The sequence below is a fragment of the Vipera ursinii genome (genome assembly GCF_947247035.1).
Source record: "Vipera ursinii genome assembly, chromosome: 1".
Classification (NCBI taxonomy): Eukaryota; Metazoa; Chordata; class Lepidosauria; order Squamata; family Viperidae; genus Vipera; species Vipera ursinii.
Window position 1 is genome coordinate 120370851 of NC_139512.1, and position 144179 is coordinate 120515029.

Below are 144179 nucleotides of genomic sequence, written 5' to 3' on the forward strand. Positions count from 1 at the left end.
TCCAGAGGTTCCCTTTTCTTATTCAGCCTTTGTTCTTTAGTCGTTGGGAGTAGAGTTCCCAGAACTGCCAGGTTACAAAGTTGTTGACCATGCAATGTGGGAATAATGATAGGTGCAAAAAAATATGTAAGAAAATGTAGGGTATATGGCACAACGATCTGATTTACTATAAGGCTTTATATTCCTCGTCATCCAAAATCTGAACTGTTTATTGTAACATAGAGAAACGTCCATAACTAGCTTTATTTTTCTGGGGTGGTTTCAGTATGTGAAAATCTGACATTTGGTTTCTGGATTGACCTTTTCTCCAAAGAATGTTATGCATTTTGCAATTCTTTCCCCATTTATTATATGTCACAAACGGGTAAAAAACAAATTGCAGTTCTTTGAAGACAATTGTGAACTAGCTTCAGTCTGGTTAGTATGGCTAGTTCTAATGAAAATATCTTATTTAGATCCAGTTAACTAGCATTTGTTTTGCTCTTTTAAAGTGAATATGTAAGAGTGTAAAAGAATAATAGAAGTTGAATATTCATTGTGAAAGAAAATGGTGAGAAACTTAATGCAAGTGCCTGATCCTTGCTGTCAGTCATTTTATGGCATAAACAGGCTTTTGGGATGAAGGCAAAATAAAATGGATACTCCTCTATTTGCCCTTCAGAGTCCCTATATTATATCTTCCACAGGTAGGCTGATGCAACTCTCTGAAAAATCTTTTCAAAATGTGATTATCTGTATTTATTTTGCCTTCCTCCTAACCCACATATACAAGGAAGCGTCCCTCTGAACTGTACTGGTTTAGTTCCTAAGGCACTATAATACAACTGGGCCTTTGGGTTTTTTTGGAGGAGGGAGGAAACTTGAGGAGAAACAAATTGCAGGGTGTCCTTCAGTTCCTACAAGGTTCAGTAAAATGAGCAGATTCTGCAAAGAGATGCAGAAAAAACCCCTCCATTCTTTAAATGTGCAGACTTTGGGGGGCAAAGAAAGGTTTTGCATGAGATGGTAGATAAATATAGGTTACACTTTCCCAGGTAATATTCCAATTAGAACACATGTATCCAATTTGTCCTGAGCCAGAACAGAATGGGCAAATCTGTTTAACACAAATCTTGGTGCATTATCAGAAATGTTCAGATTCACACATATTCCATATACAATGCTGGTACAGTTTTCCATATAAAATAGCCTTTCAGTTATCCTTACAGCCACGCCAAGACTTGTGTTCAACCTATGACAATAAAGGCTTTGAAATCAAAGTTTATTCAGAAAGACACATTTTTGAATTGAGTTCAAGTTCACCAGAATTAGATCTTTTCCTGAAATCCTCCCCGTTCTCTTGCACAGGGTGGCCAACGATAGCACGAACAAAGTGCCTACAATTCAATAGGAGCCCAGAACAGGACATACTCAACTGATGTAGCTTATCTAAAGGTTTGATAAAATCATCAGATGATGCAATACGTACTAATGAGCGAGTATAAAAAGAAAAACAAGCAAACTGGTGCGAAAGCTACTTCCTCAGCGGCAGCCGGGAGTGCCTGGAGTATTTCCTGCAGAATGTCTCCCTAATAGCTATAAATGCAGAAAACCTTTGTTTTTGCTTTAAAAAAAAAGACTCGGCCTTTGCGGTGCCTACAACTCGGGGCAGGACGGCTTGTAGCTGAAGACGATTCCTGGCACCACTGCCGCTGTCACTCCTCTCTCTCGCCCTCCCCGCCCGCAGCGGACGTGATACTAAAGCCGCCTGGGCCAGCTGCTCTAAATAGAAGCTGCCGGCATGGAGCAAGCGACAGCGGCCCAGGCCTTGAAGCAGGTAAGGCGCTGGCGGGCGGTGGCTTGACAGTCCCACAAAAACAGCAAGTCGCCGGCTCCGGGATCGGTCCCGTCCCGCCCAGAGAAAGGATTCGGAGCGATCACTCCAAATGGCCTCTGTCTGTCTGTCTGTCTGTCTGCCGGCCCGGGGCACTTCCTGCCTCCAACATTGCCGTCCACAGCCGCTTTCTGCTGCTCGGAGAGCGAGGCCAAAATAGGCTTAATAGCCATAGGACTTGACAGGTTACAAGCTGAGCCCCCCCCCCCAAATCTCTCGTCAAGGTTCAGCTCTGAAACAAGATTTGTGTACAACAGGGAGCAACTGCACCACGCGAACTTCCCCTCTGAATGAAGCCCACCCTGCTGCTCAAATGGGCCTCGCCGGCTTTGCTGCTACTGAAACACCTTGTAGCTTGATATATTGACTGCTGGTCTGTGCGTCAAACTTCTCATTGGGTGCACATAAATTTCCCCTTTCTTTTCTACCCCCACCCCACAGCCTTCCTGCTTTCTGTATTTATTTCTGGAGATGTATTCTCCTCCTCCTCCTCCTCCTTCTCTTCTAACCCTGCCTGATTTGTTTTTAAAAAAATTTCTAGATGGATCTTCCTCTTACTTTTCTTTCTACTCCAACCTCCTTTTCTGGTGCTGGTAAAGAACTGACTCTAATGGAATGTAATATCTAAGCAGTAAAGCCTGGGATGGGACAGGCAGAGCAGAGAGTTAGGGGGTTGTTTTATTGTTGTGACAGTTGAAGATGGGAAGCCATATACATCCAACCAACCAATCAACATGCCTAACAATGGGGCATTTCCACACTTGTTCCAACCTCCCAGGATTGTTGTAAGGAAAAGAGGGTACACCACCTTGAACTCCTGTACAATATAAACCAAATAAAGGAGAAGTTTCCTTCTAATTCTATACAAGAAGGGTATCAAGGTGTAAAATCTATTAGGTACTATCACTCAGTACCTTGGAGGGAAGTCCAAGGAATAATGGCAAAATAGATATTAGTAAGGGGGAGAGCAAATTTCATGTAGGTACTGTTTTCTGCTGACTCAAGGTTAGTGATAGTGAGTAGAAGTTCTTGGTACGTCAAAGAATTTTATATTCCAGATGCTTCTTAACTCATGAATTTTATATTTCAGCCTCATCTAATATAATATTGTGTACCCTTTAACAGTACTAAAAGTAAAGCATTTCTAAACAAAGCCAATGCAATAGTGTAGCATCAAACATGCTTTATCTCAGAAAAATAATGTCTTACCCAAGTGTGTGGGAATGATGGTTTTATAATATGAAATCACCCTCCCTCATGACATTTGCCTTAATTTTTATTTATTTGTATCTCACCTTTATTATTTTTATAAATAAAGAGATAAATATATCCAGAATTATCCCTTTTAATATATTATAAGTCTGCCCAGCCACTCCCAAAATGATGCCCACTTCTGGAGGGAGACTTGGGGTCAGACGTTTGGGGAAGGAACTTTTCTCAAGGCCCCATGAGCCTAAAGTTCCCGGTCTCTTTATATAGATAGATAGATTGAGAGAGAGAGAGAGAGAGAGAGAGAGAGATACTGTAGATATAGATATAGATAGATATAGAGACATAGAGATAGAGATATGTAGATATATAGATATAGATATAGATAGATATAGAGATATAGAGATATAGAGATACAGTAGATAGATAGATGATAGATAGATAGATAGATAGATCAATGGAATATCACTTTCTTGTGTTCCGTGTGCCTTTGGCGTCTAGTCATGCCGGCCACATGACCATGGAGACGTCCTCGGACAAGCGCTGGCTCTTCGGCTTTGAAACGGAGATGAGCACCGGCCCCTAGAGTTGGAAACGACTAGCACGCATGTGCGGGGGAACCTTTCCCTTTCCCTTTTTTAACTTGGTCTGGGTGGCCTTATGTCCTCCTTGGGGATTTATTATGAACCTGTCCAAGATATAAGCTGTCTTCTCCTCTGTTCAATATTTCCAAGAAGTGGTGTGATGGAGGAAATAGACCCATGCAAGGAAATACTCAAAAGGGTTATTTGCAAAATAAACGAGGGCTGTCACTTTTCTTTTGATTAAAAAAAAAATCCTATTACTACCAAACCAACTTGGATTGGTTTCATAGACCTGGGTGAAAAAAACAGGATTTCCTCTCGTCATGAAGATTTACAGTGTATGGTTCAGCGATGTAGCATTCAGATCCTAAAAGCTTCACTGAGCACAGATGTAACAAAACCATGTTTAACTCTGTCCTTTCACCCTTTGCCCCTCTGATACCATCACTGAACAATGGCCTCCAGCATCAGGAAGAAACAGGTGAGTGAGGTTCTGTATTTATCCACTTTCAGTTTAGCTGATGCTAATTGAATGCCTTTGTGCCAGGGAATATTAACGATACTAACTGCCTGCTTTTGTTTAGTTTTTTCTAAAACTGCTAATCATATTATTTAGAGTACCCACTGTTTAAAACTGTGTGACAACCCCCTGTAGCAAGGATGTTTTCTTTTTAGTTTAATACTGCTCTCTTGTTCTCCACAATATCCAGATACTAACTTTCTATCTGAAATAATCTTGTAGTTTTCATATAGAGAATTTGAGTTTGTTGCTACTTATCGCATTCCATTCCCAAACAAATCAACTGATATTTTTACCTTAACTGGATTCAAAATTCAAGTTCAGGTTTAAATTCTTGGTATGTTAAAAGTTTAGGTTTCTTGGGTAACATTGCCAAATCCAAATATTTTGCAGCTTTTGTTTTCCTTCTGTCAAAGAGGAATAATGGTGCCCTATCTTAATGGGGGTATTCAATGGAGAATATACATCTAGTCCTCTGTTTAGGAGAGCAATTGGGACTGAAATTGCTGCCACTAAGTGATGTCATAAAGTCCAACATCATGTGACTACATTGCTTAGTGATGACAATTCCAGCAATCTCTGTTGCCATCATAAAATGAGGACTGTATAGGTTGTTAAGTGTGACTTTCAATTTTCTGCTGCTTCTGCATTGACTTTGCTTGTGGGAAGCTAGGAGGGAACATTGAAAATTGTGATCACATAACCCAACTTGTTGCAATATCATAATCATGATCTGGGTGCTGAACACTTGGATTACAATCATGTATCTGTGGGGATGCTGTGATGGCGAGAACAATGAGGACTCATCATAAGCAGGGCTTTTTTTGTCATAGAACGCTCAGAACGGAGTTCTGGCACCTTTTTTGGATGGAACCTTGTAGGGTAGGCAAGGTGGGTTGTATGACGTGTGAGTTCCAGCACCTTTTTCTTTTACAAAAAAAGTACTGATCATAAGTATCATTGTTCAATGCCATCGTAACTTCAAATAATCACTGAACAAATGGTTGTAAGCCAAGGACTACTTAATAACGTTGTTCAAGTGTCATAGATACGTATCCATTAGTATACAGCTCTTTCACTGCCAATTTTTTGAAGCAATTAGATAAACTTTCTTCCCTTTGGTAAAAAATATTTTTTCTTAATATATTCCATACCTGTCCTATTATAATAAAGAGAATGTCTACACATAACCTTAAATTGATGTCAGTTCATCTATGGTTTTCTGTTATTTGTAAAAATAATAATAATTGTGGCATTACCTGGAGACAGCAGAACAGAGGGCAAGGAATTGGAGAAGAAACAAAATACAAAGACCTGCAAGTAGAAATAGAATGACTGTGACAAAATAAAGCAAAGCAATAGTAATAGGCACCTTGGCTGCAATCCCAAAATAATTGGAGCACCATTTGAACACCATCAGCATTGACAATTATCAGTCAATTGCAAAAGACAGCTTTCGAGTAAACATCTTATATGCTGCAACAATATCTGCAACACTATCAGACATCCACCTCTGCCTATCCCAGGTCTTTGGGAAGGACTCGTTAGGCAGATAAAAATGCCAAATCCATTCTGAACATCTGTCTGACCGTGCGACAAACCGTAATAGTAAATGAAGTGAGTATTTATTCTGTAATGTGAGTATGGTCAGGTGGAATATATAAATGAGGGATGGTCAGTATGATTATAATTGCTGCAAGTTTAGGCTTGCTTCTTTGCAGAATTCAGCCCGGCATATGCATGCTTGGAGCTTTATATGAGTAAACATCATAGCTGTGGACTTAATGAGGTGGAGGGACATTTGGCTTGGTTCAAAAGGACAGTGTGACTTATTTTCATTTGTCAAAGATCTTTCAATCTTTAGATTTACAATGCTTGCACACTAGGCCCCACCTCATCTCTGGACATTGAGGAATCTGCTTTGAAAGCCAATGTTGTTGTACAGGAAGCCAAGGATTTGACTGCCAGTGACAAAGAAGTGAATTTGATTTTGACAAATGTAGTAGCAGATGGCAGAACTGAGAGGCGGGATCCTGAGCCAACTGATGCTGAGACTGCAACGCACATTGGCAAAGTGACAGCTGCAGATGCCATTGCTGTTGAATTGGATTTCAAGTCAACCCAGTCAGAGACGAAAGAGGTGGACAGAGCTCACAGCAATGGTGGAGCCGGCAATGGCATGATGCCCCAGGGTAGGATTCAGGATTGGAGTACCATAGCAATCACACGGATTTCAGAAGTTACAGGTCAGTTTAACAAAGGCATAGTCTTGGGTCCCAGCACAGGAGTAACATCAGAGGACACAAAGCTCAAACAGGGCAAACAGGAAGATGATGATGTCATTTCCCTCGACTGTGAAATTCTTGGGTTTGGTCCTGATATTGACTTCCTGGGCCCAGATGCTGAGATCTATATGCAATTCATGCGGAGTCATCGCTGTTATGATGCTATTCCCACCAGCTCCAAACTGGTAGTGTTTGAGACCACTCTGCAGGTAAGAAGAATACAGATGTTTTGTGAACCGTGTAGTAACCATGTAGTAAAGGAGGGAGTGAGGGAGTATTGCTATGTGTTATATTTATGTCTGAGTCTGCTGGGAGCTTGGTATCTTGGTATCTTATTTACTTACTTGAGTTTATATGCTACTTCAGTCCAAAGACTCTTTGAATGTCTAACAGTGCTGTAATATAAATTAGGTTTAAAAATATGCCATATAGTGTAAAGGCTCATCCTCATTTCAACTTTGGGAATAGTTGCTGTATATTCATACTTCCATTCTATTCCCAAAGGCCTTATGGAAGAGCTAGGTCTTGACCACCTTCTGAAATATCATCAAGGATGGAGTCATCTTTGTCTCTGCACATAGGTTTTTCCTAGGAGGGGAGCCATAAGAAAGAAGGGATGTTTATGGGTTTCTCTTGTTGACACCCTTGAAACGGAAGCTTGATCTGCTTAACCCTCCAGAATTTTCCAAAAGGCTGTATTCTATTCAAAAGCAACTGCCCTCTTAGATATTCAGAGGGCCTGCATATTATAAGCAGCACCTTGAATTGAACCCAGAAGCTTCCCAACAGCCAATGCAGCTCTTGCAATAGTGGTGTTCCATGGGTACATGAAGCATGACCCTTTACCAGACAAGTAACTGCATTTTGAACCATCTATAGCTTTGTTCTGTTCCAGTCCTGTTTGAATGTCAGGGACAACCCCTTTTATTAGTCAACAGGCTGGAAAAAACCCAACCAAATTTATTGACAAACAAATCAAAAGTTCAAACAAGAGTTAAACAAAAACTTCAAACAAGAGTTAAGCAAAAAGTTCAGACAAGAGTTAAAAAGGAATTAACAGACCAGGACTCTAGCAGAAGATCTTCAAATGGTTGCCTTCAGCAACCAGCACCTCCCACACCTTCCCCTTTTAGCTGTAGTCCCAAGGCATGGCTTCTCATTGCCTTCTCCCGAGTTGCCTCATTGCCTTCCTCTGTTCTGCTCTGCTAGATTGCCTCCTGCTCCTAGGGTCCCTGAACAGAGCCAGCTGTGGATCGTCTTCTTCCAGTACCTCGTGCTCACACGGCTGAGACTGATGAGGAACAAGACAGGAGGGGCCAGGCTGAGAGTCCTGCAGTGCATCAGAACCTCCCTCTGACACCAAAGGCTCTCCAAACCCTTCCTCCTCTTCCTCTTCAGAATAATCAGACCCAGCTGCCGGAACCACAGGCTGACGCAGAATCACAACCAGCTTCTGAATAGTTACGAGGACATCCACGAAGATAAATTACAGTAGTGTTTAGGTGGCTAGGATGAAGAAGTGGTGGCCTTGCTGTCATCTTGGTTACATCTTTTTTTTTAATGCTGCTGCAAAACTTGTTCCTCATTCACATTGGGAAGGGAAAGATTGCACATGAGAACATTGCTATAAAGAGACAAAATATAGCCTCCCATCTTTGGTACAATCTCAGGCTCACTGGAAATTATTCTACAAAGAAGCAACTTGAGCATATTTACAGTATTCATCTTGCCTATCAACATGATTAATTTAATGTGAGCAAAAGCTGTAAAATAAGAGCATAGCTGGTTCACAAGAATATAGCTGTTCCTGGTTGTTCTGCGTGAAAATTCCCTGAATTGACCAGAATGTTGTGTTAGAGGTGACCACTTCACCAGTTTTAGTGAGATGATCCCTCTTTCCCTAACTACATCTTCTTTTATTCTATCAAAGGAGAGAAATGCAGAATAATCACTGGAGTAGATCTTTCCTTCTCCATTGTGCAAGGTTCAATCAGTTATTTCCGCGGGCAGGGGTGTCAAACTGCCAGCCCGCGGGCTGGATGCGTCATGCCGAAACCGCACCCACCGCGTTGCGACACATCACGTAACGTGGCGAGTTTGACACCCCTGCCCTAGGGAGGCAGAGTATGGCGTGGGGCACAGAATACAGCCCCAGTCAATTTGATTTCTGTCTCTTGTCCCAGATTAAAAAGGCGTTCTTGGCCCTGGTGGCTAATGGGGTGCGAGCCGCTCCTCTTTGGGACAGCAAGCAGCAGTGCTTTGTGGGTAAGTGATGCGACTGAGTGCAGCAGCAGTTGGGCATGGCAAAGATGGAGAGGGGAATTGGGACTGCCACCCATTTCGGGCTGTATTAAGGAGGAGAGTCAAGGAGGAAGAATTTGGTGCGTGAAGAAATTTTTAAGGCTCATCCACAAGTCCTGCTTGCAACAGCGTGAAATGCTTGCCAAGGACATGTCCTCACAATGGACCTTCACTTCATGGCAATTTGCTGTAGAGACAGATTAAAGTTGGTAAAATAGCCAGGCGTGAACATAGTGTTTTCCTTCTTAAGCTGGCATCAGATCACTCATCCACCTAATCCATGGTTTATGGAGAAGGAACCTTCAGAGGTCAGTGATCTGTTGAGCAATAGTTGGCCTACTGTAGAACCACTTGCACCCATCTGGCCGCTGGGCTCTTTATCACTGTGATTATTTGTGCTACGGCTGCCAGAGAAATTACACGCCTTCCCTGTACAAACGTTTTTTTTCTTTTAGAGGTAGCATTGGCAGCATTGACCTCATCTAAGACAACATGCAGCCTCCCTGGTAATCCCATCAGTAAATCCAGCGTGAAATCAAATGCATAGGAACCTACCATTCGCAGTCATATTTGTAAAAAGAATAATTCTGTCTTCCCTAGAAGGAAACTGATTATGGTATATGAACTGGCTCTGGACATATTTGGACACATTTTTCCTGGAACTGGAGCAGGCTGTTTTAGATGCTTACTTTCACTGTAGCACTTTCCTTGGAGAGGGCTATAAATCGCATCATAATTTCACCTTGCTGCAACCTTGTGGATAATTTTATTTATAAAACTTTACTGTTTTATTATTTATTTTATTATTTATTTATAAAAATGTATTGGCAACCCATCATACCATAGGGTAATTCTGGGAGGCTAAAACATAAAAAGTTAAAATCAGACATTAAAACCAAGGACACATTGGGGAGGACGGGGGCAGAGTGGAAGGGAGGTGGGATCTGTTATTACTCAATCAGCTACCTCCATTGTGCTGTTCCTCCCCGTCTTTAGGCCCCTTACAAAAAGATAGGAGGGTTGGGGCCAACCTCACATTGGAGAGGGGCGAGATGTTTCAGAGGGCAGGAGCAACAGCAGAGAAGGCCCTCCTCCTGGACCCTGCCAGCCAGAATAATCGGGCTGAGAGTACCCGCAGCATGCCTCCTCTGCCGGAACGAGTGGTACGGGCCAATCCCAGTAGGGTGAGACGGTCCCTCAAGTAACCTGGACCCATGCCACGAAGGGCTTTAAAGGTGATCGCCAATACCTTGAACTGCACTTTTAAGCCTTTGAAATATCAATTTTAACATTTTGGTCCATTCTGTTGCCTCATGCATTGGTGCCTGTTTCAGTTAAGGTAGGAGCAAGCAACATTTTAAATACACACACACACACACGCTCTTAAAAGATTGCAAATGTAGTATTTACAAAACTATGGGGTGGAAAGGAAGCAAGATGCTTGCTCGGCAAAATAGGTCTGTCAAGTCTAGAGAAAACTGGATATGCTTATTTTATTTCGGTAGAAATAAGAAAGAATAAGTTGCCAAATTTGTGTTTTGTTCCCAAATTTCAATCATGGGTCCCAGGGGACCATGTGCAACTTGTGACCCTGAGCTCTAACACATCTCTAGTTAGATCATTCAAACTCTTCCCCTACCTACTGCTTTGATGGCGAGTGGCTATGGCAGGGGTAGGCAACCTCGGCTCTTTTATGACTCATGGACTTCAACTCCCATAGCTGACTCAGGAATTCTGGGAGTTGAAGTCCATGAGTCATAAAAGAGCCAAGGTTGCCTACTCCTGGGCTATGGAAGAATGGATACCACTCCACACTAATGACAGCAGGAAGGGGTAAATCAATAGGAGTGTAGAGATGTGGAAATCAGCAAGAAAAGGGGGCATTATTGACTATAAGAAGCCACATGTAATGTAAGTTATGTTAATTTCTGTAGCTTGTAGCCTGCAGCCCATTTCCTGCAACCTCTGGGTGTGTATAATATTGATGATGATGATGATGATAACTTTATTGTCACTTTGAATGTACACCAATCGGCATACATCAAAATGAAATTTCGTTGCATACAGCTCTCAAAGAGTCACCACCTCCGATATATACTCCTTGTTTGGGGCCCGCTCAAATTTCACATTGTCCATTTTAGTCTCTAGGGAGTGAACGATGGCAAACAGGACAGATGGAAATGGGGCTCCATCATTCATTCCTTCTTTTACCTCCTCTCCTGCAGGGATGCTGACCATCACTGATTTTATTAATATCTTACATCGCTATTATCGATCCCCTCTGGTGAGTTTTCATCTTCTCAAATCTGGAGGAAAGTGGCTTTAGACAGTTTCTTTCAGGGGACTGGAGAGAAGAAGAGAGGAAACAAATTGGGAGAACCACCTAAAATTAAGTTGCAGGCATGAGCTGTTCCAGATTTGGGATTCTAAGAGTTGAGCCTTTCAGCTGGAAAAATGGGTAGGTGAACAAAAAAGTTTGAAAATGGACACATCACAAATTGTTTTTCACTGGCCTATGAGCAGTTTTTAGAATAAGTATTCATTGACATGGTAAATACAACTGTTAGTGAAATATTAGTGTGTGTAAAAATACCGGTAAATGTTTTAGAAAAATCTGAAGTGTTCCTAAATGCTTTAGAAATGGAATTTTGGGGGGAAATTTGTAATTATATAATACATGTCTACTCAACATATTTATTCAGAGTCAACTTGTCTTTTCATATCAGCTAGCCATAGAGCCATTTCCAAAAACCATGTGAAGTCACGCTGTTGGGTTCTCATTCAAAGGAACAGGAAGGGGCTTTGAAGGTTATCCAATCCATCCCACTTCCATAAGCAAGAAGCCAATACTGAATGGCTGGTTTAAAACAATGAGGGTCCATCTTGCTCTCAAACAGTGTGTTCCAAGTAACTGATATTTTTGAGGAGTTCTCTTTCATATGTATGCTTTAAATATTCTGAAATATGTATCTTAAAATTTGAAATCTGTCGGTCAGTTCATTTGAAGCAACAGAAAGCAAATGCATATTATGAGACAGTCATCAAATATTTGGCACTCAAATATTGTTCACACCAATCTCAGCATTTTTGGAGCTGGGAAAAAAAACCTTGGAAACGAGGGGTGCTTAGGGATATAATTTGCTCCTCCTCACGATCATCCAGTTTCTTGTCCTGCAGAATTGTAAGATCAGTCTAAAAGCTTAGAAACGCTACTTCCCATTACAGAGGTTCCTCTTGCTGAAAATTTCTTCACAGTCTATCCCAAAACAACAGTCACTTTAAAAAAAAATAATAATCACATTTTTAAAAAAAGTATGCACCTCAGAACTCTGCATGATGAAATTTGACATACATTTTCCATTTATGAAGATCAGCCTTTTCTAGAAAGGTCATCTAAATTCTGGTGAAACATCTATCTTTGTTTTTCCCACACTAAACTGAAGGTAGGTCAGCTCTGAGTCTTTTTCTTTTTTCCCCAAGCTTACTCTGGAAGCCCTGAGTTTGGAATGAATTATCTTTGGAGTGATAGGAACTGGATTGGGTTATTTCCATTGTTCCAGACTGGATCTCTGAAGAATAATGGATGGTTACTGAAGCCAGTATTTCTTCCTAATTCAGTCATAGCAAATATTAGTGATTGTAAACTCACACAATCAGCAATGGTATCTGTCCTATTCGCTACTATTACTTTGTTCCAGGTTCAGATATACGAGATTGAAGGACACAAAATTGAAACTTGGAGAGGTAAGCAGCGTACCCCTAAGAGAAATTGGATATTATAAATGCAGTTTAACATTTTTAACATTAACAGCATATGTGAATGATACATTTATGTCAATTTACATGCATTAATGTTAGATTAAAACCATTCTTTAAACTGAGAGCTAATTGTCCAATATTTTTTTTACTAAGCAAATGGTTGCTAATGATAAATATTATTTGGCTGTATGCTGATAATTATAATGATTATTCATTCTATTCTCATTGGCTCAAGGTTAACTCAGCCTTCCATCCTTCTGAGGTCAGTAAAATGAAGACCCAGATTTTGGGGGGCAATAGGCTGACTCAGTTAACTGCTTAGAGAGGCTAGTAAAGCACTGTGAAGTATTATACAAGTCTAACTGCTATTGCTATTAGTTCTTTCATGCTATATCTATACACTTCTTTCACTTTTTCTATGCTGGCCTTACAGTTTAGTTTTTGTTATTCTCCAGAGGTTATATAGGCTACTAGTGCTGGTCTGCTATTCTCCTAAATTCTTTTTTTGAAAGATAAAGAAATTACACAGCACATAAACTAAGGCAATCTGGCAAACTCAGCTTGTATTGTTGATAGAATCTGCTCTTATTACATTATCAACTGCAGTTATTGACACATCCATTAATTATATGCTATCCAACTGTCTCCCTTTCTCTCCAGACGTGTATTTGCAGGGTTCCTTCAAGCCTTTGGTGCACATTTCTCCAAACCACAGGTAAGTCAAGCATTTCCCAAGAGCTAGAAAACATCCTTTTTGTAAGAGATTTGTCAACCGTCATTCCCACCACCTAGTGCAAAAAGCTTCACTCCGTCACATACCACAAAACCCCTGTCATTTTGTGACTGTCAGAGAAATCAGAAAGACGTCTGATAAAGTGGGATATCTGAACCCCATAAAGAGAGCCAGAGGTACCCCAGTGGAATCTATGTTACTTTATAGCTTTAATCAGCTGATAACAGGCAGAAAAAAATGATGCTTTACCAATCACCTCTTAACCAAAAAGCATTTATTTCTGCCTAGTTGAAAGTCCCTGACTTACAACCACAGTTGGGATCAGAATTTCGATGGCTAAGTGAGGCAATAGTTGAGTGAATTTCATCCAATTTTTTTTGCCACAGTTAATAAGTGGATCATGCTGTTATTAAGTGACTCCAACTTCTCCTGTTAACTTTGCTTATTGGAAGCCAGCTGGGAAGGTCACAAATGGTGATCACTTGGCCCCAGGATGATGCGACCATTGAAAAATATAGGCCGGTTGTCAAGCACCCAAATTTTGATCATGTGGCCGTGGGGATGCTGCAACAGTGCGAGGGCCAGTCATATGTCACTTTTTTCAGTGCAGTTGTAACTTCTAAGAGTTGCTAAACGAATGGTTGTGAGTCAAGGGCTATCTGTACTCCAAGCCTCTTTGCCTAACAGGGAATAACTCGGCTGTATTCTTTCACATACTCCTCCATGCTGAAGCAAGCCTGCCCGTACTCATGAATGCCCTGGAGGAGACTATCCAGAAATGAGGAAGTTTCCAAGCCCGTCCCCATCCCCAGGAACATCACGAGGCCTTTTCCTCTGTCTCCTTTCTCTCTCTTCTAGCCTCTTTGATGCAGTTTATTTCTTGATTAAGAATAAGATCCACCGGCTGCCTGTGATTGATCCCATCTCGGGGAATGTCCTGCACATCCTGACCCACAAGCGCATCCTCAAATTTCTGCATCTCTTTGTGAGTGATGGGAAGGTCTAGGAAGCCTGGAGTGCTGTTGCCGTGTGATGGCTCTATTGAATTCTTTCCTTAAGGGCTTGTTTGTCAACCTGCACTGGCAATGCTCATGGTGCTTTTAAAACGTTGAGAGAAAACGGGGGTGGGGGGTGGGGGGGGGGCTGAGCTCAGAAACGGGCACGCAAATCCCTTCCTGCCCTCAAGATGTTCACAATTTGAAACAGGGAAAGATGCAAGGGACAGGGTGGGTTGTAGGCAAGGCATTGTAGATGGATCCTTCCTCTTCATGATTTCTGGGAAAGATTAAAGCAAGTGTCCAAACCTGGCAACTTTAAGACTTGTGGACTTCAACTCCCAGAATTCCCTGGCCAGTCAGTCTTAAAGTTGCCAAGGTTGGACACCCTTGGTCAGGGGTAGGCAACCATGGCTCTTTTATGACCCGTGGACTTCAACTCCCAGAATTCCTGAGATGTTAATCTGTATTGCATATTAATGCTTTTGTACTAGACCTCTGCTGCTTCTTTAACCATTTGTATCTATGTGCCTCCATCGTGAGGAAAGGATGGCGCTTGGCTTCCACAATAATCCTCTCTTTTTCTCATTGTAGGGAGCCATGCTTCCAAAGCCACGCTTCCTGCAGAAAACCATCCACGAGCTGGGCATTGGTACCTTTCGTGACATTGCAATAGTCCTAGATTCAGCTCCTGTCTATACAGCTCTGGAGATTTTTGTAGATCGCAGAGTCTCGGCGCTACCTGTGGTTAATGAAAAAGGTGTGGGGGAAATCTCTGGCTGCTTATGTTCTCTTTGCAATGTCAGTTTCAATCCTGACCCACTTTCTCACATGCTTAAGAGCAGCTAATGCAGCTCTTTCTTTTTACAGAATCATAAAGTTGAAAAGTACCTGAGGAGAATCTAGTTCAAATCTGTTAAAGCCTTTCACATGGATGGCTACCCAGCCTCTGTTTAAAAACCTCTAGTATGGGAAATATTTCACTTCATGAGGCATTCTATTCTACCAGTTGACCACACTTACTAGGGTTATTAGCAAGAAATTTCTCCTAATAATTGTAACCTGACTTTACATTACTATAGTTTCAATGCATTGGTTCTATTCCTGCCCTCTGGGGCGACAATTACAAGACCTACTCCCTCCTCTATATGACAGCCATTTAAATATTTGGAAGACTGATATCATATCTCCCCTCAATTTTCTCTAAACATATCCATTTTCTTTAAGTGGCCCCATAGGACTTACTTTCTACTCCTGTTGCCATCTTGGTAGCTCTTCTCTGAACTTATTGGGGTTTGTTGATGTCCTTTTAGAGTGCTCCAGTGCTCCAAACTGGACATGGTATTCCAAGTGGGGTCTGCCTAAGGCAGAGTAGGGTGGAACAATTCTGGATTAAAATATTACAGTTAGCAGTTCTGCAGTTACCCCCACTAGTACCCCAGAATCATTGGAACTTGAGTTTTCTATCCCTAAACAAGAAAAGTAACTATAGGTGCATCATGAAATTATGTAAATTGACTGTACCCAATTGGTTCCCTCCAGAGGGGCTAAGTACAAAGCCTGTCATTCCCAAGTGGGTGACTCTAATCACGGCTAAGATCCTTAGCTATTTGGGGAAGGTGTTTATCTTCAGCTCATACAAGCCCCTGAAGCCATATTGTTGGAGAAATGATCTGTGCTGTCATAAGCTAGGATAACTATGATGGTCAGTTCTCCAACCATTCAGAAGCTTGAACAGTTTCCTCTTTTTGCTGCCTCCACAATTATGACAGTAGGTTTACATTTGAGTTGTCATAGTTATGAGGCTTAGCTTGCCAATATTTTATTATTGCACATGGCTAAGTCAGCATGCTTGTTACAATCTATTTTTCTGACCCAGGTCCATCTTTTTCCTTCCTCAGTACAGTATTATACTGTATTTCTGGCACTCTCCAATTTGTTGCTGATTTACATTTGGGCTGCTCTCCTTTGATGTTTACTTCCCAGTGTTATCACATTTCGTTATCTCTCTGCTTCTCATGAGTGATGATGCTGTCTTCAGGATATCCAGTTGCAGACTAAATTGCTACAAAGAGGCATGCTAGAACTTGATGCTAATTCACAACATAAATGAGAGCCAGTTTGGTTTGAAGCACTAGTCTAGAAAGAAGGAGATCTTGAGTTCAAGTCATGAAAGGTGGCTGGCTGACTTTGGGCCAGTCCTTTTCTCTCAGCCTAACTCATCTTGCAGGGTGATTGTTATAGAGACAGTAGGAGAAAGATGTATTGGATGTATTCACTGCCTTGAATTATTTGTAAAAAAAGAAGACAGGATACAAATAAAATAAAAATGAATAACCCTGTGGATCCATACTTAAAATAAGTCGAGTTAGTTCAGTAGGTCTTCTCAGATACATGACTGAAGCCTTAGTAGCGATTCGAGGTATTTCAGAACAATCTTTTGTTCTTTTAATACCATGAAAAATAAAGTTGTCCCCTGTAAATGCTGACATTATCAGGTAAATAAAGATATTTCATGATGGAATTGCAAAAAACTCCAACATTTTGGGATGATGGTGATTAATAAGATGCATAATGATATTTTAGTGAATATGCGTCCAATTTATGTTTTATGCTAAATCAATCCTTAAGTCTGTTAATACTTGCTAAGATCCTATTTGGCAAATACTGAAAAAGGGAATTCATTCATAAAATACCTGTATACAGTAGAGATAACTTGGTTAAATTGGTAATGTTAATTTTCCATTCTTAGCTTCAAGCTGTAAGGCAGGCCTGGAAATTCAGGACGAAACTGTGAAAGCATGTTCATTGTCAGCTTTGTTGCAGGAAAATCTGTTAACCTTTTCTGTGATAACTTTCATGTATTGTAATCTTTAATTCATTACACCTGGAGAGATTCCTGACCTGCTGTTCCTTTCTGTTTTTTTATACAGGAACAGTAGTTGGCCTCTATTCTCGCTTCGATGTGATTGTAAGTCTGGGGCAGTTATTCTTTCAGGTTCAGATGATCTAATAAACAGAAGTGTGGTATTTAAAGGAAGTCATTCCCAGATTTAAGATTTGCCCCATTCCCAAGGGAGGAGGAAATAAAAAACAAACAGGTCTTTACCATTTTTTTTTGCAAAAAATCCCCAATCCTAAAATAACTGTTATTTTAAAGATAAATTATTTGGGAACAAAGTTTTTGGATAAATACACCAAGGAGGACTACTGTACAAGAGTTCACATACAAAACAGAATGTGTATGTTTATGTGATGGGGAAACAACAATTATTAACCGATGGTATAAGAAAGGCATGTTGTTCACCTTTAAGATAGGAAAAAGCCTTTAACTCATGCATTTTAGAGAAGCAGTATAAGGACAATGCCTCCAGATGAGGCTTTTATTACTGTCTGTCTCATTCATGGAATTCTACAGTGATCTAGATCAGGGGTATCAAACTCACAACATCACGTGATGTGTTGCGACGTATCGTGACTTTTTTGCCATTGCCAGCAATGGGGCGGGCACAGTTTCGCCATGACACATCCGGCCTGTGGGCCGGCACTTTGACACCCCTGATCTAGATGAATCCTTTTACTAGGGTAGTTTTGTTTCCATAGAAAATCTGTTATATATGACTGGGTTTACTTATCACACTAGAACATATTGGTTTTAGTTTCATATTGGATGAACCCAGCCATTGAAGTCAGAAAGCTGTCAGGCGTGACATAAAATGTTAGAGGCCCAGCCAATCATAATTTGTGTAATAAATTATAGTCAAGCAAACCATAGTTCAATGTGATATATCAGTGAATTAGTGTGTCACTATGAGGTGATTAAGCTAAGGCCTTGCTTCAAAGAATTCAAAGTGCCTCTCAGTGTTCTCTCAGCTTAACAGTGAGAGATCATGGTGGCCGTAATGCCCTACTTCCTCTTTCCTTCAAACTCCTCCTCTCCACTTGCTCTCCATAGCATTTGGCTGCCCAGAAGTCTTACAACAACCTGGACATTAGTGTGGGGGAAGCCCTGAAACAGCGCTCGGTCTGCCTAGAAGGAGTCCTTACATGCCATTCCTATGAAACATTAGAAGACATCATTGATCGCATTGCCAAAGAGCAGGTATGGTTCCAGGATCGTAGGCAGGAGTGGGCAGTGGGTTGGGTAAATTCATGTCCCTTCTTTCCCCAAATGTCCTCAATATGTGTGTCCTTCAGATCCAAAGCCTTTTGCTTACTAGGCCATGGCTGATGTATGGTTTTAACCCAACCATTCCGCCACTTATCCCCTGACTTTTATTGATAGGTGTTCCAGACAGAAGCAACCTAGGTTCACCTAGTCAGCTCTTTTTCATACGGAAAAGACTGTGACTACAAACAGTAGAATGTATGGGTGTGTTTTGGGTGCTGCAGATGGATCTTTATTTTACATTCTTATTCCGATGTGGGCAACCTCTGTAATACCTGGACTTCTAGCTTTTGTTTTTCTTTCCTAGCAGCGGAAGAAGATTTAAGCATAAAAATGCAAATTATGGCATTATTGTTATGGTTGGTTGCAGTCAGTCAGATGTTTAGACTGAATTTGGCATTTTATCTCCCTATTGAATCCTTCTTAAGTACCTGGAATAGACAGATGTTGTTATTATAAGCCATCTAGAGTAGTCCCATGGCAAGATAGGCAGAAAATATATTTAACGACTAATAATAACAATTGGTTGCAAATACACAATATAGCAAGATGCTATGGCAAATACAAGCTCATATGGTGAAAGCATCTGATTATTACCACTATTATTTACAATCCTCTATGAACATCCTTTTAAGTAGTGGTAGTTCTTTATTATAGACATTGAGCAGCTGAAAAAGAAAACAAATTATGAGAAAGGAAATAAAAACCACTGTAAAACCTTTTTATAAAATTGGTGACAAAACACCTGTGTTTTACAAATAATAAAACAAAACTTAGCCAATTTAAAACAAATAAAATATCCTTGATTGGAGAGTAACCTATAAATAAAATGGATCCAGGTTTGTCTAGATGGGAAATAACAGGTAGTCCTTAACTTAGGACCACAATTGAGCCCAAAATTTCTGTTATTAAGCAAGACAGCTGTTAAGTGAGTTTTGCCCTATTTTATGACTTTTCTCGCCACAGTTGTTAAGTGATCACTACAATTAGTAGTACCGTTAAGTGAATCTGACTTATCCATTAACTTCGCTTGTCAGATCATAAAAGGTGATCACATGACCTTGGGACACTGCCCCGTTTTACCACCTTTCTTGCCAGTTGTTAAGTGGATCATTACAGTTAAGTTAGTAACGTTGTTAAGTAAATCTGGCTTCCCTGTTGACTTTGTTTTTTGTTTGTACAAGCTGGCCTAGCCTGATGGGGATTGGTGGGGTTGTTTTATCTTTGGTCTCTTAATTTTATCTTGGGGTTTTTAGAATTGTACTTCTATTGTTTTAACTAGGGCAACTGTTTAATCTCTTTTTAATGTTTGTATTTGGTATTTTATTCTGCCCTGTGAACCGCCCTGAGTCCTCAGGGAGAAGGGCGGTATATAAATGTTATTAAATTAAATTAAATTAAATTTGTCGGAAGCTCACAAAAGCAAATCACATGACCCTGGGACACTGCAATTGTCACAAGTATGAACCAGTTGTCAAAGAGTCTGGATTTTGATCACGTGACCATGGGGATGCTGCAACGGTCGCAAGTGTGAAAACAGTCATGTGTCACTTTTTCCAGTGCCGTTGCAATTTTGAACGGTCACTAAACGAATGGTTGTAAGTCAACCACCACCTGTATTTGCTCTAGCTGGGACCCTCATAAGAAAACATGGGATGATGTTTCAGAAATTCCTTCACACAGGGACAACATTGTGTTTTTAAAAGGTGTAATTGATAACCTTACAACTGGGCTTAGAAAGAGCACTCCTTGCTTTCTTTTGGCCAGGGCATCTGCTCTTTTCCAGGCCATTGGAGATGAGAGTGATACAATAAGGCCTACCTGAGGCTCCACCATATTTATTTCTATATACTTTCCACCTACCTTTCCCACAGAATGCTCTTTATTCCTAAACTGACTGTGCTAAACGCTGTAATTTCACTTCTGTGAATGGTATCTTTTCTGTCTGGTATCTAAAACTCCTCTTTACCGTCCTGTTCCTACTTTTGCCTTGATGTTGTTTGGCTCACTCATTGGCTAGGTCCATCGCCTGGTCCTGGTGGATAAGAAGAACGCTCCACGGGGGATCGTGTCCCTCTCTGACATTCTCCAAGCCTTGGTGCTCACACCTGCAGGTATCGATGCCCTAAACTCTTAGCTGGTCGGCGCTCCATCCTTCTTCCATTTGCACCCTCCATTTCCTCCACTTCTCTCCAGCTCAGGTAGGCCCCAGGCCTTGGCCTCTCCGGCCTGTTTCCTGCTGCTACTGCTGTTCATTTTTTAACTTGCTGCTGGGTTTCTCGTGTCCATCTGATCAAGCCAGGTCTGTATGTCTACTCCATCTACCACCATACTCCTGGCTTGGAAGGAAGGCCGGTGCAGCAGAGTTATAGGAGCAATGCAGTGTTTCAAAAAGACAGAATCTCATGGTGGGATTCAAAAAGACAGAATCTCATCTTCTAACTTTATGATAACAGAAGGATTCCAAAATTAAATGCAAGCTTTTAAGTTCAGTTGCTTTTCTTTTAGCCTTGTGGATTTTGTATTCATTTGCTGATTGCGTTAATACACAGTGATAGACACAGGGTTTTGTAGCAAAAGAGATAATTAAGGGTTTTGGATTGTTCTGCTCCAGGCAACGAACCCAAGTAGTGTGTGTGTGTGTGTGTGTGTGTGTGTGTGTGTGTGTGTGAGAGAGAGAGAGAGAGAGAGAGAGAGAGAGAGAGAGAGAGAGAGAGAGAGAGAGAGAGAGAGAGATTTCTTTATTTTTACCTAGCACTAATAAATTAGTTGCATATTATATCCATTTCTAGCAGTGCACAATGAATCCTCAGTAACAAAGGGGTCTGGGACAATTGCCGTATGCCCACTTCACCCAGGGTCCCCAATCACAGTTGACCTATTGTGAGCATTCATTCTCAGCTGACCTTCTGCCAGCACTCCTTCCCTGCCATTGGTCCCCCGTCCTCTCCTCACTGCGTGGCCACAGTCTATTTGCCTAGGGACACTTATCCCTGGACGATTCACGGCCTGGGACAATTATCCATCGGCCAATTCACGCACTGAGGGATGAGCCTCTGCCTTCCCAGTAGCCTTGGGTGAATAGGTGTCCCTGGGTGAATCACCATGGCCACACAGTGGGGGGAAGGATGGGGGGCAAGTGGCAGGGGAGGAGTGCTGGTGGAAGGCCAGCTGAGAATGAATGCCCGCAATAGATCGGATGTGATGGGGGGCCTGGGGTGAAGTGACCATGGCAATGTTGCCTCAGTCAATTGTCCCATTCTGATAACAGAGGAAGTTACAGTTGGGAAAAGAAGCCATGGAACCTTCTACCATCTTCCTTGAAATTCCCATTAATGCTTGGTGCACAAGCACCAAGAGGCTTGGTGCCTCTTGTATTGCATAGCTCTGGACAATCTTGTCTACCTCTTGCCTGTGAAGGAGTAGTCCCACAGGAAAAGTTTAAAAAAAATAAAGCCTAATTCTTTTAGGAAAGCTGCGTCATTTTAGCTGTAAGGGTTATCATGACAATTTGGCCATGTGCATATAAGCTGCCCCAACCAAAAGCATTTTCTTGCCTTACTCCATTGTGCTTGATTTTGAACGAGCCTGACAGAGCCTTTGACTTTGATTTCTTGCTGTTGCCACAAACCCAAAGCTAGCTGTATTTGTGCCCATCTCTAGTTGTACACTCAGCTGGCTGGCATAGATTTGAATATAGAATTTGTCTACTAGTAACAATTCAGCTGGCAATTCCCAATATGTCCTTCTACTTTACAAAATGTCAAGGCTTCTAGACCTAGAGATAAGGAGGGGAGAGTTTCATGAATTTCTCTAGGAATATGCATACTTTCTCAGGTATAAGGGAAAAGCATGGATAATGCTGCTTAAGCATAATCTTTTCTTTACAGACATCCTTAATTTTTAAATTTCCTTAAGCTTTCACTCTATATTCCAGCACAATGCTCAAAAGAGAGTTAAGTACTATAACAAATGTCTTTCTCAATCAGCCTTAGAGTTTCTCCTTGATTCACGGTTTAATGAAGTCAGCAGTTATGTGATGTTTTAGGACTGTTTATTCTGCTGGAGCACTAAAATGACATTAAAGCAGAACAAAGTCAGCTTGCTCAGTTCCACTTCATTTTTTAAACCCAAAATTCCATCTTCCAGAATCTGGAAAGTTAAATCCCAGAGACCAGTCTGACAAAACCCTATACTTAATTTCCTGGAAGCTGTAATTAATAATTACTTAATTAACTACTTAAACTGTTTGTTTGTTAATATGTATTTTATTTATTCTATATAAATAAATAAAATTAGGTATAAACTAATTTAAATGTAAATCTATTTAGTTGTGAAGAAAGAAAATATTTTCTTGCTGCAGCTATTAGTCAGAAACTCTTGCCAGTCCACTGCAAATCATCCAGCAACCTAAAACTCCCAATGTTCCTCCTATCTCAGGGGTAGGCAACCTCGGCTCTTTTATGACTCATGGACTTCAACTCCCAGAATTCCTGAGTCAGGAATTCTGGGAGTTGAAGTCCATGAGTCATAAAAGAGCTGAGGTTGCCTACCCCTGTCCTATCTGCTTCTGCTTTACTATGAATTGGCAATTTGGGGCAGACCAGATCAAGAACCAAACTCTGCAGAAAAACCAGCACTGTACCTTATTGAGATTGACTGTAATAGCAGAATCTTCCATGCCTGCTTATACTTTATTCCCTCTTACCTACTTAATTAGAGAGGAGCCTATCCAAGCCTCTTCCAAATACCATCTTACTTCTCAGGACTCAAGGAATGTTTCAGCCCTCTTTGCTAATACAAAAGTTATTGCCTATTTCTTTTCAGGGCTTCTTTCTGCCTCTGTACAATCTGTAATCATTGTTTGCTCTTACAGTGTATTGATTTAGTACATCAAAATCCAAGGTCATTATCCTCCTGTGGCTTCAGTCTCAATAAAGTACCTCCTAATGAGCTGATCAGCAAAGCAGATTATTTTTAAATAATCTGGGGAAAGGGCGTATGTGTACTTGAGGACACTGTTGTAATAGCCTGACCTGCCTTCTCCCTCAGAACTGTACTTCTCAGAAAAACAACCATGGTAGGGCCTGTCCGGTGGGACATACTCCTCGCACTGTTTCTCAGAAGCTTCATGGCAGTTCAGTAGCCAAGAGCAGCAAAGGGTTGGCTCATTTCCCATTAGACATTAACTTTTATAAATTCCATTCTACAGGCATCAACTGCTATTCCCTCTGACAATGTGCAGGACTACTTGCTACTTGATCTACTGCTACTGCATCTGTGGCTTGTGGGGGCCAGGAAGAGCTCTAACAGCGATGAAGAAGGCCTAGCATCTCAAAAGCCAACACTGGAGACTTGACTGGTGGTTCCTTCCTCTCAGTGAATCAAGAAAGTTGAGAGGAGACCTGAGGAGGACAAAAGTTCTAACCTCAGAATTGCCAATGGAGGTGTCACTTCTTCGCCCCTAAGCTAATATACAGAAACTAGTCTGCTACAAGTGTGTGTGTGGAGGGGGGGGCAGGGGGAAGGAGGAGGAGTGTGTGTCTTGAACACTGCATCTATTGCTTGCCTCCTCTTGGCCTCACTTACTGAAGGAGGTTGTATTTGAAAATCCAACATGCTTCAGGGCCTCTTTTGCTTCAGTTGGGGAAAAAGATTGCTAGAGGCTCAATGGCTACTGCTTCAGGATAAAGCCTAATCCCAAAAGTTCTTTAACTTCGCTGCAGGATGATAGGCCAGGAGCTGACTTAATTCTAACTTAAAGACAGATCCCACACTTTGAAAAGGACTAGGCTTAGCTACTTTAGAAAAACCTGCGGGGTTTTTTTCTTAGTTCTTAAAATAGGCTCATGTCTTGCTTTGTTATTTCATTGCACTGAACCACTTGCAAGGTACAAGACCAGCCTAGGGTAATTGTTGCTTGGTAGACAGTGCCCTTAAGTCTGGACGCTTTTAAGCACCTATTCAATGTACAGTATTTTGTCCTGTTCTGAAACAGGGAGAGATGGTTTTCCTGTCAGCAATTCATCTTTCCTTTTAAGCCTGCAGTATAAATCAAGGTTTTGTTTTTGTCCAACTGTAGCACACGGTAAGAAAGGTTGTATTAGGAGGGACACAATTTAATATAGGACAGTTTTCCTCCAGGCCAGAATATAATTTGTATTGTTATTGCTATAACATTTAGGGAAATAAATCTTTCACATTGCTACTCCTTTTATATAGAATCATACCTCAATTTTCCAGTAAGTAGCGCTTGGTTTTTTAAGCAAGAACTAATGGCTGCCTGCCTGGAATGCTGTTACAGGAGACTGAGCTAGATATAGGGTGTCCTCTACTTATGACTGTAATGGAGCCTGCCAAATACTGTTGTGAATCGTGATGGTTGTAAAAGCAGGTCATCATGTGACTAACTTGATCGTACAATTTTGTTTTTGTACTGGTCATTAAGCAAACACCATGGTCATTAAGTAAACCCACTGTTCACTATGGGGCATATTTTGCCAAAAAACTGGAACTAAATGCTGGTTTTTGGCAAAAACATAATAAATTATGGCCATGTGACTGCAGGACACTGTAAATGTCCATAAATATGGGCCAGTTTCCAAGTGTCCAAAATGCAATTGTGTGACCATGGAAGGGCAGTCATCAGAACTTTGAAACTGGGTTGTAAGTAACTCTGGGGAAGTCTGTAGTAACTTTAGTCACTATGTGACCAGTTGTAATTCGAAGTCTACCTTGTAATCCCAAAGGACCCTTTTCAATTTTCTACAATTGAAGATTCAATCCACTCCTTCTAAGCCATATTGGCTTAAGCACTGCTTATTTCCTAAACCACAGTGAGGCAAGGCCAAGAAGTCTAAATCTTACTGTTAGAGGTGTGAGCTCTGCACAGAGGTACTCTTCAAGTATATGAGGATCAGGACTAAACAGCCCTTAAAGCATTTAGATGAGAGCACTTTCTGGCTAGTAAAAGCCTGTACGAAATTATAGAGGTGTGGAGTTTAAGTAAATCAGTTCAATACCACTGCTAAGTCAAATTTGGGTTGGCCCTACTCCTGTGGAGAGAACTGATCATGCAGTGGGTGAGGGTAGCAATTCTCAAAGAGTTGTCTAAAGAATATATAAACTATGATTACTTCAGTCTCCCGAGCGAGTAAGTACCTGCATGACTTCCAAAAGCCTTTCCTTAGAGGGGAATAATCTACAAATAATCCATAACTGAACAATGGCTTCAGTGAACCTAGTGTGACTTTTTGAGTCCTCCAGAATCTTCGCACCATTTGAGGCAATAGCAGAAAAGACCCCATATTAAGCTAACAGCTGCAGTCATGAGATTTGAAACTAGTGGCTTTATCTTAGTCCCATACAGTACCTCAAATGAATGCCTCATGCAAGATTGTCATCCTTTATTCTCTTGACTAGCCTGAAGGATATGCATTTAATCCAAGGCATAATTCAGTTCTAAGGTTCCGTTTGATTTTAATTTTCAGAAATGCCTGCCTTATCCCATTGTACATAAGCTATCCTCTGCTGCCTATTAAGGTCCCTAAATCTAGTTTAGCTCAGTTCTTGACTGGGTTGACCCCACAAAAGTTTTTCGTCAATAAGGGTTTGCCCTGATGTTTTTCAAATTCCCTATTTGACCTGAAGCCCAGTCATTTCCTAATGTCCCCAACTGAGACTTGTGCAATAATTGGGGGATAATTTAGAGTGCTATTTCCAGATTTGTTTTCCTTATTCCCTGCTCTTGTAATACAGGACTAAGAATACTAGAACATTTGAGGACATGTATACTCTTGTTGCTCCAAAGACATATTGCCCAACTATGGATTTTGATTTTCTTCCCAGACATCCCCCATTGTACATGAGCACTGCCATTTTTATTTTTCTACAGTATATCTCCTGAAAAGAAAATCTTATTCTAAAGAGTGTCAAAGGCTTCTTTTGTCCAAGAAGATTAGTTGCTAAAGCAAATCAGCAATAAAGGTGATGTTTCTTCAAAAAAGCTATGCCTTCAGAAAATTTCTTGTCTTCAGTTACAGGGATTACTATTTTTTTCTCTTTCCTCATCCACTTTCTGAACATCAGATACCAGTAATACAAATTCTGCTATATACATGTAATAGATAATAGGACCAAAATGTACAAAAGTGGGCATATTTTTGTCCACCAATCAGATTCATCCTATTGAGTCTGCTAATTATTATAAGTAAATTGACCAAAACAGATCTGAACATCCTCAGTTCACCCACAAGTCCACAATGGAGAAATCAGTAGTATGTTAGTCAAGGATTCACTCCACTCTTTTGTGAGTCCCTAGTTACGGAAAAAAAGGGAACCACGATGTTCTTCAGGAAGATCAAACACCATCCAATATTAAGAAATAACAATGGACTATTAAATATTTCTAAACTAGGAACTTGGCTTGAAGTTGAAAGGAGGCTTGCTGGAGAGAGCAAGGCAAGAATGATGCAACCACCAAGTGATGGAACACATTTTCCTTACCAATCAGAATAAATGGCCACCTTGAGTAGCTCCTTATTTTGGAAGAGGTAAGAACCTTCCCATCTTTTTGGCATGGGGAACATTCCTGTCAGAAGACAATAAAAAAGGTAACCCAAGAATGAACAGGTCCTCTACAATCAAACAATCCTTCCACTAATAACGGTGCTGCTGGCAGATCAAAAAGAGCCCAAATGTGTTCTGTCCCAGCCTACGCAAGTACTTGCTCAACTGCTTTACTCACGAGGAAATAGCCCTCTTCATGGAACCAGGCAGGATCCTCAAGAAAAGCAACCCCCTTTTTATTTTTACACACCTAACTCAATGTCCAAGACTTCGGAGGCAAATAACCCAATCAATAAAACACAGAAGTCGCAGTGTGAACAGTTGTCTTCGGCAACCAGAACCTCCCACACCTTCCCCTTTTATAGTCCAGCCAGGGTGTGGCTTCTTAATGACTTTTCTTTTGCCTCTGGAGCTGCCCCACTGCCTTCCTCTGTCTTGCCTCTCCTCTCTGCGCATCCAGGATTGGCCCCAGCTGTTCCTCATCATCACCCAACTCGGGCTCCCAAAACTGCTGTGTCTCTGCCCAAGCTTGAGTAGAGGGGCCGAGCTCCTCATCTGAATGTGAGTCTTGGTGCTGCTCAGAGCCTTTCTCAGACTTCAATGTCACTTCAGGCCCCTCCTCCTCATTTGAGTCCTCAGACTCGGCTGCCGGATCCACTGGCTGGTGAAGAATCACACCAAAATACAACCCAATAGATAAAGGTTTGTCACTGGTTGTGAAGGGACAAGTTTTATGCACTGTATACTTTATTTTATTTATTTTATTTATTTAGATTTATATACCGCCCTTTCCCGAAGGACTCAGGGCGGTTTACAGGGTATTTAAAAGAAAGATACGGTGACATAATGCTCAGTATTGGCTCACTATATAATATACAGTGAAGCTTAATACTGAGTGAACCTTTTCCACCTCCAAACTCCAGCATGGTTTGACTAATGCGGTGATTCCATTACACATAGCCAAGCTTTATGTTGTCTTTTAATATAATACTCACAAAGGTGGCAAAGTTGTGCCTATGCAGTTATGAAGCTTGTTTGGAAAGCAGCCATTTCCTGCACTCATCTGGATAGTGTTGGCCTCTGGTGGAATAAGTAGATGGAAGAGCTGGTCTGTGCTGGTCAGGGAAGATTTGGTTCATTCCCATAACACATTTGCTTTGCAAGGTTATCAAAACAGCAATGTTCCATCTGCCTTATATTTGAATTAACTCACCTTGCTGATTCATTACAATGGACTGTTGTAATGATGGGACAAGATTTTCTTGTTCTTCTATAAAATGCTTCCAAAATTTTAGTGGCAATGCTAGGAGACGGGAGATGACCTATAGAAAGAAAGTACGGTAACCATCAGCCTCTACCTACCTCCTAATTCCTCCCCCTTCTTTTTCTCTCCCTCTTGGTTCTTTAGCTGATGCATATCTCAAAATATATGATTATATATTTATAATTTATAGTATATTATATACAAGTAGCCACTCAGAGTCACTTCAACAGTAAGATTGTTGGCAGTTAAATTTAATCAAATAATCCATGAATTATTAATCAAATAATACTCAGTGAAATCTCAAAAGCAAAAAAAGGAGGTTAAGAAGAATATTCACTACAACCCAGCTATCAAGTCTTGGTTGTTCTCACTTTTTTTGTATAGTTTTGAATAGTTTTTATAGGGTTAGGAATAAGGTGGGGTTGGGGTTGGGATTTGGGTTAGGGTTAGGATTAGAGTTAGGGTTGGGGTTTTTCCAAATAACATTCTCAATATTTAACAAACAGCATAATGTCTGGGTTCATGAGTTTAACAAACAATAATAGATAATAGTTAATTATCATAAACAATATGTTAGTCACTCAATAGCCTTCTTCTTGCTAATATATATTCAGAATTACATACCACATTCCTTTCTCTCTAACTTGTTTTTCTAGCCATTGATAGAAATTATCCCATGTACACTGATTCTTCTTTCTCTTTTATCTTTAAAGTCAATCTATCCATTTTTGCACACTAGAATTTTCTTAATTAGTACTTCTTCAGCTGGAAAATTTTCATTTTTCCAATGTTGGGCAAATACAATTCTTCCTGCCGTTAGTACATGTAGTATTAAATATCTGCAATCTTTCTCATAATTAACTCCTATTATTCCTAACAAAAAAAGGGACGCGGTGGCTCAGTGGGACGCTGAGCTTGTCGATCAGAAGATCGGCAGTTTGGCGGGTCGAATCCAGAGTGCCGCGTAACAGAGTGAGCGCCTGTTACTTGTCCCAGCTTCTGCCAACCTAGCAGTTCGAAAGCACGTAAAAATGCAAGTAGAAAAATAGGGACCACTCTGGTGGGAAGGTAACAGCGTTCCGTGCGCCTTTGGCGTCTAGTCATGCCGGCCACATGACCACGGAGACGTCCTCAGACAAGCGCTGGCTCTTCGGCTTTGAAACGGAGATGAGCACCGGCCCCTAGAGTTGGAAATGACTAGCACGCAAGTGCGGGGGAACCTTTACCTTTACCTTTATTCCTAACAAAAATAATTCTGGTTTAAAGTCTATTTGTTTTTTAGTCATTTTCTCCAACCATAAATGTATTCATCCCAAAATCTTTTTGCTTTAGGGCATGACCACCAGATATGATAATGAATACCTGGTCTGTTTGCATTTCCAACAGTTGTTTGAAGTATTTTTAAACATTTTTGCTAATCTCACTGGTGTCATATGCCATCTGTAAAACATTTTATATAAGTTTTCTTTATATAAGAGCCTTGGTGGAGCAGTGGGCTAATGCCTCCTTAAGTAACACCAGCTGCCTGCAATTAGTGCAGGTTCGCATCCCACCAGGCTCAAGGTTGACTCAGCCTTCCATCCTTCCGAGGTAGGTAAAATGAGGACCCAGATTGTTGGGGGCAATAAGCTGACTTTGTAATAATGCCGCTTGGGTGTGTGTGTGAAAGCCCTAATAAGCAGGCATATACATAGAATGAAGGCTACTGCTAAGCTTGTAAGCCGCCCTGAGTCTTCGGAGCAGGGCGGGATATAAATGGAATTAAAATAAAAAATAAATAAATTCTAACCCCTTGCTCTCTGAAGTATGTAATCCAATTTCATTCATTTCCTTATTATTTTCCATGTAGACTGGAATTAAAATAAATAAATAAAAAATAAATATGCCACTGCTTTAGTTAATTTAATATTTCTTTCCCATAACTTTTGCCAATCTTCTAATTCTATATTATATCCAAAGTTCTTTGCCCATATCATTGTTTCTTTTACTTGTTCTTCCTCCATCTTTAAGCTTAACAGAAATCTATAGTTTCTTAATCAACTTTTCTTCTGTTTTTAGCAGCATCTGATCAAATTCTGTCTGTTTTTTTATAAAATCTCATTGTTTTAACATCTTTTTTAATATTTCATTTGAATTTGCAGATATGGCCACCATGCTAGACCAATATTTTGTTCTTGTAAATCTTGTCTGTCTTTCAATTTTCCTTCATTGTCCGAAATATCTTTATAAGTCACAACTTTATCGTAGTTAAAATTTGGGTATGCAAAAGCTTCCATTGTTGAAAGCCATTCGGGTATCTTAATATAAATTTTTTCTTTTATTTTTCCCCATTCTGAAAGGAGTGCATTCCTTATAAAATGGTTTTGAAAGTATCTATGTATTTTATTCTTCCCATACCACAGAAAGGCATGCCAACCAATCTGTAGGTCATGCCCCTCTAGGTGCAATAGTCTTTTGTCTCTAAGCATTATCCATTCTTTAAGCCGTGTTAAAATACTTGCTTGGTAGTATAACCTCCTGTCCGGCAGTCCACATCCTCCACTTTCTTTCGCTTCTTGTAGCATTTTCACTTTAATTCGTTTTTTTCCCCTTGCAGATAAATTTCAATATTATTGTATTCAGTTCATCAAAAAAGGCTTTTCCCAGCCTTACAGGAATCGTTTGAAATAAAGAGTATTTTTGGTAAGATATTCATTTTCACTGTTGCTATTCTCCCCAACATTGAAAGTTGGAAGTTTTTCCACTTTTCCAAATCCAATTTTATTTGTTTTAGCAGTTATCTTCTTTTATTGCTACACATCTTGCTGTTAGATAAATTCCAAAATATTTAACTTTTTTAACTATTTGAAGATTTATTTTTTTTGGTTAGTTTATTTTTTGGTTTTTCTGTTAAGATTCTTTGTTAGCACTTTAGTCTTTCCTCTGTTTATTGTCAACCCTGCCACTCCTCCAAATTTTTCTATTTTCTCCAGACGTTTGTTGCTTGTTTCCAAAGGATCTTCCAATAGGAAAACCAAATCATCTGCAAATGCTTGTAGTTTATATTTTTCATCTTTTATCTCCAGTCCTTTAATTTCTGTATCTTGTCTAATGTTTCTATTCAGTACTTCCAATGTTAGTGTAAATAGTAATGGAGATAGGGTCGTCCTCACATTTGAGAGAAGCTATGTTCTCCCAACCCATCCCACAAGAGTTAAGTTACTGTCGTATAAAGGAATCAGTCCTATAAAATCAAGCATTTCTGATAAAGGCTGAGCATTGTACAGTGATGAGCCACTGCAAATTGGGAGGACGTCACAGCTGTTACCAGGCACTGGCGTGGTGTGTCCTCCATAATGGCAAGTGGGCTGGGGCTGGGAGTGCTGTGTCCAACTAGTAGTGGTCCGAAGATACGTGCCAAGTTATGGCGGTCCATTCGACAATCAGGGCTCTGCATGACCCTATGGATGGAGAGAGGGATCCATGTAAGTACTAGCCCATGCTGCAGCAAAAGTCTTTCTGCTACATATCGCTAGCTGTGCCTAATAGGTATGTGATGGGAAAAGCTGTTTCACACACTACGATGAGGGATGTGAATTCACACATGAAGCCCAGTTTGATTCAAGGCTACAATCTAAACCTAGAAATCTTTCTTTTTCCTTTACAATATGGAAGATATCTACAGTTTGAATGAAAACCCATGCTTTTGCAATAGGGGATCATGAAGTCTGAATAAGTTTTAAAAGTTATAGATAGTCCTCGTTTAATGATGAATCACTTAACAATCCTTTGAAGTTATGAGGGCCTTGGAAAGGATAAAACACCTCTGGCTGCCATAAAACGTTGTGCTGCCCCCTCCCCTCCCAGTCATATGGCTGTATTTCAGGCATTTGGCAACCAGCGGTCATGTGATTGCAATTTGCTATGGTTTTTGCTGCTTTCCAGCAGAAAATGGCAAGAAAGGGTTATTTCATATGCTGGATTTACTTAACCACATAGTTTGCTTAATGACCACATGGTAGCCTTAGCCACTGTGACCCACTAAACAACTTCCCTGACTTATTACCAAAATTTCAAGCCCAGTTGTGGTTGTTAAGTGAGAACTATCTGTACTACTGTACATTCCCATTTTTTTTTTGTGGAAGAGGAAGTATTCACAATAGTCCAGCCTCTGAGCAACAGTAGGTATCGTAAATAACAGTAGGTATTGGTGGAGCAGTGGGCTAATGCCTCCTTAAGTAACACCAGCTGCCTGCAATTAGTGCAGGTTCGCATCCCACCAGGCTCAAGGTTGACTCAGCCTTCCATCCTTCCGAGGTAGGTAAAATGAGGACCCAGATTGTTGGGGGCAATTAAGCTGACTTTGTAATAATGCCGCTTGGGGTGTGTGCGAAAGCCCTAATAAGCAGGCATATACATAGAATGAAGGCTACTGCTAAGCTTGTAAGCCGCCCTGAGTCTTCGGAGAAGGGCGGGATATAAATGTAATAAAAATAAAAATAAATAAATAAATAACAATTATGCCTCAGTGTAATTTCAACAGCTATGATCACGATGGCAGGAAAGTACGAGATTTCATTTCAGTGAATCTAGAAAGCAAAAGATTGAGATAGGCTGAACTAGATATTGTGTCAGCTTCCATGAGCAACTGGTTTCGCAAGAAAAAAAAGTTTTAAAATGTGGCTCTCTGCCAAGTAGTTGGGCTAGTTCAGGGGTAGGCAACCTTGGCTCTTATATGACTCATGGACTTCAACTCCTAGAATTCTTCAGTCAGCATAGCTGACTGAGGAATTCTGGGAGTTGAAGTGCATGAGTCATAAAAGAGCCGAGGTTGCCTACCCCTGGGCTAGTTCTTTGCTTTAAAAATGTGTCTGATGGGGAGGAACAGATACCACTAAAATCTTAACATGCAATCCAGCTCAATGAGTTTACAGTTGTGAAAATAACAGCTACTGCATTGCAGATTGATCTAAATTAGCAGTGTTACTCTTCTGGCAAGACAGACAAAACACGTGTGCAAGTTGTGTTTGGTTATTTTGTAAAAGAGGATTACACCTTCACTGGAGAACTCGGAAGCTTCTAGAAGACAGGTGCAAGCTGGCAGAAAATTTTTCTTTTTCTGCATCAAGCAGGAAACCTGACTGGGTGGCCTGTAAATCCTCTCTCCCAGCTATCTGATACTAAGTTTCTCCTTTGCAAGCCTAAAGTTGTGCTCACCTATGCAGATGGAGCATGAGAAATGCTAGTGTGTCTCTATTAGTCGCAGGCAACTTCATGACAACGTGGCAGAGTTCAGTATGGCAGGCAGATTCATCCAGGATTTCTGAGTGGAAAGAAAGGGTGATGCGAATCCTTTATTCCTTTTTAAATTATCCAGAGTGCTCAGCCATTTAACGTCACTCCTTTTTCATGAATGACAATTTTTCCTAATGAAACTAGAATCACTTAATGTACCTTCATTGTACAGTGATCCAGGAAGAAACTAAAAGGTTTCCAAGAATCGAGCAATGTCAGGTACAAGAAATCAGGAATCAGGATAGACATCAAGAAGTAATAATAATAATAATATATAAAGTTGGAAGGGACCTTGGAGGTCATCTAGTCCAACCCCCTGCTCAGGCAGGAAACCCTATACCATTTCAGACAAATGGCTGTCCAGTCTCTTCTTAAAAACCTCCAGTGTTGGAGCATTCACCACTTCTGGAGGCAGGTTGTTCTACCGGTTAATTGTTCTAACTGTCAGGAAGTTTCTCCTTAGTTCTAGGTTGCTTCTCTCCTTGACTAGTTTCCATCCGTTGCTTCTTGTCCTGCCTTCATGCGCTTTGGAGAACAGCTTGACTCCCTCTTCTATGTGGCAGCCCCTGAGATATTGGAACACTGCTATCATGTCACCCCTCACCCTTCTCTTCATTAAACTACACATACCCAATTCCAGCAACCGTTCCCTATATGTTTTAGCCTCCAGCCCCCCAATCATCTTGGTTGCTCTTCTCTGTACCCTTTCTAGAGTCTCGACATCTTTTTTACATCGTGGTGACCAAAACTGGATGCAGTATTCCAGGTGTGGCCTTACCAAAGCATTGTAAAGTGGTATTAGTACTTCACTTGATCAAATAAACCACAGGTTTATTTCATGCTACCTCTACAAAAGAATCTGGTCTTCCAATACTTAAGGGGAATTGGCACCAGATAAAAGTCAACAGACTTCAAGGGTTGGGTGGGACTTAGGTCTCTTCCAGGGGCATAGAGACTCCAAACTGATGATGTATTTGATCCCCCACTCTCGGGCTCAGCTTGGTCGTATCCTACATCACCCATGTTCCCCTTGGTCACTTCCACTCCAGAGCTTTATCTGAGAATCCCATCCCAACTCACCTGCTGCCTGCAGGAAGGCAGAGTGCAGGCAAAAGGTAACTAACGGCTCTTTCAGATTCCTCAGGAAATTCTTGAGGATGCCACAGATCACGTGCACATCAGCCACAAGGTCGAGGGAAGGAAGAGCCTCTTGGGAAGACAGTAGTTTGTATTTCCATTCCCGCACGAGGGCTTCTGCTCCTGGCACTCTATACAGTCCAGCCTAGAGGTGAGCAAAAGGCCAGGGCAATAATTACAAGGATGTGGAACATCCACTGGAGTTGAGCCTAGGCATCAGTCAAAAATCAGAGTGCTATCCCCTCAGAGAGGGGGAAGGTGTCTAATTAAAGGAGAGAGGAAGTTATGAAGATCCTAAAGAGGTTCCTAGCAAATACAAGACAAAAATAAACGGCAGCTGCTGAAGAGAAACAGATTCACTAAATTCAAGGGCGGCGAAGAGCTGGATTTGATCCCTCAACGTACTTCAGAGCACAAGGAGAAAAATGCAACACCTGTTGGCAACTCTTTCATGGGGTGGTGTCTTTTCCAGAGATCACACAGCAGAGGTGGATTAAAAAACAGAGCACGATCAAGAGCACTGAAACATGAAAGGGAAAAAGATGAGAAACTGAAAGAGCTACACACACACACACACACACACATATATGTGTGTGTGTGTGTGTGTGTGTTTTTTCATAGATTTTCACGGGTATGTAGGTCTTGGCGTATTTGGGTCTTTTCCCGTGTAAGATTGAGAGTGTCTTGGCAACGTTTCAATGAGGTCCCACTCGTCATCTTCAGGCTGGTGTCTTCGGCTTTGTGCTTGTGCGAGCAAATATATATATATATATATATATATATATATATATATATATATATATATATATATATATATATATATATATATATATCTCACACACACACACACACACACACACACACACACACACATATATATATATATATATATATATATATATATATATATATATATATATAGAGAGAGAGAGAGAGAGAGAGAGAGAGAGAGAATAGAGAGAGCGGGGAAAACTTCTCAGGGTTTAGAGAATTTGATGTAGAGACCCACATTTTATAAACAACAAAATATCAATTGAAAGACTGTTTAAGGTAGTCATCAGAGGTCAGAAGCAATGGAGAAGGTCTAACGAAGGAGGGCTGATAGAACACATGTTCTCTCAAGCAGAGTAGACAATCACTTCTTCTGGACTGAATATCTATCTATTTTAATCAATTTTCTGTCAGCCCACCCCTCCCAGGTAATCCAGACAGCAAACACAACTAGATGAACTAATTCTATTTAATGGCAAGGCTACATTAACTTTAACACTACAAGTCCGAAGGCACAAATTTCCTGCCTCCACTTTGAACTGCTTGATCCCTTAGGGTTGGTCCTTCCTAACTTTTTTTCTCTGATCCTTAAAGCGACTGCAGCCTCTTGCCTCCTGTTTCCTAGGCAGCATTTCCTCTCCTCATTCTCCAGGGTCACCCGTATGTTCCATTACATTTTCAGTACAGTTAACACGATTCTTCTCCGCAAACATATTTAACAATTTCCACTCCCTATTACATTAAAAGCATACAATTTGAGAACACTTCTAAAACGTTGGATCCCATATACCTATTAAATCCAAAGGGCTAACCTAACTGTGTTGAGATACCCTAACTCTATAGTCAAATAGCTACAGCAGAGAATTCAATAAAGATTTTAAAAAATCACCAGGGAGTGGGAATTAAGTTTATCTGCAGAGCAAAGCAGACTATACTAAACTGAAGTTCCATCAACATTTCATAGCTGACTTTTGCCCACCTTTCCTCTGGATTCCACTTACCTCTCGCAGGCCACGTTTCTCTGTTTGAACCACACACAGAACCACAATGGGGGGCACCCGAGGTGGCTTGGAAGGCGCAAAATCAGCTAGTATACCCTGGGAAAGAGGTTACAAGCATGGGACAGACTTCAGAGATCTCTTCCTATTAGACTCAAGTCATCTCAATTCCCCAAAATGTTTCTACCTAGGCCACAGGTCGGCAACCCACGGCTCCAGAGCCGCATGTGGCTCTTTAAGCCATCTCCTGCAGCTCCCAGTCGCCCGGTGTGCACGCACCTCTCCAAACGGGCAGTGGTGCGCACACACCTCTCCGAACGGGCAGTGGCGCCGCCTTTTTGGAAAGCTGCCGCGGCCTGTTTTTAGAGCTGCCGCCTTGCTCTGAAGGTGGCAGGTCTGCAAACTGGCTGCGGCAGCTTTCCAAACTGGCAGCAGCAGGTCTGCAAATGGGTGGTGCCGCCGCCCGTTCAGGTGGAGGTGCGCGCACAGCTCTCCAAAGGTTTGGAGAGCTGCGCGTGCACCTCTCGGAACGGGCGGTGGCGCCGCCCTTTGGGAAAGCTGCTGAGGCCCGTTTGCAGCAACTCTGAAGGCAACAACTCTGCAAACAGACTATGGCAGCTTGCAGACCTACCGCCACCCAAACGGACGGTGGCAGGTCTGCAAACAGGTGGCGCCGCCGCCTGTTTGGAGAGTGGGAAGGTTTGGAGAGCTGCGTGCGCACCTCTCTGAACGGGCAGCGGTTTGGAGGTCCCGGGGGTGGCTCCAGCAGCGCCTGGGCTGAAGGCGCCCGTCACCAGGGAGACCCATCGTCGCACCCGTCGTCGCACATGTTTTTTGTGCATGCGCGTGCGCAGACACATGCACATGCATTTTTTGCGGCACCCACTTTTTTGTGTGTGTGATGGAACCAGTTCCGAGTGGCTCTTTTGCTTTTTCAGGTTGCCGACCCCTGACCTAGGCAATGCCTTCCCTCCAAATGGAGGGGTTGGGGAAATAAAAACAAATTTAAAGATATGCTGTTGTTGTGCCATCAGGTGGCAGCACTTAGCTGACCTTGGCTGATCTCAAGGAACGCTAAACAATCGTGGCACTGAAGATCACCAGGAAGTTCTAGGAAAAATTAAGCAGATTGTTGAAAAAAAAAAAGAAATCATCCCTGGTAAAGGGCTTCCACATTATTGCCAAGATATCTGCAGAGTTCAACTGCAGAGGTCATATAATCACCACTAGAAATTAAATTTGACTTGAGGATGACTTTGCCACTTTATGAGTTTCCTCACCTCTTTCACTCTGGAGTGGGCACCTGGCACACACTGTGAGGGACAGTGTTCCTTGCACTCTGGATGTACTAGAAGCTGACATGAGCAACATTTAAGCGCCATCCTCCCAAAGCAAAGCCGGGATTTGCACACGACACACCAGTCCAGGCGAATCACCTTGGCCAGAGGACAAGCAAGAGAAGGAAGAAAGGAGATGAATACAGCACAGCAAAAAGACGACGACATTGGGCCTGTATAGCTCTGGCTATTTCTAAAAATAGACATATCTAAACTGTAACCTTGCTCTTCAGCCCAATATTCCCTTTCTTCGAAATCTCAGAATCTTTGTGTTCTCTACACTTTGGAGAAAGCTGTCAAAGGAAAGCCTAGGTGAAGCTTACTTGTGAGCAATCCTTAAGTTACCCCTGAAGTAACAAAACACACAGGTCTTAAAGCCAAGCTAACGTTACCTTAGCTGTGCAGTTCTGGAAGTGAGTAGACATTTTCCCTTCAAAACCGCTAGTATAGAGACAACCTGGAATGATTGTAATAATCTAGTCCAGGTTTTTCAGACTGGGTGGGGGGTTCTACGAGAAGCTAAGGGGGGGGGAAAGGTTTAATTGAACACAGCCAGGGGCGTCATAGCAATTTTTCTAAGTGAAAAGCAACCACATCCCAGTCACTAAATACTGATTTGCTTAGTTTAAACATTAACCTTCACGTAATTGTAAATTCACGTCAGAAACCCTAATTCTGCATTGTAATAAGTAGTTTATTTTTTATTCTTAAAATAAGTGATTACCATTTTGGAAGCAAATTGGTGTTGTTGGAGTGGTGGCATTCCTGATGAATGAGTGAAGGCACCAATAGTTCCCCCTGAGGTAGGTCCAATGGCCTTGCGTCCAACATGGCTATTTTGTCCACCAGATTCATCAGTGCTGTTCCAGACAGAAGTGAGCTCTGTAAAGAAAAAGATCCACATTTAGCATGAGGTATATACACCAACCTACAACCTTCCCCTTGAGCACTAAGTCAGGGAACACAAGGACGATTAATCTGCCAAGCAGCAGAGGAGCGAGAGGGCAGACTGAATATTTGGCAAGATCTCAACATACATATGAAGTCCAGGATCCCATCGGTGAGGGTGCCCAGGAAGGAGACCCAAGCCACCAACCCTTTCCTCCTATATATAGTCACTGAAGTTGCAAAATTCTTAAGAGAACAAAAACTTTACACTTGAAATTGTTACTGGAGACTGACTCTTAAGCAGAGCTTACACACTGCACTAAACTACAACCTTGGGTTTACAACCCATAAGGTCAGGGTTCACACAACACACTTTTTCACTGACAAGCAAATAAACTCGTGACTGAATGACATACTGAATGACTGAATCCAATCACAGATATGATTTCAAGTTTGGATCCCCGTTTCTCTGCCTCTAGCTCAGCCTCACTTTCTTCCTTAAAAGGGGGGGGGGACAGTAGAAGGAAAGCAGAGAGTAAACAGGGCCTCTCCCATGAATGCAACTGCCCTGAATTACACCTAAACAATAAGAGATTATAAGGCTGCCCTTTCACATGCTGCCATTACCTCATTCATGGCTACAGTAACTTGGAAACACCCCTCAAATACAGATGAGAGGAAGGAAGTAACTTTCTTGCATAATTGTTAAACGTTCTGACAATACGCTTTCACTAATCTATTCAATTTCAATATGGGTTACCACAACCCCCCACCCCAAGGAAATGAAGGGGAATGGACACCTGAGTGCATGGAAATTGAACTATTTAGCTGGGATTGACAATTGGGTGCTAGAGCGTTGGGTGATAAACTGTGAGCAAGGCTTCGTCTGCCACCAATGGCTCTAGACTTCAAGGTCATCAGAGGTAATTCCTTCACCTAGAAAGAATTGGAATAGAGGAAAGGAAAGAAGGAAGATACGTGAAAAAAGGAACAGACAATAATCTCTTCAAACTGGAATGCAGATCCTTATATACATATCAGATTTCACATGGACAGAAATACAGGACTGGGTTTAATTTAATCAGTAAGATGTATAGGCTTGCAGGCCATAGTTGCACAAGTTGCAAGTTGCATAGCTCAACTTTTCCAAATAAAGAAGGCAAGGTTGTTACAACGTGTATGTGCAGGTAATGACACAATTAGACCTGACCAAACAAAGAAGTAGGGCCCAAACTAACATATATGTGTCTAAATTGAGTGGATTGAGTAGAGAAGAGGAACCTGGTTGATAAGAACCATAAACAGCTCTTGGATTATCTTGGAGGAAGCACAAAGCTCTTATCGGGATAGACCACATGGTTGCCAGAGGAACACTGCAGAAGACCCCAGATGGGCTGCTAAGAATGAACCAATCACCAAGCTTGATGCTGAAAGATGGGCTTTATAGCCTAGTGATCTTACCATTCAGGAGTTAAGTGGGCTATCATTTTCACTTGAGCCTCCCTTACCTTATTTGATGTCATATTTAAATCCCTGCTTTGCAACATCACATTATCTAATTTCTTTGCACAGCTATTTAATGAAATAACAGGCTTAAGTTGGTAATGGCAAGAATTAGCAGTCTGCATCTTGGATACCTTCTCATTCATGCATCATTGACAGATACGTACGCTGTTAGTAAATGTTTCAGAAGACTGTGAGTGCTTGGCTGCTACTGCTGGCCGAACCAGGGGAGCCAAGGAGAAACGCTGGATGGAAAGAAAAAAAAAACCCTATAAGCATGAGAACCACGTGAGTTTATTACAGGGAAGTATAAACATTTTGTTTCTTTTATCCCACAAAACATTGTTAGGTAAAAAAATTGGTGTAGATGTCAAACTTTTCAGAGATTTGAATTAAAATTATAATTAAAATAATAGAGTTCGAAGGGACCTTATAGGTCATCTAGTCCATCCCCACCCCTCTGCCCAAGTAGAAGACCCTACATCATTTCTGGCAGATGGCAGCCCAGTCTCTTCTTGAAAGTTTCCAGTGATGAAACAACATCTGAAGGCAAACTGTTCCATTGGTTGATTGTTCTCACTGTCAGAAAATTTCTCCTTCATTTCTAGGTTGAATCTCTCCTTGATCACTTTCCACCCGTTATTCCTTGTCTGGCCTTCAGGTGCTTTGGAAAATAGGTTGATCCCCCTCCTCCCTGTGACAGCCCCTCAAATATTGGAACACTGCTATCAGGTCTCCCCTGGTCCTTCTCTTCACTAGACTAGCCACGCCCAGTTCCTGCAACCGTCCCTTCATATGTTTTAGTCTCCAGTCCCCTAATCATCTTTGTTGCTCTTCTCTGCACTTTCTCTAGAGTCTCAACATCTTTTTTATAGTGTGGAGACCAAAACTGGTTGCAGTATTCTAGGTGTGGTCTTACTAAGGCTTTATAGAGTGGTATTAGTGCTTCATGTGATTTTGATTGAATCCCTCTGTTAGTGCAATTTAGGATTGCACTAGCTTTTCTGGATGCTGCTGCATACTGTTGGCTCATATTTAATTGATTGTCCACTAAGACTCCAAAATCCCTCTCACAGTTACTGCTATTAAGTCTGGTTTCACTCAATCTATATGTTTAGTCTTCACTTTTCTTACCTAAGTGTAAGACTTTACTTTTCTCTACACTGAATTTAATTTTGTTTGATAGGGCCCAGTGTTCAAGTCTGTCAAGATCCATCTGGATCTTGAGCCTATCATCTAGGGCACAGGTCGGCAACCCGCGGCTCCGGAGCCGCATGCGGCTCTTTAAGCCGTCTCCTGCGGCTCCCAGTCGCCCCGTGCACGCGCACCTCTCCGAACAGGAAGTGGTACGCACGCACCTGTCCGAACGGGCGGCGGTTTGGAGGTCCTGGGGGTGGCTCCGGCGGCGCCCGGGCTGAAGGTGGTGCCGCAACCCAGCGCCCGTCACCAGGGAGACCCGTCGCCATGCAGGTGCCTCCCGTTTTGCGCATGCACAAAACATTTTGTTTTATGCGCGTGCGTGGATGCATACACACGCACTTTTTGTGGCTCCTACTTTTTTGTGTATGTGATGGAACCGGTTCCGAGTGGCTCTTTTGCTTTTTCTGGTTGCCAACCCCTGATCTAGGGTGTTGGCTATTCCTTCCAGGTTAGTATCATCTGCAAATTTGATAAGTTCCCCTTCTATTCCCTCATCTAAGTCATTTATGAAGATATTGACAAGTACTGGGCTAAGACAGAATCTTGTGGTACCCCACTGCTTATTTCCCTCCATGTAGACGTAGTACAATTAAGGGCTACTCAATGAGTACAGTTTGTCAGCCAGTTTCAAATCCATCTGATGGTGATGCTATCTATCCTACTTTTTTTCTAGCTTTCCAAGAAGTAGGTTGTGCTCTACTTTGTTGAATGCCTTACTGAAGTCAACTAATTTAGTCATTTGAAGTTAAAAACATTGCGGTTACACACATGTACAAAATTCTGCCTCCCCCTGTCTAGCAATAGTGCATTTGTAAGCTGCTGAGAGTTGTTTGATTGTGGCAGGAGACAAGACAAACAAACAAATAAATGTTTTGCCATGGCATCTTCACTTACCACTCTGTTTTTGCTTTTGACAGATCTGATCATCCCTACATCCTTGAAGACAAATAAACAAAAAAAAGAAGCTTAAGGGAGGACATGGAAATATGTTATTCACAAGTTATTTATAATAACAATCATTTCTAAACTTGAGTTTGCAGGCTTCCTCCTCCTTCAAATTTTGTTTTACACCATATATGCAGCATTTTGGAAGCACAAGAAGACTCTAGCTACCTACCACCTCAGACGTATATCAATTCCCTAGTACTTTCACTGGCACAAATTGCTTCCAATGGCTAACATACATAGGTGGGGCTTAATTTAGCACACATCACACACATTCTAGAAGCCTCAATAAATAATTGTTTTAATTTTACTGTCTGGAATAGTAACTGTTTTGAATAGTATAGTAATATTTATTTCATTTCAGTTTGGCAGCTTACATTAAAATTATGTTGTTAAACGTAACCCATACTTTACAATGAAGTATACTGGAAATCGCAAGCATGGGATTCAAGTAAATCGGTTTGAAATTAAAATTGCTTTCCCATTCCTGACATCACTGGCTCATAAGAAAAATTCTTCCACCAACCTTCCTTTTTCCCCATCCTTAGTCTTTTCCCTTATTTTTTTCAATAGATACATGCTAAGTTATTTAACATTCAAAGGGAGAAAGATTTGGATCATCGTATCACCATATTTCACATACTTTTATACAGATCTGAGTCAGAATTGGCAGTGCAATGGATTTTGGAGATTAGAATCATAATTAGTATCAAGCACTGTAGCAAACTTCCCAGATCAGATTCTTTCCCTTACATGTAGACTAAAGGATCCTCCTCATGGCCACGTTAATGGGAATTCCTGCAGTTTCCTGAATTGCATCAGTATAATCTGCACTTCTGTAATGGATAACCTCTAAACTCAGGGCTTTTTTTCTCATAGAACGCTCAGAATGGACTTCCGGTACCTTTTTTGGATGGAACCTTGTAGGGTAGGCAAAGCGGGTTGTATGACATGTGTGAGTTCCAGCACCTTTTTCTTTTACAAAAAAAGCACTGTCTAAACTACTTTAGGAACCAGACTTATAAGCAATTCTTTACAGTTGTGTTACAATGCAAGACAATGTATTGTTAGTGATTGGTATATATTCCTCTGGTTTTGTTTTCTGCCCCAAATAGCATCACCAGTCAGTAGCAGAATTCACCACTAATCACTCTCCTTAATATATAGTGAGATAGACTTGGGCAAACATGGGCAGGTGCTTAACAGGGAGGCTTTGGTGCCTAAGTGAGAAGTTCCTGGTTCAGAGACGGTCTGTGTCAGCAGCCTGCACTTGAACTATTCCCGAATAAGATTTTCTGGAAGGCAGGTAAACCCCAGTCCAAACATTTAGCCTAGCAGATTAGTCAACGGATAGAGGTGGGGTGTGAAATGAAGTGGGAGGGAGCTTGCAGGCACAGAGAACCTGATAACCATGCCAATCTTCTGCCCCACTATTTGAGTCCATCAATCAAATGGACTCTTGTTGGAGACAGATCTATCAGTCTTTAAAGTAGATCTCAGAAATCAACCAAGTGACAGATCACAGAGACAATGTATCGGGAGCACAAGTATACTTTCTTCTAGGAGGGCAATTCAGAAATAAACCTCCATTTGAGCATGTGCAAGAAATAGGCAGGGATAGCGACGCCCATCCTATAGCGCCCTGTGCAGTAACTCAGTAGGCAGTGAGGAGTGGAAGGAGAAGGTTGTGTTGCAGTTGACTTGTCCGCTAGATCAATTGAAAATGAACCCTGCCATAGAAAATCCCGCCAAATGTGAAGTGTGTGCAATAATACGTTTGCTGTGTGTGGAAAAACTTTCAGCAGCTGCGATTCTTTGCAAACTATGTAATGTTTATGGACCAAACGTGATGAGTGAAGATGTCGTACATCAATGGTGTCGCATGTTTAAAGATGGATGAACTAATGTGCACAATGAGACAAGAAATGGCTATCCATTTGTTGTCAGCAATGAAGTTCATGGAGCGTGGTATGACCATCAGTTCAGAAGTCTACTGTGAAACATTATGAAAACTCAGTTGAGCCACCCATAACAAGCTTCGGGGCATGCTGACTTCTGGTGTGGTGTTGGTTCACAATAATGCTCGCCTGCACACCGCCAGATGCACCCAAGAACTTTTGAAGCAGTTCAGTTGGGATGTTTTTGATCACACACACACATACACCCCTATAGCCCAGATTTGGTGCCGAGCGACTACCACCTCTTCAGGTACATGAAACAGTGGCTTGCATCACATTGCTTCAACGATAACAATGCACTTCATGATCCTGTTACAGGGTGGCTTTATTCCCAGGCGGGAGATTTTTTCTGCAGAAGGAATTTCAAACCTTGTAAGACGTTATGACCAGTGCCTCAATTTGAATGGTGATTATGTCAAAAAGTAATGTAAAGTTGTAGTTTTCTAATCTGTATAATAAAAGTTCTGTATCTGCGAGTTTCTGTCATTGATAATCAAATGGAGGTTTATTTCTGAATTGCCCTCATATTTCACACCAGGGCCTTCTATTGCAGAGGTCCCCAACCTTTTGGGCATCAGGGACCGGTGCAGTGGAGAAAGGTTTTTCCGCAGACCAGAGGGGGTGTGGTTTTGCGTATTGCCTGCATCCTGCGGATGGGGCTTTGCTTGTTTGTGCAGACTGGTTGCTGGCATGCCGCGGACCAATGCTGGTCCATGGACTGGGGGCTGGGGACTCCTGTTCTATTGCACCTGCAACCTCCTTCCCAAGCTGGAAGAAAATCTGGCAGACTCTTGTCAATTTCAACCCAGACCTTGACTATGTCAAATCTCTATCTCCTAAAAGGGAATAGCAGGAGCCATGAATGGTTGTGTCCAGGGACATCTAGAAGTATGGCATGGAGCAACAAAATGAAATTCACTCCCGGTAATAAAATCGGTAAAAAGCAGAGCCACACAAAAGCCTTCAACCTTGTTAATTTGCTTTCCCCCAACACCAAAGTCTTGTGGCATCAAAGACTTGAACCACTCAGAGTTGCTGGGACTTGAGTAGCATACATAACAACAATGATTACAAAAGACTGCAGATAACCATCTACTTTATCAAATGCACTGGTGCTATCTTGAGAAGAAGAAAAATCTCTCCACACCAGAGGCAATGATTGAGATAGTTGGGAGTGAAACCAGAGGTCAGAAAGAAATGAAATGTAACACATAATAAAAATTATGGCCACACACATCAGGCAGTTAGTGGCTGGATCCAGGCTTTCATGCATGGATGTGTTTGCTCATGGAATGCAGTAAGAAACTTTACTCCCTGTTTAATCCATGAAAAATCTATGAACAACTCCCGATGAATGTTTTTGTGGCAGAATCAATCCTTCAATTTTGTGTTACTAGTCTTCTTCTCTTCACACATCACATATGCATATTTCTTTTTTTATAATGACACTCACTGTGTGCAATACAGTGGACTGCATTAGCTGCATTAAAGTGTCCTTGTGCATTTTCTTTGTGATCCATTTGTAGGCTCTGATATCCTACTGGAAGGAATCCTTATGTGCTACCTTGTCAATGAACATTTGAACAGAATAATGATTTCTCAGGAGACCTGCTTCTAACACATTTCTCCAACTCTGAAAAGCTTGGCAAGCCCTTTTACTTCTCCCATGTTGAGCTTGAAAGAAAGGCATGAAACTTACAACTTCCTTGTCTGCATGGTCAAAACTGATGGCAGATAGAATTGAGGTATCAGGTTCTTCTGTTGCACACATCCCCCTGGGAAAGTACATCAGAGTGGATGCAAAATGAGTATCTAGCTAGGTTTCATTTGTTTTCCCAGTCCCACTTAAGCACAGCTCAAATGATAATTACAGAATGATAAAATGCAATGAATAGTGCTACTACCCCCCACCCCCCCAAATTCAGGGCAGGGATCTTCTACTACAACATTCCTGACAAATGGCTACCCAGCTTTTTTTCTTTCCAGGATTCTGGGGGAGACAGAAGCATCAACTTCCCATCGTCCAGTGCGCTCCCACAGAGAGGGCCTCCTTGGGGTGCCGTCGGTCAAAGAGTGTCGACTGGCAGCCCCCAGGGGGAGGGCGTTCTCTGTGGGCGCGCCAGACCTTTGGAACCATTTACCGGTTGAGCTCCGGATGGCTCCTGACCTTCGCTCCTTCCGACGTGACCTAAAAACATACTTATTTGAACAAGCTAGCCTGGTCTGATGGGTTTCGGGGTATTTTAAATATTATTGTACTAATTTATTGGATTTGGGCTGCAGTATTTAATTTTGTTTTTAACTTTTGTATATTGTATTTTTATTGTATTGCCCTGTACACTGCCCTGAGTCCTTCGGGAGAAGGGCGGTATAGAAATTAAATTAAATAAAAATAAAATAAATTTATACTTTTTAAAAGAACAATATCATAGATCTGAGAATCTATGCTTAAATCAGACCTTCTTCCTCATGATACGTAGAAGAAATCCAGGAAAAAAGCGTGGCCCCTGGCTGATCTATCCAGTGAGGATACTGAGAAGACCCAAGATAAAATATCTGAGTGGTTTTTTTTAAGTCTTGCTCAGTTATGTGCATGCATTCAAGCAAACATTTCTAACAAAAAGTGGGCAGCACTACCCGTACATTTCTACTTGCTTCTCCTCTATCATGGAAAAACCAGGGAAATATTTTAAAAAAAATCTATTAAGCTAAAACACAACAACTGATTATAAATTTAATCAAATGCTATGTAACAGGGGTCTCCAACCTTGGCAACTTTAAGACAAGGTTGGAGACCCCTGCTATAGAAGGTCCATGTGTCAATTTATTCCTTCTTGATCTCTGAATTTCCCTCCTTTGTCACTGGTACTTATATTACAGAGTTGTGCCAGAGAGAATGGAGATAAGCCATTACAATTAATTTTAATACTTATAAAAATATATAGTATACATGGAATGCGATTCTATGTGGTTCTGCAGCATTCCAGGCAGCACTGAATTACTTTGATTCCTCTCTACAGGGTTGGAGATGGAGCGCCAATCTCAGAGAGGAAGATCTAATGCCAGATGGTCTTCCTACCTCCCTGTAGTTCCCATATCTGGTGATTTTGAAGGGAATACCTGACTTGGAAAACTCTCAAGGAACAGGGCTGCACGATGGGCAAGAGGGAATGAGGTTCTTCAATGGTCCATCATGTCTCTGATCCAGTGGAAAGTTCCAATCATCCATTGGGCAGATTGCAATAATTTTCTTTATGTTGCTTGCAACTGGAGAAATCCCAGAAGAGGATGGACAAATAAACATTCCCCATCCAGAGCACCAGGTGTGCCAGAGTCATCCCAAACTGGAACACTTCAAATTTAGTTCAAGTATTTTAATGTACAATGTTTCTTATGGAGACAAACTATATCACTTTTTCCAGGGCAGATTCTGCATTGCTTATAGGAAGGTCTGGGGATCATAATTCTTGTGTAAGGTTGCATGCACAAGAATGCCACATCAAAGCCTTTTAACTGAAGCGTGGTCTTCTAACACTCACTGTTTTCTAGGCAGAGGGCTACTGTGGTTGAAACGCAGCTTCTCAACAGTGGCCAGGTCTGCGTGTTGATCTTCAGTGAGGGGACTGATCTGTGGGTCCTCTGTGAGGTATTTATAGATAAGCTGCAGTTTGCATTCCTGGGAGAGAAGAGAACAAAGAAATCCTCTTAGTGAAAAGAATGAAATGATGCTCAAGAGAGCATCTGGCAACTGAAACAAGGTTTAAGCCTGGGTGTTCTCTCGGGACTTGCACTGATAGAAGATCAATTATCTATTCTCACCTGGAACGAATGATCAGGATTACATTAACTTTACATCAATGTTTTATTCAGAGCCATCAGAATAAATTAGATTAAACTAGGATTCAAGTTTAATTAGGACAGTATCCCAGGTCACGTTGATTCCCTTCTACTAAAGGAAAGTATCTGAATCTGAGATTTCTCTTGTGAATTCCCTACTACATAGTTGTTTTTGAACCAGCTCCCAAGGAGGAGTCTGGAACATGAGCCATTTGGGCAGAATTGAGGACCAGCCCAATTCCAAAGCCCTTTGTAAAGCCACCCAAACAAAAGGTAAACTTAGACCACTTGAGAGCAGGTAGAAATTTATTTATTTATTTATTTATGATAAGACAAGCAAATCATGTTGGAGAGGACTTTTTCTCAAAAGAAAACAAGAGGGGCGAACATTGTACTTTCCTACTTCTGCTCTGATAACAGCAGGCTGTTTGAATCTATCAGAGTACCCCAACCACATTTAGAACTATCCCGCCAGGGATTTTTTATCTTGGATGCTGTTCACTGCTGCAAAGCTGCCTAGCATTCACCAGGTTGGCAACTGTTTCTCAGGAAATATACATTTCTGCCCTGAGAAGAAATGCTTAATTCAGCAGGTAGTAAAAAAATAATAATAAAATAAAGAAGAAATGCCACCATCCTTCTCAAACCCTAACCCTCTCCAGGTAGAAAAGTTTTTGTCAATTTAGAAAATACAGAGTATGGGAGTTTGCTCCAATGCAATGTAGTAGGGATTAGCAGAGAGGATGTTGAGGAAGGGGTATGCCTAAAGGGTATGTGGTGGCAGTGTATGGCACACCAAAGAGAAAATGAACCTAGGGAATTGAACATGGAGGACTTCTGAGGGAGAAGGGGGGAGCCTTCCAAATGTCATCCTATGGGAGCAGCTTTGTGTCCTGGTTCAGGCTGAAAAGGCCAATGAAGTGAATCCACTAGAGCAGAGGTGTCAAACTCAATTTCTTTGAGGGCCGCATCAGCATTGCAGTTGCCCTCAAGGGGCTGGGTGGGTAGGGCCAGGGTGGGCGTGGCCTACTGGGTGGGCATGGCTAGAGTGTGTATGGCCTACTGGATGGGCATGGCCAGCTCTACATCATTCGCATCAAGGGTGCCTATGGGGGCCTGGGCAGGAGTGGGACAGATCTGAGGGTCTTTGGCAGAAGGAGGGTCTCTGGGCCAGGGCCAAGGCAGTGGGGGCCGTTCCCTCACTGTTTCCAGGATAGCTTTGCGGGCCACATGAAACCACTTCGCAGGCCGCATCCGGCCCCCGGGCCTTGTATTTGACATGTCTGCACTAGAGACACTGCAATCTCTAACATACAACTTTATTAGGTATAGCATGCTGGCACAGTAAAAGGAATTCCAGCTCTGGCAATATGGCAGGAAAAAGATAGTTAAAAGAGTAAAACCTTCCCTCCCCTCTCAGACAGTTCAGGTCACCTTGTCCAATTAGTCTTTGAAAGGTTGCTATGGGAAAACCTGTTCGCCAAAACATTTCTTCAGTGACCTTGACTCTCACCGTGATAGAAACCACCTATGAATTCCAAAATCTTTCCCCCTCCCCCGCCATACCTGTAGGCAAGCTAGAAGCATCATGGCAGTTCTAATGCAAGGGGTATTCATAGCTTGACACTTGTTGCTCTAGTCTAGACCAGAGGTGGGGAATGATGGCCCCTTTATGACTTGTGGACTTCCAACTCCCAGAATTCCTGAGCCAGCATGGCTGACTCAGGAATTCTGAGAGCTGAAGTCTACAAGTGATAAAAGGGCCATCCTTCCCCACTCCTGTCCTAGACAAAAACATTTTTTGAGAAATATAAAAATGCAACAGATGCACTGAATGAGATATGGTAGAAATGTTAACTATAGTAACCACTAGCCTCAAACTCTTAAATATGGTTCTATTGCCACGTTTTCTGGCGCTATTAAGAATTCAAATCCAATTATAGCTGGAAGGCCAGAGGTGGTCCACTCTTGTTTTCAGATTAAGGGGCTATTTTTTCCCTAAAATCTATTACTTGTCAGAAGAGATGCTTTTCATTTTCCCACCTCTTCCACTCACAGTGGTTTTCTCATTGTGGGAATGCTGTTTCTGACAAGAGAATAAAATTCACAAACCTGCTTTTCCAGCTCAGCTTCTGCCCAATGTCTTTTCTTCATTTCCACCTCTACTTGGTTCCGGGCATGTTTCAATTTCATCTTCAGCACAGAACATTCTGATTTTGATTGACATAACTGCTGTTTTGTCTTCTTCAGATCACAATCCAGCTGGCAGCATCGCTGGCGCATCTCCTCAAGACACTCAGCAATCTGAAGATATTCTGAAGAGACGCATGGGTTCAGTATCGGGATCTTGATGGCAAGGGCTTAGAATTATCTATGTTTACATAAACCTTGCAAGTACATACGTATCTTATATCTACCCAAGAATAACATGTGTTAAGATAAGAAATATCAAAATGAACCAAAAGAATGGGTTCTCCTGTGTATTAAAAAAAGGGGTACAGGAAGTGTAATTTTCTCTCCATTGTTACATAATCAAAGAGTTTCTAGATTCTGGCCAACCTGCTTGCAGGAAGCACTGATGCTATACCCAAAATAATACAGAATGCTTGAATTAACACAGTGCCTCACCACTTTCTGTCAAGCTCCACCAACAGGATTCTAAAGATAATATGATCACAGTTCTATTAGAACAGCCTCCTCTTAGCCCACTGATTAATGGGCCAATTGAATTGCCCCAGTTCTGACAGCTGCCATGGTAAATGGCAGTAATATTTTATAAGAGATTGTTCAAGAGGTTGTATTCTTGTCTTTGCACCAATGCTTAATTGTTCTATAGCAGACATGTCAAACACAAGGCCTGGGGGCCGGATCCGGCCCGCAAAGTGGTTTCATGTGGCCCACGAAGCCATCCTGGAAACAGTGAGGGAATGGCTCCCACTGCCTTGGCCCTGGCCCAGAGACCCTCCTTCTGCCAGAGACCCTCAGATCTGTCCCACTCCTGCCCAGGCCCCCATAGGCACCCTTGATGTGAACGATGTAGAGCTGGCCATGCCCACCCAGTAGGCCATACGCACTCTAGCCACGCCCACCCAGTAGGCCACACCCACCCAGGCCACACCCACCCGGCCCCTTGAGGGCAACCGCAATGCTGATGCGGCCCTCAATGAAATTGAGTTTGACACCCCTGTTCTATAGAATCATCCCAAGTTGTGAAAGAGCCAAATTAACAATGGCCCATGCCAACACAGCTATTCTCTTGAAATCTCAGGACCTTCAGAGGGAATTTTGCTGGATTCCCTCTTCTTTCTCATGCACCTTAAAACATTTCTTGCTATCTTTACAGCATTTTGCAATAGCTAGAATACCATGCTGTTCAGGAGTTTTGAATTTATAGCACCTGCAATCCATTACTTTTTATCACACTGCCTGACTTTGGAGGGCTTCAGATCACTTATTCATCCTCTAGAAAAATGACCTTACATGATGGAAGTTGACTTAAACCAGGGGTGTCAAACTGCCAGCCTGCGGGCTGGTTGCATAATGTGGAGGTCACACCAACCCCAGCTTCAGCAATGTGAAAAAAGTTGCGATATGTCCTGACACGTCACGTGGCGTGGCGAGTTTGACACCTGTGACTTAAACAGAAGATGGTGCTCAGGATCTTTTCTGATACTCTCACTTTGTATATATTCTTTTGCCTGTGAGCCAGATATTGTTCTAAAGATTCCTTGAAAAGAGCAAAACCACTAAAAAAGATCAACACAAATATGAAAAGTAGGAAAAATTATATATACTGTAGACTTGGCAGCCAATTAGATGGGATAAATCCAATGGTGGGGGAATGGCCAACAGACAGAAATGGAAAGCACCTGAAGACTAATTGATGAGGAACAATAGTGGAAAACTTTACTTGCTCTTCAGTTCTGCTTGTAAGATTCCCTTAAGAATCAACCTGGCTCATCTATATACTATTAAAACTGTAGTTTCTATAACGTCTCATTGGGCAAAACAGCACTTCACAGGCAACAATTTTCAAACCAAGCTACTGTATTTTCTGGCGTATAAGACTACTTTTTAACCCATGAAAATCTTCTCAAAAGTCAGGGGTCGTCTTATATACCGGGTGCTGAAAATTTAGGGACAGGGCTGGCTGGAAAACCTGGAGCGGATCTCCCATTTAGTCTGCGCAGGGAAAGCGGGACCAATTGGAGAAGAAGCTGCAGTCTGTGATTTTTTACAGGGTTTATAGGGTTTCCTGCCTTAGCAGGGGGTTGGACTAGATGACCTCCAAGGTCCCCTCCAACAACTACTTCTTCTTCTTCTTCTTCTTCTTCTTCTTCTTCTTCTTCTTCTTCTTCTTCTTCTTCTTCTTCTTCTTCTTCTTCTTCTTCTTCCTTCTTCTTCTTCTTCTTCTTCTTCTTCTTCTTCTTCTTCTTCTTCTTCTTCTTATTATTATTATTATTATTATTATTATTATTATTATTATATTATATCCACTTGCACTGTTTTGTGTTTACATGTTTGATGACAAACAGCCTTATGTTTATAAGTGACAGTTTTCCTACTAAGCACCTGCATGTCATAAGCATTTGAATTAAAATTACCATATTAAAATCAAATCTGATGTTTTTTAATTTTTATTTAGTGTGCGTTGGAAGAGGGGTAGTCTTATACGGCGAGTATAGCCCAAACCCTATAATTTAATGTAGGGGGTCGTCTTATACGCCCAGTCATCTTTTACGCCGGAAAATACGGTACCTTACATTGGCTAACTTACAGAATGTATACAAAATACAGAACCCATGACCCCTGAGGGAATGAAATGTGAGGAAGTTGTGCCTGTTTCAGAGCTGCTACTGCAGGAGGACTATGTTGCACATCCTGCCTGGACTATGCCCGACCCATGCTGCACTTCTTGCACACCCCCACATGCATTGGGGTTAGCATGGAGCCCTAAGGTATGGAGTTAGATATCTGACCAAGCTGGTGCTTCAGAGGGCCCTAAAGGGAGCTGGAGAAGCAATAGCAGAGACTCTGTAGGTAGCATTTCAAGTCACTGTCTTCTGAGCCTCTTTAAAACTTGCCACTCAGTTAAATTTGTTAGTATATGAAGGGGGAAAAAATTCTAAAACAACTGAGGAGTAATCACATTAATTATATTTACAAGTTTAGCAGAAATCAACGCTAGTCTTTTCCCTGACTCCCACCTGCTTATTGTCAATACAGCTGAGACCCCGCCATTGCAAAGCTGTACCTTCCAACGGTACAACCTCAACAAAGCTAATCTGAAGTTTGTTCTGCTCGAAAGACAGCTGCAGAACGTCAGTTTTCAATGCAGGCTCAAAAGTTAACAGTGCTCTAGAAACAACATGGACAATTCCAATAAAAAGCAGCCAGGTCAGATTAAAGGAATGGAATGTTTATCAGGCTAATGAAATTCAGCACAAATACACTGTAACATGAATCCAAGGAATGAAGAATTATTCAATGGCAAGAGCCTAAATATAAATGTATTATTTATATTGATATAGGTACTGTTATCCTTTCCAGGCCAAAGGGCAAATTGCAGGAGCCCATACAAAGTAGGGGAACAACCAAATAGCTCTGATGGACAATGTTCAACCAATCACAAAATACACATTTATCAAATTATGAGCTTGCTTCTTGCCATCTTCACCAGCCCTCTGAATTATGTTTATAGTCATTTATCATTATTTTCCCCTTCATGGATTACTGCCTTGTCGTGGTGAAGGGGCTTGTGTAATTCAAAGAAACTATGAGCTATGTCATGCAGGGCCACCCAAGACAGACAGGTCATAGCAGAGAGTTCTGACAAAACATGATCCACTGGAGAAGGAAATGGCAACCCACTCCAGTATCTTTGCCATGAAAATCCTATGGACAGTACCAAAAGGCAAAACGATATGACGCTGGAAGATGAGCCCCTCAGGTCAGAAGGCGTCCAATATGCTACTGGGGAAGAGCAGAGGGCTAGTACTAGTAGCGCCAGAAAGAATGAAACGACTGGGCCAAAGCCGAAAGGACGCTCAGCTGTGGATATATTTGGTAGTGAAAGGAAAGTCCGATGCTGTAAAGATTTTTTCTCCATAGGAACCTGGAATGTAAGATCCATGAATCAAGGAAAGCTGGACGTGGTCAAACAAGAGATGACAAGACTGAACATTGACATCTTAGGTATCAGCGAACTAAAATGGACAGGAATGGGTGAATTTAATTCAGATGACCATCAGGTATACTACTGTGGGCAAGAATCCCTCAGAAGAAATGGAGTAGCCTTCATAGTCAATAAAAGAGTAGGACAACCAATACTAGGATACAGTCCCCAAAATGACAGAATGATCTCAGTTCGAATCCATGGCAAACCATTCAATATCACAGTAGTCCAAGTCTATGCCCCAACCACCGGTGCTGAAGAGGATGAAATTGACCGGTTCTATGAAGGTCTACAGCACCTTATAGAACTAACACCCCAAAATGATGTCCTTATCATCATGGGGGATTGGAATGCTAAAGTAGGAAGCCAAAAGATAAGCGGAATAACAGGCAAGTTTGGCCTTGGAGTACAAAATGAAGCAGGACACAGGCTGATAGAATTTTGTCAAGAGAATACGATGGTCATAGCAAACACTCTTTTCCAACAACCCAAGAGACGGCTCTACACATGGACATCACCAGACGGTCAACACAGAAATCAGATTGACTATGTGCTCTGCAGCCAAAGATGGAGAAGCTCTATACAGTCAGTAAAAACAAGACCAGGAGCTGACTGTGTCTCAGACCATGAGCTTCTTGTTGCAAAGTTTAGGCTTAAACTGAAGAAAGTAGAGAAAAGCATTAGGTCACTCAGGTATGAATTAAATCATATCCTTGTTGAATATACAGTAGAGGTGACAAATAGATTTAAGGAATTAGATCTGATAGACAGAGTGCCTGAAGAACTATGGACAGAGGTTCGCAACATTGTACAAGAGGTAGCAGCTAAAACCATCCCAAAGAAAAAGAAATGCAAGAAAGCAAAATGGCTGTCTGAGGAAGTTTTGCAAATAGCTGAGGAAAGGAGGGAAGCGAAAGGCAAGGAAGAAAAAGAAAGATATGCCCAATTGAATGCAGAATTCCAGAGAATAGCTAGAAGAGATAAGAATGCCTTCTTAAATGAACAGTGCAAAGAAATAGAAGAAAACAATAGAATAGGGAGGACCAGAGATCTCTTCAAGAAAATTGGAGAGATGAAGGGAACGTTTCATGCAAAAATGGGCATGATAAAGGACCAAAATGGCAGGGACCTAACAGAGGCAGAAGAGGTTAAGAAGAGGTGGCAAAATTACACAGAAGAACTATACAAGAATGAACTTAACGTTCCTGATAACCATGATGAGGTGGTCACTGACCTTGAGCCAGACATCCTAGAATGTGAAGTGAAGTGGGCCTTAGAAAAGCTGAGCAACAACAAAGCTAGTGGAGGCGACAGTATTCCAGCTGAGCTATTCAAAATCTTAAAAGACAATGCAGTAAAAGTGCTACACTCAATTTGCCAGCAAACAGTGGCCACAGGATTGGAAAAGATCAGTTTACATTCCAATTCCAAAGAAAGGCAGTGCCAAAGAATGTTCAAACTATCGCATCATTGCACTCATTTCATATGCTAGTAAAGTTATGCTTAAAATCCTACAAGCTAGACTCCAGCAATATGTGGATCGAGAACCAGTAGTACAGGCAGGATTTCGAAGAGGCAGAGGAACTAGAGATCAAATTGCCAACATATGCTGGATCATGGAGTAAGATAGGGAGTTCCAAAAAAAATCTACTTCTGCTTCATTGACTATGCTATAGCCTTTGATTGTGTGGATCACAACTAACTGTGGCAAGTTCTTAAAGAGATGGGAGTACCAGACCATCTTATTTGTCTCTTGAGAAACCTATATGCGGGTCAAGAAGCAACAGTGAGAACTGGACATGAAACCACTGATTGGTTCAAAATTGGGAAAGGAGTCCGGCAAGGCTGTATACTGTCACCCTGCCTATTTATCTTAAGATTGCCATGAGAAATATCACCAACCTAAGATATGCAGATGATACCACTCTAATGGCAGAAAGTGAAGAGGAACTAAAGAGCCTCTTGTTGTGGGTGAAGAAGGAGAGTGCAAAAGTTGGGTTGAAACTTAACATTAAGAAAACCAAGATCATGGCATCGGGCCCTCTCAATTCCTGGCAAATAGATGGGAAAGAAATGGAGGTAGTGACAGATTTTATTTTCCTGGGCTCCAGGATCACTGCAGATGGGGACTGTAGCCAAGAAATTAAAAGATGCTTGCTCCTGGGGAGGAAAGCAAAAGCAGAGACATCACCCTGTCAACAAAAGTGCATATAGTCAAGGCTATGGTCTTCCCAGTTGCAATGTATGGCAGTGTAAGTTGGACCATAATAAAAGATGAGCGCCAAAGAATTGAGGCCTTTGAACTATGGTGCTGGAGAAGACTCCTGCGAGTCACTTGGACTGCAAGGCGATCACACCGGTCAGTCCTAGAGGAGATCAACCCTGACTGCTCTTTAGAAGGCCAGATCCTGAAGTTGAAACTCAAATACTTTGGCCACCTAATGAGAAGGAAGGATTCACTGGAGAAGAGCCTAATGCTGGGAAAGATTGAGGGAAATAGAAGAAGGAGACGACAGAGAATGAGGTGGCTGGATGGAGTCACTGAAGCAGTAGGTGTGAGATTAAATGGACTCCAGAAGATGGTAGAGGACAGAAAGGCCTGGAGGAATGTTGACCATGGGGTCGCGATGGGTTGGACATGACTTCGCAGCTAACAACAACAACAACAACAAAATCATTATTTTCCAAGAACGCATGTAGCCTATGAGGCCCAAAGCATTCCTATATTTAATAAAGATTCAGTTAGACACTGGCTTTCTGTGCTTCAACATATCCACTCCCCAAACCCATCCTCTTTTAAACAAGAAAGCTGGAAGAATAAAACGTTAAAGTGTTCTTGAGTGAAGAAAATACCGCAGGAAGTATCTAAAGATATAGTGATACTTAAAAATGCAGTGTGGGCAGCTTCAGAGTTATTTCAATCCAAATTTGAAATTTCTGATCATTCAGTAAGCAGAAAGCTGGTACCCATAATTCAGCCAATTATTCAGGGGCATGAAAATATTGTTTTGTCGTTCCAATCTTCCATGGACTGGGCAAAGCTATGAAAAGTAAGAGAATTATTTAGGACAAAGTTTATCCTTTATGTCTTCTCTTCGGTTCAGACTACATAAAAGACTACGTAAACTCACAATTCCCAGTTAGCACACAAGTTTCATCCTAACATAGGTGCAAGGTCTAAGGTTGAAGAAGTCTGCTTTCATAGCACTGTGTTGCATAAAGGAGTTCTGACAAACAACAACATTCTTGTACAACAGAAGGATGTACCCAGAATTTTACCTTGCCTTAAGAAAGCAGGGTCACAGAAAGAGGCAGACAATTACTTTAGGTCATTGGGGTGGGCAACTATGACAACTTTACAACTTGTGGACCTCAATTCCCAGAATTCCTGGACCAGCATGGCTGGCTCAAGAATTCTGGGAGTTGAAGGCCACAGGTCATAAAGTTGCTTTATGGCTTGGAGCCTCAAATAGTGCTTAAATTTAAATTGGTCATTAAAGCTAACAGATTCAGAGGTGAGGTAGGAAGAAAATGGGTACAGAGATGAAAGGACAGTGAGCTGGAGCCAACCCACCTTCTTCAATGCTGCTGTTGAAATTGGCAAGCTCCAGGAGCTGGTCCAAATGATGCATAAGCAGTGGGCCAAAGCGATGCATCCTGCTAAAAACAAGGATTGAGAAGGAACTTTAAAAGACAGACAAGCCTAGGAACTGTTTTTGCCTTAAGCTCGGCACAAGGCAAGGCCTGCTATGAAGCAATGAAACAGATTGTCTTCAGCTTCTTCCCTTCAGTAGCCAAGCTCAACCTCACGGCTGCTTGAAAAATTCTGCAACAGGACCCTCACATGCATTGTAGAGTTTAGTTTGCCTTTTTCCTCCTCTGCCTCCCAGATAAATTGATGTTTGAGTAAAAGACTTTCCCCTGTTTGCTATTTTTACTTGATTAACTTAATTTCAGCTTGACTGTCAATTGTCTAGTGGAGACGCTGATTCTCAGTCCACTGTGGATTCTGCTAATGTTTTAAGGGAAGAGGAAAACAGTAGAACGATTAAAATATATTCTGATATAAAACTGCTCCCAATAAATTACCAAATTACCCAGAATACCCAGCCATCCGCTAGTCATATTATGTAAAATTCTAGGAAATGAAGTCCAAATCATGGTGCATTTCTCTCTTTCGCTTTCTCGGAAATTCCTTTTTTTTAAAAAAAAAATCTAGAAAAACCATCCTTGCCAGACTAGGAACTGGAAAATAAACGCGCGGGCGGGAGGGAAGAAGAGAGGAAAAGCAAACTCCCGTTCCGCAGTTTTAAAACCCCTCAAGAGAGCTAAGTGAATTGTAAGCGAACACACCCTGCAGCCAAACTTTCAAATGTTAATCAATCCGGGCCGCAAATGTTGGCTTTCCCCCACACCCCCGTCTTTCGGAACGCCTCGTGTTATGTAAAAAAAAAAAATCCCTCCGGCCCTCGGTTGAAAAAGAGCGGTCCCTGCCCACCTCTTCAGCTTCGAGAAATAAAGGTGGTGAATTAGGGCGGTTACGTTACGAGGATAGGGGGATTTAACGGAGTTTCTTGGGTTCCTTTAAAATTTGGCCATGCTTGAAGTGGCCAAATTTGGTGCAGGTTTGCGCTTCGGATTTGTTAATGTTATTACGTTCCATGAAAATAATTAAATGCCCTATATTTTGCTTGAAGACTCCGTGGTGTTTGCTTTTTTTAAAAAAATTTTTTTGCTTTAGAGAGCAATTGGACTATTTGTTTTAATTTAAGGTGGCTATTGTCTTCACATTCACTGCAGATGGGGACTGTAGCCAAGAAATTAAAAGACGCTTGCTCCTCGGGAGGAAAGCCATGGCAAATCTAGACAGCACACTAAAAAGCAGAGACATCACCCTGCCAACAAAAGTGCGTGTAGTCAAGGCTATGGTCTTCCCAGTTGCAATGTATGGCAGTGAAAGTTGGACCATAAGAAAGGCTGAGCGCCAAAGAATTGAAGCCTTTGAACTATGGTGCTGGAGAAGACTCCTGCGAGTCACTTGGACTGCAAGGCGATCACACCGGTCAGTCCTAGAGGAGATCAACCCTGACTGCTCTTTAGAAGGTCAGATCCTATCCTCAGATACTTTGGCCACCTAATGAGAAGGAAGGACTCACTGGAGAAGAGCCTAATGCTGGGAAAGATTGAGGGCAATAGAAGAAAGGGACGACAGAGAATGAGGTGGCTGGAGTCACTGAAGCAGTAGGCGTGAGCTTAAATGGACTCCAGAAGATGGTAGAGGACAGGAAGGCCTGGAGGAACGTTGTCCATGGGGTCGCAATGGGTCGGACACGACTTCGCAACTAACAACACAATTGTCTTCAGAAGATATGGAGACCTACAATGTTTATTCTATGTCTGCATATGCTGTCATCTTGAAATGAAAAATAGCTACCAGATCCAACCTCTAGGGTTAACTTAACTAGCGTTAACAATTTAGTTTTAAATTGCGGCATACAGCGTTCTGGTTAAATAATGGCTTTAATCCAGCTTGGGGTAGAAATGCGACCTGAAACAGAGTGAGCCACAAACTAGTTGACCCTGGTTTAACCTAACATTTGATGGAAGTCACACAGCTCTTAAGATTGCTTCCATGTGTGGCAGGAATTCTGGGAGTTGAAGTCCACGAAGTCATAAAAGAGCCAAGGTTGCCTACCCCTGATCTAAGGAATGTGTAGGAGTTACAGTATATATCATATCTGTGGACAAAATAGAGATGGATATAAATAAGAAAAACTCCAGTTTCAAATAATATGATCATTGGGACTCAATGATGAAAGCAATCTCTGCAATCCAAATTAAAAGTTAGCTGTGGTGAATATGAAGAACAGGTAGTCCTCGACTTACGACCATAATTGAGCAAAAATTTATGTTGCTAAGTGAGATATTTGTTAAGTGAGTTTTGTCCCATTTTACCACCTTTCTGGCCACAGTTGTTAAGTGGATCATTACAGTTAAGTCACTAACATTGTTAAGTAAATCTGGCTTCCCTATTGACTTTACTTGTCAGAAGGTCACAAAAGGGGATCACATGACCCTGGGACACTGCAATTGTCACAAATATGAGTCAGTTGCCAAGCATCTGAATTTTGATCAGGTGACCTGAGGATGCTGCAATGATCGTAAGTGTGAAAAATGATCGTGTCACTTTTTTCAGTGAACTGTTGTAAGTTGTGGACTATCTGTATGTCAGTTTTTGGATGATAGTTGCAAGAAAATGCCCTGTGAAAGTAAGCTTTTCAGATGAAAAAAATTTCAGCCTCCCAGTATCCCAAGTCCCTGATCTTGGCAATACATTTTCTGAATTTTCATAGCTGGAATCAATATTTGCTTCATTTTTTTAAAGCAACAAACACCATTTCTAAGCATGAAATTTAACCATGAAACTGGTCCCAGCATCCGTTTAAGCATTTCAGTTGAAAACATTTTTGGCTGCCCATCCTCCCACATCCCTGACCTTGGCAACACTAATTTTCTGAATTTTCATAGCTGGAGTCGATATTTGGTCAATATTTTAAAAAGTAACCACCATTTTTAAACATGAAATTTAATCATGAATCTGGTCCCAGCATCTTTTGTAGCATTTCAGTTGAAAAAATTTTTGGCCTCCTACATCCCTGACCTCAGCAACCTGAATTTTCCAAATTTTCATCACCTAATGGAGGTTTTTTTTTTAAAAAAAAAAAAAAGCCGTGTATAGGAATGGGGGAAGTATAGAAAGGCACAGAGAAGTATAGTTAATTTTCCGGGTATAAACAAGTGTTACGTTTCACTTTCAATCTCAAGGCTTTAATTGATTCGTCTTACTATTCCTGACTTTTCTCTATATTGCATCATGCATCTTATCCTGGAAATAGTAGCGTTTGGGTTTGTATGATGATGTACTTATACTGATGTGCCATCTTTGGCCATGCTGGTTAAGGCTGCTGGGAATTAGAGCTCTCAGCAAGGTCTGCAGACCATAGGCTCACCACCTCTGGTATAAGAGTTGAAGTCTCGAAATCATTTCCAGTTTGAGCCCAATTTTTCTGTAGCTTTAATTATATTTACATCAGAATGGCAGTGATATTGATAACAGTAGCAGCTTGTATGCCTTACTGGCTAGCTGTTTGAGTACCTAAATAAAAAAAAGACTATTGTATTTCATGAGCATGTGGGGCTATTTAAAATTTTGTTTCCAGTTTCACTCCATTACACCAACAGATGTGCCTGCATAGAGGCCAGAAACACAACATACCAGTGTAACAGTCAGGCCTTCAACATTTTCATGTTCAATAAACTGTAAATAAATACCTTGTGGTACAAACAACTTGATGCCTTTTAAAGCTCCAGTAATATTTTTTCTTCATTTTGACTTCTTCTAGTAGAGTAAACGTGTCTGTGTGTTTACACATGCACATGCTAAGACTGACTTTTCAGTCAGTGCTTCCATGTTCTAAACAGCCTGTGTGTATGTGTGTGTGTGTGCGTGCACACGCATGCATGCGCATGTACAAATCTTTCAGTAGTGACTCCTGGTGACTGTCTGGACCAGCTCCCACAGTTTTCCTGGCAAGATTTTCAGAACTGTTCTGCAGCTACTTGCTTCCTAAGGCTGAGAGAGAGTGGGTGGCCCAGGTTTCATGTCTAAAGTGGGACTAGAATTCAGGGTCTCTCAGTTTCTGCCCAGCTGTCTTAATCTGTAGATCTTGTAGTCTTAACCACCAATGAATTTGCTGGTTTTTGCATATCAGCTTGCTACTGGACAAATTTGTAGAGGCTTCTTAGAAATCAGATAAATGTATTTCCTAATGATATATACAGTAGAGGGAATATGCTTCATAATTTATATTTTTTTTCATTTTCTTTTCTTACAAGGAAACCTATGGGGAAGTAAATTTTATTCTCAGAACTTTGTGATGGAGGTTTGGCTGAAAGACGTACCTTGATCACCTTCATGGCTGACTGTATTTTTGAATCACTAATTCCTCACTCTACCTGTTATATAGCATCCTGGTCTGAATACACATTAAGTACTATATCTGAGTTGCCCTTGTTACATTTATATTGCATCCAGCCAAAAAAAGTGTGCTTTTCCTTAGATAATTATATTCCGGTCATCCCACAAGCAATATTAATGATTTTAGTTATTACAATTAGTGCACATGTTTATTTCATATGTAACCTTATGTGCTTTTCTGGCTACTTTTTATGTTAAAATGAATGTACTAAGTACCTGTACTCTAATTGCATTAATGGAACAAGGAATAATAAACCACAGCCTCCAAATCAATGATTGCCAATTTCTCCAGCGATCACTGGTAGCTCGCAAAGATGTGGTTCATGATGCAGATGGCACTCCATGCCAGGTCTTCCCTGGCACTCATGTATGGAGCCTGAACTTACACATGAAGAAAGCCTTAGCTGGTGTAAAACTGTCTTCCCTTCTGAAATTTGCAGTCAGTGTACAAAATCCAGTTACACTTTCACTGTTTGAAGTGGAGTTTCATGGCACAGCTCCCATCTCTGCTCCCAGTTTCGAGTAATTAAATTAGTAACATTTGAAAGAAGGATTACGGTAAACCATTTCCCAATATATAAGGATGATGTGGCAATAGTATGAACCGCACATCCTATATACACTTCTCTGGAAGGAGGGGACATGTAGAATTGAATACATGAAGGCCTCCTCCCATCAAAAGAGTTTTTTTTTAATTGGTTGAAGCAAGGGTTTGGTTTTTTCCCCATTCAGTTTTGTCAGATTCTCAGAGACTGCCTGAATAAGTCACTACAGTTTTCTTGGCAAGGTTTCTCAGAAGTGGTTTGCCATTGCCTCCTTGTTAGGGCTGAGAGAAAGTGGCTAGCCCAAGGTGACACACTGTAGCTGGTTTTGTTCTGTACTTCTAAACTTTGACCACCGGTTATTGGAAGCCCAGGAACAGGAAAGTGGGATGAGTGTACTCTTGAGGGAAGCCTGCAATGCTGCAAATGTTGCTTTTGGTGAACTGCGTATAGAAAATCCACTAGTATAGGATGGTAAGATGGACAACTTTTAGACAGAATCCCGCCTGAAGAGTGGAGCTCCTCAAGTATTATGTCAGTAGACCAGCCAGAACACAATCCAATCCCAAAGCTGATTCTCTAAATCTCTGCAGAATACTAAACATTAAGGCCTTGTCTGTCGGTCAAGGAAATCCAAGTTAATCGGCTTGTCTGGCACCAGCACAATACGGGAAACAGACTTCACATCAGTGCACTGCGGGTCTGGTCTGATCAAGAACTTCTGGATTATCTGGAAACAACCCAGAGAAAAATTGCACATTATTTCAGTCTAGTTCTACTTTGCCCTAAATCCATTCACATTATTGATATTTGTTTCCAACCTCCTGCACCATAGCATTTTATGACAAAATGGTTGCCCATTGGCAAAGTTGTGAGAATGGAGAAGAATTATCTTTTTCTCCTAAAGGCATATCCACTAATCAATTCATAATTAAAATGGTAGAATCCTCAAATATACCTTCCTCTCCTCTCCTCTCCTCTCCTCTCCTCTCCTCTCCTCTCCTCTCCTCTCCTCTCCTCTCCTCTCCTCTCCTTTCCTTTCCACCATAAAGTTATATTAACATCTTCTGGTATAGGGAAATCTCTACTTCTCTGACTTTTTCATTACTTCTTTAATGAGGAACTAGTATTATTGCATCCCTTTCCCTCTATTCCAGCTACCCACTGACGTTAAATCTACTACAAAACACAATGAGATAGGAAAGAGAGAATGATCAGTCCCACAAAGACCAAGAAGTCACAGGATTATCAAATATCCTATATGCTTGCAGTATTAGACTCAGGTAGTCTTTGACCTATCACTACAATTGGGACCAGAATGTCTGTTGCTAAACAGAATGGCTGTTACAAGTGAGTTGCACTTGATTTTGTGACCTTTTTGCCATAATTGGTTCTTAAGTAATTTAGAGAAGAGCAACGTAGTTGATATGGGGTCTGGAGGCTAAATCCTGGGGTGAACAGTTAAGGGAACTAGGTATGTTTTGCCTAATGAAGAGAAGGCTCAGGGGAGACATAATAATAGTCTCCCAATGTTTGCAGGACTCTCACAGGGAAGAGGGCATCCATTTATTCTCCATAGCACCCGAAGGCAGAACAAGAAACAATGGTTGGAAGCTCATCAGAGGGAAATTCAGCCTGGAAAAAATGGAGGAATTTCCTGATAGTATGAATAATAATCAGTGGAACAGCTTGCCTCCCAGACTGATGAGTGCTCCATTACCGGAGATTTTCAAGAAAACACTGGACAACCATTTGTATGGGATGGTACTATAAGGACTTCTGCTGTGATCAGGGGGTTGGACTAGAAGACCTCCAAGGTCCCTTTCGCCCCTATGATTCTATGATTTGTTAAGTGAATCATGCAGTGGTTGAGTCCGGCTTTCCCCCCTGACTTTGCTTGTCATCAGCTGACTGGGAAGGTTGCAAACGGCAATCACATGACTCTGGGATACTGCAACTGTCGTAAGTACATGCCAGTTGCCAAGCCCCTGAATTTTGATCATGTGACCATAAGGAATGCTCTAATGATTGCAAGTGCAATGACCAGTTGTAAGTTCCTTTTTTCAGAACTGTTGTAACCTTCACCTTCCACCTTCTGGGAAACCACTAAGAAATGTATATGTCCCATAAAAAAGTAGGGGGAATTCCACCTATGGACAGAAATCGGATCCCAGAAATTCAGAGTTGGAATTTGGCTATATTTTGCAGCTATGATATCACAGATCATACAGAGACTGTCCTGTGTACACTTACACAGAGAAATTACTTACCCTGACAAGAGCCAGATACATTTCAAGTTCAGCAATGCGACGCCCTACACAGGCACGTACTCCATAACCAAAGGGAATGGAACTGAAGGGGTGAGGAGACACCTCTCTCTGGTCTCGCAACCAGCGATACGGCCGGAAGCATTCTGGCTCTGGAAAGTTGTCCTCATCGTGTGAGATGCCGTAGTGAGCCAGGACAAAGAGGGTCTAAGCCCAATGGAAAGCACAGAAAATTAGAAAAAGGATTTCTGAATAAGTCAACGGAGTTATACTGGTCTTCCACAAGGTTCTTCCTCAGGCAGATCTATGATGGTGGCAACAAACATGGGCAGAGTCTATAGTGGGATCCCTTTCATGTGGGAGATGATAGAATATGGCATTTTTCCAAAATACAAATGCTGTCAGTAGACAAAGATCAAGCTCTATGGTGTATGTGCAACAGGCACAGAGTCTGTGTCTTTGGCAGCTGTTGGTATTGGCCAAGCAGTGAGTTCTCAGGCTGCATGGGCTGTTTTACACCCAATAGAAAAAAATTATCTAAAAAATAAAATTGCTTTCTAATTTAATCTTTGACCCTTATCTATTCCAACCTGTCCATTTTCCTAGACTTTGCTTAGTTCTGCCTAGCATGGACTGACATTCCTGGTGGATGCTAGCATTCCTACTATCTGCCTACTATCCCAATGATAACATCACGTTTCACATTCTTTCTGGTTACTAAGCCCAATTCACTTAGAGACTTCCTGGTTGCAAGATCAATAATACACCAGTACTTACATTCTTTGGGAACTTGTATCCTTGAATGACAACTTCCTTCTCTGCAATAACTCGTGCGTTGGCGGGGACCACAGGATAAAGCCTATAAAGGGGAACGTGGCAGATCAGTAGGCAGCACGGAACAGCAGGAAGAGACCCCTAATGACCTAGGCCAGTGATGGCAATCCTTTTGGGTTTGGCATGTTGAAAATTTGGAAAATGCCTATATGGCTGTGCTGGCATGTCACCCTAACCCCATGTTCTGTACCAGCCTGCTACCGGCCCTGCAGCAAAAGTAGGGACAACCCCTTTACAAATGGCAAGAGGCTGGAATAAAGCCTGCCAAATTTATTAACATAAAACAGAGCAAGACAAGACACCAACCATGAAACAGGAGCTATGAAACAGGAACTATCCAAGCGGTTGCCTTCAGCAAACCAACCCTCCCACACATTCCCCTTAAATACAGTTCAGGGCGTGGCCTCTCTCTGCCTCCTTCCGAGGTGCCCCATTGCCTTCCTGTTTACTCCTGATTGACTGCCTCCTGCGTCGGGCGTCCTTGAACAGGGCCAGCTGTGGGTCATCTTCATCCACGCTGTCAGGCTCACACAGCTGGGTCTCCGTCGTGACCAGGTGGGAGGGGCCTGGCTGAGGGCTCTGCGGAGCCTCAAAGCCATCATCAGCAAGCTCTTCAACACCCCCCTCCTCCTCCTCTGAGTCGTCCGACCCAACTGCCGAACCCACAGGCTGACCCTGAATCACAACACCCCAATAAAAGAAAAAAACCACAATTCTTTCATATTAATTTATTTTCAAAAAATATACCGTCCAATGTTATATGGCTCTCCCGGATCTGCTGCATGCCCTTCAAGTGGGGGCACATGATCTCCAGGATCTGCTGCATGCCCCTTCACTTCAAGCAATGTTTTCCTTGTGTTGACAGGTCCCTGAGGCCTACCTATCGGTAAGATAGCTCCAGGTCACTTGAGACCTTTGTCCTTGAAGTGGCTTTGGAGAGTACTCTTTCATGGCCCCTGCAGCCTCTGAAAATCATGCAAAAGCATGCACCATTCTCATGTGATTTTTGAATCTCCAGAGGCCATGTGTGTCATGGTTCCAACAGAGACAAATAAAGCAGAACTCTGAGGCTTGCAAGTTCCTCAAAGAACATGTTTATTGATACAAAGTATCGGCATGTCAAAAGTGAAACCAAGTCTGAATAGACATGTAACAGAAGGGCAGGATATAAATGGGATTAAAATAAAAAAAAATTAAAATAAAAAACAATCCCCAAAACAAAGTTAAGAAATCTCACCCCTAAAGCTATGCAAGTTACTACATTCCCCAATACAACTTCTTGGTGGGCTTTTCATGAAACACCCAGTCTGCAGTCCCAGGAGCAGCCAATGACCTTGGTTCCCATGGGAGAAAGTCTGTTTTGTCTGGCGAAGCACCTGGTAAACCCCCTCCCTCTGTGCTATGTGTCAACCGAAAATGAGTAAGGAAAATGGCTGTAACCATGCTCATTTTCAAAGTTGACCATGTAAGAGCACCACCCCGTTCTCACGCGGCCTTCTCAGCCTCTGAGAAATCACGTGAGGACTGGGCATGCTTTTGAGAATAACTATTGACAGATGTTGGTGAATGAATATTGGTGTCACCCAAAATAGTGTGGTGTGTCACTTTTGACACGTGTCATAGGTTCGTCATCACTGACCTAGGCTTTTTCCACAGCAGTGCTGGTTCTACCCACAAACCATTAGCAACATTTATATACTACTGTATATGTTCTCTCACTCTTTTGAAGCAGACACACAGGTCTGCTGGCCACCAGGGAGTCCCAAAAAGTGGCCTGCCCTTTCTCGTTCTTCCCTCCCTGCATTTGTTTTGTGGCAAGGAAAGAAGATTTGGAAAAAACCAGGCAGAGCAGTCAAAAGCAAGAATTAAACGTTAGTCAAATGCGATGGTACTTTTGCTTTGGGACAGAAGTGGGAGCTCCAGGAGCTGAGGATACGGTTCCTGCTGATGAGGAACCCTCTGGGCAGAATTACAATGATAATAATAATAATAATAATAATAATAATAATAATAATAATAATAATAATAATAATAATAAACCTTTATTGTCAAAGTACAACATGTGTACATTGAGATTAGCTGAGCCTCCCCCCCGTGTTCACACCCCCCCAACACACAGTGACAACAAACCCTCCATCCTACCACACCATGTGAACCAACTACACCACACACCGGCCTCCCAAGTCAATTCTGCATAAGTTCACAGAGATTATGTCCCATTTAAAAGTCTAACAGCCCACAGATAAAAGCTATTTTTCAGCCTGTTGGTACGGCTGGCTATACTCCTATATCTCCCACCGGATGGTAGGAGAGTAAAGAGATACCGTCCAGGGTGTGAGTCATCCCTGAGAATCTTCCTCACTCTTCCAAGGCAACGAGCCCTGGCGATGTCATCCAGTGGTGTCAGGGGACAGCCCACAATGTCTTGTGCTGTGCTCACTACCCTCTGTAATACTTTCTTGTCCGCGGCTGTCAGACCAGCATACCAAACCACAATACCATACAAGAGAGGACGCTCTCTATAGTAGACCGGTAAAAGAGGGTCATTAGCCGTTGTTCTACCCTGTTCTTCCGCAAGACCCTAAGAAAGTGAAGCCTCTGTTGGGCCTTTCTAGTCACCTGGGTTGTGTTAACTTTCCAGGTCAGATCTTCACAGAGGTACAGTAGAGCACCCTTCGTAGTATTTTTGCTGGAGCAGGAGTTGTGTTCATTAACTTCTGAAGTTAATTGGATAAACATGCAAAGCCTTTTAGAAACTCCAAGGCAGAGGTGAGAAGCAATTTGAGGTAGTGGTTAAGAGCATGAGGCTTGAAAACAAGAGACCATGAATTCTGGTCCTCCCTTAGGCACTCAGGTTGACTCAGCCTTCCATCCTTCTGAGGTAGGTAAAATGAGGACCCAGATTGTTGGGGGCAATAAGCTGACTTTGTAAAATGCTGCTGGGGGCCCCCCGAAAGCCCTAATAAGCAGGCATATACATAGAATGAAGGCTATTGCTAAGCTCATTGATTTGTGCTTCTTACATTGTAAGCCGCCCTGAGTCTTCAGAGAAGGGCGGGATATAAATGGGATAAAAAAAAAAGCCAACTTGATGACCTTGGACCAGTTACTTATTCCCAGCCCTAGGAAGGAGGCAGTGGCAAACCACTCCTGAAAAACCTTGCTAAGAAAACTGCGGACTAGTCCAAGCAGTTGTTACAAGTCAATTCGAAGGCACACAAATAAACAAAAGGGAGAAAAGAACCCCTTTTTTTTAAAGTAAAGAATGCCAGATCCCAAGAGAGCATTGTAAAAAGGTGATTATAGTGTTTTGATACAAACTGGCAGAAAAGTCGTGACCCAGCTAGAACTTAGAACAATCTCCTTTCAGACCAATGTAGTCATCAGGAGTCAAGGCTACCTTGATGGCAAGCATACACAAATACAAAAGCCATAGGGGGCCCCACAGAAGCATACATGAAAATTGGGGAAAATACTGTACTAGTTTCTTGGGGACTGACAAATATTCTGTTTGGGCTTCCCCATTTCCTGAACACATCAGGCGGTCCAGAATTTTGCATTCGCAAGACTTCCAGTCTGCTCTTACATTCTTATGACTACAGGTACCCCTCGACTTATCATCAACTTACCTTGGAGTTACTTATAACCCAGATCTGAAGTTCTGACAGTCGCTCCTCCCCCCCGCAGTCACACAACCTTCAGGCACTCAGCATACGGCTGCACAAGGCTGAATATGACTGCGCTTTACTAGGGCTTTGTTGAAAACCGGCACTTCCAGTTTTCGGCAAACTGCACCCATGGCAAGCAACTGATCTGCTTAATGCCCATGAGGATTTGCTTAACAACCACTGCATGAAACTGGATCGTAATAATGGTGCAGGCTTCGTTATGGTTGTAACTTGAGAGCTGTTGGTAGTGTCTTTGAAACCTTGGGCAAAGTGACCAGGGTACAAAGCTGCAGCAGTGGCTATTCTGTCCTTGATCTGAGGTTTAAGACTGCACCCTGCTTCTTTGCTCAAATACTGAGAAGATCCTACCTGAGAGTCTCCTTGATTACTGCCTTAAGCAGAGGCATCCTGCTGATGTCTTTGGCTTCAGGGATTTGGCCTGTGGGTAGTTCTTTGGCTATTTCCTGGTACAAAGCTTCCTGGATGTCTGGATTTTTAGCCAGATGGTACAAACACCAAGACAGTGTATTGGATGTCTGAAAAGACCAAACAAGAGAGTGAAAGTGATAGGCATCCGCTCTGGGCAGGGGAAGGAACACATAAGTCTGGTGACATCATCACAAATGCTGTGACGTATGTCTTGTGTCAGACACTGGGATGCACATGTGTAAAGGCATTCGTATGATGATTTCACTGTAGGTGGGTCACTGCTGCAAATTGCTGCGGGTGCATTGCTTGTGAAAATGGTCCCTTCTGGGTAGAAATCGCTAGACAGGATCTTGGAACAGACGTGGGTTCTCAAGGTCCTGTTATAAAGGTTAGATGGTCCGAGCCAAATTTCTCTCCCAACACTGTATGATAAATAAAACATGGCAGTTTGCTATACTGACACATTCCTCAAAATTAGAAATGTGACTGTTCCCCTTCTCTCTTTTTTTTCAATGAGCCTATCTGTTTCTGATAGGCAGTTCTTGATGAATTTGTAGAGTTTCCCTTACAATTCAAGCTTATTCCTAAGTCTGAATCTCTAATTTAGAAGAAGGACGGAACACAAATACAGGTGAAACTTGAAAAATTAGAATATCGTGCAAAAGTTCATTTATTTCAGTAATGCAACTTAAAAGGGGAAACTAATATATGAGATAGACTCATTACATGCAAAGCAAGATAGTTCAAGCTGTGATTTGCCATAATTGTGATGATTATGACGTACATCTCATGAAAACCCCAAATCTACAATCTCAGAAAATTAGAATATTACATGCAGTCAATAAAACAAGGAGTGTACATAGAACAATATCGGACCTCTGAAAAGTATACGCATGCATATGTACTCAGTACTTGGTTTGGGTCCCTTTTGCAGCAATTACTGCCTCAATGCGGCATGGCATGAAAGCTATCAGCCTGTGGCACTGCTGAGGTGTTATGGAAGACCAGGATGCTTCAATAGCAGCCTTCAGCTCTTCTGCATTGTTCGGTCTCATGTCTCTCATCTTTCTCTTGGCAATGCCCCATAGATTCTCTATGGGGTTCAGGTCAGGTGAATTTGCTGGCCAATCAAGCACAGTAATCCCACGGTCATTGAACCAGGTTTTGGTGCTTTTGGCAGTGTGGGCAGGTGCCAAGTCCTGCTGGAAAATGAAGTCAGCATCCCCATAAAGCTCGTCTGCGGAAGGAAGCATGAAGTGCTCCAAAATCTCCTGGTAGATGGCTGCATTGACCCTGGACTTAATGAAGCACAGTGGACCAACACCAACAGATGACATGGCTCCCCAAATCAACACAGACTGTGGAACCTTCACACTGGACTTCAAGCATCTTGCAGTGTGTGCCTCTCCATTCTTCCTCCAGACTCTGGGTCCTTGGTTTCCAAATGAGATGCAAAAGTTGTTCTCATCAGAAAAGAGGATTTTGGACCACTGAGCAACAGACCAGGTCTGTTTTTCTTTAGCCCAGGTAAGACGCTTGTGACATTGATTGTTGTTCAGGAGCGGCTTGACAAGAGGAATACGACATTTGAAGTCCATGTCCAGGATCCGTCTGTGTGTGGTGGCTCTTGATGCACTGACTCCAGCCTCAGTCCACTCCTTGTGAAAGTCCCCAACACTTTTGAATGGCCTTTTCCTGACAATCCTCTCCAGGCTGCGGTCATCCCTGCTGCTTGTGCACCTTTTTCTTCCACACTTTTCCCTTCCACCTAACTTTCTATTAATGTGCTTTGATACAGCACTTCGGGAACATCCAACTTCTTTTGCAATTACCTTTTGAGGCTTTCCCTTCTTATGGAGGGTGTCAATGATGGTTTTCTGCACAACTGTCAGGTCAGCAGTCTTCCCCATGATTGTGATTCCTACTGAACCAGACTGAGAGACCATTTAAAGGCTCAGGAACCCTTTGCAGGTGTTATGGCTTAATTAGCTGATTAGAGTGGGACACTTTGAGCCTAGAATATTGCATCTTTTCACAATATTCTAATTTTCTGAGATTGTGGATTTGGGGTTTACATGAGCTGTAAGCCATAATCATCACAATTATGACAAATCACAGCTTGAACTATCTTGCTTTGCATGCAATGAGTCTATCTCATATATTAGTTTCCCCTTTTAAGTTGCATTACTGAAATAAATGAACTTTTGCACGATATTCTAATTTTTTGAGTTTCACCTGTATAGTAATTAAATAAAAATGCTATAAAAGATATTCAAAGTCAAGATTTGTAAGATTTTTTTTCAGATATTCACCCATACTGAAAAGGAAGATTAAAAAAGGAATCTTATTCTCAGCCACGGTCCTCAATCCTTTTGTAACAGCTGATTTCCCCCCCCCCCCAGACATTTCGGGGAAGGCTCATGGTTCAGGGTAGAACTCATGCTTTATGCAGAATAGGCAACAGGTTCAAAATGATATTACTCAAGGTCAGAGAATCAGGAAAAGGGTCTCTGGAAGCCAGCAAACTATTGTCACTTAAAATGCTAACAACTGTGCATCACCATCAGTCTTGTGGAGGGTGCTAGTACAAAAATATAGTAAATAAAACAGACAATTCAGCAAGTAGGCAAAAGAACCTGACTTTGTACAACACAGCTTCCTGTGTATTTATGCTCTAGAAGAGTGCTCTTAAGCATCTGGTGCAATGATACCAAATGTTGGGCTTAGTGTCAAGAATTTGGAAAACGCCTAGCTTGACTCTGCTGCCGTGCTATACTTGCACACACATCCCAAACAAAAGGGAAACAATTCTCTATTACCCCTCCTCCCCAGTCTAGGCCATCCTGTACTGTGGCACTTGGTAGGGCCAAGGTTGGGCCTGAAATAGAGGCCTGGGTCTTGACTTCAGCCCTAATGCCACTACTGCTACTCAAAAAGACCACTTCACACCATTTGCCAAGGTGTGATTGTCCTGCAGCCTAGCAGTCCCCAGGATCTGCCACATACTGCTTACCTTTAGGTGATGTTCTCTTTCTGTTGACAGGCCCCTGCGGTTTACCTGAGGCTGCTCTGGGTTGCACAAGGCTTTTGATCTTGAAGCAACTGCAGAGAATCGTCTCCTGTGGCTTCTGCAGCCTCTGAAAATTCTGTGAAAGCATGCCCCATTCTAACATGATTTTCAGAAGGTCCAGCGTCTGCACGACAGCACAGTCATGAGAACCAGGCATGCTTTCAAGAAAAGTTGCCGGGTGTTAGTGAACATGGGCAAAACACTCTGATGTGTCATCTTTGACACTAATGTTATAGGTTGCCATCACTGTTCTAGTGCATATTTGGGCTTTCAAGCAGCATTGTGAGGAATATAGGCTGGTCAGCAGGTGACAACATGCTCAACAACATAACAAGCCTTTGCCATCACTTTTGCTCAAGCGTCCAGGCACCCTTATAGGAAGAATAGGAAGTCAATGTCCTACCGTGTCAACACCAGCCAACAGCAGCTCAGCTATGCTTCCATATATCTCTTCATGACTAAGCCGCCCACTGGAAAGCAAGTATGTCAAGTATCCTGAAACTTCCTCACCCCGTTCCAGACGCTTCTCTAAATCCAAAGTCTTCTGGTCAATCAGTTTTTTTCCTATAGCATGAAAGAGCTTCAGTTACACAATATTGAGACTAGCGAGACTAGCAAGACAATAGCCATTACAATGGACAGATTTTCATCCATTGATTCCTTGGCTGTACAAAGCAGCTTAAAGAAAATACAAAATTCCCCAAGAGGAACACAAGACAAATGTCAGCTCCTTGGATGACATCAAGCTGATTTGACCAAAAATCCAGAGAATTATTCCCAAATCCCTCTCACTCACATACCAAAGGCAAAGATAACATCCCAGCCTTGTAGATAGCGGTTAAAGAAAGGCATCATGTTCCGTGTCCATTTGGGTAGGAAGGTGACAAAGACAGAATTCTTGAACATATATCCAATAGCATCAATGAATTTTTTTGTTTCAACGGGCATCTGTTTGTCTAGACAGCCAATGCGGGTCTCAAAGAGAATACAGGAGATACCTGGAGGTGAAAAATACAGTTGAGTCATATAATTTAAGGTGCTGGTACTTACCTTTAAAGCCCTACATGGCCTAGGCCTGGGATATTTGCAGGACCGTCTGCTGCCGGGGACGACTTCCCATTGCCCAGTGCGGTCACACAGGGAGGGCCTCCTCAGGGTGCCGTCGGCTAGACAATGTTGGCTGGCGACCCCCAGGGGGAGGGCCTTCTCTGTGGGAGCGCCAGCCCTGTGGAACCAGCTCCCCCTTGAGCTCCGGATGGCCCCGGATCTCCGGTCCTTTCGCCGCGACCTCAAAACTTTCCTTTTTCATCAGGCTGACCTGGACTGACGACGGGTTTTTAAAATGTTTCAATTTTTAATTGTTTAGTTAATTTATTTTGGGGCTGTTTATTTAATTTCTCTTAACTTTTGTATTGTTGTTTTTATTGTTGTTAGCCGCCCTGAGTCCTTCGGGAGATAGGGCGGCATATAAGTCCCCAAAATAAATAAAATAAATAAATAAATATGCAAAATGGCAGCCAGTAAGAAAAGAAAGCTGCAGTCTAGAAAGAAATGGGTCAGATAAAGATGTGATGTGGGAAGAATGCCATTAGTCATAATGAAAGCTATTGTGGTTATGCTTCTGATTTGTATAGAAATACTGAAATGGATGATAGTCCAGTGAGCAGGATATATACAGTGGCCATACTGGTAACTAGACATTATTTGTAGACAGTGGACTCAAACTCTCCAGGGAGTGATATTCTCCCTGCTTGGAAGCATGGTGTCTGCTCTGTCTCATGTTAAGGCATCTTTCAGCCTAGACTTCCAGAGGTGCTGCATTTCAGCTCCCTTAATGCCCTAGCCAACAATTCAGAACAATTCAGATTCATAAATGAAAATGGGAATCTTTACTTGAATCTTGCGATAAATTGCTTTGGCTGAATCCTACTGGTCAACTTTCATCCCCTTTATGTCTTTGTGGGGATAGATTACACACACACACACACACACACACACATACACACACACACAGAGCCACCTGATTCCTGTTTTCCTTTTCCCTATCTCTACAATGTCACAGCTCGATCTACAGTATAGGCAACGTTTCTTTCTTTTATTATTTGTCCACAGCAGCCCAAGGAAGGCCTGATAGGTCCTTCTTTATATTTAACATGTATGTTTTAAAGAGTACAAGTAGATCAGCTTTCCAGATGGCAGGGAAATGAAAATAATTAGGCTTGGCCTTATTAAAAGGCATACATTTTTGTGAGTGGCAGATTGGTCTTTCCCTCTCTTCCCCCTCTGTCTCACCCAAATTTCAATCCTACATCCATTCAACGTCAACCTAGTCATTTTGTGCCTCTGATGAAGTAAGCTGAAGGTTATGCCTTTTAATAAAATGTGGCAAAAAGGAATGTACTACTAGATTTTTCCTGCTTTTTGGCCACCATAGACTAACCAATTTTCTTCCTACAATGTCTATAATGAGGAACAGCTAAGCAGGAGGAATGTAATCTTCCCCCTCTACTGAAATTCTGAACAAAATATTTCTGCCTGCAACCTTTTCTTCTGGTACAACCACAATCTTAAGAAAAGGAGTTTTCTTCATGAATTTTGTGGAGGAAGGAAGAAACAATTTCCCCCTTGGTACATGCAGCAGTGATAGTGTTCAGCTTTACATTTGATCCTACTTCCTTTTAAAATCCAAGCCAAACCAAATCTTGCCTGGAATCATAAGATCTTATATTCAGTGCTTTTTTTGTAAAAGAAAAAGGTGCCGGAACTCCCACATGTCACACAACCCGCCTTGCCTACCCTACAAGGTTCCATCCGAAAAAGGTGCCGGAACTCCGTTCTGAGCGTTCTATGAGAAAAAAAAGCCCTGCTTATATTCAGCTTTATTGTGACTATGCTCACATGATACTCTCAACCACAAAGCAGCCAGACCCATTTGTGGCTATTTTATTGTTTCGTGTCATAGAACTTCCCAAAGCTCAGATGATTCAGAAACAAGTGGCTAAATAAGTCATAATAACATCCTGTACCAGAAAGAGCCTCAGAAATAAAAGAACTCATAGCTTATTCATGGCATCACCACAAGCTACAAACATACCTTCTAAGGCAAATCGGTACAGCAGGTTGGCCATATCTTCAACTTTTACTCCTGAGGAACTTTTTCTTCTCTCCTCTTCAAGGTGCGCTATGAGATCAGTCACCACTTCATTGAGGGAATCTGCATACAGCATAGCCTCTGAAGGCTTGAGCATCCTCTTGTTCAACACCTGCCGAAGACGGTGCCACCTTTCTCCATCCCTAAGAATGTGAGAGATGTTTTGTTAGCCCTTTGAATTTGTCCAGAGTGGAAACCAAAACTGTGAGTACTAATACTATCTGGCTCATTGGTTAAAGATACTGAACTTGTCAGCTGGTAAGTTGACAGCCCAGGTTCAAGACTTGAGTGCCACACAACTGGGTGAGCTCCCATTCTTGCCCCAGCTCCTAGCAGTTTGAAACCATGCAAATGTGAGTAGATTAATAGGTACCACTTCGGTGGGAAGATAACAGCATTCCGTGTGCCTTTGGCGTGTAGCCATGCTGGCCGCATGATCATGGAAAATGTATTTGGACAACGCTGGCTCCCTCAACCAAGAAACAGAAATGAGCACACTGCCCTAGAATCAGACACAACTGGACAGGAAAATCTTTACCTTTACTTTATTGTAAGATTACAGTAAGAGAATCTTGCAGGTCTGAAAGCTCTTCACCCTTTCCTTCACTTTACTTTCTACAAAAGGGGGGGGAGGTCAATTTTGAGATGCTTTATTAAATTACATTTCTGGTTTGGGTTTAGAGTTAGTTTATCAGAGTGTGGTCTAAGCTTCAGCTCTTCCTCCTCTCTTCCTCCTTCAGAGGCTATGCTACATTAGGGTTACAATATTCTCACATGCTCACATTTGGAGCATGTGTGGAATCAGATGCATTACTAAGAATCTATTGAGAGAGTTCACTAGCAGACTTAACTGCTAGCTAGGTGTGGTTAAGTCTCTACTTTGTTTATAGGGTTTGTTTTTTTCACATACACACACACACACCAGACACACTTTCTAGAGGTTTTTTCCCCCTTTATTTTTTATTTTCCAGGTATAGTAAAATTTAAGGGACGCGGTGGCTCAGTGGGTTAGGACGTTGAGCTTGTTGATCAGATGGTCAGCAGTTTGGCGGGTCGAATCCCAAGTGCCGCGTAACAGAGTGAGTGCCTGTTACTCGTCCCAGCTTCTGCCAACCTAGCAGTTCAAAAGCACATAAAAATGCAAGTAGAAAAATAAGGACCACTACGGTGGGAAGGTAACAGCGTTCCGTGCGCCTTTGGCGTCTTGTCATGCCGGCCACATGACCATGGAGATGTCCTCGGACAAGCGCTGGCTCTTCAGCTTTGAAACGGAGATGAGCACCAGCCCCTAGAGTTGGAAATGACTAGCACGCATGTGCGGGGGAACCTTTACCTTACTATAGTACATTTGTCTTCTTTTTCTCTTCAAGGCACCTTTTTGTTATAACAGGTTAGGCATCTGTATATTGTAATACATGTGTATATGTTTTGTTTTATATGTTTGTGAATTATATCTACCACACACATAAGCATACATCTCACATACCCCACAAGTTATGAAGTTTCTTTTAAAGAAAGATTAATTCTAATCTTTTTGAAATTGAACAAAAATAACTTGCACAATAGGAACCATATGAGTTATAATCTAAATGATAAAGGGTGCCAGCTGATTAGAAGACATTTGGAGAATTTGCACAGTGCTGTTATTTAGGTCAAAGATCTACAGTATTGGTAAAGCTTACATGACATTTCTGAAAAAATACTGTTTAAATAATATTTATATCTTCTCCCTTACAGATCCATGGCAGGTACCGTGGCTGCAAAAGTCATGCTCAGAAATTAGCCCTAAGAAGCACAGAGTTTACTTCAGCTTCCCCAAAGAAATGAGTTGCTCTGATACAAGCATTCTCAGGAATTAGAATGAAATGTAAGCTGCTCTTCCAGACATTTCAAAAACATAATACCTTCCATGACTGCTAGGCAGGCTTGAGTTACGTTTTCTTAATTTTGCCAAAAGGAAAAGTGCACATGTCATCGTACAGGTTGTACTGGAGCTAGCCGATATAGTAATTAACTTTTTTGAGGCACAGCAATTGATTCATTTTCATCCTTATGTGCAGATTATAGATAAGCCTTGGGCGTACTTGCAGATCTATGTGAATTCATATTAGAAGTCTGTTTCTTTGTTTAATTTCTGGACAGATTTATGGTAGGTAACTGCTTGACACTCACTCAGTGAAGGGGCCATACGGTAAGTGCCGTATGTTTCGATGTTCCTTCCAAAGGACCATGTCACTCCGTATTGGGTATTTTCCTTCCTGACGTAACAGCTCCTCTAAGATTTCTGGACTTCCAATATTAATACTAACATAAGGACCAAAATCAGTCTTCCATATTGGGCCATATCTTTTCTTGAAAATAATCTAGAATAGAAAAAGTAATGATGACATTTAGAGGTTGTAAAAAAAATGGTGTTTGTGTGTGTGTGTGTGTGTGTGTGTGTGTGTAGGTCATTCACTGGTCAATGGAATAATTGTGTGGAGTCAGTTATTCAGACTGATCCAGTTCTTCAAGCTAGAAAGCAGTTTGGAGCATTGGCAGATTTATTTATTCTTTATTCTTTCTCTTCACCTGCTCTCTCTCTCTCAGCTTAGAATGAGTGGCAGATAAATTAGGGGTTGAGGTCTGTCAAAACTATTGCCAATCCCAGCAGCGTTAGCGTCCTGGGTGGTTTTTCTCTTTCCCCTCATGAAATATGAGCGCTGCAGCAAAGGTGGGGGGAGGGGGGAAGAAACCAGGAAAGAAACAAGATTGGGGTGGGAGAGGAAATACTGCTGCTGGCTGTGGAATGTCAAACTCAATACTAAAACAATTGGTTTATGTCAGGGATGGATGCAAGTGATAAGGAACACATTTGTGAAACATTTCTCTTTTGAGTTGCAGGCAACCCCCGTAACCAGTTTCTGCACTTGCCTGTTCCTTTGTCCAAAAGCTCAACCTGAGCTGTTTCTTAGAATAGGGATGAAATAGATCTGAAGACTGGCTTTTACACTGAGTTCTCATTTGTATGAATATTTAAGGAAAGAATCACATATTTTTTTCCCTCTTCTGTGGGAAGCTTCAATGATATCCAGATTTATCTATGTATATTTCTAGCTAAACACAGTTTTTTTTTGTTTACATGATTTTATATCAAACCCGGAATATATTAATGCTCTCCAAAGGCAAACCTCTAGGACCCCAACAGTGGAGAAACTGGGGTACAACCTTCCCTCCTAGCCGCAAAATTGGTGGCTAATGACATGGGATGATAGAAGTCCTATGACTTCACCCCCAAACTTTGCATATCTTTACTCTTTGTTCTCATCTGATGTGACTATTCTTAAAAATAAAGTCATGTCGTGAACCTTGAATTTAATTGGCCTAATTTTTGGAACAATTCACAACCAGCCTCATACACTAAGCTATTTAGTTACTACACAGATTCTTAGTAGCTAGGAGAGACTGGCAGCTTTCCCAAAAATAAACTGTTTCTACAAAAACAGCCTTTGTTTTTTGTTCCTAGCAATCCGAGAGTTTTACTGTTGAGTTGAACGGATGTCCCTGACGTCCAATGTCTGTATAGCCTGTGATGTCAAAAGGCTATTATTGTGCCTACCTGATTATGATATTCGTTTATACTTTGGTGTTCTAAAAATACACAAAGAATCTCCAAACTGATGTTTAATAAAATATAATGATTTTTGCTGAATTTTTGTTTCATCTTGGTAAATTGTGTTAGGCACTTATTTCCCTATAAGAGCACATTATAGATTCCGTAGTAAAGCCAACTAATTGCATATGCTGTTTTTCAAACGTGATAATTCCCAGCCCATGTTTAGTACATTATGTCATCTGCTGTGGTGAAATAAAATTGCCTTTTTAAAAAATCTTTCTATTAGTTTGGAATCCAGCACTTTAATCTGTACATCTGAACTTCTTGCAACATTTTGTTATGGAAAGCAGAAAAAAACAAGTTTTTCTAAACAATCAGGTTGGTAAGTAGCCTGAGCTGACAGAGGAATTCAACCACTTGGTCAGAATAGAATAGAATAGAATAGAATAGAATAGAATAGAATAGAATAGAATGGAATGGAATGGAATGGAATGGAATGGAATGGAATGGAATGGAATAGTGGATGGACTCAACCTTTTCCTAGTTTTAATTCACACATTCTTCTAATTTTCCTTTTTCTCAGGTAATTTCTTATCTCCTACTCTCTGAGCACCCTGCGAAGGCAAAAAAAAATGAGTTCACTGCTTTTGAAGCCTAAGTTTATGACTTGAGGAGACCATTGGAATTTAGGACACAGGAGTAGTTTAATTCCATTTTAAAGTGTGACAATAATGGGGTATTATCCACTTTAAAAGCCTACAGGATGGGTGTCAAACTCTCCACGTCACGTGACGTATTGCAACTCTTTTTGCATTGCTGGCAATGGGGTGGGCACAGCTTTGGTATGATGAAACTGGTCCATGGGCCGGCAGTTTGACACCCCTGGTCTACAGTGACAACATCTGTAGGAAGTTACAGGCCTTCAATATTCTTAATTTTATTGGCTTTAGTATGCATAGGAAGAGGTAGTGATGATGATTTATGTAGTGCTTTGACATTTACATCTTCTTTCAAGTTTTTTTACCATAATTCTATTTTATTTCAGAAGACAACCTATTACCTGCCTTCACACATCACACCAAGCCATTAATCAAGGCTTGTTGAAAAAAGCCAGAATTAACTAAATTTACTATATATTTATTTATTTATTTATTTATTTATTTATTTATTTTTGGGACTTATATGCCGCCCTATCTCCCAAGGGACTCAGGGCGGCTTACAACAATAAAAAAATTAAAAAATGAATTAAATAACAGCCCCCCAAAAAATTAACTACAATTAAAAATTAAAACATATTTAAAAACCCATCATCAATCCAGGTCAGCCTGATGGAAGAGAAAAGTTTTGAGTTGAAGTCCACAAGTCATAAAAGGGCCAGGTTTGAAGACCCCTGCTCTCTAAGAAGCTCCTGTGGTTATTTATTTATTTATTTATTTATTTATTTATTTATTTATTTATTTATTTATTTATTTATTTATTTATTTATTTATTCATTGGATTTGTATACCGCCCTATTTCCCCGTAGGAAATAATACCATGGGCTGGGCTCAGACTGAAGCAGCAAAAACAGAGCTCCGCTCTACGGTGCTCAACTTAACTCCAGCAGCACCTCCGGGCCCGGTGGTCGCCTGCCGGCATTTTCCAAAAACGGCAATCATTCGGCTCGTCGGCTCATCTCTTAGACTGCCGCGCAGCCTTCCGGCTACTTGAAACGAGCGATGTAGGTAAGAGCGGCAAGCGGTTCCCTCCTCCGGAGGACCGTTCCCGCCCCGGAGACGTCCGCGGTGGCCTCCCAGTTACATAACGCCCCGCGCTGGCCCTCACCTGAAGTTGGTGCGTGTGCAGCAAGTAGCCTTTCACGAAGAGCCAATAGAGGCCCTCAAGAGGCCCCATTCCGGGCAACTCCTCCGGCCTCTTTAGCTGCTCTTCCCGCCGGGGGACCGAAGCTGCCTCTGCAGCGCTAGAAGTAACCCTCCAAAGGGTAGCCGGGCGGAGTACTCCGGGCGGCGACTGCAGGCAGCGCCTCAATGTCCCGGCAAAGCCGCCCCACTTCACCATAGCGCCCCTGGACGACTAGCCGAGAAGAAAGTGGAAAACAGTGAAAGGAAGTTGACTTCCAGCTAAGCGCGGGAGGAGCTGTCCAAAGGCGTACACGTGAAGAGGAAAGGAAAAAAAAACAACAGTAGAAGCGGGCGGGCACAGTTAATAGCCATCGATTCTTCGCGGACTCGCTTTCCCAAGAGGCCGTGGGCGGGGCGGTTCAGGGTCAAAAACACCCTTTCCCGCCCATAAGCTCCTCGGATCCAGATACTTAGATATGATTACATTGGAGATGTTTTGATTTACGATGTCCAGTTCTACCAGTTTCGGAAGATTCGGCACTGCAAAAATACCGGGATCGCGAGTTTCTTCCCAGGATCAGAGCAGAGGCCTCTCCCTTCCGATCAAAACCCCCTCCCGTTCCTCCCCCTGCGTTCTTCATTCAGCCTATTAAGGGACAATTCGCATTGTGGGCAGCCGAAAATTTAGTACGGTATTGCCCTAGCGGCAGGGGTCTTCAAACTTGGCCCTTTTATGACTTGTGGACTTCAACTCCCAGAATTCCTTCAGCCAGCGTGCCTGGCTGAGGAATTCTGGGAGTTGAAGTCCACAAGCCATAAAAGGGCCAAGTTTGAAGACCCCCTCCCCGCCCTAGCAAATCATACTGAGATTCTAGGCTACTTTCAGTTTAGATTGGGTAGGGGAAAATTGTAGCAAAACAAACGGAAGGAGCAGCACAGTTCAGCCTCCTAATCCTGAATCATCTCTCTGAATTGAAGCAAAACATGTACGTAGCATTGTAAATGGGAAGATGCCTAAAAGGTTCCCCGGTATTAGGTTTAATTTTACCAGAGAAACCTCATTAAAAAGGTGAGAGTTGCTGGCATACTGAAACAATTAAAGGATCAGATTTTCTCTGAAGGCAGTACAATAAATAAGTGGCAAATTCTCTTTTTGTGCTTCCTTCTTTCAGCTTCTCCCATGAAAATATGTTAACTCATGATCTAGCTCAGGGGTAGGCAACCTCGGCTCTTTTATGACTCATGGACTTCAACTCCCAGAATTCCTGAGCCAGCCAAGCTGGCTCAGGAATTCTGGGAGTTGAAGTCCATGTGTCATAAAAGAGCCGAGATTGCCTACCCCTGGTCTAGCTAAAACAACGCATCTGCCTGTAAGGAATAACTTTTTCCAACATGTTTTTTCGACTTCCCAATCTACCCTGCGGTCCTGAGATTTTGTGATGACCTTCACCCACCCATTGACATCCAAACCTTGCGTAGATCTTTTTTCCCTTTGAAATCAGTGATGTGCTGCCGCTTGCTGTGACATCAGTAAGCATCAGAATGACAGAAAACGGAAAACGGAACATCCAAGTTAGTAAGCTCATTCTGCACCTGAAGGCAGACAAAGTCATGAAAGAATTCTACCGGTTCAGACTTGCTAGATGTCTTTAGATTTGCTGTGAATAGCAGCATTTTCCATGCCCACAAAGATGATTTATGGTGGCGTCACTTTTCTTAAGCAGGGAGAGGACTTTGCTTTTGGAATAATTAAGTTAGAAATTGAATCCCTATGGAAAATTAAAACCTTAGTTGTTATAAGGTAGCATATAATCTTAAAAAGAAAGAAATCTCTCTCTGCCTCTTTTTCTTTATTCTCTCTCCTCCTCCCTCCCAACAAACTGGTTCTTTCCCATCTTAAGGCAAGGGAAAGAAATGAACAGTTTCAGCTGGAGCCCAAGAGATGTGCTTTGGTAACTAATAAACATGTCTCAGCTTGTTTTAAAATTGCCTATTGCAGTTCTGTCAATATATATGCTCACTGGATTTGTTACTTTAATCATTACACATATCATGATCGGTTGAGAACATATGGAATAAAAGGAATACACAATCTCCAAGTATATTCTGTTCTATCTTGCCTGTTTCAGGGTTGAGGACAACCTTGAGGAGGAGGGCAAAATGGGGGCAATTTCCTTCAGACGCAAACATAAAGGCGATCCTATCCAAAATATGAAACAGTGTTTGAGATGATCAGCTGGATCAATATTTTAAATTCAAGACAGCGTAAAGTTACTTTTCCAGTAGTGTAAAAAATGTGGATAGTTGCTAAACAGGGCAGTCGTTAAGTGAGGACTATCTGTACAAGTATTTAGTTAAAGTATAACTTCAATAGGGATTGTAATAATTTGGGATTCCCTTCATACTCCTATTGATTCAACTGGAAAAAAGTGCTTCAGCATTGGATGCAGTGGGCCAAAAGTTTGGGGCTCACGGAAAGATTCTCTGTCAACTCTTCTTCCCTGAATTTGTCAAAGTACAGCCCTACTCAGAACCAATGCAAAATAAAATAAAGTAATTGGTGGGACCCATAGCTCAAACAAGAGACTAAGTGGACACAAAGTAAGTGTGTTAAATTCCAGAGACCTAGAATTAGCCTTTGACCTGTGGTTCCAGTGTTTTTGCTATTCTGCAATTGATGTGGATAATTTTTAACTCCAGTTATCAGTCAGTTTGACTCTGAAGCTTTATTTAAGGGCAAACTTTGTCCTGGAGTCTCCCTTGAACCCGTGTAATCTACCTGGCATCTAATTTCGTCCTTCATTCTTGCAAAATAATTAAGCTCATTGGATACACACAGTAAAGTTGCACTATCATTGCATTTAGACAAAGCTACATATTGCTTTCCAGCTACTTACACATCTTTCAAAAACTCAGCACATCTGTCAGACATAAAGGTAATGAATTCTTAGGTTTTAATTAAAATTACAATTTACCTGACAATGGAAAATGAAGGGAAAAGAAAAGACACAGCTCTAAAATAATCTTGGGGTTTTGTAAACACTGATGGGTTGGGGTTTTTTTTGTGCCTTCAACTCAGTTTTTTGGGGGGGTTTCAAATACAGAGAATGTTTCCATTTATGCTTCAGCGCAAATGGAATCTCAGGACACAGGAAGTAGTGAATGTTGTCAGGAGATGCGACCTCTGAAGAATGTTCTTCGGTGTCATCTTATAGGGGTCTCCAACCTTAACAACTTAAGACTTGTGGACTTCAGCTCCCAGAATTCCTCAGCCAGTTGTGGAATTCTGAGCCAGCACGAGCTTCACTACCATTGCCTAAGGATTTTAACAGCTTACAGACATCCTTGAATTGTTAAATTTTAGAAGGGCCATCCTGCTTCTGAACTGCATTAATGTATTTATCCCACCTTGAAAGGTGGAAAGAAGTCTGGGATTGGAACGCTCTGCCTAAAACACACCAATATTCCAAATATGCAAGCTGAGAGTAATAAAAGCACCTTTTCAACTTTTCAATAGTCTAAGTGAAATGTCAGACCTCAGGGAAAAAGGTAGGGTCCTAGCAGACCTTAACAAACTGGAGATCTCAGAGTTTTCATGTCCTATCAAGCCCCCAATTAACTGTACAACCATTAGGAAGATTTAGCCATCCTCATATGATGAAGTTGTAGTAGTATGGTATTTGTAAATCCAATGGCACTGATTCTTTAGCACCACATGATCTACTGATCATAAGGGGGATGTAGGTTTAGATAGAAATTGTCTCTGCCTGTCCTTTAACTAAGGCATTGCTAATCAGAGGTCATTTCCATCTGTTTCTATCAGTGCTTCCAGACACTTGGGCACATAATATATGCTCCCAGACCCGCCTACTGGTACGATGCAACCACCAAGTACTAGATTTAATCTTTCCCTATACTTTCATTTATAATAACTTGCTTTATTAGTCCTTGATCAGGTAAAACCCTTGCTCTATGAACAGACATGCCAACAGAGAATGCCTCCAAGAGTAATTGGTGGCTGGCAGAAATCCACTAAAACGAGTGCACAAATGCTCTCTGGGAATACAGGTGGATAAAATTCTTTGTCAACAGGTTGGGTCTTGCACATGAGTGAACATCTGGTAAAATGATGAAACAAGTAGCTGTTGCTCCATTAAGCCAGGGTTCCCCAATCTGATGTTTTCCAGATCTGTGGATTGTGCTAGCCAGGATCCCTATTGAATCATCTGAGCTTTCAAGAAAGATTTCCCTATTGTTCTTCTGCAATTACTCTGGCACTTAAGCCTGATTCTGGATGGACTTGGGTTTTTTACCTGAAAGCTGAAAGGATTAGCCATTCCCTTTATTGGAAGACTTGTTTCATGTATTGTGCTATATCATAGTGTATTTGCAAAAGCCACAGTTAGATTTACATAACATGCTAAGCCATAATCAATAATTTATCAATCACAGTGGCTAAGTTCATGCAACACATTATAATCAAATAAACCCAATCACATTATTGTAATGTGAAAATATAGCATATGCAGATTTCAGACAGATATGTACATGGTTTTGGATGATATGTGGGGAACCTGTGCCTTACAGGTATCACTTTAGGCATTTTATGGTGGAAAGGTGGAAAGTTCAAAATGGCACTATCAAATTTCAAACCAAAATTAAAAAATCAAATCTGATCTGATTTGATATCAGAATGATATCCCCAACTTTATTTGTAACTAGATAAGCTGTGTCCTGTTGGATCATTGTTTCAGAGATATTTCCTTACCTAAACAGAACCAGAATGATCATGGGCAGGCAAAGAACTGGAGAGAACAGGAAAAACGTCCAACTTCCTGTCAGCTTCTTCACTGAATTTCTTTGCGGGAAGATGGCAGTGAGGATTAGAAACCAACCTTCCTTCCTTCCTTCCTTCCTTCCTTCCTTCCTTCCTTCCTTCCTTCCTTCCTTCCTTCCTTCCTTCCTTCCTTCCTTCCATCCTGAAAGATAGCCCATTTGAGATACCTTGGTTGAAAAGATTTTGCCCTGTGATGTCCCATTTTACCCAGTGAAATACAAAGAGTTTTCGTAGCATATCGGTGAAAGTATTTCTTTTAGTCATTTTAAAAACACAGAAATAAGAACAAGCAGAACTTCCTGTTTGGTAGCATTGAGACAAGTCAGGAAAGTCAGTGCTCGGCTTTCCAGCTTGATTTTTTCTTCATCTAACGACCCTTAAAGGGTCGAAAGTTGCCTTGGAGAGGCAATGAAGGAGGAGGGGCACTTCAGGAGCTCAGATCAGGGGGCACCCGATCACAGCGAACTGTAAGACCCTCTGCAAAACAAAGATAAAAGGCTGTTTTTTATCGTCAGCCATAGACGTCTCCAGCAGGAAGAAGAGAATTACAATTCAGAGGAACTCCAACAGCATGTTAAATCTGGGTGAGCAGATTGTTTCCTTTCCTTCTCTTAGAAGATTATTAATGTTGAATCCCTGATGATAAGAGCTGGAAGGCAAAGACCCCCAGAAGATTTATGAGCGGCGGGTTATTTACTTGGGGTGGAAGAAATTCTTTCTTTAAAATATTGGACATTGATAAATAAGCTAAGGAGGACATCTAGTGGTGGGAAAAAAAGAAGAATAATGAAATCTTTGTAATTTCCTCTGTTGATGGAAATGTGACCTTGGAAAGGACACCTGCAATAAGATAAAGTTGGTTTGTTATGAGACTGAAAGCTACTTTTGTTGAACTTGAATAAGTTTGAACAGACACTGTTTTTGCTACAGACTGTAAATTTCAAAATGACTTCATCTAATATTACTAGTAAAGGTAAAGGTTCCCCCGCACATGCGTGCTAGTCGTTTCGAACTCTAGGGGCCGGTGCTCATCTCCGTTTCAAAGCCGAAGAGCCAGCGCTTGTCCGAGGATGTCTCCATGGTCATGTGGCTGGCATGACTAGACGCCAAAGGCGCACGGAACGCTGTTACCTTCCCACCATAGTGGTCCCTATTTTTCTACTTGCATTTTTACGTGCTTTCGAACTGCTAGGTTACTAGACTTACGAAAAAAACTTCCTCTGCACCTTTAGTTGGTCAATCCAGTCCTACAACACAGGGATCCATTGAAGCTATGTTACAAAGGGAAAAGACTACAGTTCAAAGTGAAACACAGACCTCATTAAAATTTCTTCAGGATCTTATGTTGAAGAATCAAGAGACGGTGGAGAAACACTGCTTGGAGACACAAGAGAATCATAAAATTAAACAAGCAACATTAGAGAAGTTAAATGAAGAAATGATGGATATTAAGGGAAAATTGGAATCTCAAAATCAAATGTTATTACAAAACCAACAGAAGATATATAAGATTGAAGAAAAAACAGGTGATAATGATAAAAAGAGAGAAATTTTACTGCAAGAAAATGAAAAGTTAGACAATGAAATTAAGATTTTGGAGATGGCAAATGCGGAGCATTATTTGAGATTCCAAAATATTCCTGAGGACAGAGCAGAAAATATAGAAGAGGTTATTACTGATATCCTGGACGACGCTCTGAAAACAGACAGATTGGAAACTCAATTTGAGCTGGATGGATGGGGCTTTTCGTTTCAATTCAAGTTATGCAAGAAGAAATAAATTACCAAGAGAAGTACAAGTACGGTTTGTAAGGAAGTCAACAAGAGATGAAATATTGCGGAAAGTAAGAGATGAACCAATACAATATAAAAATAAAGAAATTGTGGTCTTAAAACAGATACCCAAGAGAGTTAGAGATTCACGAAGACAATACCATTTTTTGACCACAAAACTCATGGCTAATGGCATAAATTTTAGATGGCTGATACCAGAAGGCATCTTAATAAACTGGAACAATACAAGATACAGACTTGATTCAATTTGGAAAGCAGAAGACTTCAAAGAGAAGAATAGGTCAATTCTTAATGAAGGAGTAAAAAGAGGTCAAGAGGAAAGTAAAGAACAGAAGCAAACAGAGGAGGAGATCCAAGGAGCAACCGCACAAACAAAATAACAGAAAGAGGAAGGTCTTCAAAAGGGGGAAGATGAAAGACCTGCTAGAGAACAAAGAACTACCAGATCGGTTAGACCAAAATATAAGTAATGGAAATGAATAAAGAAAATGGATTTTTTTCAGTAAATATAAATGGATTGAACTCTCCAATTAAAAGAAACAAGACTTTTAGGAAATTATGGAAACTAAATTTGGACATAATTTGTTTGCAAGAAACGCATATAAAAGCACAACATTACAAACTATTGGAATATCCAAAAATTGGAAAACTTTATTATACATCGGCACAACAAAAAAAGGAGTAGTTCTATATATTAAAGAGACAAATTTGAAAATGGTATATTCAGATGAAGAAGGAAGAATATTAATGGTAGAGATTTATCTACATCAAAAACAAATATTATTAGTGGCAATATACGCACCGAATAGAAATCAGGACAAATTTTATAAAAACTTACATAAAAAAATAATAAAAATGGAGTATCAAAATATTTGTTTATCAGGAGACTTTAATGCAATAACAGATGGAAAAATTGACTATAAAAGTAACAAAACAAAGAAAAATTATAGAGGAAGACTACCTAAGACATTTTTTGATATGGCGGAGGAAATTGGAATTCAAGATGTTTGGAGGGAAATAAATCCACAAAAATTACAATATATTTTTTACTCAAACAGCCAGAAATCCTGGTCAAGAATTGATGTGATTTGGATGACCGCAGATTTGAGAATGAATGTGCAGGACATTGAAATAGAAATAGGTACATGGGCAGACCATAACTCCTTGAAAATGACTTGGAAAGAGATACAAAAAAGGCCAAGATGGACCTTAAATCGTTCTATATTAAAAGAAAAAGAATTTATGAAATTAACAAAAAAAGAAATGGAACTTTTTTTTTAAAGAAAATAAAAAAGAAGATACTAAGATACAAAATTTATGGGACACAGCTAAAGCATATTTTAGAGGTATAGCAATATCGTATATGGCAAAGAAAAACAAACAGAGAAAACAGCAATATACATCACTAAGAGAAGAATTTGAAAAATTAGAATCAGAATTGCAAAAGAATCCGCAAAAAAAAGACTTTAAAAAGAGATATGGACATGATAAAACATAAATTAAACTTGTTAGACTCAGAAAAAATGGCAGAACAGATAAAAAGAGCGAAGCAAAACTTTTTTGAAAACGCCAACAAACCAGGAAGATGGTTAGCTTATAAACTTAAAAAACAGGAAAAAAAATGATATACAATTTGCTGGATGGGAAAGGTTATTTACAATATAAAAATGAAGAAATAAAAAAGATAGTTAAAGAATTTTATAAAGACTTATATGATAAGAAGGAAATTGCAAGAGAGAAAATTGTAAAATACTTAGAAAATAGTAACCTTCCGAAGATTTCAGAGACATTTAAAAATATGCTAGATGAAGGAGTTACAATGATGGAAATAACAGAGGCTATAAAAAGACAAAAAAATGGTAAAGCTCCTGGCCCAGATGGACTTCTGGCAGAACTATACAAAAGTTTGCAAGAGATACTAAGTGATCCGTTGAAAGATGTTTGTAATGGACTTTTAATAGAAGCTAAAATGCCAGTGACGTGGATTGAAGCAAATATCTCTTTAATACCAAAAGATGATTCAGATCTGACTCAGATCAAGAATTACAGACCGATTTCACTACTTAATGTGGATTATAAAATTTTCACTTCAATAATGGTGGAGAGATTGAAGAAATATTTGATTGAATTTATACACCCGGACCAAAACAGCTTTTTAACAAAGAGACAAATTAAAAACAACTTAAGAATGATAATAGATATACTGGAATACTATGAATTACATCCAGGGAAACAAATGGCATTAATATTTTTAGATGCTCAGAAGGCATTTGATAATCTTTCATGGCAGTTTCTAATTTATTAACTACAAGCAATGGATTTCTAACAGAATTTCATAAATATGGTAAAAACAATATATAGTAAACAAACTGCCAAAGTAATGGTGAACGGAGATTGTACTGAAAGTTTTGAAATAAGGAAAGGCACAAGGCAAGGATGTCCTCTGTCCCCTCTGCTATTCATTTTTACTTTGGAAGTTTTAAATCGAAATATAAGACAAGATACAGAAATTAGAGGTTTGGAGTTGAAAGGTGAAACATATAAATTACAAGCATTTGCTGATGATTTGGTATTCATTTTGGAAGATCCTTTGAAGATGATTCCAAAATTGTGGAAGAAATTGGAACAATATGGTGAAGTAGTGGGATTAAAAATAAGGAAAAAACTAAAATAATAGTGAAAAATGTTACGGATAAGCAAAAAAATCGAATATCAGAAGTGACAGAAGTACAGATAGTGAAAAAGGTAAAATATTTGGGTATATACCGTATTTATCAGCCAAATGTTCAACATTAAAAGAAGACAACTATATAAGACTATTGAAACAAATAAAGTTAGACCTGGAAAAATGGAGGAATTTAAAATTGTCCTTACTAGGAAGGATAGCTACAATTGAAATGAATATAATGCCTAAGATTTTATTTTTGTTTCAGACAATTCCGATAAAACTTGGGGGACTTTTTTTTAAAAGAGTTGGACTCTTTAGTTTTGAAGTTTATTTGGCAGGGGAAAAAAAGCTAGAATAAAAAAGAAAACTTTGCAAGATACTAAAGAAAATGGGGGTTTTGGTTTACCTGAGTGGACTTTGTATTATCAAGCATCAGTATTGACATGGGTGAAAGAATGGATAATGCTTAGGAATAAAAGGTTGTTATGCTTGGAGGGACATGACTTATAGTTGGGATGGCACGTGTTTTTATGGTATGGGAAAAACAAAATTCATAGATATTTTCAAAACCACTGTATTAGAAATGCTTTGATAACTGTATGGGAAAAAATCAAAATGAAAATATATGTAAAAGTTCCAGGGTGGTTATCAACAATTGAAGCTTTTTCACATGTAAACTTGTTAGATTTTGAAAAAACGTGGACATATAAAGATATTTTCAATATTGATGGGACATTAAAATCGAAGCAAGAACTGGAACATCAGGGTATCAACATGTCATGGTGGGTACGTTTACAAATACAAAATAGATATGAAAAAGATATGAAAATGTATGGATTTTATAAAGAACAAAACGTGTTTGATAAGATATTACTAACTTCTGATGAGAAATTAATTAAAAAATTGTATAATTTTTTGTTAACTTTAGAGATGGAAAGTGAACAAATTAAGGGGACAATGACAAGATGGGCAGAGAATTTTGGTTATACTATAGAGTTAGAAGAATGGCAAAAATTATGGGAGAGAAATTACAAATCGATAATGTCAACTGCATATAAAGAAAAACTGTATAAAATGTTTTATAGATGGCATTTACCTCCAGCCAGATTAGCAAAAATGTTTAAAAATGTATCAGGCAAATGTTGGAAATGTAAACATAATATAGGTACATATTATCATATTTGGTAGACATGTGACAAAGAAAAAGCTTATTGGAGAAAAATACACGCTTGGCTAGAAAATATATTAGGAGAACATGTAGCATTTAATCCCGAATTATTTTTATTAGGTATAGTACCAGAAAAGACTGATAAACAAAATACATACTTGGTTCTACATATCATAACTGCAGCAAGAATAAGCTATGCACAATGCTGGAAAAATGAGCAAGTACCATCAGAAGAAGAGCTAATATCTTAGGGAGCACCTGCTGCCAGCATCAATTTCCCATCGTCCTGTGCGCTCCCACAGGGAGGGCCTCCTTAGGGTGCCGCCAGTTAGGGAGTGCCGGCGGGTAATCCCCAGAGGAATGGCGTTCTCTGTGGGCGCGCCTGCCCTATGGAACGATCTGCCTGTGGAACTCCGGACCGCCCCCGACCTTCGTTCATTTCGCCGGGACCTAAAAACCTGGTTATTTAATTTATCTGGCCTGGACTGAGGGGTTTTAACTTTTTAATTTTTTTTAACTTTTTGGGCTATTAATTGTTATTTAATTTAATTTTAATTGTATTTTAACTTTTATATTGTCTTTTAACTTTGCCCTGTAAACCGCCCTGAGTCCTTCGGGAATAAAAGGTAAAGGTAAAGGTTCCCCCGCACGTGTGTGCTAGTCGTTTCCGACTCTAGGGGCAGGTGCTCATCTCCGTTTCAAAGCCAAAGAGCCAGCGCTTGTCCAAGGACGCCTCCGTGGTCATGTGGCTGGCATGACTGGACGCCAAAGGTGCACGGAACGCTGTTACCTTCCCACCATAGTGGTCCCTATTTTTCTACTTGCATTTTTACGTGCTTTCGAACTGCTAGGTTGGCAGAAGCTGGGACGAGTAACAGGCGCTCACTCTGTTACGCGGCACTCGGGATTTGACCCGCCAAACTGCCGACCTTCTGATCGACAGGCTCAAAACTAATTAATTAATTAAATAAATAATAAATAAATAAATAAATAATAAAGAAGATATTGGGATGTGCAGAGATGGACAGACTAACTATGAGACTAATGGTATCAGTGGGCTGTTTGAGCATATTTCTACACATAACAAAGAACATCAGTATGAGAGGGGAAATAAAGTCTGAGAAGCTGCATCAGCCTCAAGTATAAAACCCTTTAATTTGATTCCCTATCTCCCTCTAGAGGATGATGCCAGGAGAAACAGAAGGTATGGCTTTCTCGTGTGCTTAAGTCCTCTCCTACATGCTGTGCACCACAGCACATTCATGGTCTGATCACCTCAGCACTCACCCTTGGCAGCACAATATTGTCTTTGACTCACCCCCCAGTCCATTAATGGAAAAGTCTGAAATCCTCACCTCATTTGTGCCTAGCTAAAGCACAAAAGGTTTTTCTGCTCCGTTCCTGTGACATTGCCTTCATTTCACTCCTACTAAATGAAACAGGCGTATATTGTTTTAACTGCATATTAGTCCATGAATGAAGGGAGCCCATGAATAAAATAAACATGTGTTGCCTTGGCTGTGTATCAACATCAAAGTAATATTTTCCCTGGCACCAACCGAAGGCAGCCTCAAAACAGATGAAATCTGTTAAGCTTTATCACCAATTATCTTGAAGTGATGCCGGAAGGGACTGTGAACAGTGACCGAGATGCTGGTGACTGGCAGCAACTGAGAACAGAGGTAAGAGAAGCCAGATAGGGAGCAGCAAAAGGGACAGCACGTGTCATGCCAATATAGCCAGCCTCTTGCTTATTCAGGGATGGGTGAATAGCATTATAATTCAATAGTGGGGAAAGCATGTCAGTATAAACCTACCAACGAAGGAGAATGTTTATAGTTCAAGGTTGAAATGAGGGGGTCCTTGGTGGTCTCTGAGCTTGGTTGTTTTCTTGCAGACCAAAGCTAGCAGACCAACATTGATGATGTTACCTAGTTTGGGTAATGAAAGATTTGGAAGAAAACAACCAAGCTCAGAGAGCACCAAGGACCTCTCAGTATAAAAGTAGTATTTCTCCCCTCCTTAGCCTAGAATGTCGATTGGTGGCCCCCAGGGGGAGGTCCTTCTCTGTGGGCGCCCCGGAGTTATGGAATCGGTTGCCGGTTGAGCTCCGGATGGCGCCCGATCTTCGCTCCTTCCGTCGCGATCTGAAGACATTCTTATTTGAACAAGCCGGCCTGGCCTGATGGGGGATGGTTTGGGTTTTTTATTCTCATTTTATTATATGTATTTATTGTTTTTAGCTGGGCACATGTTTAATTCTTTTTTTAACTTTTGTATTTTTGTATTTTTATCTATCTGTCCTGTTCACCGCCCTGAGTCCTTCGGGAGAAGGGCGGTATATAAATAAAATTATTATTATTATTATTATTATTATTATTATTATTATTATTATTATTATTATTATTATTATTATTATTATTATTATTATTATTATTATTATATTATCCACCTCAGATTCAAGGCATGTAAAAATGTGTAACGTGGCCACCCACTATCCTGAAGGCAATTATGATTTAACAGTTGTGGGATGATCAGACAGCATGACTGTCTCTTCTCTGACTATAGACAGCTTCCACTGAAGCTATTTCTCATTCAGCATTTGCTCTCTCCACTAGCACTTGGTTTTTTGAACTCCTGACACATCTATTAGTTCCCCCTGTCTTTTTTTTTTTACTCCAACTTATCTCCAGGCTTCTAAAAAAAGATAAAAAAGAGCACTGTCTGCCTATAGAATAAGAAGGGAATATTTTGTGCTTGTCCCTTTCAGCAGTATTTTAACCTACATCTTCATCTTAAGATGCCCAGCCCCACTTTCCTGATTGCAATGTTCAGAGAAAAGGTATACTGAGCAGAGAGTAAGGCTTTAGTTCCTTAATTGCCATTCCCATATTTGTAAGTTATGATCAATTCTCTGCTCAAAGTGAAAGCAGCGGCTATCCAGCAGAAGATCAGTTTCAGCTATCCAACTCTAGTATAGATTCTAGCCCAGGGGTAGGCTGTTATGTATTCACTTATTATTAATGTTATATATATGTGTTAAACAGGGCTGAGGTAAAGCCGCGGCAGCTTTTGACAGCTGTCAAAAGCTGCCGGACCGAACCACGCAGGCGCCAACTGACTGACAGCTCTCGGCTGTCAAAATCACCTGGCAACAGCACGCGCTGCTGATGACAGCTCCGAGCTGTCAAATCCAGCCGGCTCCGATTGGCAGAAGCAAACGGCGCGGGAAACCGGCTCAGCCCTGATTGGTTAACCTGTTGACAGCTGCTAGTATAAATAGGAGCCATGTTCTTCTGTTGTTTGCCTGGTTCGTAATAAAAAGTTAAGTTGCTTAACTTTGCTGTCTCGCCTGCTTCTTCGCTAAAGCACTGGCGACGAGGATGGGATGCCTGCTTGCATAGCTGAAGTCACCGCCTAAGGGGAGAAGAGATTTTTTCCCTTAGCCTGAGCTAGTCACTCGCTGAAGTCACTTGGGAGCCTATCTCCCACACAACGCAAGCAGCTGCACCCACGACTAGACAGACAGCATGACGAACCACGGCCACATTCGAGAGTTCAACACTCGCCACCCAGAATGCTGGGAATCTCATCTGGGCCAGGTAGAAGGATACCTGGTGGTAAAGAAGATTACGGATGACTGGGCGAAGGCAGCCGCCCTCCTCTGGCTCAGCAGGCCCGCTGTCTACGACGCCGCTGTGGGACTCTTCAGTCCAGATCCTATCGCCACGATCTCCTACGCTGATCTCACCGAGGGGCTGAGTAAACACTTCATGCCCACGAAGTCAGAGCTCTTCTGGAGGGTAAATTTCGCCCGAAGAATACAGCTCCCTGATGAGCCCGCCAATGACTTTATAACCAGGGTCAGACACGCCGCTCGGCGATGTCGGTTCCCGGACTTAGAGGACCGAATCAGGGACCAAATAGTCATTGGGCTTAAAGATGAGTGGCTGAGGAGGAAACTGATCACCAAGCCCGAACTGACACTGGCTGAAGTGGCGAGGGAAGTCATTGCCTACGAGGACAGCCACGGTGACAACCAACGTTCCCCTGACAGCGGGCCCAGTGGGTCCGTGCACCAGGAGGACGGCGGTTTCAGCGGTCCAGAAGATGACGACGTCTCCATGGACATCGATGCTGTACAGCGGCGGTTCGAAAAGCTCAGGCTGCAACGCAACAACAGAGGGGGCCCTGCCAACAACCAGAGGGGCGCTAACTACCAGCCAAACAGGGCTAAATGTGCCAGCTGCGGCAGAAGCCACCCGAGAGCAGCGTGCCAGTTCCGCAGTGCCAAGTGCCATGGATGTGGAAAGACAGGTCACCTCAAAGCCGTGTGCCGCAGCCGGAGCCGAGAAAATCTGCATGAACTGGAGGTGACGTCCGCAGGTATGAACCAGCACACACCCAGGGCCAGACACAATTCCAAACCCCTAGTGCTAAACGTGAAAGGAAGGGTGAGGGAATACACAGTCCACAGCACCCTTAAGCCCAAAGTCAAGGTGGACGTACTGATTCATGGAATTCCCTGTGAGATGGAAGTGGACTCTGGGTCCTCCGTCTCACTCATTTCTTGGCAAACTTACAGGGACATTTGTAACCACAGTAGAAAACGGCCCGCCCTTCGCCCCACCAAACTCTGCCTAGCGGATTTTCAAAAAACGCCCATTAAACTCCGGGGAAAGGCTTCCGTCCCAGTGGAGTTCAAACAATTTAAAGGACCCCTCACTATACTAGTGACCCAGGAAAACAGGACCAGCCTGCTAGGACTGGACTGGTTTGAGGCGCTAGGGATAGCGTTGACAGGCGTCAACGCCATTCAGCTGTCAAACTTAGAATCCGTCTGCCTTCAATTCGTGGACGTCTTTGACAGCTCGCTAGGAAAATACACAGGACCGCCTGTATCATTAAAACTAAACCCAAATGTAATGCCTGTCAGAATCAAGGCAAGAAGAGTTCCCTTCGCCTTAAGAGAAAAAATAGAAACTGAACTAGACCGATTAACTAACTTAGGAGTCCTAGAACCAGTAGAAGGGGCAGAGTGGGAGACACCCATAGTGACCCCAATTAAGCCAAATGGCCAAATAAGATTATGTGCCGATTATAAAGCGACACTAAACCGCGCATTAAATGCCCATGCCTACCCGGTCCCGGCTGTCAAAGACATCCTCGCGGCCATTAAGTCAGGCGCCATTTTTGCTAATTTAGACTTGGCGCAGGCGTATTTACAGCTGCCTGTCACCCCTGACACCGCCTTAGCTCAGACAATCGTCACCCACAAAGGAGCATTTAAAATTAACCGCCTTCAATTCGGCATCTCTGCAGCCCCAGGGATCTTCCAAGAAATCATGGAAAAAACACTTAAAGGGATCCCTGGGGTCTGTCCATATTTCGACGACATCCTAATTGCAGGGAAATCAGAAAACGACTTAGCTGACAAATTAACACAGGTGCTCCTTAGATTCAGGGAGGCTGGCCTTAAATTAAAACGAGACAAATGCTCCATTGGGGTGCCCTCAACAGAGTTTTTAGGATTTAAAATTGACGCAAAGGGAATTCACCCCACTGAAACAAAAATTAAAGCCATTAAAACAGCACCAACCCCTAAAAATAAACAGGAACTACAAGCCTTCCTAGGGTTAGTTAATTTTTATCATACCTTCCTGCCTCATAAAGCCTCCATCGCTGAACCCCTCCACAGGCTATTAGATAAAGGCAAACCCTGGAACTGGTCACCTCAGCACGATAAAAGTTTTAATCTACTAAAAAACTTACTAACTAGCAATGCAACGGTAGCACTGTTCAACGAACAGCTACCCTTACGTATGTCTGGCTTGTGATGCCTCTCCCTACGGCATCGGAGCAGTCCTAAGCCACTTAACTAAGGAAGGAACGCAAACCCCTGTAGCGTTCTATTCCAGAACGCTGTCAAAACCTGAGCGCAATTACGCTCAGATTGATAAAGAGGCTTTAGCTATAGTGGCTAGCGTAAAAAAGTTTCATGACTACCTATATGGCCGACCTTTTACCATTTTCACGGACCATAAGCCCCTATTAGGAATCTTTACAGTAAACAAACTAACGCCCCAAATATTATCTCCCCGCATCCTGAGATGGTCTACCTTTTTGTCAGCCTATTCATACACTTTAGAATACAAACCAGGGAAAACCATGGGCCATGCTGACGGGCTTAGCAGACTGCCCCAACCAATAATCGACCCAGACCCAGCACCAGCTGGGAAGATACTGGCTATCTCAGACCTGCCTGAATACCCATTATCGGTTAAAGACATTTCTGCAGCCACTGCTGCAGACAAAACATTAGGCAGAGTTTTAGGCTATGTCACGTCTGGCTGGCAATCCACACCCCCAGACCCAGAATTCCAACCTTATATTTTAAAGCAAAAGGAATTATCCACCCATCAGGGATGTTTATTATGGGGCAGCAGGGTAATCATACCTGAAAAACACAGACTTAAGGTGTTAGAAAGCCTCCATGAAGGTCACCCAGGGACCGTCAAAATGAAGGCTCTGGCCAGAAGCTATGTCTGGTGGCCAGGATTAGACAAACAGATAGAAGCGCATGTAGCCGGCTGCTATCCCTGCCAACTTGTCAGAGCAGCCCAGCCCCAGGGCTCCCATTCACAGATGGGAAACTACAAAGACACCCTGGTCACGTATCCACATAGACTATGCAGGTCCATTCCAGGGACAAACATTCCTAATAGTCGTGGATAGCTATTCGAGATGGCTGGAGGTGGCCCCAGTGACTAGCACGACTTCAGCAGCCACAATACAAGTTTTAAGGGGGTTGTTCGCAACACATGGGCTTCCGGATGTAATAGTCTCCGATAACGGCCCCCAATTTACTTCCTACGAATTCCAGAGTTTCACAACGGCGAACTCTATTAGGCACACCACCACGGCTCCGTTTCACCCATCCACTAACGGCTTGGCAGAGGTGATGGTGAAATCAACAAAAGAGGCACTGCGGAAAATCATCTCCGGCAACTGGCACCGCAGACTTGCTCAATTCCTCTTGGCTCAACACACCACCCCATGCACATCTACAGGGAAGTCTCCAGCTGAACTCCGCTGGGGCAAGAGACTAACTACTAGATTGGACCGTTTACATCCAGACAGATCCCCTCCAAACCCAGAACTGCCCCTCCAACACAGGACTCTCAGCACTGGGCAAGCTGTCTGGGCAAGGAACTACGGAGGGGGCAGCAAATGGACACAAGGGGTTGTCATTGAACAAACAGGTCCCCTATCATACATCATAGACACTGGGCACAATTCCCACATCCGCAGACACATCGACCAACTTCGGCGTCGCAGCCCACAAAATATGGGGGAAAGGGGGAACGACGAAATGCAGGCAGAAGCCCCGCCGCAAACACTATCACACCAAAACCCCCCCGATCAAAATACACCACAACAAGACCCCGCACAAAACGACGCTGAAACGCCGGAGCCAGGCCCCATGCCCCCTGAGCCAGATCTCGACACGCCTGGGGAAAAGGAACGACCAGCTGAAACAACCCCCCGGCGCTCCGAAAGAATAAAAAGACCCCCCGCCTACTTGAAAGACTTCGAATGGGGAAACCCAAAAAAGAAACAGTTGGGGAACATCAACTCAATCAGAGGGAGGGGTAAGGGGTGTTATGTATTCACTTATTATTAATGTTATATATATGTGTTAAACAGGGCTGAGGTAAAGCCGCGGCAGCTTTTGACAGCTGTCAAAAGCTGCCGGACCGAACCACGCAGGCGCCAACCGACTGACAGCTCTCGGCTGTCAAAATCACCTGGCAACAGCACGCGCTGCCGATGACAGCTCCGAGCTGTCAAATCCAGCCGGCTCCGATTGGCAGAAGCAAACGGCGCGGGAAACCGGCTCAGCCCTGATTGGTTAACCTGTTGACAGCTGCTAGTATAAATAGGAGCCATGTTCTTCTGTTGTTTGCCTGGTTCGTAATAAAAAGTTAAGTTGCTTAACTTTGCTGTCTCGCCTGCTTCTTCGCTAAAGCATAGGCAACCTTGGCTCTTTTATGACATGTGGACTTCAACTCCCAGAATTCCTGAGCCAGCTGGCTGAGGAATTCTGGGAGTTGAAGTCCACGCGTCATAAAAGAGCCAAGGTTGCCTACCCCTGTTCTAGCAAGTTGCACAGTGGTGGCAAGATCTTCTCCATCTCTAAGAGACTATTTCCACCCTGCTGTGTTCCCATTTTTTTAAAAAAAAAATTCATATCCATTTAATTTGAGAGATGCCCAAGAAAGAGGTAGGTGTGTGAGTGTGGGTGTGGCAACTAATCTGGATAAGCAAAGAACGTTTTGTTGCTATTCTCCCCAATGTTGAAAGTTGGAGGTTTTTCCACTTTTACAAAATCCAATTTTATTTGTTTTAGCAGTCTTACATAGTTATTTTTTTTATCGTTACACATCTTGCTGTTAGATAAATTCCCAAATATTTAACTTTTTTAACTATTTGAAGATTTGTTTTTTGTTAGTTGATTTTTTTTGTTTTTCTGTTAGATTCTTTGTTAGCACTTTAGTCTTTTCTCTATTATTGTCAACCCTGCCACTTGTCCAAATTTTTCTGTTTTCTCCAGATGTTTGTTGCTTGTTCCTACTGCAGTGCTTTAATTGGTGGGTGTTTTCCCCCACTAGCTGGTGATGGACTGAAAAGGAGTGTCTGCAAAACCAGAGGAGAAAATCAATCATCTTGGTTATAATGAGCAGGACACTCACCAGTCAAGACAAAAATTTTTGATACTCACTTAGAACTGATGCAAGAAAGGCAGCATATGGGTTGGCAATAGAGAGAGCAGATTTTCTCTTCATGATGGGTGATGTTAAGTCATGGGCTCTTGGGAGCAGGAATGATGACATGAGGCTGAGTACAGGATAACTCATACTTTTATTCTTGCTGGAACTGTACTGAAATTTGGGCTGCAACCGGCCACAATATATAGTTTAGCCCCTAGGCGGCAGCCAATGGGTTTGAACCCACTCTTGCCGCCTGGGGCTAACCAATTGCAGGACCGGAGACAGCTTGTCTAGGTTGCTGGAGAGCTATTAGCTGCTCCAGCAACACACGTGTTGTAACAACACAAGCCCCAATATATAACACCCCTCCCCCCTTAGTTCAGACTATGACAACCGTGATCTAGTCTTGACAGCTGTCAAGACTTATTAATCAACTCGCATACAACTGTAGTGATAATAATAAAAATAATAATAAAATAATAATAATAATAATTTCACTGTGGCTACAATGAGATTAAACAACATCTCATGAACAGGCTTACATTGCAGTAATGGCAGTTTCACAATGCACAAGTTTCTGTAGTTAGTGGTACAAGTTTTACAACACTATACACCAGGGCTTTTTTTCTCACAGAACGCTCAGAAGGGAGTTCCGGCACCTTTTTTGGATGGAACCTTGTAGGGAAGGGAAGGTGGGTTGTATGATATACAGTATGTGAGTTCCAGCACCTTTTTATTTTACAAAAAAAGCACTGCTATACACTTTATTTTACAATGTAATCTGTGAGGTACGCAGGAGGCTTGTGTGTCCTAGAGCAACATCTTGGAGTTCCCATCACTTTGTTGTCTACCAGCTTACCCAGTGGGCTGGGTAGACCCATGTCCCCTTGTGCTCCAGTGTCAAGGGGAATTGAAATGCTCTGGCTGGCCTCACCAGGTTGGCCCACCCCAGAGTCAATCTGTTCTGCAGAGTAGGCACAGCGGTTGCTGAGGTTCGGCTGGCTCGCTTGGTCAGGGGTTCCATGTTGCACTTCCATGCTCCCCGGTTCTTCCTCAGATTCCACCTCCGCTGAGAAGGGAAAATCCTGGTGGTTCCAGTGAGGGCTGGCTTGGCTGCAAGGACCTTGAGGACCTTGGAGGGACTTATGCCACAGTCCTCACTTAGTGACCATTCTGGGAACCTTTTCCTGAGTTGGTCGATGTGTCTCCTGACTAGTCGCCCTCCCTCCAACCCCACTTCATAAGATAGAGGTCTGGATGCCTTGGTTATTTGACCAGGAACCCATAAATTACCGTGACCATAGTTCCTGGCCCAAACCCAATTGCCCATGTGCAGCCCCCTCGGGGGTTTTGGTTGATAGGCTTCTGTTGCCACTCTGTGTGGATGCAACCTGTCCAGTTTAGAAATCAAATGCCTTCCCCAACGTAGTTCAGCAGGACTTTTACCTGTAGCAGTGCAGGGCGTAGAATGCTGGCAGAGTAAAAAAAATCTGCCAATCTTTGATGCCAATTGCCTGTGACAATGCACTTGAGTGCCTTCTTTGTTGTCCTCACCACGCGTTCGGCTTGTCCATTAGAAGATGGATGAAACGGTGCAGACATTGCATGTCTGATGAGGTTAGCTCTAACAAAAGCCTGAAATTCAGCAGCAGTGAATTGGGCCCCATTATCAGAGACTAAGACATCAGGCAACCCATGTGTTGCAAAGAGTTTTCTCAGCACCTGGATGGTCCTAGCATGTTAGGAACTGGAATTACTTCCAGCCATTTTGAGTGGCTATCCACTACTATCAGGAAGAGCTGCCCCTGAAAAGGCCCAGTGTAGTCTATGTGAATCCTAGACCAGGGAGTGTGCATTTCCTCCCACCTGTGAACTGGGGCCTGAGGTATTTCAGGCCTAGATTGCTGGCATGTATAACAACCATGGACTTGACCCTCAATGGCCTTATCAAGGCCAGGCCACCAAAGGTAGCTTCTAGCTAAGGCTTTCATTCTGACAATGCCTGGATGGCCTTCATGTAAGAAGTGTAAGACCCTGTCTCTTAGGGAAGTGGGAATTATGACTCTGTTCCATCATAAAATGCACCCTTTATGTGCAGATAACTCACGCCTCCTGACAAAATAACTTTGAAATTCAGAGCCTGGACTTTTTTCCAACCAGCTCATGTATACCCAAGACAACACTCTACTCAGAATTTTATCTGTGGCAGTTTCACCAGCAATATCCCCTGCATGGAGGGGGAACTCAGGTATGTCCTGTATGGACAGTATTCTAGCAGCAGGAGCTGGATCAGGATCCATTAGTGGCAGTGGTAGTCTGCTGAGGCTATCAGCATGGCCCATTTCCTTCCCTGGTTTATGAATTAACTTAAAATTGTATGCAGACAAAAAAATAGACCATCTCAACATTCTTGGAGATAGTATATGGGGGGTTTGTTTGTCTGTTGTGAACAGAGGTTTGTGGTCAGTGTAGACAGTGAAATCCCTGCCATATAAATAATCATGAAATATTTTAACTCCAGCAACTATGGCCATGGCCTCTTTGTCAATCTGTGCATAGTTGTGCTCAGCAGAGGACAAGGTCCTAGAGTAAAATGCAATAGGGACCTGTTTCCCATTTTTCTCTATGTGGCTTAAGACTGCCCCCACCCCATAGGGAGATGCATCACATGCAAGACATACAGGTTTAGACTTTATGTAATGAATTACAGTGGACTTTTCTGATAGAAGTGCTTTCAAATCCTGGAATCTTTTTTCGTGTAAGTTAGTCCATTTCCAAGGGGCTTTTTTGTCAAGCAGCCTGTGGAGGGGCTCTGCTGTTGCTGCCTTATGAGGTAGGAATGTGTGATAAAAGTTTAGGAGACCCAAAAGTGCTTGCAGCTCTCTTTTTGATTTGGGCCTAGGAGCCATTTTAATGGCCTTCACTTTAGAATCAGCAGGGTGAATACCATTAGCATCAATGCGGAACCCTAAGAATTCTGTTGATGAGACCCCAATACTACACTTGTTCTTCTTTAATTTGAGGTCTCCTTCGCGAAGCCTCTGCAAAACATCCCTGAGCCTGCTGGCCAACACTTCTGGGGATTCCCCAGCAATAAGAACATCATCAAAATAAGGGCAGATGCCCTGGATACCCTTAAGTGTACGTTCCATAATCCCTTGGAAAATACCCAGTGCAACTCTGACTCCAAACTGTAAGCGTTTGACTTTGAATGCCCCTCTGTGAGTCACGATCATTTGAGCCGCGGCTGTGGCCTCATCAACCGGCAATTGCTGATAGGCCTGTACTAAATCAAGTTTAGTAAAAATGGTTTCCCCTTGCAAAGAGGCTAAAATATGGTTGACTACAGGAACCAGGTAAGCGTGTTGTTTGAGGACCTTATTTAATGTACATTTATAATCAGTGCAAATGCGAACTTCCCCGTTGGACCTCAGTGGGGTGACAATAGGAGTTTCCCACTCCCCCCATCAACAGGCTGTAACACGCCCTGTTCTACAAGCTTATCGATTTTGGAACCAATTTTGTGCTTTAAGGCAAAGGGGACCCTGTGAGGTTTAACCCTAATTGGAACAATGCTAGGATCTAACTTAAAAGAAATTGGCGGGCCAGTGTATGTCCCTATGCTTGAATCAAAAACATCTGCGTATTCTTCGCATACTGCCATGAGGTCTGCAGTTTGTGTCTGGTTTATGCCAGTAATCTGAATACCTAAGGCATCAAACCAATCAAGTCCAATAAGACTGGTTCTTTGGCCCCCTACTACTATTACATCCAGGTGCCCCAAAAACCCTTTAAATTTTACCAATAATGTGGCTTCACCCTTAACTTTAACATGAGCATTCTGAAAATCTGTTAAAATGATATCTGAGGGTCTTAGTTTAGCCCAATTGTTACTGCGCCTACACACAAAGTCAAATGTGTCTTGTGAAATGATTGAGACTGCAGAGCTGGAGTCCAACTCCATCTTACATGGAACTCCTTGTAGCTCTACCAAGAGCTTAAGTTTAGGCTTGAGGGGGCGTCGAGCCCCGGTGCAGCAAACGCTTCTCCGGCTTCTGAAGAATCCCACACTAACTGGACCCTGGGCCCCAGTACCTCTCCTAGTCGGTTCCTCTGACTGGTGTTTGGGTGACCGGTCTCTCTGGCGGGCTCTGCAAACCACCACGATGTGGCTGGTTCTTCCACAAGCGCTACACGTGGCCGAACAAAATCTGCAGTTGGCGCGAATATGGTTGCCTCCGCAAGCTTTACATCTCGGTAAGAGAACTGTCTTGTAACTGTCCTCTCACTGGTGGCTGTTGCGGAGTTGCGTGTTGGAGTTTGTTGATTTTGGGTTCTTCTTCTGACAATTCTTTGAGAACTTGCAAAGGCGTGCAGCCTGCCTTAGGCCCGCAGTAAACTCCGAAGCTGTCTCCCTGGGTAGCTGTACTCTTTGGTTGAATTTGAATTGCCACGCCATCTCCGACATCTTGGGCTTTTTCTTAAGGTCTGCGTATGAGACTGCTTTGATGGGCGTCGGCGCGAAAAGGTTCTCTGCTAGGTCGAAAGTTACTGGGCTGCACACGCAAAGCAACGTGGCAGCCTTCAGGCCTTCCTCCGCAATTTGATTTGCTCTCAGATAGTTCTCTACTTGCGAAAGGTAAGACGGCCATTCTTCCGGATGCTTCACATCAAACTCTCTTAATTTGCCGACCTTCGGCATTCTTCCTTCAGATTCCTGCGATCTTCAGATCCTGCTTCTAGGCTCAGGGAATGTGTCCTCTGAGCATGCGGCGGCTAGTGTGGTTTACTAGCCGGCCTAGAGGGGGGGGGAAATGCCTCTTCCCTCCAGCGAGTGCTGCCGACCCCTCGTTGACTTCAGCTCTTAATCAGCGAAGCAGGATCCCACCTTCGTCACCACTGTTAAGTTGTGGGCTCTTGGGAGCAGGAATGATGACACGAGGCTGAGTACAGGATAACTCATACTTTTATTCTTGCTGGAACTGTATTGGAACTTGGGCTGCAACCGGCCACAATATATAGTCTAGCCCCTAGGCGGCAGCCAATGGGTTTGAACCCACTCTTGTCGCCTGGGGCTAACCAATTGCAGGACCGGAGACGGCTTGTCTAGGTTGCTGGAGAGCCATTAGCTGCTCCAGCAACGCACGTGTTGTAACACCACAAGCCCAATACATAACAGGTGACACTCAATAATAGGGCAAGACACTCCTTCCAGGGAGGGAACTGTGGATTTTAGATTGTTGAATCCCGTGTTACTTTTGAATCAGGTTTCAGTTGCAGGATCTATTACAAAGACAAGTACAGAATAACTCAAAAGTCCAGGAATTTGACATGTAACTCTTTATTTCCACAGAAGTAATTATCTACATCTTGTTTACCTAAATCAATATTCATTTCATTGGCAAAAATTTAAGACTAGGGAGGACAGTGATTTTGCTGCCGCTTTGTGAAGTAGTTAGGATTCAGAAGTCTTTAAGCAAAGCCATGGTGGCGCAGTTGTTAGAATGCAGCTCAGCAGTTTGAGTCTCACCGGCTCAAGGTTGACTCAGCCTTCCATCCTTCCTAGGTCGGTAAAATGAGGACCCAGATTTTGGGGGGCAATAGGCCGACTCTGTAAACTGCTTAGAGAGGGCTGTGAAGCGGTATATAAGTCTAAGTGCGATTGCAATTCACAGTAGATCCAAATATGTCTTCTGTTCTTCCTTGATCTGGAGAAGGAAGGACCATCTACCTGAGGTGGGGGAGGGAGAAGGATGTAAAATAAATGTAAATCTGGCAACTATAACCACACAATCAAAGCAGTGCTCTTTTAAATGGGTATTATGTATGCAAGGGATGGGGCTCCAACTCACAGGGTCATGGCCATAACTTGACTTTTTTATGACCCTCTTCTCATGCTACCCTTGCTCTGGAGAACTCTTGATCTACATTCCAATGATTTGATTGGGTTCATTTAGCAAACCACATTTCAAGCCTACATGAAAACAATACTGGGAATTCTAGTCCAAACTCCTCTGAAAAGCCAGTGATTGAGGAAGGCTCAACTCTTAAGTGCTTTTGGATAAAGATTGGAACAGGTGGAGGTGAGCAATAGATTCATAGCCCTGGAGTCCAGCTGTAATTCTGGAGTATCATATTCATCTCAGCCAGGCATTCTCATTGGGTGGCTTTGGACCAGTCACTCACTCTTTCAATCCAACTTGGGCTATTGCAGGGAGAGAAAAAAAAGGGAAAATAGTGTTATCACCTTGAGCTCCTGGAAAAAAACCACAAGCTATATTTAAATCTAATTACCCTAAAAGTACTCTTAGTGTCATATAGTTTAGTACAATACTCTTTTGATTTATCATTTGAGGACTAATGTCCTAAAATAGCCTTTCCTAATATAGACTCTTCTGAGTCCACAGGATTTATGTAAAAACAGCTCCAGTTAAGAGCAAAGCAACCATTTCCATCCTTTTAGCAATGACCACAAGAGGGAGCCAAAGACGCACACTTTTTTATATCTTTCTAAATGCCTTTCTTCTGGTTCCAGTTGTAATATACAAAACTAACTTTCTGAAAGGGAGAGAAAGAAAATAAACACTCGAGGACTAAGGCAGGCAGTGGCAGCAGCTGCTGCTTTGGATTTCTGGCTACTCAACAGCACACTATCTGTGACCTTCAGACAGAAATATCTCACACGATTGCCCTCAACCTTCTCCCTATCTGGATGGACAAGATAACAAACTCAGGAGCAATGCTTTGAATCTGAAATTCATCTGTGATTTGTGTCTCTTTTGTTTTCTTTGTTTTGTTTTTGTTAATATTCAGGGTGAGGCAAGATGCGGGGGGGGGGGGGAACCCGCATACACAGCAAAGCATGGAGGCCGAAGCATATCTCAGCAAACGGAGTCTCCTCGTTCCCATCAGGAGATCCCTGCCAATGATGAGGTCCAGTTCCCAAAGAGATCCATGTCTCCCTTTCAAGTGGGCTGATTAGGATTTGAAGTGCCTGCAAGTAATGATCAGAGTGAAGGCGTATTCCAGGAAAACCTAAGGACAGTGTGTGAATGGAAGCACAGCCGCAGCTCCCAGCAAGTGGGCCCGGCCTCTTGACCCCAAGCTCTGGAGCTAAGTCCCTGCCCAGAGCTGTCCAGTTGGGTGGAGAAATGCAAAGGGGCCCTCAGCTGCAGGGGAAAAAGATTATGCATGCTACATACTTTCTAACTTATTCTTCTTAAAGTGCTCTGGTGTGTGTGTGTGTGTGTGTGTGTATGTGTGTGTGTGTGTGGGGGGGGGAGAGAATGCATTTGCAGAGCCAGCAAAGCAGTGGTGTCCCAGCCCCTGTTGCATATGGCTGCTTGCCTTCAGCCCTAAGCAAACCTGATTTTTATCTCTGTCTCCAGTCAGAGTTGGCTGCCTTCCCTTGCTAGATGCCTCCTACGCAGGCGAGGCTTGTAATAGTAAAATGCAATCTGGGACAGAAAGAAGCTGTGTGGATGGTTTGCAAATTCTCCTGTTGAGAGTTTGTGCTTAAAGCCAGAGGGATGCCCCACAAAATGTCCTGTTTTTGCTTAAGAAGTAAGTGGCCAGAAGTGGCCTCCACTAAACTGTCAAGAAAAAAAAAGAAAAAAAAAGAAAAAAAAGAAAGAGAGAGAAGAGCTACCCAAGCACTGCTGCGGTCATATCTCTTGAGCCATGCCTAACAGGCAACCACTGGAACACATTGCCTCCAGATGTGTCTGCACCTTTCCCCAGCATTCTTCCCTTGAAGAAAACCTGGAGATCTTCAGAACCTCAAAACACTGGCCTTTGACATTCATGCATGCATTGCTCTCAGCCATGGTGATGCTACAGAGGAATAATAATGCTCATTATTAAACCCAGTCTGTGTACTTGGGACAGAGAAACGCTACCTTTTACCCCAAATCTAACCACATCTACCCAGTGCTTTTTTTGTAAAAGAAAAAGGTGCCGGAACTCACACGTCATACAACCCACCTTGCCTACCCTACAAGGTTCCATCCAAAAAAGGTGCCGGAACTCCGTTCTGAGAGTTCTATGAGGAAAAAAAGCCCTGCATCTACCACCACAGCTGTGATGGCGCAGTGGTTATAATGCAGTATTGCTAGCTAATTCTGCCCAATGTCAGAACTTCGATCCTGACCAGCTCAAGCTTGACTCAGCCTTCCATCCTTCCGAGGTTGGTCAAAGGAGGACCTGGATTGTTGGGGGCAATAAGCTGATTCTGTAAAAACTGCTTAGAGAGGGCTGTGAAGCACTGTGAAGCGGTATATAAGTCTAAATGCTATTGCTATTGCTATTTTCTGCTGGGCTTGCCAGCTACTGCTGACTTTTATAGATTATAGTACTATGCCCATTTAAATAGAGAAGGATTGTTCTAAGCCAGTTCAGAAGATGACCGTTTCCCCTTCTCCCTCACGCTAATAGCTTTGGGAAACACGCTGGAACACTCTAGGCATCCATGTCTTGACTATTGTCTTTAATTATTATCAGTAAGAATAACTAAGATTGTAAAAATAGGCACAGTGTATTTATCTGTGGCCCAACTGCAGTTCCCTGGAGGGTTTCCAAACGCTTAAATGTTTCAGCAGCCCATTCTTTCTTCTTTATGGGAACATCTGTGGCCTACAGGCCAGTCATTGCTGGAATGGGGATAGAGGATTGTGGATCCTCCCTTTCCTCCACGCGGGTAGGGGAGCTGGCATCAATTTTCAGCCTGTTGCATCCAGCCAAATGGCCTCAGTGCATGTGAAATGTTTGGAGAAAGAAAGAAAGCTTTGCACGTGCTCTGTTCTTACTACAAAGCGCAACAACAAAGAGCAGAGATAAGGAGGAGCTGGTAATAGGGAGCAAGGAAGAAAAGACCCGCAGAGACTCCTGTGGGATTGAGGGAAGAGTGAACAAATATGGAAGAAAGACTCATCATTAGCAAATTGAAATGGATGCCTCGTGAGAATGATCTCGGGTGCCAGTTTATAACAAGAAGAGGTACTTGTGAGTGAAAGAATCAGGAAAGAGTCGTTATTATAACCAGGAAATAAAAATAAGGCCTTAGTTGCTTGAATCACGCACCTCTGATTTGCCTGTGCTTCTTCACTAAGCTGAATGTACTCAAATGCTGCAAAATCAGAATTGTGGCATTTATTAAATTGTGATGACACGCTGTTCCCTAGACAGGTAGGAATTCCAAGGTTCAGCATTGGTCGTTCACATCTGAAGGCACCCGAGGGTGGGAAGGCTGATTCTATGCAGAACTGGAGAGCTGTAAGTGTTTAGCCTTGTGGAGAATGAGAGGAGGGGGAAGGGGGATAGGATATGGCAGCGCTCTTTAAATACCTGTCACACAGGAGAAGGTCAAGACCTATTTTCTTTCATCCCAGAATGCAGGACATGCAGCAATAGATCTAAGTTACAGGGAGACAGGTTCTGATGGGTTGCTGGATGTGTCAGTCCTAACTGAAGGAGCAGTTTGACAATACTGTTGAACCAATGGCCTGGGGAGGATGAATGCATGCGCCCTCGTTGGAGGTGTTCAGGTGGAGGCCAGAGAGCTACTTCCTGTTCTAGGAATCTTCCTTGGTAACCCATTTGCTCTCTTCACTGATCTGGCTGGTTCCTTCCTTGCTTTACATAGGTTTTTCACCATCTTGACATATCCAAATCTACCTTGATAGCTCTGCACGTATACAAAAGCACGCAAAATGCAAATATATTTGCTATCTTTTATTGCCTCTATATACTCCATATGGTATCATATGCAGATGATACCACTCTAATGGCAGAAAGTGAAGAGGAACTAAAGAGCCTCTTGTTGCAAGTGAAGAAGGAGAGTGCAAAAGTTGGGTTGAAACTAAACATTAAGAAAACCAAGATCATGGCATCCGGCCCTCTCAATTCATGGCAAATAGATGGGGGGAAAATGGAGTAGTGACAGATTTTATTTTCCTGGGCTCCAAGATCACTGCAGACGGGGTCTGCAGCCAAGAAATTAAAAAGACGCTTGCTCCTAGGGAGGAAAGCAATGGAAAATCTAGACAGCACACTAAAAAGCAGAGACATCACCCTGTCAACAAAAGTGCGTATAGTCAAGGCTATGGTCTTCCCAGTTGCAATGTATGGCAGTGAAAGTTGGACCATAAGAAAGGCTGAGCGCCAAAGAATTGAAGCCTTTGAACTATGGTGCTGGAGAAGACTCCTGGGAGTCCGTTGGACTGCAAGGCGATCAAACCGGTCAGTCCTAGAGGAGATCAACCCTGACTGCTCTTTAGAAGGCCAGATCCTGAAGTTGAAACTCAAATACTTTGGCCACCTAACGAGAAGGAAGGACTCACTGGAGAAGAGCCTAATGCTGTGAAAGATTGAGGGCAATAGAAGAAGGGGACGACAGAGAATGAGGTGGCTGGATGGAATCACTGAAGCAGTAGGCGTGAGCCTAAATGGACTCCAGAAGATGGTAGAGGACAGGAAGGCCTGGAGGAACATTGTCCATGGGGTCGCGATAGGTCGGACACAACTTCACAACTAACAACAACATATACTCCACATTTTCTTCCCAAAGGTAACTGGACTAGTTAGGGATTCAGCAACTTCATTCTTCCTTTTATACTATTTTACCTTTGGCTGTGCCTCTCAACCTGGTAAAGCCCGCACTACAATCATCTGTATTCCGTCTACTGGTTTCCTGTTGCAAGGAAGGAGAAATCTGAGAGCCATTTTTAAGTGTGTCATGTTCTTTGCATTTAGGTCCTAAACTGAGCAAGGACCTCGTAACATCCCATCCGCTTTATAAGAGTGTTTTCAAACTCATCTCAACAAAAGATCTGACGTGCATTTCCATCACTGTTGATTATGCGCCATCAAGTTGGTGTTGATATTTAACAACCACATGGATCAACTTTGTCCTTCAGGTCGCCCAGTTATGTACCCATTGTCACTGTAATCAAATCCATCCTTCCTGCTTGCTGCTACCCCTCCTCTTTTCCTCTTTTCTTCCATTTTTCTAGAGAATTAACATAACGCATTCAAAATGCAATATTCTGAGCCTGGTTATTTGGGCCTCAGGAGAGAATGTTGGATTTATTTATTATATGATCCAATTGTTTTCTGGGCTATCCATTAACATGCCAGGGTAATAATCCAGAAATGACACTGAATAGTAATTGGAAACTTTTCCTTCATTAACAAAGATTTTCCTTCATTCTTTTGTCCATACTTCACAGCCCATCATCTCCTTCCCTGCCTTGCAAAAAAAACCACAACGAAAAAACCAACAACTTTAGAAAGGTCCCTTCAGTTAATTGGTTCCCTCATTTTTGTTAAGTGGAGTCAGTCCAATTTTTATTTGAAGAAGGTTTTATTATGCTGACATTTATTGCAGCATTCCTTCATTGTTTTTAGAATCTGGTTAAATGCAAACCTACAGGCGGGAGATGGGCTTGTTTCATAGAAGAGCGTGCTGAGGCTATTGGCTTGTCTCACAGAAGAGCCTCTCAGCCACATGGAGAAGGGAGCCTTCAGTGATCTCTGGACAGGCTCTGGCTCAGCAGACAGCAAACCCCCACCCCCACTCCTTGCTGGCAGCTCATCTGCTTGTCTGGGCCGGCAGGACTGAACGAGCCTCCTGCTTCTCAGTCACTTCCCAGCTGCAGAGGCCCTGTGGTAGCTGCCTCAGCCCACCATCAGAAGATCAGCTGGGCCTTCTAGAAAGGGAGGTTTTGTGAGTCTGACCTGCTCTGTAATGATGGGGTTATTGAACCTGAAGCTGCAGGGTGAGGCCTGGATTAAGACCTGACTCTAGTGGTGGGACAAGGATCCTTGGCTTTGAGTCTATAAAAGCCTGTTGGGCCGGCAACCAGGGTCCTGCAGGACCAGGCAGACTTGCTTCAAGCATCTTTAGCTGCCATCTATATAGGTTCAGGATTGAGCAAGGAATGTTGCTCGTCTCCCTCACACACTTCGGGCTAGGTCTTCTTATAATCAGGCAAGAAAGGAAGGATTAAAATGTCAAACTCCCAAATATCAGGAGCTGTCAAGTCTATGACAGCCATGTCCCCATCTGGAGAAGACGGATGAAGATACACGAAACTGTGCAGCATCACAGATGGACCCCTTTGTGGATAGTCCTTGACTTACAGCCACTTGTTTGGTGGCTGTTTGAAGTTATAAGGGCACTGAAAAAAATGACTTATGACCATTTTTCACATTTATGACCGTTGCAGCAGCCCCATGATCATGTGATCAAAATTTGGATGCTTGGCAACTGGCATGTATTTATGACTGTTGCACTATCCCAGGGTCACGTGATCCCCTTTTGCAACCTTCCAACAAGCAAAGTCACAAAGTAACAGTCATGTTACTAGCTTAACAACTGCAGTGATTCCCTTAACAACTGTGGCAAGAAAGGCTGTAAAAATTGGGGCAAACTCACTTAACAACTTGTTTAGCAATGTTTCGGGCTCAGTTGTGGCCATAAGCCGAGGACTACCTGTACTTCTGATCCAAGTGTTTTGGAAGCACTAAGCTTAGAGAGCCCCAAGGGATCCAGAATTCAGCCGAGCTAGATATCTGCTCTTTCAGAATTTGCATGATAGCTGGGAGAGAAAGATAAGAATGAAAAGCTATGGGAACTGTATGAAAACATAGGTGCCCTCTGCGGTCAGTTTTTTGATATGCTACCCCTCCCCCCACCATGCCCTGCAGGTCATCCTTTCAGATTCCTCCATGCCTCCAACAGTGACAGAGTTTCTTTCACTGGAAAAATTTGGACACGTTCAGAGATGTAACCTACCTTGAAAATTAGTCCACGTTGAACTGTACAGTCAAACACCAGCACAGGAAATGTTTTATGACATTTCGTATTATATCATAAACTATTTCATGGTAATTTTTATGTTGTGACATGTTTTATAAAGTTTGCCAAATTTAAATTCGAAAGGAGTCAAGAATCTCCCAATTTTGAACACATTCTGCAAGTTAGCCCATTTGAAGTACATTGGTTCAAAAAGTGTTGCCCCATGATGCACCATTTTGCCCAGTTATGTGAATCATAGTTTTAGTGATCGATGAATAGACAGACAAATTACAATCCTCCCAAGAAAGCTGACAACCAAGATAGGTAAAGGTCTTCCTCAGATCAGCCTGATGGCTGACATCTTTGCCTTTTAGTCAAGAGACTCCTGTCCCTTTCATGACTTCAGGTGGGAACCATCAGGGAGCTTTTCCCAGTTCCAAGGACAGCAGATCCCATAATCCCCATTGGCCCTGCTAGCTGGGGTTGATGGGAATCATGGCTGACACCCAAAGCAGATAAAGCAGACAACGGAGGCTTATCAGAGCTCTGCATCTGCGCAAAATCTTATTCTAAAGGGAATCCTTTCAGGATCTTCCTGATATTATCTCCCAACAAAAGCCTCAATTGTATTGCCTGAGGCCAGAATAGTTATATCGCCAAAACTGGTTCCCCCTAACTCTTAGAACAGGGGTCTTTAAACTCGGCCCTTTTATGACTCATGGACTTCAGCTCCCAGGATTCCTCAGCCAGGCATGCTGGCTGAAGAATTCTGGGAGTTGAAGTCCATGAGTCATAAAAGGGCCGAGTTTGAAGACCCCTGCCTTAGAACAACAGGGTCGCTCCAATGCAGTGTCACATGGAAGTCTAGTAACCGTGCTGCTCCTACTTACACCGTGACTGGAGTGCAGACTACTAGACATAAGCAATTTATCTTTAATTATGTTTTCACGGAGGAAGTTATGCCCACTAATGAAAGGCAGGCTGGTGAGCCTGCGCTGCACGACCCCAGGGACTAGGTGTGCTGATGGAAGTCCTCCAGTCCCACCGCCCTCAGTCAATTCCTGCATTCTTTCCTAAGGCTGGGCGCGAGTGGATGGAAAGGGAAGGTCCTGGCAAATTCTGCCGTCTCCACCAGACTGTGGGACAGCCTGTTCAACAACAGGCTAAAAGAGCCTTGGTGGAGCAGTGGGCTAATGCCTCCTTAAGTAACACCAGCTGCCTGCAATTAGTGCAGGTTCGCATCCCACCAGGCTCAAGGTTGACTCAGCCTTCCATCCTTCTGAGGTAGGTAAAATGAGGACCCAGATTGTTGGAGGCAATTAAGCTGACTTTGTAATAATGCCGCTTGGGGGTATGTGTGAAAGCCCTAATAAGCAGGCATATACATAGAATGAAGGCTACTGCTAAGCTTGTAAGCCGCCCTGAGTCTTCGGAGAAGGGCGGGATATAAATGGAATTAAAATTAAATTAAATTAAAATTAAACACCGCGCAGCAAACACCCTCCCGGGATGGATGGCTCCGTGCCACCTTCGGGGTGGGTGGGGTGGGTGGGAGGGGGCAGCTCTTTTTTTTTTGTTCCAATCAGATCATCCCCTCCCCTCCCGCCGCCGTGAGGTCGCAACCCCAGGTTGATGACCTCACAACCCGCTTCTCTGGAGACGATGGCGACGTCACAAACGTGGCTCGATGACCTCACTGCAGGAGCTGGGCCCGCCGGCATTTCAAGCGGCGACGGACGGGGGGGCGCTGGGAAACTATGCGGCCGCTGAGCGGGCGGCTGTTTGAGTTGGAGGCAGACGAGTTTTCCCCGCAGCGGGATCGTCCACTTCCGTCCTTCCCTTGGTCGAGGGAGCGGCGGGGGTCGAGGCGGAGCTGCCATGCCCGAATGCGGAGGGAGCGCGGGAGGTCATTGCGGAGCGGGCCGGGGGTGGGTGGGTGGGTTGGCGGCCGCTCCACGCAGCTTCGAGCCCGCGGGAGCGCGCGTTGGCGACAGGTGGCTCCAGCCCCTCGTAGCCGCTGCTCTCCCGAAGCGGCCGCTCCTCGTCGGCCTCCTGCCAGGGGTCGCTGTGCGCCAGCAAGCAGAGCCCCGGAAAGCTGCGGAGAGAAGCCTCGCCGCTCGGGTCTGCGCTTCCAGCTTCCAGCGATGGGACTGCATCGGCCTTATTGGCGGACGCCGGGAGCTTTCCCAGTATCGAGCAAGGGTTTACGGCCAGAGGTGTCCCCCAACCTTGGCCGCTTGATGACTTGTGGACTTCAACTCCCAGAATTCCTAAGCCAGCCATGCGTGGCTGAGGAATTCTGGGAGTTGAAGTCCACAAGTCGTAAAGGCACCAAAGGTGAAGATCCCTGGGTTTACGGGACCCCGGGAGTGGAGCGACTCCCCGGGAGCCCTCGCCTCCTGCTCCGTGCAAAGTGGAAGCATGAGTGCCTCCTGGCGCTTCTGCCTAAAGAAAAGATGGCGGGACTGGAAACAACCGTCATTCGGTCTGGCAGCCTTCCTTGGTCGTGCTTTCCGATGCGGAGGGAATCTGTCAAAATTGTGGAGCGGTTGGTGGGGGCAAAGAGAAAGGAGATTCCCGCCTGGATTCGTGTTTCCTTATGGCTGCCTCCCCCCACCTCCCCCCCCCCCGTGAAAATCTTGGAAGTGAATAAAATAAGTGTAGCTTTTTCACCCAGTCCTGATTTTCTGTGCTGTCGATCGTCTAAGGAAGTCATTTTTCACTGCACCCTTGGGCAGGTCAGCTGAGTGTTTGCATTTTTTTAAAAATCTGGAATTGCCTGCTATGGTGATTAATGCTCTTAAAAGCTTGTCTAATGCACAGGACATGGATTAAGCTGCAAGGTTTTCCAATCTGGTGCTGTAGAGCAGGGCTTTTCAACTGGTGGTAGGCATACCGCTTGTGGTACTTTGGCACCTGGCAGTTAGTACGCTACCTAGACAAGTGTAGCTGGAGGGATGAGCTGAAGTGCCCCACAGGCCTGAGAAGAGTGTCGGCTGGAGCTGTGGAGTTGCTGGGGCTCTGCTGAGAGCCCAGGATCAGGCGCAAGCAGATCCAGCTAATCTGTGGTTCCAGCAGCCTCTGCTATCACCGAGAGCAGCAGACAGGCCTTGGGGTGAGAGACTCAGCTGGAGCTGCTGAGGTGAGGCAGAGGGCCCAGGATTGGCACGCTGGGCTACATGCTGATTGGCGCTTCCAGCACACCCAGAAGAGAAAAGGAGGAGATTGGGGAGAGAGGAGAGGATATAAAAGGAGGAAGTTTTGGCTGGAGAGGGAAAGGAAAAAAAGAGAACTGGGAGAGAGAAAGGGATAGAAAAAGAGAGAGTGAGGAGAGGAGAGGCTTTTGTGAGACAAGCAGTGACGAGAAAAAGAGAGGGAGAAGAGGTTGTAGAAGGAGAGCCCAGTAGGCATGGTGGAGAAAGAGGAGAGGGAGAGAGGAAGAAGGGCCAACCAGCCAGCTGACCATCAAGGTAGAGGTGCGTATTAATAAATACGGATAAATTCATCATATGTTTGTCAGTGCAAATGATTTAGCAAAGGAACCGTGACCAAAAAATATTAAAACCGGTACTTTTTTCTTTATTGTTTTAGTCATCAAGTTTTTGACACCTTGCTGAGCACTGGTGGTACTCGAATATTGTCTTGTCCTAAAAGTGGTACAATCTGTGAAAAGGTTGAAAAGCCCTGCTTTAGAGATATGTTGTACTACAATTCCCATAATCCCAAGAGAATATAGCCATCTCTATGTGATGAAACCCTTGGTTAGGGAGAAGAGAGAAAAGAGAAACAACAGGTGAAACTGTTTAGACTACCAGTCTAAATTACTCTAATCAAGGGTTGCATGGAAACCATAAGATCACATACACCCTCTTGCATTAGTTCTGAGATCATAATGATCATTCTTCCCCATGCCACAAAACTGGAGGCAGAAGCCTTGGGAGAAGCAAAGTCTAAATGAGTGTTCATACGGAAATGAGGTGGAATTCTTTGAAAAAGATAGGGTGGGCAGGTTAGTTAAGTACACTAACCTCAGTTTAATATAATTTTTATAATGGTTGACAAACATGATACAGTGAGTAATAGTTTATGGCCTTTTTTAAGAGGCTAATCATTGGTTGGAGCAATCTTTCAAAATGTTTGAGCTCTGAATTTCCCAGTGCAATGGGCAGTTAACTCAGGACAGAAACTGAGATCACACATCCTTCCAAGCTATGGTTTGCCTAAATATGGTTTGTTGAACGAGCCACAATTAGCTTGGTTTCCACACTGTGTCAAGTGATAAACCACAAGTACTTGGTATGTATGGCATATCAAGCCAAAAATCAAGCAAAGTATATTATGGTTAGCTTAGCCTGTTTATTACAAAATACAGGGATGACTTTGGGCTTAGATGGCTTTAAAAAGGGATTAAATCAGGGTTGGGCAGAAGACAGATTGAATCCCACTGGTACATTTTTGGACGATGTGCAATGGAACAGTCAAAATGTTTATCCTTTTAATTGTAAGTCAAAACAAACCACGCTTCTCTCTTTTCTCCCCTCCCCCCAAATAGCTCGCCCTTTTACTGAACAATCTCATTTTTTTAAATGAAATCTTATTTGCCTCCCACCTCATATCCGATGACTCTGAACATCTTACAGCATATTTTCAGTGATCTTTGCTATGAAATTTTGACTGTAATAATACTTGCAGAAAGGAACTGGCTTATTTCCAAGTCTTTGTTTTGCACACAGTTCCTACTGGTGGATCTTGGGTTCTGCTTTGAAGCATGAAAATGGAGCCTGAGAACCTGGAGTCTACCCAGGCAGACAATTTTATGGAAGTTTTTCTGTCGGCGCATAACGGGGCTTCCATGTACAGAGGCAGTATCCTTAACTCGTTGAGAGAAATGAGAGAGGGGCTTTTACTAACTGGTGCTACTGTAAACCTTTTAGGCACCTGGAAGGGCTCTATGGGGGTGGGGGGGTGGGGAAGGGGAAGGATGCTGGGCTAAGTGGCTGTCTTTAATCCAGCCTAGCAAATCTGTCGCCCGTTTTACAGACAACAGAGCAACAATCCACCCAGGGTCCAGGGATTGTTGGTGTCAACAGTTTCCTTCTGTAACAGTAAAGGGCAAGGAGATACAGGGCAAAGATGGATTTCTACCAGGGAATCCTATGCATGGCTTGTAAACTATGCCTCCTATTTTAAGACTACACAAGCACCACCTAAACTTCCATTAGCTGAAGCACTGCTCACCCTCTACGTATGTGTGTGTAGGGTTCTCTGAAACGAATCAGTCCCCGCATAGGTCACAAAGATCCGTCGGGGAGCCACGCCCTTCTGTTTTAAAGCGCCAACCCCCCCCCCCCCCCATCCTCCGGGTCTGCAGGCCAGGCTCTGGGGTGTTGGTTCTACCTCGGTTCGTTCCCCCAAAACGTCGTTGCCTCTTTGCCTGGATCGATAGCAGGCAGCAGACACCTCTGCTCCGGCGTCCTTGGGCAAACCGCTCCCCCCCCCCGTCCACACGCGCGTTCTCGCTTCTGACTCGAGTCAACGGGACAAGAAGGACCCACCCGTGTGATGTAGGGACCAGGGATGAATTCTGCACGAGGCAAGGGGCCCAATACTGCTAAGCTTGTAAGCCGCCCTGAGTCTTCGGAGAAGGGCGGGATAGAAATGGCATTAAAATAATTAATTAAATAATTAATAATTAAAATAAAAATAAAAATAAAAATAAATAAAATCAAAGCACGCACGCACGCACGCACAGAGGCAAGGGAAAGGGCTGGGCTTTCCAAATGTAGGCAGAAGAGGTCCTCGGGCCGCTGGCTGGAGGGGTGGGGTGGGGTGGGGGTGGGGGTGTCAGCGGGCCTCAACCCCCCCTCCCCCAGGGCTCGCGAGTGCGGCGGCGTGCCTGGCCGGCAGCAAAAAGGGGAAGAGTTTCGTTCCGCGGCGGCGGCGGCTCAGCTGGCCGGCCACGTCCCCCCTCCACCAGCCCAACCCAGCCAGCCAGCCAGCCAGCCGCGATGATGAATGGGGATTTGCCATCGGACGCACCTGCTGCCGCGGCCAACAGCCTTTCGCTTTCTTCCCCGCTTTGAACTCCCCGGGGACGAGGGCAATCAAAGGGATGTTTGGGCGGTTAGCGAATCAGATCAAGGGGTTTCACCTGCCCCGTGCCTTCCCCCCTCTGCTGCTCAAAGGAGAGGAGAGGGGGGGTCGTGGTAAGCTGTGCGGGGGTGGGAAACTGGCGATCGCTCCTCGGGCCAGGCTCTGGGGAATCTCTCTGCCTCTGTCGCTCGCTCGCTCGCTCGCTCTCTTTCTGTCTCTGCGCGGGAGGAGAGCGAGGCTGGGGGGGGAGGGAGGGGGGGGGGAAGAAGACTCCCTGCCGGTGCCGTTGGAAGGGCTGCGCTTATAGCTGGCGAACCCTCTTGCGCCCGAGAACGAGGTCAGAGAGCAGGCGAGGGAGAGAGATCGTCACGGAGAAAATCTACGTGTCGCTAGGTGTCGAAGAGGATCGGATGGCATATTTATTTATTTATTTATTTATTTATTTATTTATTTATTTATTTATTTATTTATTTATTTATTTATTTATTTATTTATTTATTTATTTATTTATTTATTTAATTTATTTATTTATTTATTTATTTATTTATTTATTTATTTATTTATTTTAATTCCATTTATATCCCGCCCTTCTCCGAAGACTCAGGGCGGCTTACAAGCTTAGCAGTAGCCTTCATTCTATGTATATGCCTGCTTATTAGGGCTTTCACACACACACCCCAAGCGGCATTATTACAAAGTCAGCTTAATTGCCCCCAACAATCTGGGTCCTCATTTTACCTACCTCGGAAGGATGGAAGGCTGAGTCAACCTTGAGCCTGGTGGGATGCGAACCTGCACTAATTGCAGGCAGCTGGTGTTACTTAAGGAGGCATTAGCCCACTGCTCCACCAAAGCTCTATGTCAATCAAGAGCAAGGAGCTGCTCTCCTCCGCGCGGGGCGGGAATTCCTTAGGGCTTCACCCTCTATTTCAGCGTTTCCCAACCTTTAGGAACTTGAAGATGCGTGGACTATGCTGGCTGGGGAATTCTGGGAGTTGAAGTCCACGCATCTTCAAGTTCCTAAGGTTGGGAAACGCTGCTCTATTTGTTGGGGGGGGGAGGGAGGGAGGGAGAGGCAATGATGGTGGGCCTCTGCTCATAAGATTCGTATTTGGGGAAGCCCAGAAAGGCCAAAGAAGAGCGGGGTGGAGTGGGTGGACTTGGGCAAGTTGAGTGGTTTCCATTATGAAAGTATTATGAAATGCCCTTGTTTATTATAGAAACTGTTGGAGTATTAAAAACAGAAGAGAGAAAAACGCCACAAAAAAAGCCAGCCTTTCTATGGATGCGATTTCCCCCCACACACACACACCCTCAACAAACACGATTTCTTACACGTGACACCAATGGTTATACATAGTTCTCGTTGCTTTTTACGCCAAGCGAGGCGGGGCAGCTTCAAAGGAGACAAATGCAGCTGGCTTGATTGACGAGCATATGCATGCTACCAACTGAGATTACGCTGGACTTGGATTTGCAGCGCTTCGGTTCCCCGCCAATTTGTCTACCAAAACAGATTTAGGCAAATAGGTGACTTTAAACTGAGCCTTTTGTCTCCTGGTTCCGTGAAATAGGCACCTGATGGCCTCTTCTATTCATGGAGATCATGGGGAAAGACTTTCTATGCTCGGATTTCTTCTACTGCTGGGATAGGCAGCTTTTGTCAAGGGGAGCCACACTTAACATTTTTTTTTTGCGTGGGCAAGGGCTGCTATGGGTGGTCACTGATACACAGAGCATGGCTGTACCAAACTGGGTAGAGATTTTCTTATCTTAGAACTTGGCGGATCTCTTTTTTAAAAGCAGTTTAGAACTAGGGGAACACAGCCACAATGTTTGTGCATCTTCCTCCTCTCCCAATGGCGGGAAGCCATGTCATTAATTATGGGTCACGTGTGAATTCAGGAACCTCCAGGACTACAAAAGTGATACTTGGGGAGCAAAGCATTCAGCCTGAGCTTTCATCCAATAAGGCTTAACTAAGTGTGAGCAAGTCTTGCAATGAAGCCTGTCCAGCTATCCGTGGAGAAAGCTCTACCTACTCTCAGCAAGGCAAGGATGGACAGGATTGTCACCTTATGTGGGCAAATGACCATTTTTAAATAGGCATCTGATAAATTACAATAAAATAAAAAATGTAGCATTTAGGTGAACTTTCCTGAATCCGAATTAATGCCAGCTGTGCTTACAGTATCATATTTGAATAGAACATACAGAAATATATATTTTTTTTCCTTTTAAAAGTGGTTAGTGATAACATGGGGCAGCAAGGGTGGTGGTGGTTTACTATTGTTACAGCACTAACTCTAGTATTTATATAGGTTATTCAAACAGCAGCAATTAATGTAGACAAATGCTCTTGGATGTATAATTCAAGGCAGAAGCTGGCACTTGAGTAAGTGGTTTGCAGGTGAACAACCACTTGGCTCATAGCTTATCTTCTGTATCAGCTTACTGTTTGCTTTATAATGCAAGACACTCTGAGGTTCTGTGAAGATCTGGACTAGGATTCACACAGCATACTCTGCCTAGGTATTGAATTAGCCCATTTTTCCTGGGCTCACACAATACCTCGAGCAATATATTAACACCATGAACTTGATTAGGATAATATGCTAACAAAATAAAAACAAATAGCATAAAAACCAGTATTAATACTTGCCAGGCTTTCTGTATCAAGCCAATGGAATTACTAAACCTTTAGCTGACCTGTGCTGTGTGAACGCTGCCTGGACACGGTATGTGTGACTAATCTATGTAGGAGAGGGGAAGAGGGATTGTCAGTGGAATGTGTGTGTGTGCTGTTTAGGTGTGCGTGTGTGCTCGAATGACAAATTGTGTGTGTGTGAATGGAGTGTGCATGAGAGTGGCTCTGGGTGTGCACGCAACCCCACCCACTACTGGCACGAACCAGTCTTCCAAGTCAGTTTGGCACCCGGACAGAAATAGGCTGAATATTCCACAGAAACACTTGTATTGTCTTGACACTCCCTTGACCACGAGGTTAGCTGTACATTAGATAAGGTGGAATATAGGGTGTATTAGAATTCATCGTGCTGAACTTCAAATACTAGCAGTCCCAACCAGAATGGCTAATTACCCACCAACTTTCTCCAGTCCATCTATCTTCGCCACGAGGGACGCTGTTCCAAGGAAATGGGGTGTAGTTAAATAGACAGGAAAGCATGAAGAACGGCAGAACCGGAGGGGCTGCTAAAAATTCGACCTGGCCAGGGCATAGTGCTTTCGGAGCAGTATCTGAGTGCTGGCTATGGCGATAGGCTTGTGGGCTACCAAATAGCAGAAATTGGTTCTGCACATTCCTAAGCGTTCGTCTGCTATTAATTACTGCATTTTAAATAGTTTGAACTGAGTGAAGACGTTAAAAATTGTCCCAAGAGTATATGATGGAAACTCTCGATGAAAACGCCTATGATTTTATTATTATTATTTTTGGATGGGGGGAGGGAATTACCCATATTATTTATGAGGGCGCGCGCGCAGGCTTCGCATCCCATCTGCCACTCTAAAAGACAGATAGCTAAGAGCGCCTCGGCGGAATCCAGAGCTTCAATAGGACGAAGGGAGACGAGGCTAAAGATAAGCAACGGGGCAACGAAGGCTCAAAATGGAGCTTCCAGAAACAAACAAACAAAAAAAAGTAGGCGGGCTTTGTGAACAGAGATGAAACCCGGTGTTTTTTTTTAAAAAAAGTGTGTGTGTGAGGAGGGGGGAGGACTATGCCAGCCTCTGCACGAAGAGTGATGTTGGTGACCTTGGGGGTCCGACTAGGAAGAGTCCCACGACCCGGTGCTGAAAGGAAGAGGCTCCAGAAGGCTGTCCCGCTGATGGAAACCGCCGGCGAGCGGGGAAGAATCCAAGAAATCCGGCTGGGAATCGAGGTAGGGCTGGCGACGTAGGGCGAGTCGTTGATGCCGGCGAAGTCAAGTTTTTGGCGATCAGGTCTGGGGCCGGTGGGAACTCAACTTCTGCCTTTTCTCCAGGCGGGCCCCTCCTTCGAGAGAATCCGCGCTGGTTCCCCCTGCCCGGGCCGGCGGGAGATGGCGATCACGGTGCGCTCGGATCGGAATGCGCCGCTTGGCCCTCGCTCAGCCCCCTTCCCTCCCACTCCCTGCCTTTCGCCGTCCCCTCCCCGCGCTCCGCTTTGCCTGTCAAGGGGAAGCAGCCTCGCCGGCCGTCCCTCCCTCCCCTCCCCTCCCTCCCTCCCTCCCTCCCTGGCTCTCCTCCTCCGCTTGGGACGGGGCTTGCGAGCAACGGCTCGCCCAGCCCAGTGAAGCCGGCTTTGCTCTGCGTGCCTTCTCTCTGCGCCTTCCGGGGCGCCCGGTGCGCCGCGCTGGAGAAGGGGGCCGGCGCCCCCAACCGCCGGGATCATCCGAGCGCTTCTCGCCGTTTCTTCACCGCCAGGATGTTGTCCCAACTGGGGCTTTTCTTCATCTTGCTCTGCCCAGCCAACATCATCGGACTCTGGTGGTGAGTAGCTGGGAAGCGGGAGAGAGTTGCCGGAAACTGTAAAGCGGGGCGCTCGCGGAGGTCCGAATCTCTCCAGGCGCGGAGCTCGGGGAAACGGTCGGACTTACGGACGTTTTGGAGACCCCAGAGCCCCTTAGGAGAGGGGTGTGCGCGCGTGTGTGTGTGCACGCGTGTGCCGGGGTCAAGTAGAGCTTCTAGAAAGCTGGAGGTTCTTGAGGCGGGAGGGTGGAGGGGGTGTCTCAGAAGTCTCGGGGAACCAGAAGCTGTTTCCAACTTAGCAATCTCCTTCCCAGCTTCAAGCGCGCCTCGCCGGCCTGGAATGAAAAGCCGACGGGGCAGCTTCAAAGGGAGACACTTGCAGACTCCGAAGGGCTTATGCTTCAACATCAGCCTCCCTAGCACTACAGGCTGTCTAGCGTTAGGACAGCTGTACGGTCGTGAGGACAGAGACCCTCTAACAGCGCGCGCGCGCCCCGTGCGCGCATGCATGCATGCATGCCGCAAGCTAAACCCTCTTCTCCACGTGCCCTAAAACCCCGGGCGAGTGGCTCCTGAAAGGACCGCTGAGGTGGCCTTTCATCACCCCGGACGCATCTCCCTTCTGTCGCTCGGCTTCCGGGAAAAAGCCCTCCGGGTTTAGAAAACTCTCCATCTCCCACAGCTTGGCTCCCCCCTCTCTCCGCCCCGTCCCAGGGCCCTGGAGGATCTTAAGGTAAACGCCAGACGCTCCTGTTCGGATGGGAGCCGACGCCGGGCGAGCGTTGAGCTGTCCTCGGGCTACATTCCTACAGAAGGCAAGGGAAGGAGGGGGACTCGAGCGAGCCCTCGCCGAAAAGCTCCAGGGCTCTGGAGAAGCAGGCGGTCTTTACTTCGCTTCCTTGCTGAGAAGTTCCCTTTTTAGTTTTTAAAAAGTCAGGGTCTCTAAGGAAAAGGCAAGAGGAGTCCAATAGCGCTCCGTCTCTGCCCCTTGATGGCGAAGTCTTCATCAAAGAATCGGCGGCGGCGGGTGGGGGGGGGACGGGACGGGGAACAAACCCAAGAAAGCAGAGAAAGGAGAAGTGGGGGGGGGGGTTGGGATCATGACAAGAAAGAACTGTAGCTGAGACCTAGCCTTTAAGAAGCCTGGGTATCTGTCGAAACATGACCTGTTTAAATCTATTAAGAATTTCACCTAACCTGTCCTGATTCCCTTTTAAGTGTTTTCCAGCTTAGCTTCCTACCGTGCGATCCAGAACATAATTCATTAGTTAAGGTGATTCGTCTCAACGTTGTCACACTTGTCTGACCCCCAGAATCAAGTGTGGGTTAGTCCTTTCATGGCCTTTTTCCCCAGCTAGTCCTGACGAGCAGACCAGGTCATCTCGTCCACCTGTTGATTGCTCCAGCCAGCTTTAGGAAGAGACAAGCCCATATCTTCAAGACTAGGTTACCATTTCGCAGGACAAGTGGAACTTTTAACTCCTTGGAAAATGTTCGAAGTAGGACCTGAAATATACAATTTATCTACTGATCACCCCATACAAAATCACTGTCAGGCTGTTCTGAGAATTCAGGATAGAACTTACAGTAGCTTGTAAGGTCAGAGACAATTTTTCCTGAAGAGCGAAAAACCTGCAGTATTTCTGTATCTGTCCATATATTTAATTTATTTCAATTTGGATGCTGCCAGCTCCAACCAACTCAATATGGAGCACATGGATAAATCAATAACTGTATTGGTCCAGAAGTTATTGAGCTGATTCATCCATATGCTTGCTCCAGACAGGGCTGATTCAGACATGCATGGCCATGATTAACCCAGACTCAGTGACTGTTAGCTGAAGAATGAACTGACTCCATTTACTAAAACCATAGCGTGTGAAACTCTGCTTGTTAATGGACTAATCTCTGATGGTGATCTTGACATCAAGGACTGACTACACATGTAGTGGTGTCTAGCCAGAACTGCATTTTCTTTGCTGTGCATAATGGAGGTCAATAAATCAACCTGATCTGCACATTGTGCTATGTCACAGTTTTTCTACTCTGTGATTTGGTTTGTAGTGTAAACCCAGCCTGTACTGGGTATAAACTGTGATTTGAGCGTAACATGTCTGGTGAGCACCATAATGAAGCAAATAGTATCAATCAAGCCAGTGAACAACACCCACAAAGTAGTTTTTTTTTAAGAAATGAGAAGAAACAATCTTGCTTATATGTATATAGATGTAAAAATCTGAGTTTTGTGCAACAACACACTGCCAGGGAAACCCAGGTGTGTAAGGACCAAATTGTTTCGAAGTGTAATCTTTGACTTTCAAATACTGACATTCACCACAGAGTGTAGAAATGCCAAGGGCACTGTCACCCCCAGGATCTGAGCCAAAGTCCTCCTAGATGAATCTGAGCACTAGTCCTGCCCGTTCAGAGCTCCTAAGCCCAGAGACACGGATTTGGTCTGAGTTTAATATGGCAAGAACCTTCTTAGACTGTTGAATGGGGGAAGGAGGATGGGACCACTGGCTTTCTAGTCTAGAGGATGAGTTGGGGGTACACGCAGTAACTTATGGGGGAAAGCAATCTTACTAATCTTTAAGGAGCTGGATTGATGCAATATGAAACTAACAATTCCAATAATGGGGCCATCTCCCAGTTACAGCTTCTGGAGTAATGTGACCCTGTGCTACTTCAGCCTGCTTGTCTACTTCTCCAAGGGTATTGGCAATGTAAGAGGGGGAAGAAGGAGCCACCAGCACCTATGCACATAGCCGCCGCCACCACCCCGGGATGTGAATGGGTTGGAGTCCAAGAAAAGGGATTGAAAAATGGACAGAAGGGAGGAAGCTCTACTAGAAGAGCATCTGCCAAGGTTGTAGGTTGCTCAACTCTCCCATCCTTTCAAAAGACCTGTGCCAGAGTTGCTTTCCTCCTACTTTCACTCCTCTCTCAAGAGCATCTCAAGCCAGCTACCATTTCCCCATGTGCCAAACTGTGTCTGTGACAACGGATGGCTCCCATCGTAGGTTCTGTATCCATGCTGCTTTCCCATTTCTCTTCCAAATACTTTGCTGTGAATTGAGGGCCAGCAGCTCTCATGGATTGATAAGCAGTTAAAGAATAAGAATAACAGGTGGTTTTCACCTGAGTTTACTCAGTGAGGTTCCCCCAGAGATCAGTGCTAGGAATGGTGTTTTATATGAATAGTAGCAAATTTGTTAAATGGTTGAGGGTGGAAATGTCAAAGAAAGGGCTATGAAGGCTTCAAAAGGATATCTTTCCACTTAGGTGAAAGAGCTTGACAATAGCAAATATACAGTAGTCAGTATAAATAATTATAATTATATAGAGACTGGACAATCACCTGTCTGAGATGGTATAGGTCCTCCTGCTTGAGCAAGGGGCTGGACTAGAAGACCTCCAAGGTCCCTTCCAGCTCTATTCTATTCTATAATATAATGCACACTGGCATAAAATATCCAAATGTTATTTTAGTGAGAGCCGACCTGGCTCACCAAGAAAATGAATACACACAAACTCTGTGCTTGGAATCATGAATCATGAAGAAAGAAATAGAATTGCCAATATACTATCAACCTGTATCTGTCATTGGTGAGATCACTTGGATAGAGGTGACATTTCGGATCCCTGCATATTAAAAAAGCAATTACAGAGCAAGATGTTTGAATTTGAAATTATAGTTTGATGTCCTTTACAGGATTGTCCAGTGCCTTATAGTCAACTCTTTTCTTTGGCAACTCTAGCATTCTTGGGGGAAAAAAAAGAGAGAATATAAGGTATATGAGCTTTTATATGCCAACTTTTCAGCACTCTTTAGAAGAAATCTTTCATTTAACCAGCAAGATGCTCGGTCTGACTTTGTTTGTCCAATTGGTCCATTCTACAAGTATATCCAGGCCAACTCATTGACACCTCATGTTTAAAAAGCTTTTATTTCACCCAGGGTCTTGTGCAACCTCACTCAGCCACCCAGAAATGTGATTGCATTTCTCTCTGTCCCTGTTCTCCCACAGATAGTTCCTGATTAAAGCAGTAGCCCCAATAGTAGCAACTGTGGTATCATCCCTCTTTTTTTTCAATTTGGTATTGCACAGATTTTATTGCATCTACTTGCCTGTCCCATCACAAGACATTCAATGGTTTCATTGTCAAGGTGACTCTTCCCAGCTCTATCCAAAATATTCCTTTGATGATTGAAAGCAGAGAAAAATGGACAGATGCTTTGAATTACATTTAAAAATCCAGCTGATGCAGCATCACGGCTGCTCAAGTTCAGTGAATGAGAACTGATTGGATGAATAAAGCTTCATGGTTTAACTCTTGGACCTGTGTGTTCCACTCCTTTTTCTTTCTTCCCTATTATTGTAGTTCTGACCTTTCATGTCAGCTGTCACAATTCCCATCTTCCAGCTTTAAAGAAGCACATTTGGCTGGTCCCTCTTGCAGAATCTTCAGTTTCAATAGATTCCAGAAAATGCTCTTGGACAGTTATTACAGGGACATTTCCATGAGGTTTTGTTACAAAACACACCATTAAAGTCATTTGTTCTGTATCATTAATGTCTGATGTGTCATCCAGAATAACAGAGACTAGTAGAATAATATCTTGGTTACTTTCGATCTGCCATAATTTTGTTTGACTTTTCTTGCCAGTAACTGTGTGATCTCATTTTGAATTGCTTTTCCAAGATTAGTGGTGTGTTTTCAATGCTCGCGAGTACAGCATCAAACTCAGCCATCTGTTTCGCAGTTTTAAAGAAGTTTCCATAGTTTAACACATGCCAAAGATTTGAAGTGCCATACAGGGATAGATATTGGGTAGCAAAGATGTTCAACGTGACAATATGTTTTTGGAAACATTTTGTCAATAAAGACTTGGGTCAATCTCCAAGGGCCTTTATCCTTAGTCTCATCTCAGGCCGTTTCTACGTATAGAATGTTTCTTGGTGTTTTGCTGCTTCTTCACAGTGTACCAGATTTCTAGCCAGATCTTTTCAATCTTCTGTTGAGTAGGACCCACTCTGTCTGAAAATTAGTCTAGGAGAGTTTGCAGAATCCTGGGCTTTTGAGTACATAACCCATTGTCTCTTTGCTTGTCATCAGTAAGACTTCATGCCAGAACTGTTTTGGATGGAAATGTTCCTTTTCACTACCTTTGGAAACATGATGTTTTTTCACTTACTATGAAGTACACGGAAGTCACTCAGGCTGCTTCTGAAGTGCGTCCACAGTCATGGATCATGCAGACTTGAGCAGAACTGAACCACAGTTCTTTCCTTCATCTCAACCACACACTCCTCTGATCTACACTTTTCTTCAGGAATGTGCTGGTTATGACCTACAAAGCCCTACATGGCATGGGTCCGGATTACCTACGGCAGCACCTGCGGCCGGCGTCAACTTCCCTCCGTCCAGTGCGCTCCCACAGAGAGGGCCTCCTCAGGGTGCCACCGATCAAAGAATGCCGATTGGTGACCCCCAGGGGGAGAGCGTTCTCTGTGGGCGCGCCAGACCTGTGGAACCGCCTTCCGGTTGAGCTCCGGATGGCTCCCGACCTTCGCTCCTTCCGGCGCGATTTAAAAACTTATTTATTTGAACAATCTGGCCTGGTCTGATGGGTTTGAGGTTGGATTTAGTTTTAACACACTTTTATTATTGTATTATATTGGGCATAATTATTTAATTCTTTTAGCCTCTTTTTTTAACTTTTGTATTTACATTTTGATATTTATTGCCCTGAGTCCTTCGGGAGAAGGGCGGTATAAAAATTTAATAAATAAATAAAAATAAATAAAATAGATCCCTTGCAGATGGAAACAGGGATACTGCCTGCGTGTTAATTACCTGGAAGATCAGGCAACTTGTCACAACCGACATCTCCACTGAAGCCAGGAGGTCATTATGAGGATTTGTGTTTCATGTATCACAGGAGGGCTTCTCCTTCTGAGATTAAAAAAAGCTTTCTTCTTCTCCTCCATATTATCTTTTTTCACTCGTGATGTCTGTTCTGGGCCAGTTAATCAAGTGGCTCTCAATATTTAGTTGAAGGGGGCCAATAAGTAAGCTCCCCCCTGAGCTTCGGATGGCCCAAAATCTCCAATCCTTTTGCCGCGGCCTCAAAACACTCCTTTTCCACCAGGCTGACCTGGACTGACAGGCATTTTAATTAATTATATTTACAATTTTTAATTTATCTTTAGTTTTTAATTTTAATTTATTGCACAGATGATTTTAATTTTATTTTTATCTTAATTTCTGTACTTATTATATGTTTTGTTGTTAGCCGCCCTGAGTCCTTCGGGAGATAGGGCGGGATATAAATCCCATTAATAAATAAATAAATAAATAAATAAATAAATAAATAAATAAATAAATAAATACAGGTATTCCTTGACTTACAACAGTTCATTTAGTGACTGTTCAACGTTACAACGGCACTGGAAAAAGTGACCTATGACCCTTTTTCACACTTATGACTGTTGCAGAATCCCCATAGCCACGTTGATCAAAATTCAGATGCTTGGAAACTGACTCATATTTATGACGGTTGCAATGTTATGACCTTCTGACAAGCAAGGTCAATGGGGAAGCAAATTTACTTAACAAGTGTGCTAGTAACTTAACAACTGCACTGATTCACTTAACGATGGTGGCAAGAAAAGTTGTAAAATAGGGCAAAACTCACTTAACAAATGTTTTAGTTAACAACATAAATTTTGGGCTCAATTGTGGTCATAAGACAAGGACTATCTGCATCAAGATTGGAGTGAAGGAAGATATTAGCATGTAAGGGCTAACTGGGATCCTTCTAATATTTCCTCCTCTTCTGCCTCCAAGAAGTTGACCAACTCTTCTTCACTAATGGATTTAGGAAAGTGGCAGGACGCTTCCTGTGGAACTGCTGTTAATTAGTCCGGGCTTCTATGGGTGCTAAAGAGATACAGAAGAGCCTCATCCTTTTTCTCCTTCCTCCATGTACATCATGCTTTACGTTCACCCCCTTTTGCTTTCTTGCCGAGACTCTTACGTCTCCTTTCTTCCAGCATGCCACTTGCTCAATTCTGTGCACTGAGAGGAGAGAAAATCCATATGCTTCAGCAAAATAATTCTGTAGCCCCTTTGATCTACTGAGTCCCCCAGTCCCTCATCCCATCCCACCCCACTTGTGGTGGCACCTAAGGGGACTTCCTTAGTTCATCTCATAGCAAGGCTGTGATCATCCCATGTGCATTGGCAGACTTGGACTTTGATGCTTAAGTGAGGAATGCAGAAGAGGGCAGATGTTCAGTGTGCATTGGCTGCCCTTTAATTTTCATTTAAAACTAATAAAAAAGAATAACCCAGCTGCAAAATCATGAAGAAAAAAAATTGCATGAAAGAACTCTCTTTCATGAACTCAGCTCTCTCTGGAGCTCCTTTGTAGGATAGGAGTACTAAACTGATTCCGATTAATTTTTCTCGCACTCTCTCCTTATCTACAGCTTGGTACATTGGCGTCTCCTACTCAGCCTTACTTTGCTCTGCAATCAGACACAACTGACAGCATCTATACTGGGTAGGAATAAAGAGGGGGTGAAGCAACACTGCTGGGAAAATCAGCGCCCCAACATACTCATGGATTATTCCTGAAGCAAATACCCAGTTTCTGGTTCTTAAAAAATCCTCAAAGATATCAGTTGTTTACAACAAGAAGTTGATAGTATTTTCCCTTAAATGAAATGCCTATGGAGCCTCTCAGGAAAAATGCAATGAGATCTGGATATCTTCTATCACACATTATGTACTGGCTGAAACAAAATGGCCCACACTGGATTCCTGACCTTTAGTGCTCTGCCAGATTGCAGAAGAAAGGTGTTCTATACCAGAAAACCTTCCTGCTGATCCTTAGTTCAGCCAGCCTCACGTCAGAGAAGGGTGGCATTTACCCCATACTTTTCCTTGACAGTTTTAATGTGGGCAGGTCAACATATGTAGCTTTGTTTTTATCAAGAGCATCTGTAGAGAGGGCAAGAGAACAAGACATTTTGCACATGTCATGACATCATTGCACAAAGGATGTCAATTGTGTAATGTATTGTTTGTGCAGTGACTTCTTAAAGCGCATGACATCATTTTGGCTTGCGCCAAATGCCTGTGCCGTGTGGAGAATCAAGCTGTTAGTCCATTGTCTAGTTTAAGATGGTCTCTATTAGTTGAGCTACAACATGCTCACGTGCCAGGCCATGATATCGTTTGATTCATTTTGATTTAGCACAAAGTGTGAACTTCCGCCGTTTTATGGCTAGCAGTGAATCAGGATTCTGTGGTCTGTTCAACAAGTCACAATTAAAGCAAGCTCTCGCTCGACACGGGAATGGACTTGTGTGACTGGGGAGCAAAACTGATTGAAGATTGAGGAACCAAAAATGACAGAGGGCATGTTTGATGCAATTCCTGGAGAGGCAGAAAAACTTGACTTGCTTTTTTGTGTAGTCTAGGGCTGAAGTGGAAAGGAAATGCAAAATTAGGACAAAAAGGGCAAAGAATCATATGTAAAATGGTGTATTTTGTGCTAGGTTTTGACAGTTCAATTTGGCAGGATTTGGGGAAATGCAGAATGGGGGTTGGGGTGCCCTATTGCCTTAACCTAGGTAGAAAAAGGTTGAATTTGTCATTGTTTGTGGGAAAGTCATATATGTAACATGCTCCACCTAACAGGGCAATGGATATTGCAAGTAACCAGGAGGGAAACCATTTAGAGAGGTAGGCAACACAGAGTATATAATCTGATTTGGACCCTTTTTTTCTCTCTAAAAGGGTCATGAACCCATACCTCATATTCTAAACAATGCATGTTAATTCTGCACTATCTGTGGAGATTCTCAGTCATCCAGGTCATGACTATCCCAAAGGAGTTTTCTCAAAAGGCAACTGCACTTTCTTTGTTTTTGCTTGAAGATGTTTCACTTCTCATCCAAGAAGCTTCTTCAGTTCTTCAGAAGCTTCTTGGATGAGAAGCAAAACATCCTCAAGAAAAACAAAGAAAACCCATTTGCTTTTTGAAAAAGCACCTTTGGGTCTGCACTGATTAATTATCCAGACTCTGTGTCAACTTTTGCTATTTAATAATAAATATAAAATTCACCTTTCACTGAAGCATGGAATCTTATAGCCATGTTACCTATAACATACTTGATGGCAGCCATGAAGAAGAATTTGAGGAATGGCAAATACTAATTAAGCTGTAATGTATCAGTTAACTTTGAAAAGGAGCATGTGTCCCGAAGCTGATTCTCTATAAGTTATTGTCTTTTGTGTTTCAGGAAATGACATGCAAAGAGCCAGAGATAGGCCAAACAATACTTTCCAGATACTTTTGATCATTGTTACCACAAACCCCATTAAGCATGACAAAATGTTGTGGAATATATTTAATTCGGCCAGGTCTTATGGGGAAAAAGTGTGAGCTTTCATATTGTTGCCCAGTCTCTCCACTTTACAGATACATACACGCACGCACGCACACACACACACTCACAGAGAGAGAGAGAGAGAGAGAGAGAGAGAGAGAGAGAGAGAGAGAGAGAGAGAGAGAGAGAGAAACACAAAATTGTAAGGCTTAGCAGCAGTTACCAAGCACTCTGGGCACAGGATATGATTGATCTCATCCAGCGGTTTTGACATTATCGCCATCTTGTTCCTTAGGGGACAAGAAAACCTTAATTGCGTCATCTCAAATGTACTTATTCCCACCACAAACACGTTGGCAAATGAGACCAGCTTCTTAATCTGAGTAATAGCAGATTTATATCAACACAGATTAATGTCTTAAACACTCAGCACTGGGGCCTCTGGGAAATGTATTCTGAGATATAATGGTTGCATGTTCCTGGGAGGCTGTTCTTTAGGATCCAACAAACTCTTTTTTTCTCTTACAGCACTAAAACCATTCTTTGAAACATGAAAAAGCAGCATTTACATATGTAGGCAGGAACCATACATTCTGATAAAGCGTGATGGGATTTGGGTCTGGCTTTGTACGATATGTAAGCTCACTATTGTTTCCCTTGCCATTTCTGTAAATGAACTTCTAATACTGCTACCTTGACTGCAGTAAGAAGGCTCGGGTTTTGATAACCACCATCTTGGCTACTGTTTCTGCCTTGATTGTGATCCACGTGAAGCTCTTGGAGACTGTTTGGAAAGGCTGCTTGAGAATCTGTTACTATAGTGGCCCTGAAGGTTTTTAAAGTTCCACCATCACTGAATCAAGGTACACACCCTTTTGCTTTGATCATATCACCATCCTACATAACTGCCTAGCCTTTAAAAGGGCCTCTGATTCAATTGGCAGAGTTGTTTCCATCTGCCTTGCCAATCACTGGTAACTCTTGAGACTTGTGCAAAAGAAGTGTAGGAAGCAAGAGTCAGCTAGAGAGTAGCTGTCTAATATAAAAAAAAACAAAGGGTGGGCATCTAGAATAGAGCTGAAGGATTGGAACCCATAGACTTGAGGGGAAAGTCAGAAGGGAGTGTTGAAAGAAAAGTTGGAGACAGTGAGTAGAATGGGCAGAGGGATGTTTGACCAGATCCAGAGGATGAAAGTGAGTGTTTTCAAGAAAGTATGAAAAAGAAATCACAGCCAGACTTTTGAGGGCTGTTGCTGATTATGATGTTGCAGAGCAAGAAGTGATTGAAATTGTACATCATACCATTTTGCTAAATCAACCCTAATGGAGAATTCACACTTGGCACTGATCCCCAGGCTAATCCTTGCAATCTATAATGGCTGGATTTGTAAACATATGACTATGAAATAGGTGCTTCTCCTATAAGTGATGTCATCATTTTGTCCTGAAAGAAGACGGGAATCCAAAGTCAGCATCTAGGTAGGCAAACCTACCATTTTGGATGATAACGTGTAGTTTTGAAAGCTTCAGCAGGTCACAACACCTGGTGAACCATGTTTGGACTTAGAAGCTAAGCAGGGTTGGGTCTCCCTACTTCTCGGGAGGGAGACTTTTATGAAATTCCAGGACTGTAGGCAAGCTGAAAGATATATATTCTGGAAGAAGGCCAAGGGCAAATCACTTCTTTGCTGTTCCTAAGAAAACCATACGGAAGTATCCATTGTATGTAATCACCAGGAAACGAGCCTGATTAGAAAGGGATCTTATCTTTTGTAGTACTGATAGCTCTTGAGTTACAATTGAGCCTGCAATTTATTATTATTATTATTTATTTATTATTTAAATTTATATACCGCCCTATTCCCATAGGAATATTTTTGAACATTTTTAGGAGGCCAAATAGATAATACAAATGTATGAATATTAACATTGAAATATTGAGGTTTTCTAAATGATATGGGTTAAGATGTATACATTATGGTCTTGTCCTGTTAAAGTTATGCATATTTAGATACCATGTTTTTTATTCTAGTTAATAGTCAGATAATAGTCAAAATTGCATGCTTGGTGCTATGATTTTTTGCTTATTCTAGTTAGTTATAGTGGAAATTTATATTTCCAAGCGGGGAATGTGCTGGACCAGTATATATTCAGCTGCTCCATTTTATATCTAGTTTAGGAATTGAGAACTGTGTTAGTGTATTCAGCATTTACAGGGTCAAACATTATTTCCTCAAGAGATGCCTTATGGGAATTTTTTATTCTGAATGTTTGGTGAATACCATGCTTAACCTAGTTAAGTGGGTGGAGTTTAAAGTTTTATAGCAGGACTTCTGCACTTTGTCTTTGTTCTACATGTCTTCACGAATGCATGCAAGGACGCTTCTTCGCTCCAAAACAATATGGAGTAAATTTACCTTCAATCTTTTACACTGTCAGGATGGACAGATGTACCATGTTGGAGGATCTCATCAGCAAACGTAACTCTGCCTAGGATGCCTGACCAATAAAAGTCCGTTTAACATCATTCTGCAGAGTTTATGCTATTTGGATCATTAATTATAAAGCATTTTAATTCGTGTTCCACTATAGTGACCGTCATAAAACATGTCATCACTGACCGGACCCTATTTTATGACCTTTTTTTCCTCCACAGCAGTTGTTAAGTGAACACTGCTGTTGTTAAGCAAATACATTGCTCACTATGAGCTGCATTTTGCTGGAAACCATAAATAAATTCCACAGCAGAAAAGGCCCACCATCTAGGACCCACCAAACGTAGATACCTAGATGATGGAACCTATAACTTACACATTCTGTTAGATCAGATCTCTCACGTCTAGCTTAATGAACAGGATCTCACATCTGGTGACTCGTGGGGCAATGCCCCTGAAAGCTGTAAGAAATTATTGGATAGCAATTGCCATATCCCCACCCCTGCTATCTGTTCTTCTCTGGGGCTACACTTGAAACCCAGCTGGGCATATCTCAGAAAGAGTCACACATTACCCGCCCCACCCCCCAGCCCTTCTGGGCCAAGCTAGGTCTTGATAATACATGCTAGGACAGACATTTCAGCCACAATCAAATCACAGATGAGGGAGATCTTATTAAAGACCAACCTAGCATTTTAAAAAAAGCAGCCAAAAGCCAGAGAAGGACCGTCTAATTGTAACACAGTTGTTACAATTTCATGACACTCAAACCTACTAAATGGTGGGGCTGGTCTAAGCAATAATAACAACCATATCTACGTAATTTTTCAGGATAGCCACAGTGCTTTACATAATAACTTTGTTGTCATTCTAAAACCCTATTTAATTAAATCTGTATTATTATCCCTCACACCCCTATTGCAAATGGGTAGACTGATGCTGAGATAATGTGGCTTCACTAAGACCCACAGATGAATTCCTAGCTGAGAGAAAATTCAGACCAGCAACTTCCTGATTTATATTGCTTAGCGCTATACTGTTATGTCACACAAACTGTGTACCGGTAATTCAGTGTTTTCCTGACGTTAGCAACTTGAAGATGTGTGGACTGGGGATTTCTAGGTGTTGAAGTCCACACATCTTCAAATTGCCAAGGTTGAGAAACACTGGTCTAACTAAATGATACAAATATTAAAAAACCTTAAAGCTTCTTACGCCAGAGCACCATTCCTTAAATTACTGACTTTCAATACTGTATATGGATTATTATTGTAGCCAAAGTGGCTGGGGATTATGTGAATAATGGGGGTGGAGGGAGACATTAAGTTGGTGAAAGCTATTCTAGGCCCAAGAGTTGTCCATACACCAGCTTTAAGCTGCTGTAAACTGGCTGGAAATGAAACCAGCTTAAGAAAACCATTTTTTAAATGTCATATCTTTCCTTTCCTTTGCTAGTGGCAATGTCCTGATGTTCTATCCAGATCACATTTACCACAGCCTCTGATTGGTGGATCTTGTAGTTCCTTGCCTCTCCTGGAAGTGTTAACATTGAAAAAGAAAAAGAAAGAGGAGAGAGAGAGAGAGAGAGAGAGAGAGCTCCACTATTTTTTATCACTTGGACAAGAATGGGAAAATAGCAACACTTGTTAAATTCACCCAGTTAAAAATAAACAAAAATAAAGTAGGCTCAATGAAGTAAGGAAGAAAGGAAGGAAGGAAGGAAGGAAGGAAGGAAGGAAGGAAGGAAGGAAGGAAGGAAGGAAGGAAGGAAATAAAGCAGAGAGGGAGGGAGGGAGGGAGGAAAGGCAGGCCGGCCCAATTTTTCATGGTTTCTTCCATATACTTTCAGAAAGAAAGAAAAACCCAAGTCCACCATTTCATTGTCCCATCAGTGAATTTGTAAAGAAAAAAGAGAGCAGAAATTGGGTAAGGGGGTGTTCTAGCCACACCACACAGAAAGCAATTGGAATGAAAGTGTTTGCCTACAGTGAAATGAAGCAGGTGAACCTCAGCCAGAATAGGTCAGATAAGACTTCTGATGCATAGAAAAGATGCGTAAAGGCTGCATTCCTGGTGGTTGGGTTGGGTCAGGTAGAATATGATATTGTCTACTCTTGCCTGTGAGAAATGGTCAGTTACCTAGACTTGCATTGGGACAAATGTGTTTTAGCCCCAAACCTCCTTTTTTTCCTGCTCTTTTCTAGTGGATCCTGCAAATCCTCCAATTTTGAATCTACCTCTCGCCCTCTCCATAAAAGGAACCTTGATGTTGGCTTGAATTTGGTTGCATTGGTTTAATCAATAAATCTCTTCTTGTTTCTGCTTTTGGCCATTTATAATTAAAATGCATTGAGCTTTTTGGTTTAGCTAGCCAATTGCTGATTCATGAGCAACTTAAGAAGCAACTCAAGAAGCAAATTAGCTGGTTCCTGGCAGCTGTACCAGATTTTAATCAAGGAATGGGAAACATTTTGCCCACGGTTTCCACATGAAGCCAAGAAAACTATTAAAACCTGGTATGAGATAGCAACAGCTTCTGAAGCTAGACTTTCATGTTAAATCTCAGATATTTGGTACTTCACAATATAGGCTCCATAATTGTGAGGATCTTATTACTAAGAGTGTTGTGGTGTTAATTATAGGGTCTGACTACCAGGAAGAGGCCAGTGCTCTGTGATTGTATCTGTGTGTGTGTGTGTGTGTGTGTGTGTGTGTAGAGAGAGAGAGAGAGAGAGAGAGAGAGAGAGAGAGAGAGAGAGAGAGAGGGAGGGAGAGGGAGAGAGAGAGAGAGAGAGAGAGAGAGAGAGAGAGCTTCTGGCCTTCAGATCAACATCCAGAAAATAGAATGCAGGTAGTCCTTGACTTATGACCGCAATTGAGCCCAAAATTTATATTGCTAAGTGAGACATTTGTCAAGTGAGTTTTGCCCCCATTTTATGACCTTTCTTGCCACATTTGTTAAGTGAATCTTTGCAGTTGTTAAATTAGTAACACAGTTGTTAAATAAATCTGGCTTCCCCATTAACTTTGCTGGTCAGGAAACCACAAAAGCTTTCACATGACCCCGGACACCACAACTGTCATAAATACATGCCAGTTTCCAAGCATCCAAATTTTGATCACATGACCATGGGGATGCTGTAACAGTCGTAGGTGTGAAAAATGTGGATGAGTCACTTTTTCCCAGTGCCGTTGTAACTTTGAGCGGTCACTAAACGAACTGTTGTAAATCGAGGACTACCTGTGCTGTTTGAAAATGCAGAATTTGATCAGCCCAGCACTGAACAACAACCCATCCAAACCAGTGAAATACACCTTTGTGGCCTTTGTAGGTAAGTCGTCAGAAAGATTATAAGTCATGTTCTGATTCCCACCCTGAGAGACCTGATATGGTCAGAAAATGAATTACCATCCACACTACCCAATAATGTTCTGCAGGTCTGGCACGCTCTGGGTCCCTTTGATTAGATACTGGGACCTTGGAAGCTGCAACTGCTCTCTGCTATGAAGTTCACCCTGGATGCCTCCCCCTGCTATTGTTTGGAAGAGCCAGGAAGACCTGGCTCTTTGCCCAGGACTTTGGGTGAGGGACAATCAAGACCATTTGATTCCTCGTCACCCAGTCTTGCTTTATTTTATTTATATTATTACAGTTGGTCACGCAGTCACCCAGATGTTTAGACTGGATTTGGAATTTTTATCCACCTATTGAGTCCTTCCCAAGGACTTGGGACAGGCAAATGTTGCTTTTTGACGCTAAGGGTATCGTAGCAGGATGTAAGCTTTGCTTGCCTGCCTTTTGCAATAGGCTGGTGTTGATTTTACTGATGCCAATGGTGCTCAAATGGTGCTTCAGATATTTTGGGATTACACTATTACAAATGATACTGTCTTTGCTTTCTTTTGCCACAGTAGTTGTACTTTTGTTTGCAAGTCTTTGTATTTTGTGAGTTTTCTCTAGTTCGTTGTTTTTTATTCTGCTGTCTCCAGGTACTGCAACACCCACTAGCCAGACTTTATTACTTTTTGTTAACAATTATTAAGTCTGGGGTTTTGTGTGGCAGATATTTATTTGAATTCTAAAGTGCCAGAGCACCTTGGTGTCTTTATTTTCTATTCCTTTGTCTATTTTGTGATCCCATCAGTTCTTGCCTGCAGGCAAATGGTATTCCTTGTAAATATTCTAATGCACCATTATTGAAACTTTGATGGGTCCTTTGTGCACTCTGAGCTTGGTTGTTTTCTTGCAGATATGTCATTACCCAAACTGGGTAACATTACCAGTCAAGTAGCACTAATGATATCACTTAGTTTGGGTAATTAAATGTTTGCAAGAATACAACCAAGCTTAGAGAGCAGCAAGGATCCCTCATTTCAATCCTGAGCTACAAATATTCTCCTTTATTGGTATTGTGACTTTGTCATTGACAAAATCACCACCAGTCAATTGCAAAAGGCAGCATTACTTGGAACGCCTTACATCCTGCAACAATACCTTAACACCATCAAACTACATCTGGCTATCCCAGGTCCTTGAGAAGAATTTGATAGGTAGTTAAAAATGCCAAATCCAGTCTAAACATCTGACAGTGTGACCAACCATAATAATTCTGGTGCCAAAAGTCAATCTAGTCCAGTGTTTCTCAAACTTGGCAACTTTAAGACTGTGGACTCCAACTCCTAAAATTCCTCAGTTTGAGGAAGCTAAGTCTGCCTGCCATATCAGGATTACAAAAATCTGGGTAACTACTAGATTGTGGTAAAGAACCTACACTGTAATCTAGTGGTCATCTAGATTTTTGCAGCCGAGATTCAAAATTCCAGGTTAAACAAAGGCATAATGTTACTTGCTACCTGACATTTTGCTATGCAAAAATACATTATTTCTCAGACATCAAAAGGAGAACTAGTTTTGATTGGTGTTTGTCAAAGGTTGCTTGTAAAAATGCAGTAATCTCTTCACATGGATCAAGGGGCATCCGAGATGCTCAAGAAGAGCACCAAAGAGCTCAAAACTCATTCAGAAATCTCTGAGCCCATTTTGGACCATCTTTATTGTATGAATGAGGTGTTCAACAGTTGTGGATACCCAACCGTGTGATTGAGGTTTTATCAGTAGAACAATTGGTGTGATTAATTACTCAGTTATGAAGGCAGGGATGAGTCAAGTACATGAGTGAGGTCCAGGAAACTCTTTACCCCAAGCCCTGGAGACTAGATTCTCTACCATGGGGATGCTCTTTGGCTATGTGATTTTAATAATCCTTTCTGACTTTAATGTCTTTGCCATCTACAAACATCAGAAAGAGGTTGTATTCTACCCAGTTCTAAGGGAGTCACACATGCTTTCTGAGTCCTGAATTTATTTGTCATTTCTCTGTTTCAAAATGTGTGTGTGTGTGTGTGTGTGTGTGTGTGTGTGTGTGTGTGTGTGTAAAACCTGTGGGTAAGACCAGGATGCTGGTGGGAAATCTGGGTTTGGTTCTCTGGTTTGCCAGAGACTCTCTGGGGGATCTTGAGAAATACACTTCCTGTTTGCCTCTGGTAGTTGCTCTCTATTTCTCATCACAAATGCTTGTTTATCTTTCTGTTTACTGTACATAGACATCCAGAAAGTACTGAAGCCCTTGCTGCATAAGAGCCACTGCTGTTGTCTTTATACATCATAGTGAGCATTATTTGTAGATTTAGGTTTATGGATTATATATATTTAGGCAAAAATAGCTTGTATATCTACTGCACTATTCAGAATCTCAAGCAACCAGGTTTTTCCTGCTAGCACATTTGTGGCATTAGGACAAATGTCCACATGGACCCTAATGTTACTCAGGGGCCACTAGTTACAGAATTTGTTGGGTGTGATACAAATTGACTTGGTTCATATCACACTGATCCATGGATTAATGATCCACCATTGGCTAGGTTTATACTTTAGTCCAGTGCTTTTTTTGTAAAAGAAAAAGGTGCTGGAACTCACACATGTCATACAACCCGCCTTGCCTACCCTACAAGGTTCCATCCAAAAAAGGTGCCGGAACTCCGTTCTGAGCGTTCTATGACAAAAAAGCCCTGCTTTAATCTATAAACTATGGTTTATAAACCACACTGGGTGGATTCCCATATTGTTCTAAGCCACATAATACCACAAATAAGCCAGATAATGGATTGGAGCAAGATCAGTTCTGATGTTTTAGGGCAGGGGTTCCCAATCTCGACAACTTTAAGACTTGTGGACTTCCACTCCCAGAATTCCAATGCTGTGAAATTCTGGGAGTTGACATCCACACGTCTTAAATTTACCAAGGTTGGGAACCCCAATTTTATGGTCTGGAAGTCAGTTGGACAAATAACATGCTCATTAAGGTGAGGGATGTTCCCTACAGCTATGACCTTTGATTAAAACTAGAGACAATAAGAAATGTTATCCCAATGCCATTGGAATAGGCGAAGTTTTGGGGAGAGATTGGGGAGGGCTGAAATGGTTGCCTCGATCCTTGTAGAACTGGCTTAGAAAAGTAGAAGCTTTCTGTCTTCTGTCAATATCTCAGGGAAAAACATTCTGTACGAAGCCTGGTCTATTTAGTTTACAGTGAAGTTTGGCTCCAGTTGGTCTTTGGAGAGAGTAATGGATATTGAATTAACCTGACAGCTTTGTCCTGGCAATTTAAAGCAGCCTTGTAAACAAGCCCACAAAAGTTACTAGCCTGCAAAAATAAGTTTTCTGGAGACAGGCAAAGGTGAGATGGGAAACATTACCTTTGTTCCAGGAATTTCTGTAGCTAGACCAGTAAGAGGACAGTCCCTTTCTTTTGCAGTTGATTTGGTTTCCAACCTGGGTGAAGACAAAGGTTAGATTCTTCCAACCCTGAACCTCCAGTTGATTTGGTCACTTACTGTATTTTCCATGTTCTTGCTTTCATGCAAGGCCTGGGCACTTTCGGCTTCAAAACAAAGCCAAACCACACCAGCCAGGGCATGATGATGATAACAAGAAAAGCTAGGGAAAAACCTGTTTCTTAATCGAACTCCATATTTTGGAAGGTAGCCTCTTCATCTTATTTGGTTTAATGTAACAATAGTTGAAGGGATTCCATTCTGGCTTTCTTGGCAATATTTACAGGATACACAGAACCACAAAATGTCCACACTTTAGCTGAGTGCATTGTAATAATCCAGCCAAGTTGGAGAACTGGTGGTTCAATGAGTCATGCAAATCCAGAAAAGGGGATTAAGTTGACCACAAGTAAATAGCTGCAGAAAAAAAAAAGCCAGCTGAGTGGACAAACTATTTTCTGGCAGGGATTTTGCTCCTCATCTCCACATTAAAGTAGCCACTTCTGCAAGTGAGGAGTCCCCTGTTCTTGCATCTTCCAAAACAGCAAATGTTCAGTCTTTGCCTACCAACCTTGGATGTAAAATCAATTAAAAAAATTATAAACTAACAATTCCTGGTTTCATTTTAAACTTTGAACATATGCTACATTCTAACTTATTGACAGCTATGAATGTAATATTAATTTGGGCGACTATCCAGAAACCTTTTTATAATATTGAATAAGCTACACAGAAAAGTAAAAATTTAAAAAAAATCCAACAGTGATCCTCTGCTAGTGCTACGAATTATTTTCTGCTGTACAAGGATTCTACATGGTTCTACTTCTAATTCGGCAATTTCAGTCAATGTTCGCCTTCTGGTGCCTCAAGATAAAATAGATTAAACCACCATCATTCCTAACTGCTCCTTGGAAATAATGGGTATTGTAGTTCAGTATGTCTGGAACATGCCAACTTTGGGAAAGCTAGCTTAAATGATTGGCAATGAAATTTTAAGTATTGCATAAATACAAACTGAATATACAATCTGAGCAAGCAATCTGAGGAGGTTTAGACGCTATGAGGCACATTAAACTAAACACCTACTCCCAGTACAAAGTGGAATGTGAACAAGTAGCGTTTAGAGTTTATTTGAACCACATAACAAGAAAACATGGGACAGTGTTAGAATTGGGAAAAAGCGTTAAGT

General features: G+C 42.6%; 3 protein-coding genes across 8 annotated transcripts; 1 reads left to right on the top strand and 2 right to left on the bottom strand.

The window, feature by feature from the left end:
* The first annotated feature begins 1674 nt into the window (after positions 1-1674).
* PRKAG3 (protein kinase AMP-activated non-catalytic subunit gamma 3) lies at positions 1675-26400 on the top strand. 6 transcript variants are annotated; one of them, XM_083348151.1, is made up of 14 exons: positions 1675-1816; positions 4132-4147; positions 6073-6680; positions 8655-8736; positions 9228-9278; positions 10998-11056; positions 12471-12516; positions 13192-13246; positions 14123-14249; positions 14854-15019; positions 17193-17230; positions 18215-18361; positions 20448-20628; positions 23640-26400. In XM_083348151.1, exons 1-13 carry the CDS (start codon positions 1781-1783, stop codon positions 20562-20564), a joined length of 1548 nt encoding a protein of 515 aa, XP_083204277.1. In that variant the 5' UTR covers positions 1675-1780; the 3' UTR covers positions 20565-20628; positions 23640-26400. The 6 variants fall into 6 exon arrangements, with proteins under 6 accessions (XP_083204277.1, XP_083204278.1, XP_083204276.1 ...); XM_083348152.1 differs by having other exon boundaries at positions 20448-20541; XM_083348150.1 differs by lacking the exon at positions 20448-20628.
* Positions 11044-58396, bottom strand: LOC310642443 (rac GTPase-activating protein 1-like; the record flags this gene model as incomplete). The annotated part of the gene is made up of 14 exons (XM_083366166.1): positions 11044-11116; positions 26933-27017; positions 27991-28105; positions 28209-28317; positions 31567-31699; positions 33456-33561; positions 34614-34815; positions 36443-36538; positions 37720-37875; positions 38501-38658; positions 47832-47946; positions 50220-50422; positions 57857-57942; positions 58380-58396. The coding sequence occupies 13 exons, from the start codon at positions 58394-58396 to the stop codon at positions 26966-26968; spliced, it is 1548 nt and encodes a 515-aa protein (XP_083222292.1). The 3' UTR covers positions 11044-11116; positions 26933-26965.
* A 3089-nt stretch (positions 58397-61485) lies between these two features.
* Positions 61486-82093, bottom strand: CYP27A1 (cytochrome P450 family 27 subfamily A member 1). The gene is made up of 9 exons (XM_083348157.1): positions 81701-82093; positions 78454-78644; positions 76225-76424; positions 73931-74128; positions 73534-73694; positions 70001-70167; positions 65907-65988; positions 65133-65336; positions 61486-63592 (listed from the first exon to the last, which is right to left on the bottom strand). The coding sequence occupies exons 1-9, from the start codon at positions 81932-81934 to the stop codon at positions 63467-63469; spliced, it is 1563 nt and encodes a 520-aa protein (XP_083204283.1). The 5' UTR covers positions 81935-82093; the 3' UTR covers positions 61486-63466.
* Positions 82094-144179: the final 62086 nt, after the last annotated feature.

What these genes read in the sequence shown, in the direction of transcription:
- PRKAG3 (XM_083348150.1), top strand. Translation starts at nt 1,781, where the DNA reads ATGGAGCAAGCGACAGCGGCCCAGGCCTTGAAGCAG. An exon ending in GACAACATGCAGCCTCCCTG is followed by an intron (nt 9,279 to 10,997) that starts GTAATCCCATCA and finishes CCTCTCCTGCAG; the next exon opens with GGATGCTGACCATCACTGAT. An exon ending in ATTCTCGCTTCGATGTGATT is followed by an intron (nt 17,231 to 18,214) that starts GTAAGTCTGGGG and finishes TGCTCTCCATAG; the next exon opens with CATTTGGCTGCCCAGAAGTC.
- CYP27A1 (XM_083348157.1), bottom strand. Translation starts at nt 81,934, where the DNA reads ATGGTGAAGTGGGGCGGCTTTGCCGGGACATTGAGGCGCTGCCTGCAG. An exon ending in CCGTATGGCCCCTTCACTGA is followed by an intron (nt 76,425 to 78,453) that starts GTGAGTGTCAAG and finishes TCACATTCTTAG; the next exon opens with GGATGGAGAAAGGTGGCACC. An exon ending in GTAATCAAGGAGACTCTCAG is followed by an intron (nt 65,989 to 70,000) that starts GTAGGATCTTCT and finishes TCCCCTTTATAG; the next exon opens with GCTTTATCCTGTGGTCCCCG.